This window comes from Vigna unguiculata, chromosome 5, assembly GCF_037176805.1.
Source record: "Vigna unguiculata cultivar grain cowpea cultivar isolate G323 ecotype 2 chromosome 5, ASM3717680v1, whole genome shotgun sequence".
Classification (NCBI taxonomy): Eukaryota; Viridiplantae; Streptophyta; class Magnoliopsida; order Fabales; family Fabaceae; genus Vigna; species Vigna unguiculata.
Genome location: NC_140796.1, coordinates 13970214 through 14114392, shown reverse-complemented (window position 1 = coordinate 14114392; position 144179 = coordinate 13970214). Strand labels below are relative to the sequence as shown.

Here is a 144179-nt window from a genome sequence, read left to right as displayed (position 1 = left end):
CCACGACTCCCCAACCTTTTCTCATTTTAATTTTTATATATATTTTAAAATTATGTTTATGTATTATTATATTAAATTTAAATTTATATATTATTTACAACTTAATTTGAGGATTATTTTAACTACTTGAATTTATTTCATATTATGTAAATTTTGACATTTAATAATAATTTTTATGATTATTTTATAATATGATTTATTTCATATTAGGTAATTTTTTAATTTAATGATAACTTTTTGTAGTTATTTTATGATATGATTGTGTAAAATAGTCATATTTTTTTGAATTTTAATATCATATATGTATTTTGAATAGACAAAAAAAATGAAAAAAAAATTAATTAGAAAAAATAATTGATATAAAATGTCTAATTTAACACTCCTAAATTTTTTGTCCCGATGCTGCATAACCCACAAATGAATCAGGAGAATCATATGACAAGTAAAAAATCTTTTAAGTTCCAACCTTAAATGTTCTTGAAGAAGATTAATAAAACTTGTGTCCTTCATAGCATCTCCTTGTTGTTGTTGAAATACATTAGTCATCCTTTCGGTAGCTCTTGCTACTTGTCCATTTTCAATATACAAAAATAACATATTCTAATGATAATAAATAAAAAAAAAATCAAATTATTAAAGCATGTTATAAGAGTAAATTTCACAGAGCACAAAACACAAAACATTATGGACTTTTTTCCTCAAGTTTTGTTTAATGAATACAACCAACTCTACCAAATATAACATCCCCTATTTTTGTTAATCAATTATTATATTATTTTTTTCTTCTTCAAACACAAAAGTCTTAATGTCTTTTATAAAAAAACCACAAGCCTAAATAAAATATTATCAAATATGAACACAATTCAAAATATGTATTTCAAATTATTTAAATCCAAATATATCAAAAATGAAAATCCTATGAGTTGATCTCCACTACATAAATTAACACATGTTTTACAGTATAAAATTATTCAAAAACTTAAAAATATCTTATCCAAATTGTAAATTTTATTCTTGTTAAAACGCAATATAATATGTTCCCCACTTAATTTATTTATGTAATCATTAGTCATCACCCACCATGAAAATAAGGATAAGTCCAAAATCAATCACAACAAGCATAACTATTTATATATATAAAAAAAATCATCTTACATAAATATTTTCAATCAGAATAACTATTTTAAAAATTTATTTAACTCATTCTTCAATTTTCAAAAAACCAAGATTTTGAGTAAAACTTTGTACTAAAGTTCATTCATATTATTTCTTATATGATTAAAGATTTTTCACACAATCCGTTTTCACGTTACTTATCAAATCTGACTCTGACAACATATGTTATTATTTATGTTAAAATGAGTAACTCAATATGAACCGACTCGACCTACTACGGGTTAATCATTTAGTGAGTCAATTCAATCCGGCTCACTTATTAGTAAGCCAAAAAAATTCGAACCCGACTCAGTCCTTTGCGGGTTGGTGGGTTAAACGAATTGACTCACAGATTCACTTAATTAAAAAAAATACAATTCTTTTTATTTTTTCAGTTAAAACTAAATTATAATTCTAATTAAAATCTAAATAAACTTTAAAACAATGCAAATCCAAACCAAAATCACAAAAATACAAATTATCTATTTGTTGGTTAAAAAAAAACCTATAATGATCCAAATGCAAAGCTCAACTTAACAAAATCAATTATATGACCCTTTATTTGCAGGTTGGTGGGCCAACCCGGCTCACCACGGGTTCAACTTGAGTGAACCAGGTCAAAAATCAACCCATATGAAATTTGTAAAAAAGTTTCAACCCAACCTGACCTGAACTCATGGTGAATCGAGTTGACTCGCGGGTTCCAAACCATTTTAACAACTCTATTCTTATCACATAAATTATGAACCTCTTTAACAATACAATTTTCTTACTTAAAATATTAGTTCCTCAAATAAAATAATTTTTTCTTTCAAGACAATTTTATTTTATTGAAAACATTACAACTGAATCAAGAACTCATGGTGAATCGAGTTGACTCGCGGGTTCCAAACCATTTTAACAACTCTATTCTTATCACATAAATTATGAACCTCTTTAACAATACAATTTTCTTACTTAAAATATTAGTTCCTCAAATAAAATAATTTTTTCTTTCAAGACAATTTTATTTTATTGAAAACATTACAACTGAATCAAGAACTCATGGTGAATCGAGTTGACTCGCGGGTTCCAAACCATTTTAACAACTCCATTCTTATCACATAAATTATGAACCTCTTTAACAATACAATTTTCTTACTTAAAATATTAGTTCCTCAAATAAAATAATTTTTTCTTTCAAGACAATTTTATTTTATTGAAAACATTACAACTGAATCAAGAACTCATGGTGAATCGAGTTGACTCGCGGGTTCCAAACCATTTTAACAACTCTATTCTTATCACATAAATTATGAACCTCTTTAACAATACAATTTTCTTACTTAAAATATTAGTTCCTCAAATAAAATAATTTTTTCTTTCAAGACAATTTTATTTTATTGAAAACATTACAACTGAATCAAGAAATCATGGTGAATCGAGTTGACTCGCGGGTTCCAAACCATTTTAACAACTCCATTCTTATCACATAAATTATGAACCTCTTTAACAATACAATTTTCTTACTTAAAATATTAGTTCCTCAAATAAAATAATTTTTTCTTTCAAGACAATTTTATTTTATTGAAAACATTACAACTGAATCAAGAACTCATGGTGAATCGAGTTGACTCGCGGGTTCCAAACCATTTTAACAACTCTATTCTTATCACATAAATTATGAACCTCTTTAACAATACAATTTTCTTACTTAAAATATTAGTTCCTCAAATAAAATAATTTTTTCTTTCAAGACAATTTTATTTTATTGAAAACATTACAACTGAATCAAACCTATAATAAAATTAATTTCCTTAAAAAGTAGTCTATTAATAATAATTAAAATACATAATAATCAAATTTATTGTATATTTTACAAATATTTCCTTTCTACAAATTTCTTTCCATTTCTTACTCTAATATTTTTTTATCTCCCAAGTCATATAATAATCTCACTCAAAACAACCATTTGTTTATCTAGTAGCATCATTATAATTCAATCTTCTAATATAATGAATCATATTTTCTTTAGATACAACAAAAATCTCTACAAAAAAAAAAACTCATACATTAACTAAATATTTCTTATATTCCATATAAGTTGTCATATTGTCAAAATATACTTTCTCATTAAAAATAACAATATTTTCTTTTCACAACCATGAGTACACTATAATCATAATAAATCAATATTTTCTTATATTCGTATCAATCTTAAAATACTCACATCACATGCTCTCAAAATATTTTTCTTTTCTCAACAATTCTTAAATTTTCTCCCTAATTAAAACAATAACATAAAACAATTAAAGTTAATACTAATAATAATAATAATCTACAAAACAACAAAATTTATTACAAAAATAATAAATTCTATAAAAGAATTTCCTTATCTTATTTTCAGTATTTGAACTATAATTTTGTGCAACTTCCTCCTTCACTAATGTCTACTCCTTTCCTCTACATTTCTAAAACGGTTTATTTAAAAGGATTCTGATGTGCCTTTGCTATGTTCAACTCCCCCCTTCATAAGAAAATTAGAAAATTATAATTTTATTGTTATTATTCCTCTTAATTGTCATTTATGTATATTTATGCTAAATTAAAATCATTTTTTATTGTCTTTACTATCGAACTTCCAGTTTTATTCCTCTTTTAAAAATATTTATATATTCTTATAAATTCCCTGTTATATTTTTTTAACTAAAAACAAATTAGAGAAATAAATAAGTAATGATAAACTGTATTTTTACATAGATATAATTTATTATTGATGTCACACACTTATCAAAAGATTGATGCATCATCAAGTATTTGATTGTTGAGGGGAATGAGACTAAAGCTCATAAATTAGTTGTAACAATGGACATTCATTTTCACATGAATGGTAATTCCACGGAATGAAGTTCAATAGGTAATAATAATGTTTTTCTTGACTAAAGTAGACTAATTGATTTGAATAAATGTTATGTACCACTCATAAGGTAAGGTAAATTATAAACTACGAATGACAAGGTCCACTATATGCATTATGCTTTTTTTATTTAATACATAAATCTATGCAATTATTGTAAGGGTGTGAATCTTGAACCACCATTTGAGGGTTTACATAATGGGTGTGATTGCAGGATCACATTCTGAGACATGAATAAGTAGTTAAGTGAGCATGGACAAAGTCATAATGTATATTTACTAAAAACTTATATGTTATTTACTAAAATCCAATTAAAGGGAATATAACTTAAGACAATTAAGTCTATATATTTTCTTGAGTGAAAGTTTATATGGATTAGGTATAATAGTAAAACTTGAGAGGTTTCTTATGTTAGAGTACAATATTTTTGTTTTAAATGATAATATATTCTAAAAGATTTTTATTTTTAATTATATGGGGATTGTTGAAAACATTGGTATACTTATAAAAAAAAGGTTACATATGTTTTTTATTCTTAACTTTAGTGAAATTTGAAATTAGTCTATTTTTGAAACTTTGGCTCAATTTAGTTTCTCAACTTTAGAAATGTATGAATTTAGTTATTTTAACCAAATTTTGTTAAGTTTATTTGATTTTCAAAGACGTTTTAAGATAGTTTCTTAGCTAACATTGAACCAAAAATATATATAAAATGGTATAAATAACTTAAATACAATTATGAAATTTGAAAAGTCAAATTAACTTAAAAAATTTTGGTAAAAATTACTAAATTCATGTATTTCTAAAGTTAGGAGGTTAAATTGGATCAAAATTTTAAAAGGAGAATAATTCCAATTTAAGAAACCAAAAATATATTGTTTATGTACTAATACTTCTAATGTTATTATAATTATTTTATTTTAAATGAAATATTACTTTTTATTATTACTTACTTTTTTTACCTAAAACTTAACATATCCACATAACGAGAAGATACAACACCAAAACTCATAAAGAAATATTTTTAATTTTCTAATTTATATTATCTTTTAAAATATTAGTATGACATATAAATGTTGTATCTTATTCTTTTGATAATAAAAATTATTTCACTTAATCAATCTTCTTTTATCCACGTATTTGTTTTCTTTTCTAACTTTTTTTTTTATATTTACGTTTTTTCTTTTCAAAGTTTGGATGCAATGTAAAAGCCTAAAGAGGACAATTTGGTTTATTTGAGAAACTATTTAGCAGGATACGAACATGGACCAGCAACTTCTATAGTCTGAATAAGTCATCATTATATTGACTCAATAGTAACCAGGGGAAATGACACTGGTCACAGATTCATAATACTTTTGTGCAGCTTTTTCTCAGAAAGCGAACAGTGTTCCCAGTTTCAAAACAACTACAATATCATAAACCATTTGCAAAAAAAAAAAAAACTGAGTAGTGAATTACCTTAAGCATTGAATTCATACTCAGATGATGCATGCAGCACTGTAAATGGATTTCACACTGAAAGTATATCAGTAATATACATGCCCGAATACATGAAGTGTGTCTAATAATATATATTATTCAATCTCATCTGAAAGATATATTTTAGAAGATATGTTGGTCCATAAAATACAGCTTTCAAAATGAAAAATATCTCAGATATTATATCACGCCACGGACTTGGAACTATATATATATATAATACATGTAACTTTTGGAAAACTAAGTTGGGTTTATATATGTATAAGGATTCCAGTACAGAAAATACTTGGAATGTAATGTGATAGATATATACATATATGGATTCCAGTACAGAAATACTTGGAATGTAATGTAATATATAAACCAAATTGAGCTCTTGAATGAAAGTAACCGACAAGATTATAAATAAAAATAGGTGTTGTAGTAATTTGCCAAAAGTGAATAGGGTCTACAATAATGCATAGCTCTTTTTGACTGTGTGAGAAAATCTGAATTTCGTCCATACCCTACTCTTGAAAGTATATATATTTTTCACCTTCAGGTTCAGGTTGAGGTTCAGGTTGAGGTTCAGCCATGTAATAGTTGGAAACCCTAACTATGTAGCCTTGAAAACCAGCTTCATATCCATCTGCAACAGTTAAGTATAATTTGGTTTGTTGCAATGGAAAAGCTGTGGCTGAAAATCCATAACCCAAATATAGCATCTAAATTGGGAGCAAATGTAAGTGCCAAATGGTACATATGTTGTGGTATTTAGTAGGGCATAGGTGGGGATGGATTAATCTTTTAGGACCTTTAATCAATTCGTTATGGCTGTTTCTTAGTGTCCATTAGTTTTTCAATAAATGAAGATTGGGAAACGACATATTCCCTCTGCTCTCAAGTTTCCATATCAGTAAACAGTGTGAGACTGTGAAGCACCTACCTATTATGCTAATGTCTCACAGAATAGCAGCACAACTTTCACAACTCTCTCACAATGCTCTAAACTTGTTTTTCATAATCAATTAATCATAAATTGTGATTTCATTGCATCCAAACATAATATATATATATATATATATATATATATATATATATATATATATATATATATATATATATATATATATATATATATATATATTATACAATGTGATAAATAATGTCATTTAAAAATAAATTAAATACGAAACTGAAGAAATCAGAGATAAGAAGAGCCTGGCGCATTACGATCTCCTCAAACAGTACAAAATATCTAAAAGGTATCTATGATGTACTGTTTTAATATTTAATAAAAGGAAAATTTAATGAAGAGAAATATTTAATAAGTGTTTTAAAGAGTTTTATATATATGAAATGTATATATATTTTTGCAAAGTTATAAGCATCACCACTCCCTCTATATCAAAGAAACAGAAGTTAGGATAGGAGTTACATGTTGCCTTGGATGTTTGATTCATTTATCTATCTTTATATTATTTTCATTCTATTTTTTCTAAGACAAATATACGTATAATCTTGCTGTTTCAAGTGTATTGTGAATTAATATTTTTAAATCATAACAACAATAATTAAATTGTTAATGTGTATTTTCATATATAGAGAGGGAGAGAAGGGGTTAAATTTGTGATCATTCATTATAACATTTTAATAAATACACATTTATGGGAAAATTCATACAACAAAAAAATTATAAATTAAATACTTTTTTCATATAAGTCGAAATTAAACTATATTTTTAATAAGTTAAAGTGTAGACTATTGATTACTTTAATATGTTATTAATTTTGTTAATATTTTTATAGGAAGAAAGAGAAAAAGCATATGACAAGTGTACTTCAAACATAAAGATTTAATTTCAAACCCACTAAAATAACGTTGTTAAATAGTCAATGACTAATATTTTAATTATTTATTAATAACATTGTGTTATCTATAGCGAGCCCTTCAGACATAAACACCCATACAAAAAAAGATTTAATATAGATGTCCACAATGCAAATTCTTTAAATTCATCAATTCGTCTAAAGTTTATATAGAATTTAAGGTTAAATATATTTTTATCCTTAACTTTTAATGAATTTTGAAATTAGTCTATTTCGAAACTTCGGACTAATTTAATTCTTCATCTTTCAAAATATGTGAATTTAGTCCTTTTAATCAAATTTTGTTAGGTTTATTTGATGTTTCGTATGCATTTCAAGATTGTACTTGAATTGTTTATAATATTTGACACATTTTTGTTTTAATGTTAAGTCAAATACTATTATAAAATGCGCTTGAAATGTCAAATAAAGTTAACAAAATTTGATTAAAAGAACTAAATTCACGTATTTCGAAAGATAAATGACTAAATTGGTCTAAAATTTTGAAATGAACTAATTTCAAAATTTACTGAAAGTTAAGGGACCAAAAACATATTTAACCCTAGAATTTATACAAATCTTAAATACAATAGGATGCCTGCAGTAAAAGAACTTTGCATATGTATGTTGAATTTGGTAAGAATAATATATATATATATATATATATATATATATATATATATATATATATATATATATATATATATATATATATATATATAATCAAAAATTTGTTTCATGAACAAATATTTGAGTATAACATAAAAAGTTCTGATACATCTAACGGAAGCATCTCTTTAAAGGCCTGAAAATAAAGAAGTATGCAAAGAAAAAGGAGTGAATGATATATATATTTGCATGCATTTTTTTTTTTTCATGATTATAAGATTGAATTATTTTCCAGAGTGTTAGATCGTGTAAGGCCCTAGCTCAAAGTATTCATTATTTGCAAATTCTTGATTATTGTGAAGTTAGCTCACAAAAGTTAGACTTTAAATGTTCTCATTGAGATTTATTTCTTACATTTCAAACATATCAATTTTTGTGTTGCGAAGATCCACAATTGAATAATATTCGAGAAAGTCAAAACACTTAGTGCTAATGTGATTTCAATGGAAGATAAAAATCGATAGTGGACGCTCGAGATTGACCCTTTTATACTCGTATAAGCTAGGAGTTATAGTGATAATACTTATCTAATCTTCATATGTCCTAATAGGAACCATAGGATAGGTACCCATTACATACTTAGGACTCTTGGAATATTAGAAAATAGGAATTTACTCAGTTTTGAGGGGTTTATTATTATAGAGAGCTTTTACATTAGAAGGTGTAGCAAGATTACAGAGGAATAGGGCATTGGAGAGTTAGGAATAATAACTTGGTATTTGTAAAAGGATCTATGTTCTATCACCTAAAATTTGTGGTCTAAAGTGCTTTGTTTTTATTGTAGGTGTAGTTTTCATCTTTTACTAAGGAAAACTCACACTTATGAAAACCTTTCATGGACACAACATTATTCATGTCAGAGTCATTAGAAAAGTTATTGTAGGTGTTTAAATAAGATGAAGAGTTCTTTATAAACATGTATACAGAGACAAATTTTGTGATGTGAGCCTATAAGTGGGGGATTAGTGTTCTGTTCTAGTATCTTAATACATCAATGTGTTGTATGCTTTTCTTGGTAATATACTATAGTGTTCTGTTTGGTTATATATTATAGTCTGCGGTAGTTTTGTTATGCATGAGTACAATTTTTATAGACTTTTTTCTTGAAGTACAAATTTTAAGGGTATCATATGCATATTATATATTTGAAAAATGTTATAAGTATGTGTGTATAAGGGTTAGAATATATCAAGTATGTGTGTCGACCAAAAAACAATCATAATAGAATCTTTCAAAAGAGAACTTGACACTAGTAGAAAATAGACATACTAGAACAACATATTAAACCAGTTGCAGCGAAACCGATATAATAAAAACGTGGTGGAAATTTTGTAAATATTTGAAAATATATTAGATCGGTTGTTATGAGAATCGATCTAATATGTACTTATTAGATCGATCAATTATAGAAAGAAATGATCTAATATCTACATATTAGATATGTTAAATTGGCAACTGATCTTATAGGGCTTCTTTATTCAACCTACAAAATCCTTTTCACTTTTCGTGAACAATTTCTTTCTCTCTCGTGCCTTTTCCCTACACTAGAAAAGCTTTTTCCAATGCCGCTCACCACCGTTGTTCACCAAAGGTGTAGGCTCGAAGCAGTCTGTCGTTGTCGCCCCCTAACGTTGTCGCGTCGCTCCATTCCGTAGTCTCCAAGCCTTCCACCGCCCACCCTGTGCAAAGAAAAGCTACCAGCATCGCCGCTCACCACCACGCTTCACCAAATTTGTTGGCACCAAGGTTTCCACTGTCACAGATTTCATAAATTTATACAATAAGAAGCTCAGAGTGTCACATAAACATTCAAAACATTAACATTCAACATTCACTAGTAGACATAATGCCCATATTCTTTACATGACCAGCATACAATTTGGGCGGTAACCCTTTTATTAAAGGGTCAGCAATCATAAGATCTGTGCTAATATGTTCTATTGACACTTTACGTTTCTGAACTTCTTCTTTAACGGCAAAGTATTTCAACTCCATATGTTTAGCACCTTTAGAATACTTGTCGTTTTTAGAAAAAAAGACTGTTGCAGAATTATCACAATAAATTTTCAGCGGCTTGGAAATACTGTCGACTACTCCAAGTCCTGAAATAAAGTTTCGCAACCAATTAGCCTGAACTGTGGCCTCAAAGCATGCCACAAATTCAGCTTCCATGGTGGATGCAGCAATGACAGACTGCTTCACATTTTTCCATGAAATCGCTCCTCCGGCTAAAAGATACACATAACCAAATGTAGACTTTCTTGTATCCACACAGCCAGCAAAGTCTGAATCTGTATAACCTATCACCTTAAGGTGATCAGATTTTCTATAAGTAAGCATGTGATTCTTTGTTCCTTGTAGGTATCTTAAAACTTTCTTTGCAGCTTTCCAATGCTCCAGACCTGGATTACTTTGGTATCTACCAAGCATACCAACTGCAAAGCTAATATCTGGCCTCGTACAGGTTTGAGCATACATCAAACTCCCAACAACAGATGCATAAGGGATATTTTTCATTTGTTTCCGTTCCAAATCATTCTTTGGACATTGCATGAGATTAAACTTGTCTCCTTTCTGTATTGGAACAGGAGATGCTGAACATTTATTCATTCTGAATCTCTCTAAAACTTTATTAATATATACATTCTCAAACAAACCTAACAGTCCTTGTGATCTGTCACGGAATATTTCTATTCCTATCACATAGTATGTCTCACCCATATCTTTCATTTCAAAGTTATTAGAGAGAAACCTCTTAGTCTCAATTAATAGACCAAGATCATTAGTCGCAAGCAAGATATCATCAACATACAGAATCAGAAATATAAACTTACTCCCACTGACCTTCAGATATATACACCGATCAACGGTGTTTTCCTTAAATCCAAAGGACACAATAGTATCATTGAACTTAAGATACCATTGTCGAGAAGCTTGTTTAAGTCCATATATCGATCTCTTAAGTTTACACACCATGTGCTCCTTTCCTTCTTCAGCGAACCCCACCGGTTGGTCTATATAGACATCCTCTTCTAAATCCCCATTCAGAAAAGCAGTTTTAACATCCATTTGATGTAACTCAAGATCATAATGAGCTACTAATGCCATGATAATTCTAAAAGAATCTTTCTTAGAAACAGGCGAAAATGTTTCCTTATAGTCAATGTCATCCTTCTGAGTAAAACCTTTGGCAACAAGACGAGCTTTGTAACGTTCAATATTGCCTTTAGAGTCACGCTTAGTCTTAAAGACCCATTTACACCCAACTCTCTTGCATCCTTCTGGCAATTCCACAAGGTCCCATACGTCATTATGTGCCATTGATTTAAGCTCATCTTTCATGGCATCTAACCACTTATCAGAATTATCACCATTAATGGCTTCTGAAAAAGAAATTGGATCATTATCAATACTTAAGTAATTTTCTGACTCTTGTAGATAAACCACAAGTAATTCGAAATAGCAGACTTTCTATCTCTGTGAGATCTTCTTAATACTATTTCTTGTGGTTGTTCTACTATTGGTTCATTGTTAACCTCGGAATCATTAATTTGTTGTTCTTCTTGATTGTTGTGAGTTTCTACAACATGTGGAACAACAACTCTTGATAAAGAAGGACTAGTTATAGGGACTTGTACTCTAACTTCCTTAATCTCCACATTTCGTGAAGCTTCACTCCCACTGGTTTCACCATTTTTAATGAACCGAGCATTTCCAGTTTCAACGATTCTTGTATTATGGGTAGGACAGTAAAACATATACCCTTTTTGATTTTTCTGGATAACCAATGAAAAATCCACTGATTGTTCTTTCATCCAGTTTCTTTTCTTGCGGATTGTATATTCTTACTTTTGAACATCTTTACTAGGAACCGTGTTCAACAAATACATGACAGTCTTTAAAGCATACATCCACAATGATACAGGTAAACATGAATTACTTAACATACTCCTAACCATATCCATTAAGGTTCGATTACGCCTTTTTGATACACCATTTTGTTGTGGTGTGCCTGACATTGTGTATTGAGCACAAATACCACGTTTCTCAAGGAACTTAGCGAATGGACCAGGGTGTTGTCCACTTTCATCATATCTTCCACAATACTCACCACCTCTATCAGACCTTACGATTTTCACCTTTCTGTCTAATTGTCTTTCCACTTCATTTATATAAACTTCCAAGGCATTTACTGACTAAGATTTCTCATTCAGTAGATAGACATGTCCATAACGCGAAAAATCATCAATAAAGGTGATGAAGTACTTCTCTTTATTGAAAGAATTTACATCAAATGGACCACATATATCGGTGTGTATGATTTCAAGAAGCTGAGTGCTTCTCGTGGCTCCTTTCTTTGTGTGTTTAGTTTATTTGCCTTTAATACAATCCACACACACATTCAGATCAGTAAAATCTAAATCCGGAAGGATTTCATTCTTTACTAATCTTTGCATTCTTTCTTTGGAAATATGTCTCAAACGTTTATGTCACAAGTAAACAAATCGTTCATCCACTAAACTACGTTTAGTGTCAACATTGTGATGCAAAGTCATAAGAGTTTCAGCATATAAGTTATCCAAATTCAATTTATATAAACCATCATAAAGTGTACCAGATCCAATCATAAAAGTACGCTTAAACAAACTGAAACAACCATTCCCAAACTTAAAAGAATATCCAGCAATATCAAGCTTAGACAAAGAAATTAAATTCCTAGTGATACTAGGTACATAAAAAGTATCCATAAGGTCTAAGTGATATCCAGTGTCGAGGATTAGACGATAAGTCCTGACCGCTTCCACTGAAACTTTCTCTTCATTGCCCATGAAGACAAACTTCTCATTTGGGTTTATGGTCCGGGTTGTAAGAAATCCCTGCATCACATTAGAAACATGAGTCGTACATAAGAAATCCTTACGCTTTATGCAGTCCTTCTGGAAATGTCCAGACTTCTCGCAGAAATGACATTTGTCATTTTTCTTCTGGATTTTGGTTGAGGACTCATCAATCTTCAGTGGTCCTTTACCCTTTCCATGTTTCTTAGCAACTTTCTTTCCAACAGCTCCTTGATTCTTCACATACTGAATAGAGTGGCTTCCTAAGTTCTTCAGTCGAGTCTCCTCCTGAACTAGCATACTGTGCAATTCATGCACATTCCATTTGTCTTTCATGGTGTTATAGTTCATCTGGAATGGACCATACTCAGACGGTAATGAGTTCAGAATGAACTGCATGAGAAAACCTTCATCCACTGCCATTCCTAAAGACTTAAGTCTTGCTGCGATATTTGTCATCTCGATCACATGCTCATGCATAGTACGCGAACCGTCAAACTTCATAGTGGTCAACGTACTCATCAGTGTCCCAGCGAGAGACTTATCAGCAGTTTGGGAGCGCTCTTCCATAAATTTCATAAATTCTTTTGTGTCATCAGTTTTGGGAAGAGCTGACTTTATATTGTTTGCTATGCTCATTCTCATAAACATTAAGCTAAGTCTGTTTGATCTTACCCAAGCTTTGTAATGGGCTTTCTCTTCATTGCTACTAGCATCCGTTATAGCAGCCGGCTTTTCAACTATAAGAGCTAGATCAAGATCCAACACACCTAAGTGAAATTGGACTTGCTCACTCTAGTCAGTGAAATTCAACCCATTAAAGACTGGAACAGACGAAGCATGCGAGTGTAAAGATACCGGAACAGAGACTGCAATTAACACATGCCTAACATTAATGCTTTGAGTCATAAAACTAAACGTAAAAACAGATTCAGATATAAACAATCATTCTATGCATACTAATGTTCTCCTTTGGGAGATCCAATAATATACAAACATAAGCATAATGATGCTAATCATATTATAACATTATTGATAATTAAAATATGCATCAACTAGAATCACCTACTACCTTTGGGTATATAAATAAAACTAGTGACGCATACAAAATTATCTACAATCATGTTCATTAATTATGAGAACAATTAATCAACCTTTGGGCGATCCTTAAATGTCTTATAATTAATGAATTTCAATTAACCCATAAATTTAATTATTCATAATTTAGCATCCATATTATGGATAATTAAAATAAAAAACATTAATAATTTGAAATCATATAAACTTTAAAATTTTGGCCACTTTGGTGACTAACAAAATTTATCATACTTAATTTCAAATAAATAAATACACATACATTTAATTGCTATAAACTTTATATAGCATTCTCATTAATTTTAATTTAACAATAACAAACATAAATATTATTTCAAATTAAAATAAAATTATTAATTATTTATATAAATAAAATAATTAATATTAATTTTATTGGTAACGTAAACCAATAAAGCATTTAAACTTTAATTTTAATAAATAATTAACTAACAAATAGAATAGCATGAGAGAGAAGGAATTGGAATTGGCACATACACACACTAACGGTTTACATCACCGCATTCATTAATAAATAAATTAACTAACACACGTAGCAGCGGAAAACATGATTCCAAATACACGTTTGTGCGTCCTGCAGTCCACTTTTACACGCAACAGTTTCATTATATTTTCATTCAATTGCCAATTAAAATAAAAACACCATCACAGTAAAGCAGGCATACAATTCTTGATCCATGGCAGCAGTGATGCAATATTTTAATGGCAGCAGCATCGTTTATAAAATTAAATTAGGGTTTATCACATTAGGGGAAAACATCATAAAAGAAACATTACATAATAGGAGAATCACAAATCCTACAATCTTGCTCTGATACCACATGTAAAATTAATTAAGGATCTTTAAGATTTATAATTCTCACACGATAAATCATAATAGAGCACTAACCTTGATCCATGAGAGATCCTGTGAATATGCGTTCTTCAATTTATAATCTTGTGTGCTCTTCAACCACTGTTTCTCAATCTATCTCTTTGCCTTTCTTTCTCTTTTCACACGTTCTTGATGGGTTACTGTGAAAAGAACCTTATGGCCAGAGACAGAACCTCAATTCCTTTTATAAACCAACGTCCATCAAGTGATTTTTATTTTATCTTTATCTTTATTTTATTTTATTATCACTTCCCATAATAATAACCAATAAGTCTTTACATTTTTATTAAATCACAATTGGACCCATCATAATATTTCAAATGAGTCACTAATAGAATTAATTCGTCAATTAATTTTAACAATCGTGTCTTACTTCTTCCTCACCGCTTCTTCAACATTCTCCAAGACACTTAAACTGTGACCCTCTGCATAACCACAACCAAGTTTGACCTCTTTCGCTTTCGATATGTGAGTTTTTAGTTTTTGTTTTTCTCTCTCGTCAAATCTGCATATTGAAGGTGTATTTGATGAATTGGAGGTGTATTTCAAATCCAAGATCAAAGACAAGAACAACGAGATTTGGAAAATGTGGACAATGTTTCGAAAATGTATTTTTACCTTTTCAATTTAAGATATTAGATTGGTTGTTCTTGAATCGATCTAATATCTCTTCGACATATTACATCGACATATATTAGATCGATTGCAGAACCAATTAATATACACTCGAGAATCTATCTATATTTTGCACCAGTATGAAGTATCTTGCATTGACTGAACTAATATAAAAACAAGTGTTCATTGTAATATCTATTTCATATTTACGTTGTTATCTTTATTTATTTAACAGGTTTTGAGAAAACAATTGTGAAATTTTTTTCGAATTAGTTGATGACATTTTTTAGATCGTCTAGCCCTATCTTCTTCGTGAAAAAATTTGCATAACTTTTTTAATTTTTATTGAACTACCAATTCTATATCTAACCTACTATTTTAGCTGGTAGGAGAACTATGCTCTGAGGCTTAGTTCTTTTTCTAGGATTAAAGGAAGATAATAAAGAGTTGATAGATAATGTAGGACAAAAAATAATAGACACCCTATATTTAGAGTAGAAAAATTCAACTACTTGAAGTCATGCATGATGGTTTTCTTCAAATCATGCAACTATACATTCTAGTAAATGACAACAACACTTTCATTTAAAGAAAGCTATGGAATAATGCACAAAATAAAAAATACATATTGAATTATACACCGAGAAATGCCTTTATATGTTTGTTGTCTAAAGAATAGTACTTTAAGGTGCAGACATTGAAAGGAGCAAAAGAGACATGAAGTCATCTAATGATAACATATAAGCGTTCTACTAATATAAAAACATAAAAAAAATTAAATTATTCACTGGTACGAGTTGTTCAATACGAAAGACAGCAAAAACATACTGACATATTAAGCAAACATTATGAAAACTATGATAATATTAACAAAATGTTTCCTAATTTGCCTATATATTGGAGATCACAGTTAACAATGTTGCATATGTCAAAGAACCAAAACAGACTGTCTGTGACATCATTAAAATCCAGGGACCGAAGCTCCTAAAAAAAAAGTCTCTTAATGTAAAAGTTCAAAGTAGAAGGAGCACTATAGTAAAACCCTTAAAATGTTACTTGATAAATTATGTAACTCATTTAAAATATTATATATAATGAATTTAAATGTGTTTTAATGAAATATAAGGACATGTTGATTAAATTAGTAAAAGATTTTAGGGTTTTGTCTCTACAAATTATTTCACATTTATCCATCAAAATAAGTGTGAGAGAATAAAAAAAGATAAAGAGATAGATCGAAAAAAGATAATCGAAGAATAAGAAGATTAGCGAACGCTATTATTCTTAGATCTCATGGATCAATATTAGTATCTTTAATAAGATTTATGTTAATGTTGTGAGAATCATAAATTTTAAGATATTAAAGTAGTTTGTTGGAAGTAGGAAAATTACATATTAACTTGCATAAAGTACTATTAGTTGATCTCTCAAAAGAGGAAAACTCATAAAAAAAAGACAAGACGTCCTTCATCTTAATAAATACAATGACTAAATTGAGAATTTTCACATAACACTTGTTACAACAGTGACATGTGACACTGTCATAGTTATATCACTCTACCTCTACCACATGGCAAAATCCTCACTTGACATATGGCATTTATTTTTAAGAAAAATTAAAAAAAAAAACAAAAAAATCACAAACTGATACGTGGCAAATAAATTAAGTTTACTAATGAAAAGGACCAAATTGTCTCACATTTTCTAAAATAGGAACCCAATTAAGACAGAACAAAATATGAGACAATTTTTGAACAAATACGAGAACCAAAGTATTTTAATATATATATATATATATATATATATATATATATATATATATATACTACAAGAAAATACTTCATTAGTAACCAATTTAGATACCAGTTTAAAAAATAAAAAAATTATTGGTTACTAAAATAGTCATTATTATAAATAAAAAATTATAATTGGTCATTAATTAATTAGAGACCAATTTAGAAACTAAGTCATTTTGGTAGTCAAAATCTAGGTAGCTAATTTTTAGTAACCAATTTCTTTTGGTAGCCAAAACCATGATAGCTAATTTTAAAGACCAATTTAGTGACTAATTATAATTTTTTATTCATAATAATGACTATTTTTGTAACTAATAATTTATACTTTGTAAATTGATATCTAAATTATTAATAAAGCATTTTCTTGTAGTGATATATATATATATATATATATATATATATATATATATATATATATATATATATATATATATATATATATATATTCAAATAGAATTAAATTAATTTTTGTAGCACTATTAGATTTAAAATGTTATTTGACTTTCACAAGACAATAGTGTAAAACTCAAAAGTGGAAGCAGAAAAAAGATTAACTTCCCACCATGTGACTTTTACAAGAATGTTTGAATTTATTTTTGAGTTTCAAACCCTCATTGCTAGGATTAGTTTTAACTTGACTCTGATACCATATTAGAAGTTGACTTTAAGCCTAACTCAACCCTAAAAAATCGGCTTGTTAGATGAGGTTTGCACTTCACTTATATACTATAAAATTGTCTTATCTCTAGTCAATGTGAAACTTCCAACAATGTCGAAATCACATCTCCAATAGAATATAAGCTTGCTCGACATTTAGTGATACACTTTCTTGAAACATACACAACTTCGTTCTTGAATACGTCAAATAAAACAAGAATAAATTGCATCGTAAAAGAAGAATTTGTGAAAAAAAATATTGAAAAGAAAATTCCAAAAGGAGATACTTTGTTGAATAAAGAAGAGAAGGAAAAAGAAATAGAGAAGAAATAGAAGTTATTGGAGAATTAGGTAAAAGACGCATAATTTAGTGCATTAAAAATAAAAAAAAAAAATTACCATATGAAATTTAAATTTAGAAGTAATTCTTTTATTTTATTTTAAATGCGGCTCCTTTTATTTGTTTAAAATCCATTTTATTTTATTTAAACACAGTATATATATATATATATATATATATATATATATATATATATATATATATATATATATATATATATATATATATATATATATATATATATATATATATATATATATATATATATATATATATATATATATATATATATATATATATATATACATAAGATATCCACACATATAATATATATACATAGTAATAATAATATAATATATAATATAATATAATATATATAAATAATTATATATATATATATATATATAAACATAAGATATCCACACATATAATATATATATATACATAGCAATATAATATATTATATAATATAATATAATATAATATAATATAATATATATATATATATATATATATAACATATTTCTCATTCTCTTTGTTTTTTGTTATACACTTTGTTTACTCTCTCAATTATCTGGTTTGTTTTTCAAGATTTAATTTTGAAGGTAATTTTTCTTCTTCTTATTACATAATTTTTACTCTCTGTACATGGTTATGTTCAAATAGGTGTTCCTCAATTTCATTCTATGAAATAATTTTTAGGTTACACATTTGATTATCTTTATTTATTTATTTATTTTCATGAAAATGTTTGACTCTTATTTTGTAGCTCTTCTTTTTGTTACTTTGGTTATACACTTTTTTACTCTCTTTTAATTGTTTGGCTTGTTCTTTAAGGTTTAAGCAGATCTTCAAGGTACTTTTCCTTTTATCATAATCTTAATTATACATTTTTTTTTTCGTTATGTTATGTTCAAATGGATATTCTCAAATTTGGGTCACACATTTAATTATCTTTACTCCTTTATGATAATTTTATTTATTATTTATTTTTTGTTTCATGATAATGTTTAATTCTCAATTTTAAGTGCTCAATTGCATAAATCCTTAATTTAATTCAAGATCAAAAGATGAAGAATCTATGTTTAAATTTGAATTATTATTAATTTAATTTTGTTATTTGTGCTATTTCGTTTAAGTGGTATAATATAAATTTTTAATAGTATAAAAAATATTGAAATATTTTTAAACTTGATTATTGGTTTTCCTTTTATATTTTGTTAAAAAAGAAATTAACCTTTTTACTTTGATTTTTTTTTGTTACGTATGTTAGTTTCTAGAGAAAATGAGCACAGGAGATCAAGATTTGCAGGTACCAAGTCCACCACAGTGTTCACAACAACCAACTCCCTTTCAAAGTTCCAATAATGACAGTCAATCTCCATTGAATCCATCTATGCAAACACCTTCAGAAGTTCATGATGAAATACATTCAACAACACAAGTAGAGCCTGAGAAAGGGAAATTGAAAAGTGTTGTGTGGGAACACTTTGAAAAGATAAAAGTTGATGGAAAATACAAAGCTAAATGTAACTATTGCAAGAAACTGCTTGGTGGAGAAACAAAGAATGGAACAAAGCACTTGCACCATCATACAAACATATGTATTCAAAAGAAGGCTTTAGCAAAAGGAAAAGGGGGACAAAAAACACTTTTTTCTAAGATTTCAAGTGGCAAAAAGGAATTGGCTTGTGGAGCTTATAATGAAGAAAATGCCAAGAGGGAACTTGCAACAATGATTATATTGCATGAATATCCATTGTCAATAGTGGACCATATTGGTTTTATTAGATTCGTGACAACAATTCAACCATTATTTCAACTTCCTTCACGAAATACGATAAAGAAAGAGATACTCGGCATCTATGAACATGAAAAACAAGTTGTTATGAAGTTGATAGATACAAATAAAGGAAGAATAGCAATTACATCGGATATGTGGACTGCAAGCAATCAAAAGAAAGGGTATATGTCTATCACAGCTCACTATATTGATGACAATTGGACATTGCAAAATATAATTTTGAGGTACACCTTTTTTAATTTATAAATTTTCCAGTAATTTTTTTTATGCACCTCTAGAAGGATTATATGTCTTACAAAATATTGCTTAATTTATAGGTTCATTTATGTTCCCGCACCTCACACAGCTGATCGACTTTGCAATGTATTAGTTGATTGTTTGTTCGATTGGAATATTGATACAAAATTGTCTACTATCACTTTAGACAACTGCAGCACAAATGATAGCATGATTGAAAAAATTAAGGATAAGTTGAAGTTGGACACACTCATTAAGAAAGGGTCTTTGCTTCATATGCGTTGTTCAGCACATATCCTTAATTTGATTGTGAAAGAAGGGTTAGCCGTCCTAAAAGAAGGGGTGGAAAAAATTCGAGAAAGTGTAGCATATTGGACAGCAACTCCTAAAAGAATGGAAAAATTTGAGGAAACAGCTAGACAATTGCGAATTTCTTTCACTAAAAAGTTAAGTTTGGATTGCCCAACTAGATGGAATTCTACTTACAAGATGCTTGATATTGCCATATGTTATAAGGATGTGTTTTTTAGGTTAAAGCAACATGAAGCTCAATACACTTCTTTGCCAACTGATATGCAGTGGGAATTTGCAAAGGATGTTTGTCGAAGGCTAAAATTATTTAATGACATCACAGAAATCATTTCTGGCTCCAAATACCCAACTGCCAACATCTTTTTCCCAAAGATTTGTGAGATCAAGATTGCAATAAATGATTGGGTTAAATCTCCTGAGATAACCATTCAAAATATGGCAATACAAATGTTAAAGAAATTTGAAAGTTACTGGAGTGTTATTCATGATATATTGACAATTGCTTCAGTTTTAGATCCAAGGTACAAGATGGACATGTTAGAATATTATTTTTATAAATTGTATGGTAATGATTTTGATCTGAAACTTAGTAGGATTCGTCAAATGTGCTATGATTTGGTTTTGGAATATCAATCAAAAAAGAATGAAAATTCTTCTTATAGAGTTACATCATTGGAGTTGGGAAAGGATGTTGATAATGATGCGAATGAATTTTTAGAGTTTATGGCAAAAAAGAAAAAATCTAGAACTACAGTTATGAAAACAGAGTTGGATTATTACTTGGAAGAAGATAATTTGCCGGTTACACAAGAATTTGATATCCTATCATGGTGGAAAACAAATGGGTTAAAGTTTCCAACCCTTCAAGCAATTGCAAGGGATGTTTTAGCTATTCCAATAACAACTGTAGCTTCTGAATCTGCTTTTAGTACTGGTGGTCAGATATTAACTTCTCACCGTAGTCGACTTCATCATATTACTATAGAGGCTTTGATGTGTACAAGAAGTTGGATATGGAACTCAAACCATCTAGGTAAGTTACTCAAATTTATTAATATTTTTTGTTAGTATTTTTTGTGAATTCTCATCTAATATTCTACATTTGGTGTTTGTAGGTGTTAAAAAATTAAAAGGAAAAGCTGTTCTCATGAGTGAAAATGAATCTGATGAAGAAGGTACATTATATTCTAGTAATTAAAATTTTCAATTTCAATTATTATATCATATCTAATTTTTCATTTTTTTTCTATGTGTAGGTGGATCGAATGCAAATGAAACCACTGATCATTTGTAAAATTAATAAATATTTTGGTTATTATAAAATTTTAGTAATGTGTAATTTTTTAGCTTTTATATAATTATTTGAATTTTATTTAGTTGTTATTTGATACTTTAATTTGAGATTTATACTATTATAATATTTTTCTTAATATTTGACATCATGAAAATCAAAAAGAGTATGTTATTTTAATATTGAATATTTTGATAGTATCATGATTCCGTTGGTGTGATTTTTAAATTTTTTTTATAAAAAATATTTAATTGATATATGGAACAATAAAAAAATGGGTATGGGTATGGGTATAAGAAAATACCCGTTACCCGGTGGGGATGGGGATGGGTCAAAAGTTGTATACCCGTTGGGTTTGGGGATGGAGATGGGAATGAATTTTTATTATGGGGATGGGGATGGGATCATGATACCCGTACCCGCCCCGCCCCGTTGCTATCCCTACTCATTATTATCAATAAACTCTTATGGTATAGTATAATATAGAATAAAACATATTTAATGAGTCATAGCACACATGAAATTTCTCTAATATAACATTACAGAATAATTGCTATAATAAATTGTTGTAAATTTTGTGGAGTACAATATAAAAATTCATGTAACAAACCTAAAAATTAATTAACAAAATGGACTATATTTATAAAAATAATTGATTTAACATGCATATTCCATTATCCTACGTATTCGGAAATTGTCAACATGTAATGACAAAAGTAATAACTTTGAGAAAAAGCATATTGTGATTAAAGTTTGTTTGTATTTAATATTTTTAAGTTGTTAACACGTTACATCTCCTATTTATATGGTTGATTATTGTGATGTGTAACATGCTGAATTGTGACATTAATTTATGGTGTGTTATGAAATTGTAACAATTAGGATTAGCTAACTTGTATGACAAGCAAACAAAAAAAATGTGAGGTAGTAAAAATTAGTTTGTAACCTTTATAAATGACTATTTTATATATACTAAAGGGTCCTTACCAAACAAAAGAATGAAATCAATTAAATAGGAAAATAATATAGGAGTGATAAGTACATTTTGTTTAACGACAAATGTGAAATAGCATTTTATTAAGGAGTATTAAGAGAAAGAAAATAAAAATAAAATTATTAAGGAAACTAAGAATGTTTTATTTATTTGTCCATGTGTTCGTGCTAATAAATTGGTAAACAACTTGTAAGTTGTAAAAGTCATCTAACTTCATAATAAAAGAAAAGTAGATTTTGATTCTTTTGATTGCATGTTTTCTCCATTATAACACCTACAACATTAAAGTGAAGAGGGTAAGACATATCAAAGATCTATGCTGATAATGGTTGGTGAGATTCAAAGGTTTTTTGAAAGCTAGTAGAACTTCTTTTCTTTTTTATGGTGTTAGAACATTTTCACATAACTTTTATCGTTGGAACTTGTATTTCATTATTTTAGTTTAGGTATAATTACTGATTTGGTACCCTAATTTTTTAGTTTATTTCAATTTGGTCTCCATATTTTTTGTTGGTTCAATTCAGTACCTCGATTATTTAAAAAAGGTTCAATGTGTTCCTCTTTGTTAAGTTAGAGTTAACAACGTGTCCGTACAGGACACGTGTCAAGTTGTGAATTTTTTTAGTTTTTTAAATTTATAATCTACCACGTGTCATATTATTGTCGTGCCACATGGCAGTTTACAATAATGACACGTGATAGTGATAAAACTTGTTTTCAATTTAGTCATCTATTTTAAATTTTTTGTTCAATTTAGTATCTCTATTTTTTAAAATGATCCAATTTTGTCTTTTTCAATTTGAGACCAAATTAGTAAATAAAACTTAATTACAACTTGTATATACATGTTACAATAATTTTTTTAATATATACATCAAATCACTTCACTTAAATACTTAAATTATTTTATTTTTTACATTTTTACCTTTATAATTTTTTACTCTTGAAATTTTATACACTTGTAAAAAATAAAATAATTTGAATATTTAGGTGTAATGATTTGATATATAAATTCAAAAGAATAATTTTAATATGTATATATAAGTTATAATTAAACTTATTTACTAATTTGGTCTCAAATTTGAAATGACAAAATTGAATCGTTATAAAGAATTGGGATACTAAATTGAACAAAAAATTTTAATTGAGGACTAAATTGAAAACAAGTCTTACCATGACTGTAGATTACCATGTGACACGACAGTAACACGTGACAGATTATAAATTTTTACAAAAATAAAATAAAAACTAAAAAAATTAAAAAATTTCACGGTTTGATGTCCTATACGGATATGATGTTAACTCCAACTTAACGAAGATGACCAAATTGAACCTTTTTAAATAATTAGGATACTAAATTGAACCAATCAAAATTATGGATACCAAATTGAACTAAACCAAAAAATTAGGAGATCATCAGTAATTATACCTTTAATTTATTATTAACTATTACGTACTTATTTTCTGTGTAAATTGCTGAGGATTTATATATTATTATTATTTTCGTGTAATCAACTGTGAATTATGTTGATAAAACGTTTACGAAAGAAATTTGCAATATGTGATATAACGATCAACAAAATTTGATATTTCCGAAAAAGTTAAACCGATTTTTTTTTTTCGTTGTGTGCTCTTGAAAGATCGTCAACTTTCTTGTTCTAGCCCACTAATCCTTTTCCTCAAATCTCTTTTTTTTCTATCTTACTTTTTCCCATCTCGTTTTATTTTTATGCAGTGGTAGTTACACACTCAGAAAATGTCTAATTTTGATTGAGATAAAAGTTTTGGTTAATTGGAGAAGCAATTTGCCCAAGTTATCTGCTTTTATCGGTGGATTTGTATGTTTCAATAAGAGGACAATCAATCTATAAAACAAGATGACATTGCAGAAAATACAACAAATTAGCTCATTCCAATTGTTGTGGGGGAGAAGAAAGAAAATAAAAGAAAAAAGGAAGAAAGATAAAAAAAAAGGACTATTTTTATTGTATTCATAAAAATAAAATAAAAAACTAAATGAAATGACCAAATTAATTTGAGTTGAGGAAATCATGGTCTAGTCCAGTCTATTAAAGTTTCAAAGAAAAGAGAAAGAGAAAAAAAGACAAGATTAGCTATCTTATTAATTTTAAGAAATTAACGGACTCAAAAATCATGAGTTATGTCAAAGGCAGGAGAAATAATTTTTTTGAAAAAAAAAACTTTTGGAAAAAACTAAATTGTTCCTAGTATTGGTGTTGAATATTAAAAAGAAATAAAGATTAAAATTTAAATGTTAAGATAACGTAAAACATCTGAAAATCCTTAAAAAGGTAATTCTAAAATACCATTAAAACAAGGCATGACTTCGTGAGCATTAGAAATCTCTTTCGTCACCCTAGTTTGTAGGGCAACACATTTTCAATAATTAACATGCCTAGATATTTCAGATACATTCATATAATAAAAATAATATATATATATTGCGAACAATCTTTACCGTATTAACCAGCTTTTAAAGTTAAACCCAAACTAAATTCCTAAATTTTTAAACCTGTTCAAATCCAACTGTAAGTTATTGAATCACCGTAGATTGTCCAATGCTACATAAAGCAAGTTAAAATAGCTGATCCGGTTAAAAATTTCACATCTTCTAATATTATAACAAATAATGATATTTTAAGTTTTTTTTTTTTAATTCACTTTTAATCCATTACTTAGAATGGTAAATTAAAAAAGAAAGAAAAATAAATCAAAATATTATTATCCTATTATAAATAGGATAGCATATACAAGTGTGAAATAACTTTCATCTCAAAAACTGACTAAATTTGAGATTAAGTTAGACTAAACCCTAAATTTTAATTTCTAAAAGTTACAAAATCATCCTAAAACTTCCATGCACATTTAATGTCATCACCATAAGAAATAACAGTCATGTAGTCATTGATACAAAAAAACTGCAATTCATTTTTACACGGTCTTGTTCATATCAAATTCAAAAGGCAGCACAAAATGATAGAAAGAATAGTTTTTCTCACTGCACATTTACAGTATAATTAGCATATAGAAATATGAAGTATAAACCGTCGTCTTTAAGGCAATGGCTGAGAACATTCTAAATGAAAAATATATTTATTGCAACTAAGCAAAATTGAATTGGTTCAACTGGTCGGTCTAAAGTAATGTACACCACGAAACAATCCTAAATCTTCACAAGTCCAAAAGCCATTTCAGCAGAGTATGTGCTTAAAATGAAACCCAGAAGCTTTTCAACTCGTGAACACCCTATTTTTCAAAATCTTTTCCGCTTCAGTTACACTCAAATGTTTGAACCCATTCTCCCTCAACCACTTCTTCCCCCCTGTCTTACATTCTTCCACTTCATTTTCATCCAACTTCAACAACTTCTGACCTTCACTTGTTTTTGGAAAAAATCCTCCAGGTCTCAAACACCATGACCCAAATACCCCAAATAAAACGTCCAAGTCATTACCAAATCTGTCAACACCACTTCTGTGAAATTTTACATTGCTCATAAGAATACCATTAAACAGTAACCGATCAATTCCTGCCGCCAAACTTCTCCAAACCCCAACGAAATCCCTACTGTTCAAACCCACTTCTACCAACGAAGTTTTACTTTGCAGATAATTCAGGGCTTCTACTAGAGCCTTCGACACGGCCCATCCTTCTTCACCCTTCTGCCATTGCTTCTTGTTCTTCACATAGTCTCTAGAGAGAGCATCAAAACCCCTCAAAATAACTAGGGATATCTTTTCAACCCACTCTGTTCTGAACTCTTCCAACTTTTTTATCTCGTCATCAAAAATAACCCTTCTGGAACTTTCTGGCAACCCTTCATAAATATTAGCATTACTTTCCATTCCTGCCTCATCATTCTCACCCATCCCCATCTCAAGGAAGAAAACATCCTCAGACCATTCCTTTAGAACAGATTCGAAGTAATGAGCAGCATTGACAGAAATTGTAACCTTTAATACAGCATCGTCATCAGTTAAGGCTGTCAAACCTTCAGCTTCTTGGCAGCGGATAAGTATGGAATCAAAAAAATTTCTTATAATAGGAAGACCTACTAACCTGAGAAATTTCGACCTCAGACTTACTCTAGGCAATGATCGACAACGATCAATAACAGATGCTAGATGGCGAAGAAAGGAATTAGAAATCAGAGGAGACTTGTAATCATCAGTATAGGATGAAAGAACAGCACCTTCAACTTTCTTTATCCAATAATTCTCATTTTGGATGTCGAGTTTCAACTTAACTAGGGCATCATCTAGCTCTATTTCAGCCCATAGATCAAGCCAGTCTGGACGATCACAAAAAATGGATAGAGATGAAACTTTCTGCATGATATCATCATCGTCAAAGGATAGCAAGACCCCAGAATTCTCTACTAAAGACTTGATTCTTTTGTCAAAAGCTATCATCAAGTCAATGAGATGCAGCCATGATATTCTAGCAGATGACTGAGTCCCAGTAGCACTCTCTTCGTCTAGTTGACTAATGTAACTAGGGAAAATTTCTTTTGCCATGTATGTGGTTAATGAAGTTACCATTGCTGAGATCCATTCTTCTCTACAACTATAACCAAGTAACATTGCTTCATCAACCAATGGCTGCAACAATTCATCCATAGAGTCAACAAAATCCCTTGTGATTTTATATACAAGTGTAAAAATAAATTCCGGTTTATCAATCCATTTTGAGAAATGCCGTTGGGAAGCTAATGATAATGGATTCACAAGCTCTTCTATTACCCAAAGTGGTTGTTGTAGGGCAACTTCCCTGTCATGGCCATCAAGTTGCCTAACTTTCCTTTTCCTTTGCAACTCTTGTAGGTTGCACAAAGCAAAAAAGTTTTCAGAGTACCTGAGTTTAAGATCCGCTTGCATACTCAGCAGAGGATTTGAGACTTGTTTTGCGGTCCTTGCATCTGAATTAGAGGAGGTAAAGGCCGAAAGAGGTGGGGGCCATCCAAGCGAAGTAAGAAGTGCTCGATGCTCAGCAATTGCCTGGGGCCTCAAAATAGCAAGAGCTCGGTCAACCCTGTGATCAACAGCTGACACAAGTTGCTTCCACTGAGGATGTGCTTTTGTAATTGAAGCTAATATGCCTTCTGTTGTTTTCAGTGTTTTAATAGCTAGCATATGCATTTCCTGAAACATTTGAGATAAATTAAGGAATATGGTGACAATGCAGTTTCCAGTATCATCTGGTAAATATTGTAAAAGCATGCTCACTTGTGAATTTTGACTAGAAGAATGTTTCCTCATGCTTTTGCTCATAGTAAATGATACAGCATCCTCAATATCACCAACTAAAGTATCGAGTTTAAGCGCTGTCTCTGGAAGACAAAAGAAAGAAAGGAGTCTCAAGAAACAAACAACATTCACAAAAGGTAACACCTAAGAACTCAAACCAAATGCAGTATGTATGACAACAACTACTGAAAACCATAATATTTCTTGATTATCGCAACAAATCCATATCATAAAAACCATTAAAATTGGCTTCTTCGTAAGTTAAAGCTAACTTATGCTCAAGTTAAAATTAAAACTTGGAGAAGTTATATAAGAAAGTTTTTAAAAATTAGTTTATGCATGAACTACTTTTAACTTATGGAGAAATCAATTTCTTTTTCCTTCTAGTTTTCCTCTCCTAAAAGTTCTTATGGAGAAGCATGTTTAAGCATCGTACTTCGATTCTGTCTCCAGAAAGACAGAGAGGACAAAAAGAAAGCAACACCTAGGAAATCAAACCAAAGGAGATAACGATAACTGAAAAAGGCTTAACAAATTTCTTGATAATCACAACAACGATCATGAAACACAAATGCTTAGTCATCTTGCAATTCCTCCTAGTCCATCAATTTTCATTGATTTGCACACAGAATATAAAGTTCAAGAGCCGTTTGTTGATGACACAAATGCAGCTTTAAGAAATTATAGCACAGTTCAAAAGAATAGATAATACCTAAGACTCAAATTCAAACCAAAACTTTCTAGATAATTAAACCTAACCAACATCACAAAAATCGACCAAAATTCTTGTAACAATCTTCTTCCTTTTGCACAATTTAAAGGAACAATGAAAAAAAAAAAAAAAACAACCTGCATAAACACGAACCGTTTCCAACCTAGCCACTTCCTTCGCCAAAGCCGCAAGTTCCTCTTTGAAACCCTTGCCATCCGCTTTGCCTCTTCCTCCATCTTCACTCAACAAAACCAAAACCTTTCCTCAAAATTCAACGCATTAAGATGACCTAAAAAGGGGAAAAAAACATCGAATCGAACCTGCCACGACAGTGGAGGAGAGGGCAGTCAACCTATCGGTGACGTGGCCGAAGACGCCGTGGATTTCGCCGGAGAAGGAGGCGTACGCGGCGAGACCCTCTCCGAGTCTTCGAGTCAACTCGTCGAGCGCGCGATCCAACTCGGCACACTGAGTCTGGAGCTCGGAGACGAAGTTGGGAGCATCGGCGAGGGCGCATTGGGTGTGGAATCTGTGGTCGAGGAAGGAGAGTGCGGCGGGTGAGAGATGAGAGGGTGGAGGTAGCGTTTGGAGCGACTCCATCGTGAAGCTAGAATTCTGATTATTCTCGAAGGCTCTTCACCGCCGTGTGCGGCTGTTCTGCGCTTCCGGTGTCGGATTCCGATGAACCTCTTAAAGATACGAACCTTCTCACATAGGGCGTGGGTTGGTTCGTTCAATCCTATATTTTACTTTTTTTAATTTTTTAATTTTTTTGCATCTTTAATGTTAATGTTAAAATGAGGCAAACACTAACTAGTTTTCTTGTGACAGTGGTAAGACCACTTCTTAAGAAATTAAAAAGGATTTTTTTTATGGAGATATGGAAAAATACATTTTTAATATTTTTATTGTGTTTTTTTGTATAATTTTTAATAACTTCTTTAATTGTAAACGTTTTAGAAACACTAGTTAAGTTAATAAAACTCTTCAAATTATATTCAAGATTAAAGAAATTTTATATTTCTCAATTTTTCTTCATGAAAAATTGACAAGTTCCTTGTTTATACTGAATATTGGTACGTGGTTTCCATTTATAAAGACCGAAATTCTATATATTGAACTTATTTTCTTCTAAAGGTTTCTACAATTTACAAATTTAATATCTTTTCCAATTACTTATGTTATGGCGGAAATAATAAATCATACCGATGCGTATTGTTTCCAGATTTAAAATTTATTAAATAGAAAAAATAAATACATGCCTTTTTTTATCAATAGAAATCACTTACTTTATGATTTAATGAAGAAGTAAAGTTTCTATATTAATATTATGATTAATAGTAAAAGGAGATTATATCGCATAATTTAGAAATGAATTATAAAAAGAACTTTTATATATATATATATATATGAAATATTATTATATTTACAAATAACGTTTTTACTATATTCAAAACATATATTTTTATTCAAATATGTAGGTGCATATTTTTTTTATTAAATTTTTATCGATCAAATATGGATTTACTTATTCTGACTTAATTAGACTCAAGTCAACTAAGTTGACTCGATTTTATCTAGGTTTTACTTGACATAATTTAATTTGGTCTAATCTTGGAACAACCAGCTTGATTTAATTTGACTTAACTTTTTCTTCATCTAATTTGATCTTATGTGGGTTCGTCCTAACTAAACTTCACATGAACCAGGTCAACTTAGCTCGACTAGCCAAACATTTGTCCAAACCCATTCAACCCAATGTGGATGGAGGTCCATTTAACCAAGTGTAGACCTAAATTAACTCAACTTCACATGGGTTTTGCTTGTTTCGACTCAATTTAGGTCTCACCAACTTTATCTTAACTTGAAATATGTCCTTATTATATTATTCTAACATGAACTAGTGTCACATGGAGTTGGAGAGACTCAACTTGAACTTAGTCCAAGATGATTTAGTTCACTCAAGCAAACTCCTATCATCTCATCCCTAGCATATCAGCTTGACCCAACTTGGCCTTAACTTCACTCATCCAAAGCAAGTCTAATCCAACTTGTCCGACCTAAGATCAACTCAACCCAATTTTATCTAGGTCCAACTTGACAAACCTCATGATTTTAGTTTGACATAAGAATCTAACGTTGCCAAGATTAACTTAGGTCTTGCTTAGTCCAACTTGACTTAAGCCCAACCTGACTTATAGTAAGACCTAACCATGCCTTGCCTAACTTGAACCTTACTTGGCTTAACTTGAATTTGATTGAGCTTAAGTTTCCTTTAGTGTAACCCGACCCAACTCAACCTTGCATGATGTCTAGCCTACCTCAACCTTATATGAACTAATCCAAGTCAATCTTGATTTTGACTTTTCAAAATATAAAAAATGACCTAATTTATATATATATATATATATATATATATATATATATATATATATCCAAATATATACATTTAAATTTAAGATAAATTCATTAAAATAAACTAAATATAATATAGATTAAGATAATTGTAGATAGGTTTTGAAAATTTAAGTTTTTTTTGTCCATCCTTAATACTGAGGTTCCATGTCTAATAACGAGGGTACGAAAATAGTAAAGCCCCATGGTTTCTCTTATGTCTTAGGATTGAGTTTTGATCATCTTAAATGCCATCTACGTAGAAAAGCTCCTCACCCGAAAATGATCTCTGAATTTATTTTGGATTTCAAAGGACCTTATTGAGAAAAATTATCATTAAAACATTTAATAGGGAAAATTATTGTGGAAATTATAGAACCAAAATCAAACAAAAACCAAGTTGTTCAAGCAATCCCTTTAAATATCATTAGCACCCAGTTCATGTTTAAATATCGTTGTTCTACAAACATGGCATTATATTGAGCCTAAAACTTCTATTCTTAATGATGTATAACCAAAATTATACAAATGACCCTACTTAAATGGTTGACACATGTCCAAATTTCCATATGTTGCTCATGCCTCAGTAATCAACATGTGTTCATTTTTTAGGTTTTTGGGTCATTTTATACGGGATAGATTGGCACGAACACTGTGTGTGATGGATTTCTCTTCATAGCTTCTCTACATAGGTTCAGACTTGAAAAAAGAACTCATTGTGGTTTCCTTTTTCCTTTGTCTCCTTTCTCCTTTCATTACTTCTTCGTCTTCACTACATTTCTGGTCCAAGGTCTGCAATTTGTAAAAGGGGTATTTTTTTGGGGTGTGGGGTTTTGTTGGGTTGGTATTTGTAAAGGGGTTTTCTTGGGTGTGTGGTTGTTGTGCAATGCTTTTGTGGACTGTATGGTCGTTTTTGGGTTCTGAGTTTTTTGTGGTCTAGGGTTTTGTTTGATCTTTTAAGGCTTTAGGATTTTGTTTGTTTTATTTCATTTGGAGTTGCGTTCGTATGTTGGTTGTGGGTTTTACGACAATTTATGGTTCTATTTTTTGTGTTGTTTGTGGTTTCGTGTTTGAGTTGAGGGTTGTGGGTTGTGAGTTCTATTTTTGGTGTTGCTTGATTTGTGTTTTTCAGTTGTATATTTAACACTCTTCATAAGCTTTGTGTATGATATTTGTGGTTGTGTTTTTCTATTGTTTAGGTTTTAAGTTGTTGTCTTTGGGTTTTAAATTTCATTGTAAATTTGGTTGTTGTTCTTAGCCATATAACAAAGTTGTGATGTTACATTTTTTAGTTATTGTATAACTTGAATAACTTGAATTATTTGTGTTTGTAGGCATACTTGGGTACCAAAATTGTTGTTAAAGTATGGCCAAGAAGTTTGATACGGTTAAGGATATTGATGGAAATAGGGAGACCCTAAACCTTGGAGTTAGGATCAATGATCTTTGGGAGGTCAAAAATAGGGATGGAGGTAAACATATTGAAATGGTTTTGGTGGATGATAAGATAGTCAGAAAGTGTACTCGAAAATGTTGGAACTATGTTATTATTTCATTGATGTCATCTTATCTTTCTATTGATCAGGTTATTGCATTTAGTGATGAAAAGGGTGTCGTCAAACTACTTTCTTGGACAGTGGTGCTATAACTAGTATTTTGTCTGTTTTAACATTGGAGATATTTGATAAAAGGTCTCTCCTTGCAACATTTTAGTTGCATTTATAATAAATTTTTCATCATCAATTTATTCATATACCTCTTTCAGGAATGTAATGATAAAATATTTTCTTACTTAGGAGAATTGAATAGACATTGTAGAGAAAAGTCTTTTAAAGCTCAAGTATGACCCAAAATTTGTTTAGGGTTAAGTTAAGGTATGATAAACATTTTCATTATTCATTTATTGATCTATTCACTCAAGTATGACCCAAAATTTTAACACTCAATAAGTTCACCAAGAAGCTCATAAAAGTTTGCTTAGATGTTGTTTATTACATGTTGTAAGTTCACATTAAGCAAGGTCCTGTGCTAGAGCAAGTTGGTTTCCCACTTGGTGTGGTTAAAGGCATAGTTGGACAAACATGATTAAAAGTATGTTACAAATAAGATTTTTTGTCATGTGTTGTAATCCTCATAGTTACTTGGATAAGTTGTGGTTGTTCCTTTTATGTGTTGTTATCATAGGTGTCCTTTTTGTTTCATTGTTGGTGCTTACTATATCTTTTACTGTAGTGGAAGACTATAGTAAGGTAAATTGCTTCTTGGTTTTTGTACAACATGTAAATGAGCATAACAGAGTGCCACTCACTGAAATTGTTTCTTGCTTTTGTAGATTAGAATATTTGAGACTCAAATGGCCAAATGGATGAGAGTATGTGATTGCATCATAACAAAAGCAAGTTTAGCAATTTGCTCTTCTTTGTCCTCCTTAATATGTTGTTGTTATTTGCATTTGGGCTCATTGTTTGGTTGAAATTTTCAGGCTGAATGAGGTACAATAGCAGAAGCATTGATGAGAGGGCTTCCCATAATTCGCAAATGGGATGGCTAAGAAGTTTGATATCATAAAGGATGTTGCTTTTTTGTTCTCAAATAACTTAAGGTATGACAATATCAAACAATTTCTAAACTACATTTCTCATATGGAAAGTAGGTAATTTGTGCTCAGATAAATTTATATATATTTTAACCTTATGCTTATTTTATCCGTATATATAATTGTTTTCTCAATATTATCCAATACTTAACTTGAAGAGAATATTTTCTATTATCAATTATTTTATGTGTTTAGAGTTATGGACATTACCTCCTCCTTTTAAAAAAAAGCATTGATTGAAGATTGAAGCTTTGTACATCCATGACCTACTGTAAAAGTTATAACATGTTATTAATACACTATGATCAATTTCTTTCACTATTCAAGGGAAAGTACTCAGATAGTTCTAGATTTTTAACTTGTTGACATTTTTTGTGCTTATTCTTCTTCAATTTCATCCATGAACTAAATTACTATTAGCCTTTCTCTCTACAGTTCAACAATAACAATCTATTGTTTTTATTCGGTGGCCTGTTAAACAACGGTTTAACCTTTTTTTTCATCAGATGTTCAATTTTTGATTTTTTATTGATAGATGAAGGCTTAATAAAACAAATTTATCTCTTCTAGGATTCAAGTAATGATTTTCTATTGACAAAAGACATCTCGTATACAATATAGTGTGATATAACAGTTAATTACATATGGTCACCAAAGTGTTTTTGGACAACTATCCTCTGCTCTACATCTTTTTGTAGTTTAAAAATTAATTATTCATATATGCTTCATTAATTTCTTTCATATTATACTTGAAGGTTTAACACCATGAACTTTTTAGTAAGACTGAAAGGTAAAAAACTAATGTTGGTTGGAGATTCTGTGAACCAAACCAATTTGAGTCCATTATGTGCGTATTGCGTGAAGGCTTGTAAAATAAGAGTAGAATGTATAAGATACATAGACAAAAAAAAAGAAGGAAGGGGTTACTTTGTATTTAAATTTCTGCTAAAAGTTTATGTTGCATATTTAGTTTATTCTAACTTATATGCACTAATACTATGATCTGCTATTATATTATTGTTTCTCTTAGATTTTTTTTTGTCTATTCAATTTCTTAGTAAATTTGTCACTTTAAGACCAGTTGACTTGAATCAAAATTGTTGGCAATTATAAATCTAATTGATACTGTGTTTTTTTTAACCTTTTCTAGAAAATAAATTCAATTTTCTCATATGTTAAAACTTCATAACTTCCTACTAAGTACATTTTCTCTGCCTTTAGTTTTTTGTACTTTGCCTTTAGTTTTAAGGAAAATATATTTATTGATGATTTCGAAACATATAACTTATCTTTTTACATGAAGATTCTACATAAAAATGCAATGCACTATTGTGCTAGCAATACTTGATCATTTTATCCCTTTATTTGTGGTGTAGTTAATATTTTTGCCTTTCTTTAACTGGACTTGATTTCAGTAATCTTTTATTAGTCTTTTACGTTAAGAATCTCATGTATCTTTATGATGTTAGATTTTACTCTTGTGATTTGTATCATTTGTTTAGTATTTTCAATATGTGTTAATATTGTTTGATCTGGCAACACCCTCGATAATTATTTTTGTTGGCCACTATGATTTTCAGTAAAATCTAGTGTGACATTAGTTTAGCATGTGTTATGTTTATGCTTCTTTCCACCAAGTTTTCTATTGTATGGATTGCCCTTTTCATATAAGCATGGATTTTGAACAAAATTTGTATTGATGAAACAACTAAGCTTAACCTATTAGGTGAAGACCTTGAACAATTTTGTACAACCATTATACTGCCATCTGTTGTGTGGTCTGATTTTCCAGGAGGAGGTTCAATTTTTGTCTTCTCCATTTCCTCACAGTATTGTCCATGCTTTTAGAACCTTTGGACAAGTGTGGGAAGAGTTGTGTACTGATATTAGAGAAAGGTCTCTCACCAATAGTGTCATTATACTTTCCATTTGAATGGTTAGGCTATGTCTAAACTGGTGAAGCCAAACCCGATATTAGCCAAACTTGAGTCACAAAAAGTGTACGGGACAAGTGTAATGATTTTCTATTCATCCTTTACTGTAATGTTTTTTATTGATTGAATGGATCCAACACTCAAAGTGAAACAACTTTTTTATTTTGGAATATTTAATGCATTTGAATTTAAAATTATTGACTATAAAAAAATTGAGCTTTGAGTTTTTAATTATAATATATGTCATTGTCTTTATCATTATTATTTTATTATTATTATTATTATTATTATTATTAAATTGACTTGTGTTAAAAAGATTCTATTGACATATCTTTAGAAATAATAATTATGAATTTATAAAATAAAGTTATTTTATTATGTAATATATATATATATATATATATATATATATATATATATATATATATATATATATATATATATTAAAATAGTTCTACTTTGTTTAAGTTTGTCATCTATAATTAAATATTTTTATATAAAGAACTATAAAAATATCACATAATCTAAAAATGTAATTAAGTTATATCCTATAGTTACTTAGTGAACCATACAAGGCAAAACATAGATGCAGACAACGTTAAAATATGAATTAATAAATTTGTGTATTGTATAAGAGTAAAATTAATTTAATAAAATTAAATTAAGTTCCAAATCTACTATAAATATAAGAAACCAAACTCGTAGGGATATTACCATCATACCCATATGTAAATTGTCTACACGTGTCCATTATGGTTTTTTCGACCTTTTGTGGTTGCATCTTTGATTTTGTTATTTCTTTGCGTAGCACCTTTCACCGGCGCCAAATACTACAACTGATGTGAAAGTTTTCTTTTCGAACTCAGATAAGTTCTTCAAGAAGCTTATACTCTGAGAGCCTAGAAAATCTTGTTCTAAGAGAGAGTCATTGTTTCAAATAATGAGACCTTAGTAATATTTTAATAATAAAATCTTAAATATAAATAGAAATTTCATAAAAAGATCTCATTATCTAAAAGCTCTCTATCTCTCTAAAAAACAACTTTAGGAATTCTCTCCCTTCTCTCTACAATATCTAATCGTGCGTTCATGTGTTTGACGATCAAAAACTGCTGAGGCGGTCCCTACAGAATGCTCTCTGATTCTATCTGATATATTTCCTCCATAAAGTAAGTTGATTTTCTACTCTTTCTCCATCAAACGTTCTTAGGTTGCATGGGATCCATTAAGGGACGTATGTGGTTTTTGAGTCTTCTTTTGGGATTCTTTGTCGATATGTGGTTCTGATGATGTTTCCTAATCATGTCAATTTGATTTATAGGTTGAGTGGTATGTTCTTAAGTGGAAAAGGGGTTTTTCCATGCTAGGAGGTTGAGACTTGATGAACCAGGTAAGGGGAGCTAAAGAGTGATTGTATTTGATGAGTTCATTTGATGCAATTGTGTGTAATTAGAATTGACAGCCTGAGTGTTGTGAATTTGTGAACTAGTTGATGTTTTTGTATGAGTTGAGATGTGAATGCATTGTATGAATTTAGGTTAAATTGAGAAAAAATAGATTCTTGAGTCATAACTCTAATTGGTATCATCGTCCTCAGTTCAAGAACTATTTTGGAACCAAAAATCTATAATGGAAGTGCCAATAAGAGTCATGAAAACAAGTAGCAGATTTCTCAAGAAAAACCAAACTTGTGTTGTTTTCTGATGTGACGTTAAGCCTCAGAATCAGCACTGAGCGTTGAAAAATGCGAGAGGATCAGCGTTGAGCGTCGGCCAAGCGGTGCCTAAGCGTTGGGACCACTACAAGTCTGGAAGGAATTTTAAATGTGGGCGTTGAGTGGTGATTTTAGCGTTAAGCGGTGAAAAATGCGAGGCAAATGGTGCTTAGAGTTGGAACCTGGCACTGAACGTTGAATGCCCTATTTTACATGATTGTTGTTTTGGCATGTTTGAATGCATTGAATGATTTCACATGGATTCTATGACCTGATTACTATGATATGTATGAAATAGTAGATATGAGCCCTAAACCCTAAACCCTAAATCTATAATGGAAGTGCCAATAAGAGTCATGAAAACAAGTAGCAGATTTCTCAAGAAAAACCAAACTTGTGTTGTTTTCTGATGTGACGTTAAGCCTCAGAATCAGCACTGAGCGTTGAAAAATGCGAGAGGATCAGCGTTGAGCGCCGGCCAAGCGGTGCCTAAGCGTTGGGACCACTACAAGTCTGGAAGGAATTTTAAATGTGGGCATTGAGTGGTGATTTTAGCGTTAAGCGGTGAAAAATGCGAGGCAAATGGTGCTTAGAGTTGGAACCTGGCACTGAACGTTGAATGCCCTATTTTACATGATTGTTGTTTTGGCATGTTTGAATGCATTGAATGATTTCACATGGATTCTATGACCTGATTACTATGATATGTATGAAATAGTAGATATGAGCCTATTTTGTGTGGATCGTGGAAGAATTTCATGGAGAAATTCTAAGTGTTGATAAAGTAGTATATGCAAGGACACAAGGACTCAATTTTGGTTGGTATCTTGACACTCCAATAATCATTAAGGCTCATGTAGAGTATAATGAGTTATGTCGTGAGAAGTAACAGGAAGTCTTAGTCATTGAACTCGATCAAATCCTAGGCGCGAAGGAGACTTACCTGGTGTGTGATTGGCTGATAACCCCTTGAGGCCAAACTCTACAGAGTTTGGGAATCACACACTGGTGCAAACCACTAAGAGGGTCGATGTCACTTGCATATATCCGGATAATTGAGTCTAGAATCAACTATTGATTTGTATTGGAAAGTTTTCTATATGAGTTGTGATAAGAAATTATAAATGTGAATTTTGATCTAATTGATCTTTTCTTTAATCATCATTAGCTTACCCTATGTGGTTTGTGTTTGCTTGTTTTTAGTTTATTCTTTACTATGATCACTTAATTATGTGAACAGAGGAAGTTGTACCTGACTATGTTTTAGATAGATCTGTTTTGGATTTCAGAGTTAGAACCTATCTAACTCTTCTCATAGTAGATTTGTACATATAGTTATTACTATGGTTTTTGGATGACTGTATTAATACTCTATATTAACTCTATACTATCTGTTTTGTGTTATCACTGTATAATATTTTATTTAGTGGTTTAAAAGCTATTAAATGAGATATTACATCTACTCACACACACCACTAAAATGATATATTTTGTTTTGGTTTTGTGAAATGAAGTTCCTATTTTTACTACATTCTCTCACAATGGTCTTTCTCAAACTCTAGAATTGTATTTTATCATTCTCATTTTGCTGTTAAGATTTTTTTTGTTTCATCGGGTGATTTCTTTGTTTTCATCTTCCTTTGGTTGTTGTTTTGGTTCGGTTGATGGTTGTTTTTTCATAAAATTTCTCAAACTCCAACTTTAACTTTTTTGTTTTGGCTTTCGATGTTAAATTTCTCTTTTTTTCTTTCATCATCTTCGTTAAAATTTAGGTTTTCTTTTTCATTTGAGTTTTTCTTATAAGGTTTTATTAAAAAAATATTAAAATCTAAAATCTAATTTAAACAAATTCTAAGACAGTTATCATATAACTATCTCTTCAAATACTTTAAAAATAATAATCAAAATTTTAGTTACTTTTTTTTAAATACAATATAAAAAAGTAGATATCAATTTTTAACTTTTATTAAAATTATTTAATATTATACATTACTCATTGAAATATATTATTAATAAAATTAAAATAATAATAATATATAAAATAAATTATAAAAATATTTTATCAATAGAATAATAAATATAACTTAACTATTTTTTTATTTAACAAACTAATATATATAAAAATAAAAAAAAACAACCGACCGAAGGCAAGGGTCTCAAACCAGTTCCTTATGAAAAGGTAGAAATTGAAGCATTGCACAATTTCTAGGACCAGGAATCTGCATAATTGTGTGACTATATGTGATTTCAAAAACAATAGGGCGCTACCTAAAGCAAAGAGTTATGGAGCAAAGAAAAACGAAAAAATTATCATAAACTACCCTCTCATTCAGATGAGAAAAAGAGGAAAACACAACGTAAGTAGTAAGTGAAAATCAAAAGTTTGATTTGATTAATAAGCATGTTGAATCGAAACCTTAAAATGGTGTAACACTGCCACTTCTTGTTTCTGTAGGGCTGTATAATGCAGACCTGTTCCTTGGTCTATTCTCCTCCAACTGCCTCACAACTTCCTCCATGCTTGGCCTCACAGATGCCACTGGTGCACAGCACCCCATTGCCAGCTTCAGTGCCTGCACCAACCCATCTTCCATGGGACTTCTTATCCCTTTCAACAGTTCCACATCAAACACTTCCATTGTTGTCTCCTCCAAAACTGCCACCTTCACCATTGAGGGCAAGTCCACATACTCACCACTTCTTCCATTCTTCCCAGGCTTCTTCCCAATCAAGATTTCAAGCAGGAGTATGCCAAAAGCATACACATCAGTCCTGGAGCTGCATTTCTTCATTCTTTGAAGCTCCGGCGCCTTGTAGCCGTCGGTCTTCGCCTGCGCCACCATTTCGTCTGCTATGGAAGGAATCATCAGCTTGTCCAGCCCAAAATCAGTTAGCCTTGCTGCAAAGAAGTCATCCACAAGCACATTCTTCGACTTCACATTTGCATGAGTGATTGGAACTTCTAGTCCTGTGTGAAGATAGGCTAGTCCTCTCGCTATGCCTAATGCAATCTTGTGTCTTCTGGCCCAGTTCAGTACTGGTTTTCCGGCTTTAGCTTCTGTGGAAAATTGAAATCACAACATAATGATCAGTGCCAAGCTGCAGTGAAATTGTTTGGTTTGAAAAAGGTAAACTACCATCTATGTTCACTAGTGAAACTTTTCATTAAAGAAATTAGACAAATTATACAAGGATAACCTTCAACAGCACCCTATTGATAGGCTGCATAAATATTCATATATGATTACATTACAGATATAAGGAAGGATGCAACTTCTTGGTTATACATAGTTATTGATTTTGGATTATGAATTTTCTGCAATGGGAGATCAAGAATAACAAACAGAGGAAGAAGCTACACAAAAAGGATAGTTCAAAGATATCATGATTGTTCAAAGATATGACAGAAGGTATAGTTTCTTTTCTCTTATGGCTGAAAATTCATCAGCACCCCATTTCAATAATTTCTTACAATAGATATCATGATTGTTCAGAGGTGTACCAGTAGGTATAATTTCTTTTCTCTTTAGGCTGAAAATTCATGAGCATTTTGGTTCTTCGTTTGGACACATTGACATATTATAGGAATGTTAATTTAAGTGCCATTGTGCAAGTGTATGATTGAAATATAGAAACAATAACAAGAACTGCAATAGTGGAAGATTGTATGTTGAACAAACCATGTAAAAGATCATGAAGTGTTCTGAGAGGCAGATAGTCATAGATAAGGAGCTTCTCCCCTCTCTTCCCCTGATAGAAAGCTCTCAAAGGAATCAAATTCTCATGGCGAATTTTTCCCAATTGCTTTATAACCGACAAACATGAAGCCCTATCTTTGCAGCTACCTTCTCGCAACAACCTCAAAGCAATGGTGCCTCCATCAGCAAGCTTAGCCTTATAAGCTGTCCCATAACAAGTCTTCTCCAAAACTTGCCCAGTTGCATTCAACACATCATCCAATGTCAAATTCTCACCTCCAGGGAACAACATAAGCTTCCCTTCACCAGCTCCACAAATAGCATTACCACCATTCTCTTCATCTTCCTCTTCCTCATTCAACTCATCTTCACTCTCTCCACTCCCCTTCCTCTTCTTGTTCTGCATATACCCAATCAGCAAAGAGGCCAAAACCACAGCTCCTGTCATAAGACTAATAACAATGCCAGCAACTGCACCAGAACTCAGTGTAGAGGTCCTAGCACAGCTTGCCAAAGGTGGTCCACATAAACCAGGGCTATTCCCCTCAAAAGCATCCACACCAAACTTGGATTCTCCAAAGAAAGGCAAAACCCCACTGAAGTTATTGTGGGAAAGATTCAATTTTTCAAGCCTCAGCCCAGTAAGGCTCTGAGGAATTGTACCCATAAACAAGTTGTTCCCCAGGTCAAGCTGCTTTAGCCCACCAAACTTTGTCATGAACTCAGGGAAACTCCCAGAAAAGTTATTGCCTCCTAAATCAAGCAACTGCAAATTCTTGCAGGATGAGTTGGGCAATGCAGGCTCAGAAACAGACCCAGATAGTGAATTACCATGGAGCCTAAGGGAAACAAGCCTGTCACACAAGTTCCAAATGGATGGAGGAAGAACCCCACTTAGCATATTGTCACTCAAATCAATGTCAGAGAGGGAGGAGCTGTAGCCAAGCTCAAGAGGGATGGTTCCCTGCAATGAATTTATGTTAAGGTAAAGACTTTGAAGCATAGGGAAGCCCCCAAGCTCTCTGGGGAGGGAACCAGAGAGATTTGCTGATGGGAGCTGAAGAGAAAGCAAGTGAAGAGAAGGGTCCTTGTGGAGTGTAAGGTTGGTAGATTGTGGAGAAGACAAGTCAGTGCATGAAAGAGGAGTGCCGCTGGAGAACACCCACTTGAGGCCTCTCCACTGACAAAGTGGGATAGAGGAGTTCCATGAAGACAAAACAAGGTTGTCAGAGTTACCTTGCAGTGAAGCTTTGATTTTTCCCAAGAGAAGTTCAACATCAGAGGAAGTGGAGGGTGAAGGGGACAATGACTTTGTGGCGGTAGTACTGGCTTTGCAGAAGCAAAAGAAGAGGAAGAAGACCAAGGACATGGAAATGTAGAGAGAGAAAGACTTGAGAAACGCCATGAACTATAGCGAAAGAGAAAGAGAAAGGGAGAGAGAGAGAGAGAGAGGTTGTAGTGTGTTGTGTGAGAAGTTCAAAGAAAGAGGCTCTCTTTTCTGGGAAAGCTGACACGCTGTTGACTGAGAGTGTAACCAATGTTGTGAGGTTAAGGTCTCTGCCAGTGTCTGATTCTATGTTCATTCCACGGCTATGATGCAATTCTACAAATCATGCACCGTTAAATGTTTTTTTTTTTTTTTTATAACTATACTAGGCTAAACATTCACTTCTTTTATTTAAATTGTACTATTACTTAACATGTGTTTCGGAATTAATTTCCCACTTTCTTATTGTCTTTTTGATATTCATAATAATGATTGTATTAAATATTTAATATAGGTTCTTGATAGATTTATCAAAGAATTTTTTATTGCATTGCTTAAATTAAGGAATTAGGCATGGTTTTTTTAAATATATAAAGAGTCACTTCTTCTTAAAAATAAAAAATTTAACTTGTTGTTTAAAATATTTTATTGAAAATTACATTCATATGAAAATATAAAAATATAAGCCACTTGAGAGTTGTAGCATTGAAATAAAATATGAGTTTGTTGTTTAAAAATATGGTATTAAGTTAAATTGTTGAGTTACTATTGTATAAAAACAATACACTTTTTGCATAAAATCTATTAAAATGTATACAACTAAGAGTGATAATATTATAGGATAAATAGAAATTAAAAAATTATATTTTGTAAGCAATATGATTAAAACAACAGAGTTTCATTTTAAGGTAAACATCCGAGGTTTTAACAAGAAATGATGGTGAATTTGCATGAGGCTATAGAGTTGTTAAAAATTGTCTAAATTTGATTCAGAAAACAACTTCACTCAAAGTTTTGTTGTTTAATATTTGAATGATACAAGACGTAAAACAGTTAATCGAATCTGTCGTAAGAGGATATAAAAATTCTCCAAAATGATGTTTTGGACAATAAGAATATTCAATGATTTTTCCCCTTTTGCTTTTTTGCAAGTCCTGTGTTATTATTTATTTGCTTCTGCACGCTTACTTTTGTAAAATGGCCTACAAGTTTAATATTGCAGTTTGCACTCTTTGAGGAAGGTAAGGTTTTCTATGCAAGAAGCTACTACCTCTTTCTTGTCATTTCAAGGCAAAGATTGTGAGCCCCCAATCCCACCTAGTCCCCTCAGGCCCATGCTCCTATCACCGTACACGTGTCCTTTGTGGGTTTTGATTGGACCTCATGTGATGGGATGAGGTGGGTTTGTATGAAAGAGCATGCATTGGATGTGCATTTTGGGGTGCAATGGGATTCCATGTCTTGTGGGCCATAGAAAGAAGAAAAGAAAAGGAGGGATAATGATAGTGAAGATTGAAGAGAAGAAGAAAAAACAAGAAAAAGGTGAATCCATGTCTGAAGAAAGAAAGAATATGTTTGAAAGCTAAAGGGTGCATTTACTACAGTGACATGGGAATGAAAGTGCAATGGAGATTAATAAAAAATGAAATATCAATTAGTGCAGTAATATGAAAGAGCATACATAATTCTTGTATATCCTTAAAACATCTTATTTTAAAATCATATGCTTACCTGTTTTAGACTTTAAGGATGTAACATCTTATAAGGACTTATTTACTTTTTACTTTAATGATATATCATAAATCAAGATTATGAGTTTAGACTACTGTATGAGAGGTTCATTGAGGAATTTCTTTACGATAAGGTGCTTTTTTTTCAATAATTATTATGTGATAGAGATTATATGGATTAAGTTACAATCCAAATATTATATTTAAGTTGTTACATTCTTAATTAGAAAGAATTTTATCTTAATTATTAACTATAATTTTTGACTTGTTAGTTATTGAAAGTCTCATATCAACTAGAAATATTGTCAATTTATCGTATATAATTGAGTGCAAACATCATCTTAGAAACCAATTTTATAAGATTGAGTTGGATTTAAAGTCTACTTTTTAACATGATATCAAAGTTATGAGTTAGAACATATCCAAGTGAAGTTTATTGTTCTATCATCTATCAAACTGTTATCGGACCACCAATAATATTTAGTCACACGTTCAAGATGTACATGTTTTGGCATGAACATGTGTGTTTGAAATTCCACATTGATTCATGATAAAGTCAATTTACAACATATAAGTGATTGTAAATATTATCTTATAAGTCGATTTTGCGGGGTTAAGTTATGCTTAAAGTTCACTTCTTAATAGAAATAAACGTTCAATCCAAAAATTGATATCACACCCAAGGTTGTAAGTTTGATCCATAGTGGAACAATTTGTAAGGAGAATATTGTTGCATGTGTCATCTAGGTGGTCAAGTTATAATCGAATGGTGTTGCTTAAGTTGATATGCTATTAAGTAGAAAGAGCTACACCCTAACATATGACATGATTCCTTTTGAAACTTTGTCTGAAAGAAAGTACAAGGCTTTATCATGTTGATATCGAGAAGGAGAAAGCTTTTAATAGGGTTAGAGTTCTCTCAACTAACTATAAAGGAAGTCAGCTATATATAGGATATGATAAGGACATTACGAGTCAACACATAGTTTGTAACCTAAGATCATGTATTCCTCGTAGCTACACCTTTTACATGTCTAAGATTAACTATTAAGCCAAAAAATTTAACTTCAAAAATTATTGGATCATATTAGGATTTTAGGCATACTAGTTCAATAGCTTAAGAAGTAATTTTACTGTCACCTCTCACTAACCTATATTAAGTGTTACATGTGCCTTGATTAAGGAAGTATGCGTCAAATTTGAGTCATTTTTTTAAATTTTGATGAAAAAGACCTTTCTTTTAAAATTGAAATTATCATGATTAATGATTAGCAAACCAAGTACCTAAAGAATTAAACAATCACTTTAGCCAAAGTGGTGTGAGGGTGTAGTTACACTAAAATTATATTATTAAAGACCAGCTATAAACATCTATTATTCATGATATTAAAATTTATTATATTTTCTTGTGTTTAATTTATTACCTTGTTATTTGAGCTGTATACTAAAGTTTTGGAAATTCTTATTGCATTATTGATCCAACTTGGCTCATTCAGTTTTTTCTACTTTAGATAAGAAAGGAGGATTCATTATTCTCCTTTGTTATGCATATTATTGTTATCCTAAAATAATGTATCAATTATTTTGGCCTAAACAAACCCCATTTCCAAATGTCAAGAAACACACCTCAATATATGGATGGCATAAACAAATTTTTAGACTTTGCATTTGCCAATAGTGTTGTAAGGGGCGAAATAGTATGTTCATGTAAAAAATACAATTTTAACAAATGGCAGGATCGTGAAGTAGTGTATGAGCACATGATTCTTTAACCTTTTCCAAAAGGATGTACATTATGGCTTCTATATGGCAAGATATGAGGAGTAAATGTGATAGATGAAACACTTGTAATGCTACAAGAAGGTAATGAAAGAATTATTGTTAATAATTTGATGTTTGACACGGTGGATGATAAGGAAATGGGTACAGAGTCAAGCCATGCCACAAATGATGATATTGGAGAATTTATTGAGTTAATGCAATATGGTTAAAAGATTTTATATGAAGAGTTTGATAAATATTATAAATTTTCATTCTTGATCTAGTTGTATCACATCAAATGTCTATGCAAATGAATTTTTGGAGAGTCAAAATAATATATTCAAATTGAGCTTAGTTTTAATGTTTATAGTATTCATGTAAAGCTATTAGAATTTATTCTCCACATGTCGTAAGTAGGGTAAAAGTTTTTCTTCCTCATATACATGCGTTGCATTACCCTTACCTTGCATGTGAACAAATTTACGAAACAAGTGCATTGTCCTTGATCTCCAATAACATTGATCTTGTCTTTACTCTCGTTGAGAAAACAATGAATCTAGCAATGGGGTACGAGGCTGATACCACCCGCACTCCAATGAAACTCCACTGCTAAACATAATATCAATGAGATTTGAGTCAAATCTATATAAGAGATTAACATCACTTTTAACTCAAAATCTTAAGACGATAGACTCGTAAGTTTTTTTTCTTATATGTTGATGAATTTTCTTATTTCTATTCAATATGAAACTTAAAGTCTCACTAACTAATATTTGTGAAGGCTTAATTTGTTTGCAATTTAGGATCATACATATATATATATATATATATATATATATATATATATATAAAATTAAATATGTTAGGGTCATTATATTATGATTCAAAGTATCAACGTGATCTAATTAATTAAATCTTTGGCTAAGAGCATATATGGGTCATGATATATTAAATGTGTAGATGTCAATAATATTCAAATTTGATGAAGGGGTCAAATTAGAAATATTGAAATTAAGTAAATAATTGCAGTTACATAAAGGATTATGATCTGGTGTATTATTATGTTCCTTTCTCTTTCTTCCCATTAGAAGAGAAAATCAAGAGGAAACTCAAGGTGATCTACATGTGGAGGTGGAACACATGTACTAAATCTAATGTTCTCATGTAAGCTTCCACTTTTAGTCCTCGATAGGGATGTCAACGGGGCGGGTAGGGTACGGGCCTTGTACCCTACCCACTGGATAAATATCTACCTCGTACCCTATCCACTGGATAAATATCTACCCCGTACCCGTACCCATATTCGTCGGGTATCCGCCTATTTTTTTCATATCCGCGGGTATCCACTGGTACCCGCGGGTATTTACAAAATTATTTAAAAAATAAATATTTAATCATAAATTGAAATAAAATACATCAGTGTCATAAATTTTAAATAAAGTTCAAATAAACTCAAGTTCATACAAGTCCAAATAATTATAAAAGTAAATATAAAATGATGTTCAATACAATGGAAATTCTTTAATTAGTGCTTTGATCAACAAGCTCACTCTCTTCGATTGATTCCTGAAAAATAAACAAAATAAACAAATAATAAACCACAATTGCCACGTGCCAAGTATTCTTATTGTGATTTCATCATTTGATGACAAGTGTACCATAAACGTCATTATCTATATATGATTTGATGTATATGTCTAATCTTAAAGAAAGGAAAGAATGTCAAGGGGTGTACTTGGAAGAAGACAATGTACCAATACTTGAAGTTGGAAGAATGAAGACAGAAGACAAGATGTGCAGCTTAGAGAAAATTAGGTTACAATGTTTTTTACTAAAGTTTAGCAGGTACAGGTATCCACGGGTACGGATACTATGATACTCGTACCCGCCCCGTTAACATGTGGGTATAAAAAATATTCGTACCTGTGGGTAGCGGATATCCATTTCTAGGTTTAATTATTCGGATGGTACCCACTTTGGTAGGAGTGTGTCAATTTGGTACTCGCGGGAAAAAAGTGTCAATTGTGTCCCACTTTTGAAAAAGTGCCTCAATCAGGTTCCTTTCAGAAAAAAATAATTAATGCCGTTAACGGCACGCCACGTGTCACTCTCTAGGTTTTTTAATTTTTTTTTTTGCAAAATTTTTTTGTTGCCACATGTCAAGTCTTTGTTGTGACATGTGGCAATGTTAGTGTCACGTGACAGGATAATGCCACGTGTGGCAAATGTCATTATACTGATTTCAATTCAGTACCCATATATACTTTATTGTTTCGAATTAGTCCCCACTTTTGTGTCTTTGGTTCAATTTTGTCCCATTTTTTTTTAATAATTGAAGTACATTTTTTAAGTCACATTTTCATAAGATTAAAAGTAATTAAGTAAAAATATTTTTACAACATTAAGTACTGATATTTATATTAAAATTTAGTGGTAAAAAAAATGTTATACTAATAGAACAATATAATCATCCACTTTTTCTTTTTCAAAATAGAGCAAAATTGTCTCTGTCCAATTCAAGACCAAATCTATTATTTGTATAAATGTTATACTAATATTTTTTATTAAAAATGATTTTTTAGCATATTGCGTTATTGTATATTATTAACCCATATCTTGTCTTTGACCAATAAATTTTAATATAAATATAAGTACCTAATTTTGTAAAAATATTTATACTTAATTAGTTTTAATCTTATAAAAAATGAATTAAAAAATATACTTCAATTATTGAAAAAAATTGGGACAAAATTGAACCATAAACACAAAAGTGGGGACTAAATTGAAACACTGAGATAAATATGAGTACTAAATTGAAATTACAACAATGACATTTGTCACACGTGGCATTATCCTGCCACGTGGCATTATCTTGCCACGTGGCACTGACATTGCCACGTGTCACAACATGGACTTGACACGTGGCAAAAAAAATTACAAAAAGAATTAAAAAAAACAAAAAAAAAACTAGAGAGTGATATGTGACGTGTCGTTAACGGCGTTAATTATTTTGTTCTGAAAGGGACTTGATTGAAGCATTTTTTCAAAAGTGAAGACGCAATTGACATTTTTTTTTCGCAGGTACCAAATTGACACACTCTTACCAAAGTGGGTACCATCCGAGTAATTAAATCTCCATTTTTAATATATGTTTCCTACGGGTTTTATCTGTGGATACCTGCAGGTATACATTTTTTTGACATTCCTAATCCTTGGGAACATTAGAACCGTTAATTATATGAGAGTTTATTGTATTTATATTTTTATAAACCAACATAATTAAGTTTCAAATCCTTTTAAAATTGTGTATTTTAATTAAGTTTCTATTAGATTTTTTTATGTTTATTAGGTACTCAAAATTATATATTTTTTGAGTCATTGTTGACAATGATTATTATATTCTTGTCATCTTACTTCCTTATCCACCTTGTAATAAATATGAAGTTTAATGTTACATGTTTTATATTAACTACTGTTTTACGATATTAAGAAAATCCCATAAGGCTTAACATGTGAAGATAAATAATTAAGATGAAGATAATAATCACATAAATCAATTAACGAAAAAAATATGTGACAAGAACTTAATTAAAAAATATAAAAATTAAATTAAGAAAAACTCAATTAAAAATATACAAATTTATAAGACTTAAAATATTAAATAAAGAAATTCACAGATGTACCTAAAATGCATAATTGTTTTACTTAAATATATAAAAATTACACTTAAATCTTATTTTTAACGCTGTTATGTACGACCATTAATAATGAATAAAATTTAAATTTATTAAATATCAACAGTTTTGGAATAAGAATAAAAGGTTAAAACACCAATAGTTGTAGAAGGAGAGTATCGAATAGTAAATATATATTTTTATAAGTTTAAAACACCAATATATTAAAAAAATATTTTTAAATATATTTTCTATATAAGTATATATTGTTATCGTCAAGAAAAATGTAAAAAATAAAACAAAATTCGTAGAAATACTCTGGAATTCAAACGGGGATTCAATAAAGACATTTTGATGAAAAAAAATAGTATCAACAACTATGGTCTCTTATCTTGTTGATGTTTTTGGTTGTCCAAACACAAAATATATGCTCACATCAACTCATGGTTGGTTTAGTACAGGCAATGAACATAAATCATGTGCAACACTTTCTTGCAAGAATATAACCCCATTAACCATGAACATCCTCAATCAAGATAGTAGTATCATTTATAATGCAATTTTATTTTAATTTAATATTGTATAAAAAAATTATAACAAGATCAAATAGTAAACAAGTCAACTCATTATTGGGTATTTAAAATAAGGTTACTATTATTTTGATACCTAATTAACACATGTTTACACACACCTTATATCTACTATTTTACTCTTCAATCTTTCTCTTTCATAAAAGTTAACTTTTTTAATAACCAAAATATATTTAAAAGTGAGTTAGTTATAATCTAATGCAAGTGTTGTAAAAAAAAAATCATTTTTGTTAAAATAAAGATCAAGAGAATAATAATATCCAATTTTGTCTTATTTAAATTGATTCAACTTATTAGCTTGACTAGTTTAGTGTCCATTTCTATATGGTTAAATTTGATTTGGACAAAAAAGCATAATAGCACAAGCATCATTGAATGTACTTAAAAGAAATTTGTGTACTAGAAAAATTGAACCATAACCTTAATTATTTTGTGTCATCGTCATCGACAATATAACCTAATGGATCCTAAAAAATACGAGCCTTGAGTATTTAAATTATGTTATTTATAACTTATTAATATATTTTTTTATATTTATTAAATCTCTTCTTGGAGATTTTCTGATTTTTATTTAATAGACAACCATTTTAACGCTAAAGTAATATAAAATAAGGTAATGATATTGTTTAACAACATCAAAAGTGTTAAAAATTAAAGTTGTATAAATTATTGTCAACCTAAAGTTAACCTTCTTTCTCATCCCACACTGAACCTATACAATATAGGTTCGTGCAATTTATAAAATCACTTTTAAATTTAAGTTTCTTTTTTTAATTTTAGATAAAAAAATTATGAAAAAAATAATAATAAATAAATTCTTGTTGTAAAAGAAATATTATCAAAAAGCTTAACCTTAATTTTTGAGTTAAATTTAATTTTTAAATAAATACAATCTCGAAATAATTCATTTACTTTCACAATTCAAACCAATAGAAAAAGTAAACAAGACTATTTTCAAAATCCGAATATGTCAAAATCAATCCAAAAGCTTGTATTACTTGGTTATACACACTTTTGGTAGAAACAACAAAAAGAAAAGAATAAACATAGGTTAATATTATTATGAAAAGATATGTTTCTAAACATTTAACGTCGTTATACAAATATAATATTCTTATTCAAAATTGTTAATATATACAAGTATTATTCGTTCGTTGAAAGTTTCACGTTGACTATAAACAAGATATGATTTTATAATATATAAATATGTATAAATCTTACTGTAAAATTAGTTTTGTATGATTGAGTTATATTTAAAGTTCATTTCTTAACATGATATAAGAATTAAGGATTAGAGTCTATTTTAGTCAGATTTGATATCTGTTTAACCTATTTTATGTCATATAATATTAAAAAAATTTGTTGAACATGTTATTCTACTTGATAACTGAAAGTATCCATAATCCAGTTTGTGTAAATTAAAAATTTTAGCCGCTAACCTAATTTGATAATCCAATTACACATGACTTTGCAATGATAATGAGCATGTTAGGTTTGTGTGAATGAATAGTGAAAAAAAAATGGCACTTGGCGGTAAATAGTTGTGATTGGATCGAAAAGATGAGAAAAATTGATTGAGATAATATTGCAAGTGATGATGGTATTTCCCTTTTCCATCATTTGTGTTAATCTACTTTTTGAAAAGGGTGGGTAACATGTCTAATATAGGGTTTATATAAGAAACTATGGCTCCCATTAGGTCCTACAAAGTGGAGGCAAGTGCGCATAAACAAGTTTGAGTGGTTTGTTTCATGCAAAAATAATGAGCAATGACCAAACATTATTTTAATTGATAATGACCTCAGCATGATTGCCACAAACACACTATTCAATCTCACGCTCGTCAAACCTTCAATTATTTTCCCTCTATTTTCCTTCTTCTTTCTTCCTAATCACTTCTTCATGTCTACTCTTCTATTATATTCTTTGACCCCTTTTACTCATTCTTTTTTTTTGTTTCTTTTAAGGAACAAGTTATTGGAATCAAACATAATTGTATACATTTGTTTTCATTATTTTTTAATTTAATATAAAATCTGAATTGAATTAGTTCTACATATATTTTTTGCATTTGATCTGTTTTTGTAGTTCTTTTATTTTAAAATTATTAATTTTAAGAGAAATTATAAATTTATTAATATAAAATATTATATAAATCTGAATTGAGTTAATCCCATATCCCATTTAATCTATCTCTGCAGCTTTTATTATATTTTTAATTGCTAATTAATTATTATATTTTAATACAGTGAGTAGTTTAGTTGAATTGCTTAAGTTCAGTTTGATTTGATTCTTGATTTTAATTTGAACTTTAGTCGAATTTTTTATTTATTCAAAATCATAGAGATATTATTATAATGCAAAACTTGACGTGAAACCAGTAACGTTATTGGTCTGCTTGGACCAGATATTCTTCCTCCGGTTTTCGTTACCCTAAGTTATGTTCACCCTGTAAATACAAGAATGGAAAGATGGTTTCTGCATATATGCATTTTTCTGAACCCCAAATCATAATGTTTTTCATCTTTATAAGCATGTTAAAGAATAGGGAAGTTTTCAGAGTTATAACAAGAATCCACACATGAAGATCTGAATCCGCTGCGATAAGGTTGTTCAGCATGCTGGGAACATACTTTTCTAATGGTACAGAACTAACACAACACATGTGAACAAACATGTTCTTCTAATGATTCATTCCTTTTTCTTTTCTTGTTTTACTTTTCTCACACATTAGAATCTCTAATTTTCCATTTAGGTTTTACATTTCAAATTCAATTTCATTGTGTTTATGGCTCAATCTTTTTTAAGTTTGATGAAGATTTTTCCTTTTTGTTTGCGGATTACTATTGTCCCTGCACAAAAGTTAGAAAAGAAGTTCGATGAATTTAGTTATTTGGGATAAAGAAAGGTTAATAATTCATTATATATATATATATATATATATATATATATATATATATTTATATTTATATTTATATATGTATTTCATCTTATTCAAGATCCCGTATCAATTCATCATATTTCATCCTATCGAGGATGTGATATGGTTTTAAAGGGTGAAATGACAGTTCTAATAAGATTTTATTCCTGAACAAAAATCAATTTTGCGGTTTATTTCATGTATTCCATAACCAGAATAGGGACAGATATACGTTACACCACGATTTTGAATCAGATGATATATTTCAAGAAATAACATATCTATTCACTCTATCAATAACCGAGCCGGATCTGGTGTATCATAAGGAATTTGATTTTTCTATGGATTCCTCTGGATGGGATCAAAAACATTTCTTGAATGATATATAGGTTGTATTTCTTTTATTTTTTAATTTTAACTTTTTAATTAATATTTTTTAAATTTAAATTATTATTCAATAAAAAAAATATTTTTTCAATTTTATTATTTATTTACTATTTATTTTAAATAATGATTTATTATAAAAGAATTATTTACTCTTTTATTATTTTAATATTTATTTTTTAAATTTAAATAATTATTTATAATAATTTTATTTCAATAATTAAAATATATTTTATCTATAATTATATTTATAATTATATACATTTAATTTATAAACATTTAAAAATGTATACACATATCAAATATCTGTTTTTACAATAATATCATATTAAAATTTTTAGACTAAATTATACTTTCGTAAAACATTTATGATGTCAGGGTTACATAAAAATAAAAAGAAAAATATTATTTTAGTATAGGTTTTATATATCTATATATATTAATTTGAAAATAATTTTTTTATCTAAATAATTCTCCTCAATTTATAATTTTTTTCAATTTAAATTACTTATATGAATTTTTTTATGAGATTTTAATATATAATCTTAATAAAATTTGTAATTTTAGTCTAAATTTTAATTTTACTTACGGTTTATTTATTTAATTTGTGTGTAATTGAATTTCGATCTCATATTTATTTAAAATAGCGTATGTAATAGACCAAATTTTAGAAATCTGCCTTCTTTTTAGATCATTGCAAGATGAAAAAGTTTTAAATAATATAAATTAATAACATTTTAATTTTAAATAAATATTTCTTATTACTCTTTTTAATTTTGTTTGTATAGATGTATTTTTAATCTTATGTGTGTGATTTGAGTTAAAAAGATAAAATACATTTATCCTATGTTCTTCTAAGGTAAAATGTTCTATCAAAAGACTCTAGATAATAAGTCGGGTTTTAGGGTAAAACAAAAAATTAATTTTACATCTCCGATATACAAAGTTAAAATGGTGGTGAATAGTTTCAAAAGAAAGAGGGTTGCTTTTAATGTGATTTTCTCACCTCTGCTAGGATTGTACTAAATTTAGCTATTAACCTTGATTTGGAGGTTGAACATGGACTACTATAAGAAAATATTTGATTAATGACCAATTTTAGTAACAAAAAATAATTATTTACTATAGTGACCAATTTAGATACTAATTTATAAACTAAAAATTATTGGTAATTAAAATAGTTTCAAAAATTATAATTGGTCTTTAAATTAGTAACTAAAATAGTTTCTACTATGAATTAGTTTCTGAATTGGTTACTAAAATTAACTACTTAGGTTTTGGCTACCAAAAAAATTGGTCTCTAAATTAGTCTCTATTTGACAGTTTTCTTGTAGTACATGTGAAGATAATTATCCTTCATTGTAATTTGGATGAAAGGATTTACAAGAAACAATCTGATGGTTTTCTTTTTGAAGGCAAGGAAAATTATGTGTGTATACTGAGAAATAATCTATATGATTTGAAGTAGGTTTCAAGATAGTGGTACAAGAAGTTTGAATCATTTATGTGTCATCAAGCTTACAAAAAGGGCAACTTATGATCATTGTGTCTTCGTTAGAAAGTTTCTAATGATAACTTGATTATCATGTTGTTATATGTTTATGACATACTTATTGTTGGGAAAAATATTTTTAGAATTGATTGGTTAAATAAGACATTAGGCAAGTCTTTTCACATGAAAGACAAGGGAGCTGCTAAAAGTATTCTTGGCATAAGTATCTCATGTGATAAAAATGAAAAGAAAAGTTGGCTATCACAGGAGCACTACAGTAAGAAGATGTTTGCAAATATTTCAAATTTGAAATGCTAAAGTAGTAAGCCTCTTGCTACTCAAAGTCTTTCAAATGAACTTGAGAAGACATATATGAACATTGGCAATGGTATGTAAATGACCAAATATTGCACATGTTTTTGGTATAATTAGTCGATTGTTTTTCAAATCCGAGTAGAGAGCATTGAAATGATATGGAATGAATTTTGGGTATCTTCATGGTAATAGAGATTTCAGGCTTTTGTTTTAGAGGTGATAATCATACTTTGATGAAATACTTAAATTCATATATAATTGGAGACATTGATTAAATCCACTTCAGACTATTTGATTAAGTTTCAAGATGGAGTTGTTGAATTAAAGAAAAATAAACTTTTGTAATGCAACAATCACAACTTTGACATTTTATTCAGTAATTTTAGAATGCGTACGAAACATCAAATAAATCTAACAAAATTTGATTAAAAGGACTAAATCCACATATTTCGAAAGGACTAAATTGGTCCAAAGTTTTGAAATTGACTAATTCCAAAATATATTGAAAGTTAAGAGACCAAAAACATAGGATTAAATATGTTTTTGGTCCTTTAGCTTTTAGTGAAAATTGGAATTAGTCCCTCTTCAAAACTTTGGCCCAATTTAGTTCCCCAACTTCAAAATTTCATGGATTTAGTCCATTTAACCAAATTTTGTTAAGTTTATTTGACGTTTCAAATGCGTTTCATGATAGTTTCTTAGCTATATTGAAGCAAAAATGTGTCAAACGGTGTAAACATCTCAAATGCTATCATGAAATGTGTTTGAAATGTTAAATAAACTTAATAAAAATCGCTTGAAAGGACTAAATTCACACAATTCTGAAGTTGGGGAACTAAATTGGACCAAAGTTTCGAGGAGGTACTAATTCCAATTTTCACTAAAAGTTGAGGGACCAAAAACATATTTAACCCCAAAAACATATTTAACCCATTAAATAAAAGTTGATAAACTACCACATATGGAAATAAGGGTGCTACATGACTAATTAAATGCTAAAAAATAGGAACCATTAAAATACTAGCAAGATATCTAAATAGACTTGCATAGATTTTTAACTACTCTAGAATACTTTAACTCAACAATTGCAGTCTGACATAGTCACATTATTATAGTTTTAACTTTCCCCTTCAAACGAAAAGGTGTTTCTACCACACCAAGTTTGTCACATAAGAATTGAAAACGAGAATTTGCTAATGTCTTTGTTATACAACCTACAACGTGATTATGTGAAGGTACATACCAAATTTCAAAATCTTTCCTTAACACCATGTCTCTAACAAAATGAACATCAATTTCAATATGCTTTATTCAAGCATGATGAAAAGGATTGAAAGCAAGAGCAATTGCACTTAAATTGTCTATCCACACAACCAGTCTTAAAGGTAAAAGATAAGAAAATTCTTTGAAAAAAGAATGATCCAACACATTTTTGTTGCAAGATTAGCTAGAGACCATATTCAGATTCACTACTTGTCTTGGGTACAATATATTGCTTCTTAGAAGACTCAGAAAACAAATTATCACAAAAGTACACGTAGTAGCTTGCAATTGAACGATGATCATCTGGGTAACTTGCCCAATCTACATAAGAAAATCTGCTCAAGCATAGTCTATCACTATATTTGATATACAACCTACCTAAAACAGTTCCACTAAGTAGCGCAAGACACTTTTCAAGGCTTGCCAACAAATCATGGTTAGTTATTGAACAAATTGACTTAGCTTGTTCATAAAGTAAGCTACATGTGGTCGAGAATGTGTGAGATACTGAAATGCATATAATGTGTCTATAAGAAGTTGGATTTCTCATGACACCTCCTTCCTCTGTAAACACTTTTCTATGTAGAAAATGACATTGAACAAGCTTTAGAGTGTTGGAGTTGGATAAAGTTTATATTGATGACAATGATGCTGATATGATGACTAAGGTACTGTCAGGGTCAAAGTTTGAAGCTTGTTGCAAGATTACCAAATTGGTGGTCACCTCCTCATAGTTGTGATGGGACGGGGATGTATTCGACTGACTCCCGACTATGTGTCTAAAAGGTCCATATTAGTCGAACCCATTTTGTCTCACTTAATCTAAGTGGAGATGGGTCTTCTACGTCAAGAGAGAGTGAAAATTTTGTAGCTTTTGGAAGAGAGAAAGAAGAGAGAAAACTTGTTGGCATACATACCAATCCACCTTAGCAAAACTAAGATTATCACTTCATTGATTATACAATCAAACTGAAATTTTGACAAAATGCTCACTAGATTTTTTCTTTTTTTCATTTTGAGTGTTAGGATCTTCAATTTGAGATTTGAAGTTTGAGAATTTAGTCTTGCAACAATATTGCTCTATTTTAGGTTTTTCTTTTTTTTTTCTCCTTCATAGATGTATTTGGTGGTTGAAGGCAGTTATTTATGTTTTTTTATTTGAATTTAGTGAATCTTGATTGATTAGCTTGTGTTCGTAAGATTTTAGTTTTAACATAAAGAAGATTTTTTCACATAAAAATTAGTGATGTTTTTTTTTTTTGTAATTATTAATGTTATTTTATGTTGTTGTTGCTCTACACAAATTCTTGCAAGTTTGGAAAAAAATATTTCCACTACATATTTTGGTATTTTTTTTTTTGTTTTGTTGTTATTTCTTCCGCTATTGGTATATGAATGTAACAATGAAATTAATGATGAATAAAACATAATAATGATAAAATTTTAGTTATGATATATGTATAAAAATTTAATAAATTCATACAAAAATAAAATATTAAAACAATTAAATTATAAATTTAGCTGTAAATTAAGTAATTATCTTATATTGAAATTGTCAAGTGTTTACAATTTAATTAGTTCATGAGAGACCTAATTGTAATTGTTGACAAAAAAATATTTATGAACTAATATGCAATTGTTAAAAATATTTTAATTAATATAAAATATTTATGAATCAATTTGTAATTTTAGAAATTTTGAAGACTTATATGCAACACGAATTTTTTTTAAGAGTTAATAAGAAAAACTCAATTTCTTAGACAAAGTTAACTGATTTCACAATTTCAAGAAACTTACATATAATTTAAATCATTATATCCGAATTTTAACATTTTACACATAAAATTGTACAATATAAGTATTAACATAAAAACCAAGGTTTTAGATTTCATCTTCACTCTAATGATTAAAGTAAAGATAAACCAAAAATAAGTAATCTACTTGTTTAAAAGTGAAGATTTTACATTACTCCCCTTATAAAAATTTGATCTGAATTCACTTGGTTGCAAAATGTCGAGGATACACTTCTTGCATCAATGTATCTTTATTGGCTCCACAATCTAAAGTTATCTTTTTTTTTTTTTTAAGTTGTTTAATTCTTTGATCCAATTATCGTAAGAAACACATCATATTTAAAGTTTCCTCACGTTTGATTTGATCAATGTTTCATCACATAAAAAATGTCAAAAATATAATTTTGAAGTTGGAATACACGAAATATATTATGAAGATTTAAGAGGGTGTGAGGTAAATCAACTTAATAAACGACGAAAACAATTCGCGTAAGGTTTTGATAAATACCAATGAATTTGGTTAAAAAGTTTTCTAAATTTGAAAGTTCTATCAACCCTAATCACAAGTGAAATTTTCAGCAAACACAACTCGTTCTTGAAACTTAATGAGTTTTCTTCACTCATGATAATTTTTTTGTTATTATCTTAAAATAATTTTATCTTTTTCTTGATCATCTTAATCTTGTGAATGCTTGTTGAATTATATTTAGACCTAAAATCAAGAAAATTTTAGTGTCACACCAATATAATTTGGGTTATAAATTTTCTCCCACATACAAACTCACATGTAAACTCTAACAATGTTATAAATTGCCCCAATTTTCAATTTATTTTAAGACACAAGTTCTTAACAAGATTTTAAAGATATAGTCTTTTCACATTATCTATTTGCTTAAAGGTGATAAGTTAAATTAAGCCTAATTGTAGTTCTAAGGATTTATATATATATATATATATATATATATATATATATATATATATATATATATATATATATATATATATATATATATATATATAAACTATCCTAATATTTAGAGATAAAATAAGGACTTTTATTAAAAATTATACTATGCATCCTAATAATTTCTTTTATATATTAGGTAATTTTTCTAAGGAAAATTTTATGTTAAAAGATAGATAGTGGCATATTTTATTAATTTTTCTACTATTATCTATATTGCATTACAATCATATACAATTTTTTTGTAAACCTGACACAAAATCCTAAAATCTATGTATATTTTTCATTTATCGAAAGACTCAGGGTGTGTTATTATGAGTGGAAAGATTTGAGGGAGAGAGATAATTGATTTGAGTGGGTTTGAGAGTGAAGTTTGTGTTATTTTTGTAAGAGATTTGGAGGTGATAGTAGAATAGATTTGAGAGTAAATTTTGTAAAAATTTTGGTAAGATTTGAGTGATGTGACTAATAAAAAATAAAATTTAGTTTACAAAAAAAAATAGATTACTAAATTGCCCGTGGTGTTAAATATAGTATAAAATGATAATTAGATAAATTGTAATTAATTTTGATTTTTTTTCTTGATAAATAAAAATATTAATGATATTTGTGAATTGAAAAAAAAATTATAATATATTTGATTTGAATCGCAAATCATAAATTATGGACAAAGTGGTGAAATCGGATACACCAAAACGAAATCGGATAAAGAACTAAACCACATTTTGGAATCGGATACATGGCAAATGGAATCGGATACATTGAACAAAAACTACTAAGGAAATTGGAATCGGATCCAAGTGCAATGTATCCGGTTCCATTACTTCTTCATAATCATAGTAGTTGCTGGTATCTCTACGAAGGAGCAACAATGGTGGAAAACTACGGACGAAAATGAAAATGGTGCAAAGCTTAGGAAGTGCTATGGAGGGGCAGAGTGGTAAAAGGGCAACGTTCTCTCTCAAATCTCTTCAAAACTACGAAATGCAAATTGTTGGAATATATCACAAATCATCGCTTTTGATTTGTTTCCTTTCGTAAAAAAGAAACACAATTATTCTCGTAGTTCATCGCTCTCTATCCCCTTACTACAGTAATTCTGCTGAAAAGAACACACCCTTAATTTTACCATAAAATTTCTTATTTTCTACCACACTAAATAACTACTAACAAACTCTCATTACTTTCTTCATCCTAGACTACTAAAACATATTTTTCATGCCTTGATTTTGACATCTGAATAAATACTTATAAGTTTTCTCACATATTAATTTTTCCAAATGTTGCTAGTGAACAAACATCATCTATAATAATAACTTCACCCGAATTATTTTGAAATTCAAGTTCCTTTCTTTTTATTCTTCATGTCAATCTTTTCTTTTTGCAACAATTAATCCATTTCTAAAAGCCCAATTGAGATCTTTTAACATCTTTAAATAAAAGTCATTGTATTTTAGTTTCAAATTAAGTTCCGGTTCACTAATGATTATATCAGATCCTTTTTTCTTTTTTCTTGCAATGGAAAACAAAATCCAAAACTCTCATGCTGAAAATCTTTCGTGATTCCAAAAGCCGTTCTTACCTGAATAATTTATTAGGAGGAAAAAGTAGAGTATTGGAGTGACGTGATCGGTTTGTTCTCCATTTATGACCTTGCCTGTTTATTATTGTGAAGCCAATAAATGACTTCAAATTCCAACCATGTCTTTCACTCTCGTTTCTAATGAGATGATGATGCTCCAATTTCTTAATGAAAAAGCTGGGTCACATCAGAATCGTATGGACATGTTTTATGATATCACGCATGACCATTTTTTAGACTAATTTCAATTAATTTCGCCATATTATATTCCTTAAACTTCGGATATTTTGCCGGAAGAATTTAAAGTATCATACAAGTTTTCATGGTGATAAAAAAAAAATGCTAATAAGTGTGTTAAGAACACTGGTTAAAGATAATTAATTTGTATTGGTTCCTTCATTTTTCTATTGAAAGTTAAAATGATTAAATATATTAATTAAGACATTATTAATGCATATAATAAATTTTATAAAGACAAAAACATTCTTTTAAAGTTTTAGACAATAACAAGCTCATACAGAAGAGTAATTTTTAAAATTTTTAAGATCTCTACTAAAATATTTTATTTTTGTTTCTCTTTTATAAATTTTGTAGATATTTAACACTATTTTTTATGGTTGTACTATTAATTTAAACTTCTTTATATTTAATTATATTAATTTTTAACAACATTAAAACATAGTTATTTTATTATTTTTTAGCTTTATTGATGAACGATAAATAAAATATGAAACACACATGTATAACAATTATGAGCATTTCTGTCTTTTAAATAAAATAAAATTACATTAACGATTATTAGGTCAGATTTAATTTAATATTACACTTACCTATGTATTTTCTATAAAATTCTATGCATATTAATTATCTTAACCACAGTACCCTTAGAGCATTGGTTAGCAAGACCCTAAAAAAATTGTTGATAATTGAACGTAAATATCTTGAAAAAATTTATATTTAATATTTTGAATGATTTAATATTATGAAATATCTTCAAAAAATTTATAATTAATATTTTAAATGATTATGATATATCTTTAATATATTATCTAATATCTTTAAAGATATTTATAGTTATTATTGTATGATATAATCACTTATTATTATATTATATTATATTATCTTTGGTCAGAATATTTTTTGATATAATATTTTTAACGTGAGTTGATTTGGTTTTTATTTTGATATGATTTGACTTGGTTTGTCTCTCAACTTGGGATAATGCAACTTGACCTTTGATTCAGTTTAGATATGTCAAAGTGAGCCAATCTAACTTACACGGGTTGGCTCACCATGAGTTGGGTTAAAAATAAGTGAACCCAATCCGACTCACTTTATGGTGAGCCAGAAATTTTACAATCCAGTTCAATCCACCACAGGTTAGTAGATTAAGTGGGTTGGCTCACCAACCCACATAAAAAAAATTATTTATATATTTATTTTTAAGTATTCAAATATTTAAATAATTTTTTAAGCAACTCATGACATGACAATCGTAGTAAAATTCAGAACCAATGTCTTCATCATGCTCACCATCAATATATGATGAATTATTTCCAAGAAAGTGTCCACATAGTCCAAAAAAAATATGGCTAACATTACATATTTTTTGTCATACTATTCAACAAAATATATAAAAAAAAATACTACACATTTTTATCATGCTAATTTAGAAAAAAAATGTTTATAAGACAGTTGCTTGAGTAATTTATATAAAGATTATAGTTAAAGATTAAAGTATCAATGTATATAACTTGACAATCAAATTAATTAAACATTTAAATTATTCAACTATTATTGTGCAACATTTTAGCATTTAAAAATATGAAATTGTGAACTTATATAATTGGGGATAATAAATAATTATTAAAAAAATAAAAAAAAATTGTAAAAAAATGTTGGTTGGTTAAATGGGTCAACTCACCCCCAACCCGGCTCGAACCCGTTTAACCTATGGATTAAGTGGGTCAGGTTGAATTCAACTCACTTTTGAAAAAATTGAATTTTTCTCAACCTAACCCGGCTCAAACTCGTGGTGGCTGGGTTGGCTCACGGATGAAACTCATTTTGACATCTCTAACTTAGTTTAACTTGATTGTCTTTCGGTTTAACCTTTGACCCAATCTAACTCAACTCGACTTTCGATTCAAGCTGACTCAACTCGACTTTCGATTCAAGCTGACTCAGCTCGTCCTTTAACCTAGATTGATTTGACTTGCACTTCGACCCAATCGAATCAGCTTGACCTTCAGCGCAGACGAACTTAACTCATCTTTCGATTTATGCCAAATTTGTTCGACCTACAATCTGATCGACTCAACTCGACATCAAGTTGAGACTAATCTGACTTTTCTTCGACTTAAGTATATTCATCTCAAATTTCAGCTTAAGCCAAATCAATTTGACTTTCGATCTAGATTGACTTAATTGACCATTCAACTCGAGTCAACTCAACTGAGTCTTCAACCTAGGTTGACTTAACTAAGCTTAAGCTTGAGCCGACTTGAATCAACCTTTGTAAGTGGAGTAATAAGGAGTGAAATTTTAAATTTCCTATACTTTTGAAAGTATTTGAAATTCTTCTACTTTATACAAATTCCTTTCAAAATTTCTTGAATTTAAATTTTTTTCTAATTATTTTATTCTAATAAATCATTTTAATATAAAAGATTTTAAATTTTTACAATAAATAAATTATCTTTCTTAATTACCTCATCTAAAAACACCATAAAGATTTTAAAGACATTATATATAAAATATGAGTGTGTGTATAATCAAATTTATGACAATTAGATTTAACTATTGTTTAAATTCGTTTTGGTATTGATGGGAGATCCTTAAATTAAATAAATATAACTAATACTTAAAATTTTAAATACAAAAGGAAGTAAATACACACATTCACTTGTTCATGTCTTAAATTACAAAAATTTGATACTTTAGTTTTAAAATTATGCAAATATAAAGTTTTTTCTTATTTGACATTGAAAATAATAAACCTTATATCTTTTTATGTAGAACTTTTTACAATAGCATCTTTTTTTTCTGCACCTCAAAAATTTCTTCTACACTTCCAAATATTTTTTTTAAATCCTAAAAATACCCTTTAACCAAATAAGTAAAGTCACACACCCCCAAAATATATAACCGGAAGTCAAAATATATTTTCGAAAGTCGACTTTCGAAAGTCAAAATATATTACTGGAAGTCGACTTTCGGAACTCAAAATATATTACCAGAAGTCAACTTCCGAAAGTCAAAATATATTACCGAAAGTCGACTTTCGGAATTCAAAATATATTACGAAAGTCAATTTCCGAAATATATATATATATATATATATATATATATATATATATATATTTCATTTACATTTTTTTTAATTTAAAGTTTTGTTTTTAATTTTATTTTTTAGTTTAATTTTTTTTAATACATTATATAAAAAATTATATATATATATATATATAATTTAGTTTTTAAATATATATTAAAAATACTTAAGAAATAAATTAAATTAAAAATACTTAAATTTTATATTAAAAAATATTAATTCTGTTTTAACTATTTTTTATTTTATTTAAAGTTTATGTTTTCTAAATTTTAAATGTTTTCCATTTTATTTTTTATGTTTTCATATTTCTTAATATATATTTGAAAAATAAAATGAAATATTAATATCTATATATATAATTTTATTTTTATTTAATATACTGAAAAAATAAATATAAATATAATAATAAATAAAACTAAAATATTATTAAACTTTAAATAAATAAAACAAAAAATGATTTTTTTTATTTAGTTTTGACTTTCGGTAATATATCTTGACTTTCTGAAATTGACTTCCGGTAATATATCTTGACTTCCGAAAGTCAACTTCTAATAATATATCTTCAGTTCCGGAAATCGACTTCCGATAATATATTTTGACTTTCGGAAGTAAACATTCGGTAATATATCTTGACTTTCAGAAGTCGACTTCCTGTAATATATTTTGACTTTGGAAGTCGACTTTAATAATATATTTTGATTTCCGAAAATCAACTTTCGGTTATATATTTTGACTTCCGAAAATCGACTTCCGGTTATATATTTTAATTTCCGGAGGTATTTTTCACTGAAAATCGACATCTAGAAGTAATTGAGAGTGTGATGTGCGTGATTTCACTTAAATGATCAAAGAATATTTTTATAATTTAAATTTTTGTTGGAAGTGTAGAAAAATTGTTGGAGGTGCAGAAAGAGAGACCATTTACGTGTCGTAAAACAAATATTTGATTCAGGTACAAGGCACATTCTTTTTTTCTTATGGCAAATAAAAAATCTATTAATAATAAAATATTTGTTTTCTTATGGGCAAATAAAAAATCTATTAATAATAAAACATTTGTGTGATTTAATCCTGTTACAATAAACTTATTTCATCCACTACAAGTTTATCATATAACTTAGGTACAGGCACATCTGTAAAATGCGAATCAAACACAAATTTTATGTTGTGTCAAGATTAACAACAAAGACTAAAACAAAGATAAATATGATGAGTTATCATCCTCTCCAACCATACAATAATTAATGCTAATTATATAACTTTTTTAGTATCTTTTTTCTCCCCAATGTGAAACTTAAGTTTTTATACACCTTCATTATATTCAGTTTGGTGTATAATCAATACTAGAGATGACAAATAAACCCGTTCTTGTGGGTATTGCTCGAACCCGTTCTAGTTTTGACAGGAAATCCCTGTATTGACTGGGTATGGGTATGGGTATAGGAAATCCCCGATTTTTTCAATTGGGTATGGATATGTACATATCTCCGCCATATTACTCGTCCCCGTTTAAATTATTAAAATATTTCTAATTAATTAAATAACTATATATATATATATATATTATTTTTTATTTATTTTAATTAATTGGTTTGTCATGAAACTCATTCACATTTCAATTATATTTTTCATCTTATCATAACCTTTATGTAATTATGTTAAAAATATGTATGTTAATTAAAAATTTTTATGTCTCACATTTGAATATTTCTATTATTTTTTAATATTTTTATTTAATGTATATTTTTCTTTCACATGAAAATGTTTAATACTCTTAATTTAAGTATTTAATAGCACAAACATTTTGTTTACTAGGTAATATAAAAAAAAAATCATTTACTTATTATTCTTATTATTAGTTTTTGTTTCATTTGAATAACTTTTTATTTCACTTAAAAAAGTTTTGTTATTTCTCAACCACTGAGTATATATGTTGATATTTGAAAAGTTTTTTTAGATTTCTAAGATATTTTTCAACTTATCATACCCTTAATTATACATTTGTTTTCCTTTGTGCGGTTTCTTTCAATAGTCTCTCAAATTGTTTGTAAACATTTGTTAATTTTTTAATATTTTTATTTCTTGTTTATTTTCATTATGTAAAATACTATTTTGATATATTTTATCTAATTATTTTTTATTTTTTAACTCATTATCAATCATACTGTAACTTTTTCACTATAATTGTATAAATAACTTTTATTTACTACAATATAAAAATTTAATATAATTGTCATTAATATTTTTTTATCACCATCCAACATAATTGAAGTTCAAAAGATACAAGATCTATATTAAAATTTTATTATTATGATTATTATTTGTTCTTTGTATCATTTTGATTAAGTAATGTAATATAACTTTTATTAGTGCATAAAAAAGAGATTTATTAGAATTTAAAAGATTGAAGTAAACAAAAATTTAAAATATATTTTAAATTGAATATTTGTTTTCCTTTTATATTTTCTTAAAAATATTTTTAAATTTTATCAACTAGGTTTCATTAATCTTTGCAAATTTAATAAATATTTTGTTCTCATGGAATTTTATTTGGTATTATAATCTAAAATGTAAAAAATTATAATTTATTTTAAACTTTTATTATGATTATTATTTGTTCTTTGTATCATTTTGATCAAATGATGTATTATAACTTTTATTAGTATATAAAAAAGAGATTCATTAGAATTTAAAAGATTGAAGGAAACAAACATTTAATATATATTTTAATTTGAATATTTGTTTTTCGTTTATATTTTAAAAAAAATATTTTTAAATATAATCAACTAGGTTTCATTAATGTTTGTAAATTTAATAAATGTGTTGGTTCTCATAAAATTTTATTTGGTATTATAATCTAAAATGTAGACAATTATAATTTATTTTAAACTTTTATTATGATTATTATTTGTTCTTTGTATCATTTTGATCAAATGATGTATTATAACTTTTATTAGTGTACAAAAAAGAGATTTATTAAAATTTAAAAGATTGAAGTAAACAAACGTTTAAAATATATTTTAATTTGAATATTTGTTTTTCTTTTATATTTTTTAAAAAATATTTTAAAATTTTATCAATTATGTTCATAATATTTACAAATTTAATAATTGTTTTAGTTCTCATGAAATTGTATTTGGTATTATAATATAAAATGTAAATAATTATAATTTATTTTAAAATATTTGATATCGAAAAAACAACCATCATTCTAATATTGAATATTTGATAATATTATGTTTCCTTTATCATAATTTTATTATTATTTTATAAAAATTAATTAAAATTAATATTGAAGTAATAAGAAAATGGATATGGGTACGAGATTATACTCGTTACCCGGTGAGAATGGGTCAAAAGTTTAATACCCGTTGAGTTTAGGTATGGGATGAATTTTTTTTACGAAAATGAGTATGGGATAGCGAAACCCGTGCTCGCCCCGTTGCCATCCTTAATCAATACCATTGGTGACTATTTTTTATTGAATTTAAGGTAAACTTTTTTATGCATATTAAAATGCATGCTTAAGTATATTTTAATCCCCAAAATTCATATATGAGATTAAAACTATTTGAAATTTTATACTCTTTCTAAACTCTATTCTAACGGTAACACTGATTTTTTTTTTCATTAAGATTACTTGCTTTCCAACCTCGTATTACTTAATCTAATTACAAGGAAATGTTTGTTTAATTGGGAAGAGTCAATTTGGTATTACAAATTTTCATTTCCATCTACTTAATTTGCAATTTAAAAAAGGTATATGACGAGATTATTCAAATACTAGAAGAAATAACCATTTAACTAGATTTTTCTTTATACTTTGTAAGAAAATTTGTCACACTAATAAAGTTAACCCTAACCAAAGCATTTGAATTGTGTTCTATGCTAAAAGTAACAAAAGAATACACTGTCTAAATCAATATTTATTTAATTTAATCAATTTATTCTATTATTTATTTTATTATGAACAAATCTAAAATTAAAAGTATATTCAACATTTGCTATAATATATTTTAATTTTAATTATTTGTTTTTTAAATTTCTTCTTCCCCTCCTTTTTTATTTTTATTTTTTGCAAAAGAAAATAAATTAAAAACTAGAATCCAGTCTCCGATGAACCAAACTACGCCTTTCCATGATCTTATTTTAAGTACAAAACAGTTTATAGCTACTTTTGTTTTCCTCAGCCTCATATGACCATTGAAAGAAAAAACATTTTCCCTGAAAATCTAAGCAGATCCAAACAAGCTTTAACTAACATTTATGCATAATCTGATATTCACCAATAAAAAGAAAGAAAACTAACATCCATGCAGTGGAAAATGTTTGCAATGTCTATGCTAAAGACTATAATATGATCTAGAAATGGAAAATGTCATTCACATACCTGTTGACAATCCATCTATCAAATTTAAAACTCAACAGAAAAATACTTACTCTGAACAAATGTATATGCAGAATTTTAGAGCTTCACAATACCTTAAATCTGATGCTGCTACTTGTATTTTTCCATTATCTTTCTAGCTTCTTCCACTGGATCATCCATAGAGGTGGAGGTAGTTTCTTTGTTCCCTCTAGATCCTTGATCTTTATTGAATGCTAGGTATGCAAAGTATGAAAGTCCTATAGTGGCCTATTAAAAAAGTAATTCACTGGATTAACCACAGGATATATCACAGAAATCTAAAGCTTAGAACCATCACCAAAATTTAGGATACATTCAGAGTTTTTATTTTGTAAAAATACATTCAGCTTAAGAGACATATACTTTGGTATAATTCAGAACCATCCCTTTTTCTTTGTAAAGTTCCCTTCAAATACCTTGGTATGGCTTGTATGTAATAGTCAAAACTGCTATCCATAAACAAAACAACATATAGACTTTTGAAACCATCAGAAGAGAACCATGTACTCAACCAAAATGGTGAATGATGGTGTACTGATGACAACATTTTTTTTTACTGGAAGGCAAGACAAGAAAAATAAAAACTCAATTTGCCACTTGTATGTCATGGCTGAATAATGCAAGCTGCACAAATTGAAACATATCCTTTTATCGGTAAACATATATAACTGTACAAAATTGCACATGCAACTACATGACTTCGACTGCTTACTATTGAAACATTTTTTTCAATAATTATTTATGTATGGCTACTTTGTGATTTGTCAATTGAAAAATAGCCACTAAAGATGCAAGCATCTCATATCAATGGATGGGAATTGTCGAAAGTATCAGTGACAAAAATAGGTCATTAATTGTTGACTCCTATGCAGTAACTTGAGGGAGATTATTGAAGATATGACTTGAAAGGACAACACACATTGATTGTCACTTTGACAAAAAGAAAATCATGTCCGGGAAATATTTTCTACCTTCATAATTTTGTTTTGTCGGCTGGCTTCACCATCACTAAGTCTATAGTTTTTTTTTTTTTTCTTTTTGTGTTCATGGCATTGTAGTTATTATATAATACATAAGAAGATGTGAAAGGTTTTAATAGGGAGATTTCATAGTAGTACCATCCTCTCTAACCTGTTTTGTTAGTGATCCTTCCATCATAATTGATAGTGTGAGCCAAAATTCTTAGACTATAAAACATGATTTTGACGATGTTGAACCATGGAATTGATATTCTGAAGTCAATTTGTTTGTTTCTTATGTGAATTGCATCATGGCTCAAACGGAGGAGGACTAGCACACCACTTTGATGCAATTTCTAAGTAATTAGTTTGTTTAAATAATGGTTCAATCTTTTGTAAAAATTGGCTGACCAAATTATGTTTTGTGTTAATCAATTAATGGACTTTAATTTGGTTTTATTTTCAAGTTGTAATAAGGGTCCATTGGCAACCAGCCTTTGGAAGACAAAGAGAACAATGCATTGTTGAATGCTTTTCGGTGACTTTTGGTTGTCACAACTTCAGTTACAATCAGACATTAAGTAGTGGGATCATTATTAGCTTAAGTAGATTATTAGTAGCTTAAGTGAGCTTAAATGGGATGTAATGACAAAAACTTGTATATAAGCTGAACCATTTTTATCTCTTTTATGTTCTTGAGTGATTCAAGAACTCCATGAGTTTTATCAAAAGTCATTCATCCCTTTGTATGTTTAAACTCTTAGGCTTATATTCCATCCTTGGAAGTGTGACGTCTATCAATTTTCACTCCATGTTCTTATCTACTTCCATGTTCTTGTTTTAAATAATTTCTTAAATTTCTTGCTTATTAGCATTCCAACCTAGATCAATTTGTAAAACGAATCCATCCCTCTGGATTCACGCTAGTTTCTCAATATTGAAGCAGCAGTAGTAAGCAAAATTTGATTTCACCATCATGCATGCGTGTGACAAATGATTTCATGCTAAGATTCTGTATTATAAAATAAAATAATAATCCTCAATTTTTAATTTGATGAGGTAAATAAGATGACTTACCAATATAAAGAAAGCCGTAGAGAAGAACGCCTTGAGCACAAAAAGTGTAACACTCAAAGCCACAACTGTTACTGAAATCCTAGCTATTGGCCTTGGAACAGAATTCTAGCATCAGAGAAGAAAATAAAAGAGAAACATAAACATCGGTATTTTTTACAAATTTGAGAGAATGGTTTGAATATATATCAAACAGTAATTTAATGTTTGAATGGAAAATCTGACTTACAGGAACCAGATTAGTCCCTGCCTCAACTCCATCCCTTCCAACTCTCCATGCATTCTGCAGAACTATTTCATAATCACAGTAACAATTCAAACAAAAGAGAAGGGGCTTCTTAGAAGGAAGTAGGCTAAATAAATTGACTATGATTGAAACAAAAACAGCCCAGCAAAAAATCAATGTTAGCCATTCAAAAGGGCAAAATAAGGTACTCTATACATGAAACAATTCATAATAAAATGCTGTTTTCCTTTCAATAAAGATGGCACATTAGTGATTCATCAATCTAAGACCATTTGCCAGCATCATGTTCACCCCTTTTGAAATTACAAAAACGCATGCAATTACCAGGTTTAATCAATAACAGTTGCTATCATAAAAGGATCATGTCATCCACTTAGTCACATATATAGGAAAACTATGTGAAAAATCTCAGCAATAAGTTTTGAATTTTGAGCTACACCACTTCAGGAAAATTTGACATGTCATACACAAGTCATGGAGCAATGCATTCTTCCAAGAAACAACAGCGCTGTTATAAGATGACCAGTTTTCAGTTTTTTATATCCCAAAATCACCAATATCTTGAGATTTGATAGTTTGGTGTCATTTAAGCCCAATAACACTTCGTCATTGTTATGCATATGCTTGACATTGGAAGATAGAGCATAACATCATAAATGAAATTTAAACCAAAACACCCCTTTGTTGTTAAAATAGCTGCAACGAACAAATTAATCCGAAGATTATATGGATAGATGCTACTCAAATTTTAACCACAATTCGTCAAAGGGGAAAAATCATATGCATTAGCAAACTCATTTAGTATGTCATTTGACTAAACAATTATCTCATTTTCAATATTTCTAACTTCAATAATAACACATTCTTCACTGACATGACATCGAACAATCATCTCTCTATCCACGAAACTTCCTGCTAACAGCAAAACCCCTAAACCCAACTTAAATTCGCCACCCTTTTACCTTTTCTAAACATATCCAAAATAATTCAATAAAAAACAATGAGACCAACCTTTAAGGAAATTTGATTGTGCTGCGAAAACTACAAAAGTGGGACGAGGCTTCTGAGTTGTTCTTGAACTCTTGAAATGAGTGATTGAGTGGAAAGGTTGCTTCTTTAACCTCAAAAGGGGATTGCGTAACTGAAACTGATGATGGGTAGGAACCAAGGTTTGGTTTTGGCGGCAATTCGGAAAACCAGAAGCCACAGAACAAAAATTGCGAACAACAGAGGATGCAGACATTTTTTTTCACTCTCAAATGTATTAACTGTGAAAAAATTAAATACTTAAATTGGTTTCAATAATAATAAAAAAAAAAAGTTGTGGCTTTTTCAGGTACACATTGTGGAAGAAGGAGTGAGTGCAAATTGAAGTGAGATTTTGCAACTAAGGTAGAAGAAAGAACATAGTAGCATTGTAGTCCTTGGTTCTCAGCCTCACAAAGTTGGGCCCATAAGGTAGTCTTGAAGCCCAAACATTTGTATCCTTTTGTTGTGTGAAATGAAACTGAAAATATATATATTCACAGATAAAAATCATAAATATATATAAAAGAAATTATCCTTATACTTGCATTTCTTTAATTTTAAAATACACATTTATGTTTGCTAAATCTTTAGGAAAATAATAATCACATCTTATTTAGGTTTTAAAAGGTATTTACCTTTTTATATTTTAAATAAAATAACATTTATTTTCTTATGTTTTTAATAAAGATTTTTTCATCTTTATTATCTTATTTTAAAATTAAATATTAATTGAAAATTAAATAGAAGTTAAGAAAATAAAAAAGTACACAATTTTATAAAAATTTAAATATTTTATTATTATGTATTAACATTATCTAAAACATTATATTGTGACTCAATTTGTCATAAAAATGTAAAAAAAAAAACATTTTTGAAAAAAACGTTATTTTCTAATATAATAAAAATAGTTATAAGACATATGATTAGGTTTCTCGATACATTATTATATTTAAACATGATTTTCATACAAATATAAATATGTTTTTAAAAACATACAAGCATAAATATAGATCAACAATAAAAAAAAAAGTACGAATGTAATATTTTTAAGGACATAAGGGGTGATAATATTTATTTTAGAACTGGAAAAAAAAAGTATAAGTGTCATTTTAGAACGGATAGATATAGTATTTCTATACTTTAATTATTTATTTTTTTATTTATAAAATTTTAAATTAATTTATTTATCTTAGTAATTGTACTTTTCAAAAGTGGGAATTAAAATTAGAGATGTTGTTGGTGTTATTGACTATAAAGCCAATAATTATTCACAATACGAAGAATTGAAATGAAAAAAATAGTATTTATTTTTGTTAAAACTAAAATAAAAGATTGTATAAACTATGTTCCAAAGTACATTAATTGTCTTATATCATACATATGATGAGTCAGATCTTAATTGAATCATAATTATTGTATTATTATATTCTAAAAAAAAAAACTCTTGATAACCAGTGCTCTAAAGACATTGGTTAAGATAATTAATATGGATTGAATTCTATAAAATTTATATAGGTAAATGTAATATTAAATTAAATCTGACATAATTACCATTAATGTAATTTTATTTTATTTAAAAGACAAAATTGTCCATAAGCAGTGGCGGATCTTCAACAAAAATTTTAGAGTGTCAAAATATTGGTTGAATTACTTTTTTTGTTCATTTTTTTGAAAAAAAATTCAAATTGGTATTCTATTATTTTTAGTCTCAATTTGGTTCCGATTTTATAAAAATTGATGTAATTTGATTATTTTGTTAAATTTCTTAAAGTAAGGATTTTTCATCTATTACACCAACAAAACAAATCATCTTTAGTTTTGATGAAAAAATCTTGATCTAATTAAAAATATTTGACGAAAAAAGTTTTAATTGCATCATTTCTTCAAAAATCATGACCAAATTCAAATAAAAAAAAAACTCGACGATCAACTTGATATTTTTAATGAAAATATGAACCAAAAGAGTAATTTAAAATTTTTTATATAAACTAATAATAATAAAAACATTGTATTTAATATTTTTAAGATAATAAAAAATAATAAAATTATAATTATTGTTATTATTATAATTATAATTATAAAATTAAATAAAAATATTTTTTATAATTTTACTATAATTAATTTTCATCAAAATTAAGTTTAAAAAACAGTCAAACCCAGAAATGATTAAATTGAACAAATAATCGTTTAAAGATAATATTAATAAAATAATTATTGTTATTTTAAAAAATATTTAAAATGTGAAATTGAAAAATAAATGTATACAACAAAAAAAAGTTCTTTTAAATATAAATATAGATATATAAAAAATATTAAAATATTAAAATTATATTAAAAATATTAAATTTTTAAAAACTATATTTAAAATTACATAATATATACAAAAATTTGGGGAGGCCATGGCCCCCTCAGTCCCATCAAAGGTCTGTCGTTGTCCATAAATACTATACATATTACTTTCTTATTTTATTTAATGTTCACCGATAAAATTTGAAAAATAATTAAATAATAAAATAACTATGTTTTAATGTTGTTAAAAATTAAATATAATTAAACATAAGGAAGTTTAAATTAACATAATAACTAGCAAAAAAAATATAAAAAAAATAGTGTTAAACATCTAAAAAATTTATAAAAAAAAAACTAAAGTATCAATTTTTTTGTAAAACTTAAAGACATACTTTTTAAAGGTTTACCGTCTTCACATTTGAAACTTTCACCTTGAGAGACTCTTGAAGTGCCACAAAGATATTTCTTTTCTTTTCTTTTCTACAAATTTAAAAGGATATTTTTGTCTTTATAAAATTTGTTATATGCATTTATAATATCTTATTACTATATTTAATTATTTCAACTTTCAATGTAAAAATAAAGAAATCAATGCAAATTAATTTTCGCCTTTAGAGCACCGGTTAGCATTCTCAAAACAAAAAATTATGTTTTTCCAATGATATGTTATAACTTTTAGCTTAATGACAAGTACTTAATCTAATTATTGGTAGAAGAATCAAGGTCAATAGACAATTATGGTGGGTTGAATCACAATCTAAGAAATCAATATCTAATAATAAATATTCAATCCAACAAACTAAATATTAAGCTCCTTATTAAAATATATGTATTTTTTGGAGAAAAAAAATTCTCCACCATGTAGGACTTGAGTTTATTTAAAAATAAATTTTTAGTGGATAAAGAACATAAAATTTATAAATAGAGATGAAAACTTATTCTTTATTTAATTAGTTATTTTATCTTTCTAAACCTCTTTTCTTTAACCTGGAAGTTAGAGAAGAATTTAAAAAAATTTAATTTTTAAATTTTTAAATGGGTTAAATATGTTTTTAATCATTGAACTTTGATGTAAACTTAAAATTCATTTATATTTGAAACTTGGATACATCTTGGTCTCCAAAATTTAAAAATGAATGAATATAAGAATTTAACCTAGTTACGTTAATTTTTTTTTGTGTCAAACATGTTTCATGCTAAAATTTGAGTTTTTTTATATCGTTTGACACATTCTCACTTCAATGTTAGCTAAGGAACACATTTGATATGTCAAAAAAATTTAATGTAATTAGGTTAAAAGGACTATATTCATTCATTTTTTATGTTTGAAGACAAAAATGTATCAAAGTTTTGGACAATGACAAATTTCAATTTCACATCAAAGTTTAGGGACTAAAAACAAATTTAACCATTTTTATATTAATTTATTTATCTTGGTAATTGTACTTTTCAAAAGGGACACTACAACAAAAATGACTTTAAACAACACTAAATGAGACCACATGAATAAAAATATGGTCTAAAAACATAGTAAAGGCAACATTTTTTTAGATGTGGCTTAAAAACTATCTTAAACAACATTTATATAAATGTTGCTTGTAAAAAGTGTGGGCTAATTCATAAAAATGTGGTCTAAAATACACTAAAAATTAATGCTTTTATATTATAAATATTCCTTCCCTCTTATTTGACTGAAAATGCAAACTTAGTTCCAAAAATGCAAAAAAATTGATTTTCTTCCCTCCCTTTGATTTTAGACTGAAAACGCTAAGAGCGCTCACAGTGTTGAAAATGTGAAATTTTGAAAAACGCGTACATAAAAATCATTGCCTTTTATGAGGATTTTAAGCAACAATTTTAAAATTGTTATCGTACTGAAAATTGTGGCCTATTACTTACAGCTACGCTCACCTAGACTAAGTCTAAAAAATTGTTGTCTAAACTTTAGCTCACGATTTTTGTGGTTTAACTCACAATTTTGTGTTGTTTTCTAAAGCGAATTTTGTTGTAGTAGGAGAATTAAAATTAGAGATGTTACCGGTGTTATTGACTATAAAGCCAATAATTATTCACATATATGAAGAACAAAAATGAAAAAAGTAGTTTTTTTTTGTTAAAACTAAAATAAAAGATTATATAAAATATGTTGCAAAGTGCATTACTGTTTTGTATCATAGGTCAGATGTGTTAAGTCACAATTGAATCAGAATGTTTGTGTTACTATATTCTTAAGTAAAAAAAATTGTGTTCTAACTATTTGCTATGACTTTTGGTTTAGTGATAAGTACCCGATCCAATAATTGGTACTAGAATCAAGGTCAATGCTCAATTAAAATGGATTGAATCACAATCAAAGAATTTAATTCCTAATGATAAATACTCAATCTAACAAACTAAAGCCTATGACCCTTACTAAATTATATGTATTTTTAGAGAAAAAATTTCTTCATTGTGTAAGACTTGAGCTTATTTAAAGATAAATTTTAAATTGATAAAGAATAGAAAGTTTATAAATAGAGGATGAACACTTATTCTTTATTGAATTAGTTATTTTATCCCTCTAAAACTCTTTTCTCTAAATTCTCTTTTAAGTTAGATAAGAATTTGACTATTGTTGTTATGTTGGCTTATATCTAAGGAGGTAGTTAGATAAAAAGTAAGATAGACCAGCCAAATTTGAGTTGTGGTAAGTGGTTCAATCCATACTAATGAGTTTACTCTATTTCTTCTCCTATTTGAATGTTTGATAAAGAGGAGATGATTTTGGTTTAGGGATTGATTGTTGGTGAATTACTTAGGATTTGATTGAATTTTGAAAAATGCCAAGAAAAGTTTAAGCTTGTAAGCAATTACATCCAAATTAAGGGATTTAATATTTACATATATCTAATGAGTTAATTGTTTAGATGGGCGAAATATGTGATGTATTTAACTTTGAGTATGATTTTAGGAATGAAATAAAGAGTAAATGATAGTAGCAATCCATATGGATTTATTTTGAATATAGTTAATGGTTTATATGATTTTAGAATATGTTTTAAATTGATTTTTATTGTATTTTCTTTAATATTGAACACTGAGCTCTCTCAAGCTTGATATTGCTCAAGTGGTGGCTTACAAGTGATGTCCAAGGTGTGTAATGGTCATCTTCACCGCTTACCATCACTCGTGCAACAAGCTTGATAAAGTGTTTAGCTCAAAATGAGAGCTTGTTGCTTAAGTGAGAGCTTGTAACCTAAGTGAGAGGGAGAGAGAGAGAGACAAAGATAACTCTCTCTCCCCCCGAAAGGTTTTCACTACATGATGGTCACTTATGTGAAGTCGGTGTTGATATGCATGAGTTTTGGGATATTAGAGAATCATACAGATATGTTAGGGCACTAAGGCGATGATATAGTTATTCAAGCACTAGGTGGTAATAGTAACATACTTAAGGAGATGTCATGATTCCTTTAATGATATGATCATATAGATTAAAACATAAGGTGGTGAGAAGCTAACAAATTTTACTATTGACTTGATAACAGATGTACATTAAGATTGATAGCATATGCTTGTATTAACTTGACAGAGTTTTCCAAACTAGTCTCAAAAATTTCTTAAAAGAAATTCTTAATCAAAACAAAAATAGAACTTTGCTTGGAGTATATTAACAGAAAACTAGATACTACAAAATAACAAACTATATCAAACGTATATGCGTAAAATAAATAAAAAAATAAAAATAAAAAATAAAATAAAATAAAATAAAATAAAATAAATAAATAAAAACAGAATCAAAATAAAAGAAATACTAACCGTACTCCCCGGCAACGGCGCCAAATTTGATATCGCTGTCGTTAGGCGATCAAATTACCACTACTTTAGCAACTTCAGTATTGCCAGTTTGTAGTGAAGAAAATAGTTAGGGTTAAGATAACCCTGAGTCGTCTCACAACGAATACGGAATTGATCTCAAATATTTGATTCTCAAACATGCAATTTAAAACTAGCAACTATAAAAATAGGGGGGTTTTGATATGCAAAGAAAATGACACGGAAGATTGTAAACACAGTAATAGTAAATAGGTCAATTCCACTGCTTTTTCTAAATAAGATTCTTCATTGGTTATCTAGAGATTATTGTTAAATTAATTATTGTTGTTGATTTACAAATAAATCAATGTAAAGACTCAAATCATGAATGGTCTTCCCAAGATGATTGTGGTTGAACTCATTCCTTCATCATCCTTCATATCCAAGATGTAGAAATCTGCAGGAAAAATTAACTTGTCCACACGGACAAGCACATCTTCTAGCACACCTGCAGGGTTAACTGTGCTACGGTTGGCCAACTGAATGACCACACCAGTAGACTTAAGAGGTCCAAGATGAAGTGAAGTAAAAACAGATAAAGGCATTACATTAATGGAAGCTCCTAAATCTAACATAGCATTGTCAAACTTAGTGCTTCCTATAATGCAGGGAACAGAAAACATACCTGGATCCTTACACTTTTGCGGCATTCTGACTGCAGGCTTCTTAATTAAGCTAGAGACGTTTCTTCCCATGTTCACTACCTCTTTGTCCATAATACGCCTTTTATGTGTACGTAATTCTTTGAGAAACTTGGCGTATTTAGGAATTTGTCTCACAGCATCCAACAAAGGAATGTTTATCTCCACTTTCTTGAAAGTATTCAGGATTTCTTTGTCTAACTCCTCCATCTTTTTAGTTTTTGGTTTCAAACGGTTTGGATAGGGAGGAGGAGGAGAATAAGGAGAAGGATTTTCAGAGGAAGTATTAGGGGATACCAACCTGGAGTTATCACTGGGTGCAGGCATCTCAGATGTTGCTTGTGTTGCTTCATCTGATCTTCCTCTTTCATCATTAGGTACAACTTCATTGTCCTTATCTTCATCTTCTTGGGCATCCCCAAGACCTTGTATTTGCTTACCCGATCTTAAAGTAATAGCACTTACATTTCGCGGGTTGATTACAGTTTGTGCAGGCAAATTGCTCGAGCCTTGTTGAGACTTTATCTGATTTAACTCATTTGCCATTTGTCCAATCTGATTTTGCAAATTCTGATTGGTTGCTTCCATTGTCTGTTTCAACTCATTGATTTGTCCCTTCATCATGTCAGCCATCATTTTCATCATTGCTTCCATGTTTGAATCACCAGAGGTTGCAGCTGGTTGTGGTTGTTGCCTCTGTTGAGGTGGAACATAGACTTGTTGGTGTTGAGGCTGTTGATTTCCCCATTTCTGGCTGGGATATTCCTTCCAATCTGGGTTGTACTTGTTGGAGGACAAATCATGGTTGTATTGCTACCGAGGTGGTCTATTATTGCCATAGGTGTTTGCAGCATATGCCTGAGGTTGTTCATTATCTAACGTCCCTGTCTCTTTTAACATAGAACAAGCCTCTGTAGGATGATTAGTAGAAGCACAAATTCCACATAAAGTAGAAGGGATAGGCTTTTTCTGTAAGTCTGTCAAGGTCCTTACCATGGCTGCTAAGTCATTCAACTTCCCTTCTAATTTCTTGTGATCTGCAACATATGAAGCTTCTACTCCATGGGTTCCCTTCAATAGAGTTATAGAATTACTCCTTGTGGAAAATTGTTGATGGTTTGACGCCATAGTTTCAATCAATTGTCTTGCATTTGTTGGCGTTTTGTCCACCAATGACCCTCCACTTGCAGCATCTATTATTTGTCTATCCATGATACTCAATCCCTCATAAAAGTACTGAATGAGGAGATGCTCGTTTATTTGGTGATGAGGACAGGAAGCACATAACTTTTTGAATCTTTCCCAATACTCGTGAAGACTTTCTCTTTCTTGTTGCCTTATCCCATAAATATCTTTGCGAATAGCAGCAACTCTAGATGATGGAAAAAACTTTTCCAGAAATAATCTTTTCAGAGTCTCCCAGGTATTGATGGATCCTGGCGGAAGGCAGTATAACCAATTCTTAGCGGCATCTTGCAATGAGAATGGAAAAGCCTTAAGCTTGATATGTTCCTCTGTCACTGTTGTAGGTCTCATGGATGAACAAACAACATGAAATTCCTTCAAGTGATAGTATGGGTCTTCTCCTGCTAATCCATGGAATTTGGGTAAAAGATGGATTAACCCAGACTTAAGCTCACATTCTCCATCTGGATATTGGATGCATATGTTTTGAGTAATTGCTGCATCCGGTGAAGCCAACTCTCTTATTGTTCTTTCTTCCATTCTATCTTCTTGAATTTCTGGTTCAGGTGATGGATCAGAAGATATGTTAATCACCGGAAGTGATTCTAGCGGTACACTTTCAGTGGTAGGTTCAGATGATGATGGTGCTCCTTCAGTAGAACACCTGAGTTCAAGTCTCCTACGTGATTTACGCAAGTTCCTTTCAAGTTCTGAATCAAGTTGATAGAATTGACCCGGATTGGCCCGAGTCATGCACTATGCAAGTCCACCTGAAAGTGTTTCCCTGTGTGTTTTTTTTTTCTTCCTATTCTTGTTTTGGAGAAAGATTTCAAGAAAGAAATGAGTTAAGATGTCGTTGGGTCTACTCCCAGGAAAGAGAGGTGCGTCACAGTTGACAACTTAAATACCAAGTCTTTCCCAGACAGAGTTTTCCAAACTAGTCTCAAAAATTTCTTAAAAGAAATTCTTAATCAAAACAAAAATAGAACTTTGCTTGGAGTATATTAACAGAAAACTAGATACTACAAAATAACAAACTATATCAAACGTATATGCGTAAAATAAATAAAAAAATAAAAATAAAAAATAAAATAAAATAAAATAAAATAAATAAATAAAAACAGAATCAAAATAAAAGAAATACTAACCGTACTCCCCGGCAACGGCGCCAAATTTGATATCGCTGTCGTTAGGCAATCAAATTACCACTACTTTAGCAACTTCAGTATTGCCAGTTTGTAGTGAAGAAAATAGTTAGGGTTAAGATAACCCTGAGTCGTCTCACAACGAATACGAAATTGATCTCAAATATTTGATTCTCAAAAATGCAATTTAAAACTAGCAACTATAAAAATAGGGGGGTTTTGATATGCAAAGAAAATGACACAGAAGATTGTAAACACAGTAATAGTAAATAGGTCAATTCCACTGCTTTTTCTAAATAAGATTGTCCATAGTAAATTTAATCAAAGTACAGTCTCAATTAATTTTACTATGCCTAATCATGTCTATTCCTTTGTTTCTTTACCAAATAGAAAACTTAATTAATCAAAGTAAAGTCTTGACTAATTTTAGTTAAAGTAATTACCTCTAATCAAATTAAAGTCTCAATTATTGGCAAAAACTTATTTAATCAAATGAAAGTTTCTAAACAAAATCAAAGTAAAGTCTCAATTTTATTTAAAAACCTCTTAACTCATATGATTAACATGCATGTAGATTTAAAATCATTATTTTCTATTCAATTAAGAAGCAAAAGACATAGATAAACAAAAACCACAACAATAATCAAAATAACAAAACATATAAATTCATCTAACCTCAGAATCCAGTTAAGAAATTACAGTGAAATCAACCCTAAAAGCTTAGCCCTCCATGGCTTTGATGGAATACATGATGATATGAAAGAAAGAAAAAGAAAGAATGAGAGATGTGGTGGAGACGGTATCTGCCAAAACCAGAGAGTTCTAAGTGTCTAAGCTGTCAGCTGTAAAAATTGTCCGTCCCTTCTGCTCCCTTAAGTCTCTTTATATAGGCTTCAACTGGACTTTGGGCTTTATCTGTCAGTTGCTAAAATCTTTTATTTTTATTTAATTAATTAGCAACTTAATTCCTGTCCAATTTCCAATTCTGCCCTTCTCATTTAACCATATTTGCAGTTTTGACCAGAGTTGACTGTTGACTTTGACCAGTTGACCAGAGTTGACCAGTTGACCAGTTTGACTGTCCAATAGCAGCCTGACACGTGGCGCGTCTCTCTCCAGAAATAGGGTTTCTCTCTCACACTCTTCCTTGGCTGCGCGGCTGACGGCGGCTGCTGCCGTTTTCCGGCGTGGTGGCGCGAATGAAGGTTGCAGGCGCACTCCTCCTTCTCCGACGAGTGCTGCTGTGCGGGACGGAGCTGCGCAGGTGCGGTGCAAATGCTGTAATGGAGGCGCGCCAGTTTGCTTCGTGGAGGTGTGGCAGTTTCCATGGCTGTCATTGCGGTGCGAACATGGTGGCTGCGGAATGGCGCTGGCTCGTGCGTTGCTGCAGTGGCTGCGGAGAAGGTGTGATCTGTTGCAATGGTGTGGAGTGCCTCCTCGCGGTGGTCGGAAACGCGGAGAAGATGGTGATGGCGCGAAGGAGGAAGATGGTGGCGCTCTCACGGTGCAAATTCCGGCGAAGTGCGAAGTGTTGCTGCGGTGAAGGCGCGACGCGGTGCTCATGGTGGTTGATGGAGATGACGACACGAATGGAGGAAGATGGTGGTGGCGCGGTGAGGAGATGTGTGTGCTGCAGAATCGTGGTGGTCGCGGACGAAGATGGTGGTGCGGTGGCCGGCGAGATTGGCGGCGGCGGCTGTGTGGAGGGTGGTAGGGAAACTAGGGTTAGGGTTTCATGTGTGAGATGGAGGAGATGATGATGTGGCAAGATCTGAGTGGTCAATTTGGTGAGTGGAGGATTATGACACGTGGCAGCTTATGGTTGGCTAATTTTAAAAGGTGAGGATTGCCACATGGCATGATCTGGTTGAGTGGAGTTTAATTAGTAGGAGGGGTGCAACTTAGTGAAAACTGGGGGTGCAGAACAGGTTTTTTGTGGTCCACTTGAGGGAGGAGTGTGCAAATAAAATCTGGGGGTGCATTTAGCTCATGATTTATTCTTTTTCAGAATTTCTTGATTTTGGACTTATTTTGTAACTTTGAATACTTCAAAATCACACTATTAATTGACCAAAAATAAATTCCAGCTGCATTAACAAACGTTAGAATATTCAATAATATTTTATGCAACTAAAATCAATTTTTACGCCACTTTTACCAAACTTACTCAATAAATCCAATAATCACAAATCCTAATTAAATCAATCTTTAAGCACAGAAAATTCAATTAAATCCCCAAATTTAAATATTAAATGAGGGCAAAAATTTGAACTCATCAGTTGGGCTTGGGAGATGATCACTTCTATAGCTCCACAACTTGACCCTTTAAGTGATGAGGAAGTGGCTGCATGGGATGGTTTCCCCGTATGCAGAAGGTAAAAACTAACTTTCTGCCAGTTATTTGTTTTTTATTATGCTTTCCTTGTAATTTAACTTACTTCAAATTCATACACCTTTTAGGTGGATGAACCAAGAAGATTAGAGAAATGCTGGTTCTTTATCAGTTAGTGAATTTCACTTGAAATTTGATCAAATTCGTACAAGATAGGTAATAATTAAGTTAAGTAAAATTTATTTTTCTAAATTTGAAACTAATGTCTACAAATGTTTTTTCAGTTCTTGTGGAGGCCTTATATTCAAAACGAAGTTCGTCGGTTGATTGTTGTTGACATCCCTATAGTGGCTAGAGCAACAATCCCTATAATTTGCTTCACAACAGTCGAATTCCATTAGGCGGATAGGGTCATGCGTCAATTTGGTTTAAGACAAAACATCCCACTTGACCCGATTAACCTGGATCAAGTCCACAAGGATGACTTGAGGGGGAGAAATGAAAGAGATTAGGTGGCACAACATCATCGTTGGATTGTAATTTGGAATGACCGACAAAATCGAGTCATTCAAGGTACACCATTTAGCGGAAACGACCATTTGCGTGATGAAACACCCTACATGCAATGGTATATAAACCACACTATTTGCTATATATCTTCAAATACGACATCTTCCGACGATGAGGTCAATTTTACTACAATGTTGTACATCTCTTTATCATGCGTAATTATTCATGGGAATGACCTTGCTATTTATTTTACAGTATGATATGTCACAAGAACCATCCCAACCTGCTTCACAACCCTACACTGGCCATGTCGAGTCTTCTCCAAATTTTATACATCATCACCAACAATTTTTTTGGCACTCGTCTATGGGTCACAGTCAAATGTTTGGACATTCATACCCTCAGTTTGGCAACCCATCAAACACCTAATTCCAACATGTCCCTTCCTCGTGCGGTTTCTTCTCGCATCAGTCAGGTTATGGTGCTGGTCCATCACAGATGTTTGGCACTTCAACCATGACACCACTATCCGCCTATTATCCAGGATCTTCTTCATCAATGTCATTCTATCCTTCGCCAATGTCTTCTCAAACTCCCCAAACAACGGTTCACCATCCCCAATTTTCTTAAAGTCATCAACATGAAGATGATGATCATGATGAACCACACCAAGAACAACTACCAACCAGACCTAGAAGACGACCTCCATGTGGAACTGGAGGACATAGATGATTTTCTACTAACTTAATTGTTGTATTTTAATTATTAATCAATGTTAAAATATATTAATGTAATGTTTATTTCTATTCTATTAATATTTTTTTACTGATTATTCTTCCAAATCCTAAAAAATAATCAAAATTCATTTATTACGAAAAAAAAGAGAAAAAGAAAAAGTGAAGTCATCATGTGTGAAGACAACTTCACTTTTTCGTTTCAAACAAACTGCTTCTCTGCACGACGACATCACCTTTGTTGAAAAAAAATTAAGAAACCGGTCAGGGAGATGACGACATTGCCTCTGATGTCGTTATCCTCCCTGACGACTTGACCTATTTTGGTAATAACGGACCCATTTATGCAAATTTGAGTTCCAATAGACCCTAAACAAAAAAAAGCCCATATTACCAGTTGGATGTATGAAGTTGAGATTAATGTTTACTAGTGATATTTTTGATGTGTCAAATGAGTGATTGGTGGAACATGTTTAATAGATGTGATAATTACATTGTGCATTGAAGATATGACTAAAGATTTGAATATCTTTTTGACAATGTTTCGGTTGACATTATTCATAAGGAGTATTGTTAAGGAATACTTTAATTTTATTGAAAATGCAATTATGCAATTTGTGATATACGTTGTTGATATTTGAATTTTGAAATGAAACGTGAGTACATAGATACATGTGTTACATATGATGTACTCAATGTTTAAAATTAAATTAGTTCATCCATGCATGTTGCATTGACTTGTTATAATCATACATGGTACTAGCAAGTGATGTTATAAATGGTAGCAAGAGACTTACCTAAAAAAAGGGAGTAATATTTTATTCACATCTAATACAAAGGCATAAGAAACTATATAAAAAAAAAATCAAACTTTTACATTAATTTGAGTAATAAACATATATTTTTATAATAAAAAAGTCAAATAATTCACACATCAAATCAAAACATAACAGGAATCCATCTGATTGTTATCTAATAAAATTGTGAAATCTTAAAAGATATGTGTAAAAGAGTTTGAAACTGACAAGACATTAAAAATGTGAAGTTGAAGAAGTGAGGTCAAATCATGTGTTAATGAGAAGGGTGGAATGAACAGTGAATGTTGGACAATTGCCTCTGAAATCAAAGCATGAAAGGGTAATAACTGAAAAGACACTTCTAAATGTCCTCTTGCTTATGGGCCATCATGGGTAACTATCACATACTCACCGGTTCTCTGGCGTTTTTACCATCTAGCCATTAAGTCAAATCCTTTTTTTTTTTCTTTTAATTATCATACGATTTGACAAAAATATTTGTATAAATGAATTTTTGCGAATAAAATTTGTTACGCGTACTAAATAATATTTTAAATGGATATTATAATATGTAATGAATAATTTGTTCATCACTTATAAATTAATTAGGTGGGAATATCTATTATTCATAAAAAATTAAAAAGAAAATTTAATTTATATTTTATTAAATTAAATTAAATTAAATATAAATATTAATTAATTTAATTTAATTTATAATTTATATTTTTTTAATAATTTTATTTTAAAATTTATAAATTTCTTTTAAATATTTGTAAGTATGTACCAAGCGGGTACTAAAAAACTATTATTATTCTTTAAATGAATATTTGAGAAATAATGAAATAGGTGATATATGAAACTTTTTTTTGCAAACCGAGTAATTTATAGATATTATTCGTATCCAACTTGACTTGTTATTTTTCTTGATACAGAATTTTGATGTTTTTAATATATTTTTTTAAGTTTTTAAAATACAATGATGTTAATAAGTTATTTTTTAATATATTCTAAAATATTAGAATTAGTATATATTAAGTAATGTAAATAATATTATATATTAATATCATTACATTTTAGTTATTTTTACTCTTCTACCTCACTACAGAATATAGTTTTTTTCTAACTCTTGTGGATAATAGTTTTCTAATTATCTTATGAACAATGATACTCTAATCTTTTTTTTTTACTCACTTTTAACTCACCACTTGAATCACCATTAGATCATCACATCACATCACTAAAAAGAATTAAAATAAATGATCTAATGATAATTAAAGAAGTAAGTTAAAAGTGAGTCAGAAAAAATAGGTTAAAATATCATCTTCTTTGTCTTATATAATATATATATATATGTACCCTCTTAAACAAAAGTAGCGTCATATGGCCACTATTGCCTATAATAATTATTGAGATCTTGTAGACTGTGTTGAGAGGCAATGCCTTATGGTTGGTTCTTTGTTTGAGAATCAAACATTGATGATTAGGTTAAAAGGTGAAGAGGTGAGGGCAATACATGTCCAAATCTACCTTAAATATGTCACCAAGAAAAGTGGATACCCTTATGAATGCCACTGCTAGTTATCAACAACACTCATATGCTATCCCTTGAGGTTTATTCATATGCTTGCAATTATTGGGGAAACAAAAAGACACAAAGGAAAACTATTCTTAAAATAATTTCAATCACAAACTTTCAGCATATATATTTAGTTCTCATAAAAAAAAATGGAACCAGGTTGAAGATAATGTTTGTCTAAATTGAAAACTATACACATAGTGTAATAATTGGAGTGGAAGTGATAAAAATGAACTGTCACTATCCAAACTTAGCATTTTTTTCATTTAAAAATTTTGGACATTTTTGTGGTACAAATTGTGTTATGACTTGAAGATATTTGTTCTGTTTTTTAATATATCTAGTTCTAAGCAAAAATTAGTTAATAGGTGATCTTTAAATAATGTCATTTAGATTGATTACAATATGGTCCACAATTATATTGTAATTCTTCTTATGTTATATATCCCCTAATTTTCGTTTCCTTTCTAAATGTTATATTATTTTTACAAAAAACTTTTATTTTAACTATTTTTTTTTAATTATACATCTTATTTTAATTATATAGGAGAAAGGACAATAAGTAATGATAAAAAAATATATAATGACATACAAATATATATTGAGATAAAAAGACTGAAAGAAGTATGTAATTCACTTAAAATTATATTAAAACTTTAGAAAAATTAAATAATTTTCATAGTTAAAGTGAAAAATATCCTCAACTCCTAAAACAACTGAATAGATGGGATTGTTATTTAAGAAAAACACATTAACTACAATATATTATTATAGGTAACTCATTTGAGATTATATTATAAATAAACTATTAAACATTTTCTTTAGTTTTTGATGAAAAAAAAACTTATACGACTGTTACAAAGAAATAGAGTAATAAAAACAAGATAGTAGTGGGACAGTGATGAAAATGTTATTTACAAAACATTATTTATGATGGTAATGACAGTGAAGTAATATATGGTTTCATGTGTAGCAGTAACATTTTTTATGTTGACGAAGATGCTTGGAAAGCAATTCTAATAATCTGGAAAATGCAAGGGGAATCTGCTTTGAATGAAGCTTTGGAAACAAGGAGCAAAATGCCAGAAAGTAGAGCAACGAGTCTTTCAAATTAAAGAAGAAGCTCGTTTATCAACACAATATATAAATGACGCAGACTAAGTTAGTGACTAGGTTGAGGAAAACAATGCAACAACACATGGCTTATTAACTAGTTTTGTGCCAAACAAGTCACATAATTCAATGCCAGAGAAAATATTAGGCAAAAGAACAGAACCCCGAGGCAGAGGAGGTGGTGCTTGTTCACTTCAAAATCGTATAAAATAATAATACCCTGTCTCCTTTTCTTGCTTTACTACAAAGCAAGTATAACAGTAATCCTAGAAACTATGGTGGTGGCACCAGAGTGAGTGAGTTAGTGAGACTTAAAAAAAAAGAGAGTCCCAATGCAACAAAACCAAGAGTTGTTGATAACTTGATTTGATATGCTTGTGTTTGGTTGAGTTTTTGAGGGAATTGCCAATGTCAATGCCGAGGCAAGCCTTGAGCAACCAAAAAAACCACAACCAAATGTCGAGGCAAGCTTTCATCACAAACCATCACCATCACCTTCTTCGCCATGTTCTTCTCTTTGCACTTCTTCTTCCTCTTTCATTTGCTGCAACTGATGAAGTTGCTGCATTGGTCTCATGGATGCAAAGCTCTTCCAAAACTCCTTCAGCCTTTTCCAGTTGGAACCCTTTGGACTCCAATCCCTGCAGCTGGTCTTACATCAAATGCTCTTCAGCAAACCTTGTCACTGAGATAACCATTCAAAATGTTGAGCTAGCCCTTCCCTTCCCTTCAAAAATCTCATCTTTTCCCTTCCTTCAAATATTGGTCATTTCTGGGGCTAACCTCACTGGGACTATCTCACCTGACATTGGAAACTGTTCTCAGCTTAGAGTTCTTGATCTTAGCTCCAATAGTCTTGTGGGTGGCATTCCTTCAAGTGTTGGGAGGCTCAAAAACCTCCAAAACTTGAGCTTGAACTCCAACCATCTCACAGGCTCAATCCCTAGTGAGCTTGGTGATTGTGTCAATCTCAAAACCCTTGACATTTTCGATAACAGTCTCAGTGGGGATCTTCCTGTGGAGCTAGGAAAGTTGTCAAATCTGGAGGTTATAAGAGCTGGAGGGAACAATGGCCTTGTGGGGAAGATTCCAGATGAGCTAGGAGATTGCAGAAATTTGACAGTGTTGGGTCTTGCTGAGACAAAAATTTCTGGTTCATTGCCTGCTTCAATCGGCAAGCTAGGTATGCTTCAGACCTTGTCTATTTATAGTACTATGCTCTCTGGTGAGATTCCTCCTCAAATAGGGAACTGTTCAGAGCTTGTCAATTTATTTTTTTATGAGAATGACCTCTCTGGTTCCCTGCCAAGAGAGATTGGTATGCTTCAGAAGCTGGAAAAGATGCTGCTGTGGCAAAACAATTTTGTTGGAGACATTCCTGAGGAAATTGGTAACTGCAGAAACTTGAAGATTCTTGATGTCTCCTTGAATTCTCTCTCTGGTGGAATACCCCAAAGTTTGGGGAAACTCTCAAATCTTGAAGAACTTATGTTGAGTAACAATAACATCTCTGGTTCCATACCACCAGCTCTATCCAATCTCTCAAACCTCGTACAGTTGCAGTTGGATACAAATCAGCTATCAGGTTCAATTCCACCTGGGATTGGAAGCTTGACAAAGCTAACAGTCTTTTTTGCTTGGCAGAACAAACTTGAAGGTGGCATTCCATCATCCTTGGGAGGTTGTAGAAGCCTTGAGGCTTTGGATTTGTCATACAATGCACTCACTGATAGCTTACCCCCAGGCCTGTTCAAACTTCAAAATTTAACAAAGCTTCTGCTAATCTCTAATGATATTTCTGGCCCTATTCCTCCTGAGATTGGCAACTGCACTTCCCTCATTCGCCTCCGACTTGTAGGCAACAGAATCAGTGGGGATATACCAAGAGAAATTGGCTCTCTTAAGAGCCTTTATTTCCTGGATCTGTCTGAAAATCAGCTTACTGGGTCATTACCATTTGAGATTGGAAACTGTAAAGAACTGCAAATGCTGAATCTAAGCAACAACTCCCTTTCTGGTGCTTTGCCTAGTTATCTGTCTTCTCTCACAAGGTTAGAGGTCTTGGATGTTTCTATGAATAACTTATCTGGTGAGGTTCCAATGAGTATTGGCCAACTCACTTCACTTCTTAGAGTAATCCTAAGTAGAAACTCTTTCTCTGGGCCAATTCCCTCCTCAATTGGGCAATGTTCAGGTCTTCAGCTTCTAGATCTTAGCAGCAACAATTTTTCAGGGAGCATTCCACCAGAACTGCTTCAAATTGAAGCACTTGATATTTCTCTAAATCTGAGTCACAATGCAATATCTGGAGTGATCCCACAAGAGATTTCTTCTCTGAAAAAACTGTCAGTTCTAGACCTTTCACACAACAATCTTGAAGGTGACTTGGCGGCCTTTTCAGGGCTAGAAAATCTTGTTTCTCTAAACATTTCCTACAACAAAATCACTGGTTATCTTCCAGACACCAAGTTATTCCATCAACTATCAGCAACAGATTTGGCTGGAAACCAAGGTTTGTGTCCTAATGGTCATGATTCATGTTTTGTTAGCGGTGATGCTATGACAAAAATGCTTAATGGTAATAATTCTAAGAGGTCAGAGATAATCAAACTGGCTATTGGGCTGCTCAGTGCCTTGATTGTTGCAATGTCAGTATTTGGAGTTGTTACTGTCTTTCGAGCAAGGAAAATCATTCAAGCAGACAATGATTCTGAGATGGGAGGAGATTCATGGCCTTGGCAGTTCACCCCATTCCAAAAGGTAAACTTCTCTGTGGAGCAAGTCTTAAAGTGTTTGGTGGAATCCAATGTAATTGGAAAGGGGTGTTCAGGGATTGTTTATCGTGCCGAAATGGAAAACGGGGATATCATTGCTGTGAAAAGACTATGGCCAACAACAATAGCTGCAAAATGTGATGATCAAAGTGACAAGTTAGCAGTTAATGGAGGGGTACGTGATTCCTTTTCAGCAGAGGTAAAAACTCTCGGTTCAATTCGCCACAAGAACATTGTAAGGTTCTTGGGTTGCTGTTGGAACAGAAACACAAGGTTGCTTATGTATGATTACATGCCAAATGGGAGTCTGGGAAGTCTGCTTCATGAACGAAGTGGCAACTGCTTGGAATGGGACATAAGGTTTCGGATAATACTAGGAGCAGCACAAGGTGTTGCTTATTTGCACCATGATTGTGCTCCTCCAATTGTTCATAGGGACATCAAGGCCAACAACATCCTCATAGGCCCTGAATTTGAACCATACATAGCTGATTTTGGGCTTGCAAAACTTGTTGATGATGGAGATTTCGCTCGATCTTCTAGCACACTAGCTGGTTCCTATGGTTACATTGCTCCTGGTTAGTATAGTACTACTAGTACTACCCCAATACTCAAACTAAATATTTATTTAACATTCTTTGTCTGAATATGCTATCTTTCATAACTGTGTACTGACATGTATACATTATTACCTTTTTTTGTATGTGGGGATTGAAGAGTATGGTTACATGATGAAAATAACAGAGAAAAGTGATGTTTATAGCTATGGCATTGTTGTGCTAGAAGTCCTAACAGGGAAGCAACCGATTGATCCAACAATACCTGATGGACTCCACATTGTTGATTGGGTAAGACAGAAAAGAGGTGGAGTTGAAGTGGTGGATGAAAGCTTGAGAGCTCGACCAGAATCTGAAATTGAGGAAATGTTGCAGACCTTAGGAGTGGCTTTGCTGTGTGTGAACTCAAGCCCAGATGACAGACCAACCATGAAAGATGTTGTAGCAATGATGAAGGAAATTAGGCAGGAGAGAGAGGAATGTGTGAAAGTTGACATGCTTCTTCATGCATCTTCTGCAAATGATCAACAAGAAAGAAATGTTCCTAATGAAGAACCAATGTCAGTGATAAGCACCAGCAGCACAAATCTGCATCTGCATTACTCTCCTCATCGCCCTCAAACACCCAAGTAACTTTCAAATAGTCAATATAGCAATGAGGCTAGGCAACTGAGATTTTCTTAGCAAGAATTGTTTCTATCATGTTGTCATCAATTAATTCTGCTTCGTAATTTTGGTTTCCTTGTGTATAAGGATAAAGGTCTGATAATTGTGACCAGTGAAGTAATCTCTGTTTATTATATACCATTTTTTTCAGTATTGAAGTACATATAAACAAACCATTATAATCTACTTGTTACTTTATGAGGTAGTTCCTTTGTTAGAGTAAGAGAGTGTAGTTAGCTGAACAAAATATTAGAAGTTATTGTTTAACAAATTCAACTTGTTCAGTGTGAAGTGAAGTTTGTCTTTCCCCCTTTGTTTGTTGTCATCACTAGTTAATTCAATATTGTTTTAATGCAGGTTTTCAAAGTATAGATTTTGGCTATTCTCAATTTCAGGACAAAAATTCCTTGAAAATAATTGGTTTATCTAAAATGTGAGACAAACTTAATGTGCTTAGAATCTCATCTTACTAGAAACTTGAGCCTAAGTTCACTGAACCAGCTCCATATGTTATTAGTATTCTTAATTTCACTACTAGTAACCTTAAAACTTTTTGACATTTTATATTAGGATATATTTAAATAATTGCATTCACGTCATTAAGAGTAAATTTCCTTTTGTTAATATGTTTGTGATGTTTTTCATTATGAAAAAAAAAAAAACTTGTTTTCCCCACTAGCACATCTAAATTGAAAATGAGTATTTTATCCTGTCTATGTTGATGGTTGGGGACCATATTCAACACCTTTTGTTCATGCATGCATTTTTCTTTTAAGAGAAAAATAAGAAACTACTAGGACCTTACAAAGCTTTGTTACTTTGTTCAAACTCAATTTGAAGTTTCTAAAAGCAATAATGATAATGAAACTAAATTTTTCATGAATGATTTCTTTAAAAACTAAAGGAATAATACATCAAACTTTAAGTGCCAATACTCCTAAAAAAACCAACATAGTTGGGAGAAAAGATGGTCATTTACTTTATGTGACTAGAGCTCTCATGAGCATACGCTTCCTTGTCACAAAGAATATTAACAAATAAAGAAATTGGCAACCTTCATATTCATGATGAGAACCAATTCATTGAAGAATAACCCAAGACAAATCATCCATCACAACTTGACCTTGTACCTTATTAAGATATGAATAACAATGATCATGAAAACAATATTGAATTACCACACACATAACACATAGTTGACGAAGAACCTCACAAATCAAAATCCTATACATATGCAATAGTTAAATATTTTGTGTCATATATACTAACTCATCTCATGTCATGGCTTGCTATTAACACATTGAAATACATTTCTACATAGAGACTATCAAACTTGATTATTGGAGAAACACTTAAAGTTTGAGATATATGCTTTAGACTCAAATCAAATTTGGATAACTACATCTCTGCCAAATGATAAGATTGTCATAGGATACAAGTGGGTGTTCAAATTAATAAAAGAAAAAACAAATTTGATGGAAATAATGAGAGATATTAAACAAAGGTTAGTAACAAAGGGATACACCTAGTCGAAGACATTAACTATCTAAATGGCCAATATGACCCAGGCGGCTCGATCCAGTCCGACGTCCCAGGTGGGTCGGTTTAGGACCTCAACATGTCTATTACTTAGATATATTGTCCTAACCCAAAGACTCAGACAGGCCAGGCTGACCCGACGACTTAGATGGGTCAATTGGCCAAACAATTTAAACAGGTCAGTCCGGCGCCCGACAATCCAGATAGGTCGTTCCAGACCAGCCCGAAGACCCAGACCTAGGCCCACAGTCGAGACGGCTCGATCTAGGATTACGGTCGAGCCAGACCAGGCCGACGTCCTACACGTGTCAGCCTTGAGCCGACGTTGGAAAGTTTAATAATATATTTTTCATGTTTAAGAAGAAAGCCCATGGACTAGCTCTGTCCCACAAAACTTTTGTGGAGTTTTTGGCCATGCGAGATTCTTTAATGGGGGTTTTTTGTCTTGTGGGCCTTTTTGGTCCTAGCTCTAGGGATGGCAATTAGGGCCTGGCCCGCACAAAATACGTGGGGTGGGCCTAGAAGTTGAACTCGTAAGCCCATCACAACTTGACCCACATAAGCCCGCTGGTCTGCAAGCCCGCATAAAAAAAATTTGCACTTGTGTATATTAGTCACTTTTTTTATGGACTCTTGCATTAATGTTCCAAATTCTTGTATAACTAGTAAAGACAAGTATTATGTATTTTTTAATGTGCTAAAATTTAAAGAATATATTGTGTATGTCATAGTATGAATATGAATATGATGAAAATGTTGAATTATTATTAATTTTGTAAACTTCTTAAAGTTTCCCAATTTTTAAACATTGAAAGTTTATCATAAGAATTAAAAAGATTAAAAAAAAAGCGGGTCAGCCCGCAGACCAAGTGATGTGCGGGGCAGGCCAGTGATTACAGCCTGCATAAATTATGCGGAACAGGATGGGCCAGCCCACAATGTGTGAGTCTTATGCAAACCGGACCTAAACGGGTCGGGCCGGACCGTATTGTCATTCCTACCTAGCTCACATGAGCTAAGACTAAGTCCTAGGGACTAAACCAAATTGACAATTCTACTTCTAATGATTAACATATTGCAGTAAATCTTCTGATTCATAAACAACACACCAAACACTTAAAAATAGAGACGTTGTTAAAGAGAACTTGAAAGGGATTCATTCACTTATTTCCAATTTCGTCTGCCATCGACAAACATACATACATTAAAGCCTTTAAGTCCCCAATCCTTTCATTATCTGTTACATATTGGGCCTAATTAATATCTTTCTCATCTTGAAGTTATGAAATGAATAGTTATAGGATAAAAGAAATGTGAGATAGCTTTTATAATAGTATGGAATAAGATGTGAAAGTAATAGTTGAAATAAATATATTTTGTACTTGTGTTCACCCTCAAATGTTAGTGTACATGATTATTTATAGATCCTATTTCATCCACAGAGAATGCTAATAATAATTTGTGAAGAATGTTTTAGATTTTTACTACAATTTTATCTCTTATCTTTGGCTTTCCTACCTTGTTCTACATTACATTTTAATAAAATATGTAAACAAAAGACTTCAAAAGAAGCATGCAATATCACCAATTATGTGTTTTTCACATTCTACCATCTTATTTGTTTTTGTTGATTCTCCCTTTCTTTATATAGTTGTCTTCTTTTTATTAGGGTAGCTTGTTAAACCCAATCTTGAATTTTTCTATCCCATGAACAATTATGCACAATTAAAAAAATATAGTGAAGCTTTTATTGTGTTTATATAACTAGAGAGTACGAAGCTTGCATAACTAGAGGTATCAGGATGTAAAATAGTTTTTGCTAGCTAGTTTGTACTGATATAAACTTTTATCATATATATAATAAATTTTTGTCATATATAATAAATTATTATTCTGATTCAGTCCTGAAAATTTCAGTTCACAAAGTTTGTTCTTCGAAGGACAAGACAAGTTTTACAATCAAGTTGCACGAGTAATAATTTGATCCATTAATCTGCACTGCTCCTACTAGCATATTATTCTTCACTTTTGTTTTAATTAATATATATATATAGATATCATGATGTAAATATAAAATAAATAAAATACAAATTTTATTAAAATTGAAAAACTTTATTACACTTTTATAGCTGATAAAAGAAAAATTCTTTGAAACACTAGTGGTTTTTGGTTGGTTATTATACACTGTTTTCCGAAGCTAATTCTTGGAACTTGTCCTCTTTATCATGTTAACTTTCCTCATCGTTTCCAAGAAAGAGAAGTGAAGATTCTTTGAGTGACTCTTTTATTGTATTAGCTATTCACACCATTCCTCTCCTTAGTCCTTTAATAAAAATTGGAAAATACAAAAATTATTTTCTACATGTAATAGAGCAATCATGGGATTTTCTATTTTGCATATAGATAAATTTAAAAACTAAGAGAGACATAACTAATAAAACAATAATTAATTTTGAATTTTAAACAGAGATAAATATACATAAAATTCTCCTAAGGGTTTGATCATTTAAAAAGAAAAAAAATGTAAAACTTTTATTAAAATTTTCAAAATAGAAACTGTTTAATGAGATGTGAAATTCATATATTTTTGTTATAAAACCCTAAAATTTAATCCTTACAAAATGTGACTAATTCCAGAGATGAAATGTATATGTGACGTTAGACTTTGATTTTTACACCCAGTAAGATATTGTATATAAAATTGAAATTGATTTGTACCAAGCCATACTTTTGTTAGGTTGTTTCAAAATTTCACCGAGTTTATAAATAATTACCCCCTTAAGCATCCGAAAATACTTGGAATATTTGGAAAATATACTCTTTGAAAATATTTTAATTTGAGCATGGTTGTATGTATACCTTATCCAAATAAGGTGTAAGTCTTTTGGTGTAATTCTTTTTTTTTTTTCATTTGGAAAAAATTGTCTGAAACATGCAATTTGTCTACTTGTGATAAGTAAAATGGGAAACATCTAAGTATTTATGATACAAGAACTATAATATAATTTTTATACTCTTTTAATTCCCTGATAAATGTGCTACATAATTGAAAATAATGAAAAAGTATAATTAATAAAAATAATTAATTAAAAATGTAATGAAATTAGTTATACTTTTGTTTTGGATGTAAAGCAAAGGTAAATTAAGTCAAGCTTGGTTTGAATAAAAATTATAATATTTAGTTACTAAAATAAAATCATTTGTTATAAGTGATTTAAATTGTCTACTTTAACTTAATTCAGTACTCATCAGATTTTAATAAAAATAAAATTTAATAAAATAAAATAAATAACAAAATACTTTTTTAATAGAGAAATCATAATGAATAGAAGGTTAAAAGTGACTTTAAATTTATTAAATTAACTTAATTCACTATTCGGACAATAAGAAAATTTTCAATTAGAAACTAATTTTAAAAACTAAAAATAGTAGTCATTATAATTAGAGATGGCAAATAAACCCGTCTCCGTGGGTATTATCCGAACCCGTCCCCGTTTTGACGGGGAATCCCCGCATTGACTGGGTATGGGTATGGGTATGGGGAATTCCCGACTTTTTCAATTGGGTATGAGGATGGGTATGTGGATGTACATATACCCGCCATAATACCCGTCCCCGTCATATCTTCATTCTCGTTTAAATTATTAAAATATTCACAATTAATCAAGTAACCCATATATATATATATATATATATATATATATATATATATATATATATATTCTATTTTTTATTTCTTTTAATTATTTCATTTGTCATTAAACTCATTCTCATCTCCAATATATTTTTTATCTTATCATAACCTTTATGTAATTATGTTAAAATAATGTATGTTAATAAAAAAAAATTATGCCTTACATTTGAATATTTATATTATTTTTTAATATTTTTATTTATTATAAATTTTCCTTTCACATGAGAATGTTTATACTCTCAATTTAAGGTAATATAAAAAAAATTCTTTACTTATTATTATTATTATTATTAATTTTTGTTTAATTTGAAGAACTCTTTTGTTTCATTAAAATAATTTTCGTTATTTTTCAACCATTAAGTATATATGTTGATATTTGAAAAGTTTTCTTAGTTCTCTGAGATATTTTTCGTCTTATCATACCTTAGTTATACATTTGATTTCCTTTGTGTGATTTTTTTCGATAGTCTCTCAAATTATTTCTAAAACACACATTTGTTAGTTTTTTAATATTTTTATTTATTGTTTTTATTTTCATCATGTAGAATAATATATCATAATGTAATTGTTTCACTTTAAATTCTGTTTGAAGTGGTTAAAATTATATATATATATATATATATATATATAATGATATTTAGGAATAGTATATGATAATTCACTACAAGAAAAAATGAAATGGTGACTGATTTAGTCAGTAACCCATATCAGTCACTATTTTTCGTCATTGGTGGTAGTAGTTGATTTATTGTCTAAATTAGTGACTGATTCAATGATCGAATCGGTACTTGATTTAGTGACCAATTTAATTACTAATTTATTTGTAATTTAATGACAAATTTTTTGGTCACTAATGATATTTCTATTTATTTTTAACCACTTCAAACATAATTTAATAATTAGTTCTCTAAGGTTTTTTTCATTTTATCATACCTTAATTATACATTTGATTTCCTTTGTGCGATTTCTTTCGATAGTCTCTCAAATTATTTCTAAAACACACATTTGTTAGTTTTTTAATATTTTTATTTATTGTTTATTTTCATCATGTAGAATAAAATATTTCGATATATTCTATCTAATTATTTGTTATTTTATAACTCACTATTAATCATACTGTAATTTTTTTTTACTTTAATTGTATAAATAACTTTTATTTACTACAATATACAAATTTAATGTAATTTCTATGAATATTTTTTTGTCACTATGCAACATATATTGAAGTTCAAAAGATACAAAATCTATGTCAAAATTTTATTATTATGTTTATTATTTGTTTTTTGTGTTATTTTGATCAAGTGATGTATTATAACTTTTTATTAGTGTATAAAAAAGAGATTCATTATAATTTAAAAAATTGAAGTAAACAAATATTTAAAATATATTTTAATTTGAATATTTGTTCTTTGTATCATTTTGATCAAGTGATATATTATAACTTTTATTAGTGTATAAAAAAGAAATTCATTAGAATTTAAAAAATTGAAGTAAACAAACATTTAAAATATATTTTAATTTGAATATTTGTTTTCCTTTTATATTTTTTTGAAATATTTTTTAATTTTATCAACTAAGTTCATCAATGTTGTAGTTTGCAAATTTAATAAATGTTTTGGTTCACATGAAATTTTATTTGGTATTCTAATATAAAATATAAACAATTATAATTTATTTTATTGTATTTGGCATCGAAGAAAATCCTCCTAATATTGAATATTTCATAATATTATGTTTTCTTTACCGTAATTTTTTTTCTTTTATAAAAATTAATATTGAAGTAGTTAGAACATGGGTACGGGTATGGGTACGAGATTATACCCGTTACCCGGTGGGGATGGGGATGGGAAAAAAGTTTGATACCCGTTGGGTTTGGGTATGGGGATGAGGATGAATTTTTTATGCGGGGATGGGTATGGGATAGTGAAACCCGTCCCCGCCCCGCCCCGTTGCCATCCCTAATTATAACGACTAATTTAGATACCAATTTACAAAATTAAAAATTATTGGTTAGTAAAATAACCATTATTATGAATAAAAAAATATAATTGATGATTACATTGGCTATTAATTAATTAGAGACTAATTTAGAAACTAATTCATTTGTATCCAAAACTTTGGTAGCTAATTTTAAAGACTGATTTAGTCACCAATTATAAATTTTTATTCATAATAGTGACTATTTTAGTAGCCAATAATTTTTAATTTTGTAAATTGATATATAAATTGATCACTATAGTTATTAATAATTCTTTGGTCACTCAAATTGGTTATTATTTAAGAGTTTTATGGTATTAGGTTTTAATAAAATTGAATTTTAATGAGATAAAGAATAAAAAGTGTACAAGTAGCTACTATACATTCATTGCTTATTTTATTGAAAATCTTTTTTTTTTTAGATTTTTTTTATGTTTTCTTTATATTAAAGATGAAATGAATATTGTTGTGATGTTAGATTATATATAAGTACACTACAATATTTATTGATTTGTTAGGAAAATTAGAGAGGATAAATATTTTTCACTAATTTGTTGCTATTTAGCGAGGGATTAGCGAAAGAAAACATTCATCACTAATTTTTTGCTATTTAGTGAGTGAAAAATTTTTCTCACTAATTTGTTGCTAATTAGTGAGAGGTTTGTGAGGAAAAATATTTATCATTAATTTGTCGTTATTGAGCGAGGGATAAACTTTTCTCACTAATTTGTCACTATTTAGAGAGGGATAAATTTTCTCGCTAATTTGTCACTTATTAGCGAGATATTAGCGAGAAATTAACGAGTATTTAGCGAGAAAACATATTTATCACTAATTTGTCGCTATTTAGCGAGGGATATATTTTTCTCACTAATTTGTCGTTATTTAGCGAACGATAAACTTTTCTCACTAATTTTTCACTATTTAGTGAGGAATTGCAAAGGTAGATCAACAATGTCGCGAGTTTTAGTTTGGTCCAGTCGAAGGCCCAAAAGCAAATAAATTGTGTGGAAACAAAAAAAATTACCACAAAATGAGGATTTACCGTTGATTTTACCAAAGAATACGAAAATACCCTACCCAATTCCCTTTAAGGAAATACAACATGTTGCAAGGGAGGACAAGAAACCTGCACAAATGGGAATAGAGAAACCTCTAAAGCCTCTGAAGAATGGATTGCTTGTTCCAAATCTAGTTCCTATTGCCTATGAATTGTTTGAAGCTGGGAAGCTTTTGATCAAGGGTCTTGCCTAGCTCTTGCATCACATTCCTGCACATGGCTTTAGGTAGATTATATTATATTTTTTTGGTGAATGTCTTAGTTTCTTTGCATTTGTTTTATTGATACAAGAGTTATATTCTTACCAATTGAATTCATGCAACGAATGCTCAAAATTTCATGTAGCTCAAATTGGTCAAAACTTTCAGGTTGCTATGTTCCTCATGGTAGGGAGCGTCAGAGTTCTCATGCCTGGGTAAAGGGTTCTGTTAATGATATATTTGTCCCAATTGAGTCCTATCATCTTTTTGTTCCCTTTGGTAAGCGTATTAAACATGATACACAATTTGAATATAACCGGATTCCAGCCATTGTTAAGTTATGCATGCAAGCTGGTGTTGATATCCCAAAATATCCTTCACATCAAAGGACTAATCCCATACGAATGTTAGGAAAGAGTAAATGACAAAAGTGGAAATTTAGAGGAACCTAAACCATAGTGCTTTACGAACCCTTCTTCACTCAATCACTTTCATACTTACAGAGTCTCAAATGTCTCAAATGTCTACACAAATGTCTCAAATGAAGCAACATATGTAAACATAATTACATTTACAAACAAAATCTCAAAAGCAACTACAAATATAGTTACAAGCACAAATAGAGACACATGCATAATAGGTGCAAGCTCAACAGAAAGCACAAACAAATATGCATGCATAATTTCAAGCACAATTCCAAGCACAAATGCAAGCGCAAGTGGAAATGCAAACACAGATGAAGTTTTTTAAGACACAAATTTTTTATACATTAAAGATATCATCGGTACCATTAGTCAAGAAACATGAGGAGAACAAAATATGAAGATTATATTATTTTATTTTAATTTTAATCATGTAAGTTGACAATTGTTCTATTTGTGATGCTTAAAAGCTTTCATTATGTTCTTAACTTTGATTATTTTGAATGTGGTAAAATTTGACATGTTTCATATAAATTGGTTGGCAAGATTTATTATATTTTTACGTAATATTGATAATTAAATGCATTTTATAAGGTATAAAAATAGTAAGAGCAAGCAATATTTTGGCTTAATACAATTTCCTACGATTTTGCTAGGGATTAGCGATAGATTTACTATAACCACTTTGCTAGAGATTAACAAGGGATTTGCTACAACCACTTTGCTAGGAATTTGCTACAAATATTTTACTAGGGATTAACGAGAGATTTGCTACAACCACTTTGCTAGGGATTAGCTAGGGATTTGCTATAACTAGTTTGCTAGGAATTAGTTAGGAATTTGCTTCAAACATTTTGCTAGGAATTAGCTAGGAATTTGTACAAATATTTTGTTAAGGATTAGATACGAATTTGCTACAACTAGTTTGCTAGAGATTAACTACAACCAATTTGTTAGGGATTAGCAACATAGTAGTTTCCTCGCTAATTATTTATCTATGATTTAGCTATGATTCGGTTTCCTCGCTAAATCGTTTTGCGAGAGATTAGATAGGAATTGTTCCCCGCAAATATGGAATTTTGTTGTAGTATTTATAAATAAAGGATTTTATTTTTTGGGTGAATGCTAACTAAAATTAATATGAAAAGTAAATAAGTTTGTATCAAATTAACAAACACTAACTAAAATAAATAAGTTAATGTTAGTTAGTGACAGATATTGACAAAATTTATATATTTAATTATATAACCGATACAATAAAAATGAGCACAAAATTGAGTATAGCTAAACTATAAATATAAAAAAAATTAGACATGTCTAAAGAATTTTCTTCATTCTTTCAAATCCTTGAATTCATCAATAATTGAACTAGATATAAATGTTTCAATTACTTTAATTTTTCAATGTAAAGAAGTTCATCTTCCATTTTATTTTGAAATCTCATTTTAATAATCTTCATCGTAGAGAATAAACTTTTTATTGTAGCTGTAAAAATAAAAAAGAGTTAAAATAAGACGAATTAAACTATCAAATATAACATGTGAGAAATGAGAGAAGAAATAATGAGTGAATTTGTATTTAACTTCTTTATTTCTCAAAAGTCAAAAGAAAACATGAGAAAGTTAGAGATGAACACAATAAATAGGGAGATAAAATAAAAAAATATCTTAATAGTTTTTTTTATTTCTTGTTATATTTAATTTTATGTTTCCAAACTTTAATTCCAAAAATAAGAACCGCTATGAACGTTCAATTCATTAAAAGAGAGAAAAAATTGAAACTTGAACGTGACATCAGGTTCAAGAAAAATGACATGTTAAACCTTCATTGTGAATAAATTATTGTTAAGATGCATGAGCACAAGATAGAAGACGGATAAAAAAAAAAACTGAAAACAGAAGATGCAAAATTGCAATTTATCGTGCTTTAAAATTAAAATGAAAATTTTTATTTAAAGTTATTTAAACTTTATTTCATAATACTAGCGTAACTAACATTTTTATTTAAAAAAAATGCAATTTGTAGTACTTTTCATAATACTTTTAATTTAAGTACTTTTTTTAAAAAGTATCTTATTCTATTATATCCTATTTAAACTAATTTCATCATTTTATACATTTTTAAATTTTCTTTCGAATTCCGGTTTAAGAGTGATATTTCATAAGATTCATTTTTATCAAAATGTATGAAGAGTGTACATAATTAGAATAAATTTTAAATTTGAGAAAATACAATAGTTTTACTTAGGGATGTCAAAAAATTCCGTACCATACAGGGTATCTGCAGATAAAATTATAAAACCCGCAACAGGTAGGAAATGAATATCGTAAATGGATACCCGCGGATAACGAGTACGAGTATTTTTATTACCTGCATGTTAACGAGACATGTATGGGTATCATAGTATGTGTACCCATGGATACTCGTACCTACTATACTCTAATTTAAATTAAAAAAAAACATAATTAAAATATTAACATATTGAGTTTGAAAGAGTTATTTCTTTATCAATTAGTTTAAAAAAAATTAATTTCTTTGTAAACTATCATTCAACACTATTTAAATGGGTTATTTGGACTTTGTTTAAAATTTATGAATGTTATTTATTGTATTTTATTTGAATTTACGATTAAACTATGTTGTTAAATATTTATTTTAAATACCCGCAGGTACTCGTGGATATCGGTGAATATTAAAAAATTATGTGGATACCCGTATAACGGATACCTGACAGATATGGGTACGGATACAAGGCGGATATAGGCATGGCAAAAATACCCGTGTCCGCGGATAAAATCCGTGACAGATAGTTAATACCCGCGGGTAGCGAGTATTTATTACCCGTGGGTAGCGGGTATTATAAACGGGTCGGGTACGGGTATCATACTATCCGTACCCGCGGGTACCCGTTACCTGCAAAAAAATGAAAATGAAAATTTAATTTATATTTTATTAAGTTAAATTTAATTAAAATTAAAATTAGCAGTATATTTTATTATGTCAAATTTAATTATAATTAAAATTTAATTTAATTTTATATTTTATTTTTATAATTCTATATTAAAAGATTTATAAAATATAAATTTTTTAAATATTTGCGGGTATCGGGTATCCACGGGTACCCGCGAGTTTTAAAAATATCCGCCGATATTTTTTAAGCGGATACCCGACGGGTAAACGGACGGGTAACGGGCGAATTTTTTTGTGACGGGTCGGGTTGCGGGTAGGCACTATCCTGCCCGACCCGACCCGACCCGTTGCCATCTCTAAGCGGATAGGGTAAGGGAAGCTACTACCCCTACCCTATCCGTAGGTTGACATCCTAGTTGTACTTAAGAGCTAAAATAACAATTTATTAAATATTAAATGATGAAGTTGAAATATATTGTTATTTTTGCGGTAAATCAGTTTAAAAATAAATGAAATGGATAAAAGAGTAAAATAACATTTTAGAGAAACAATGAAAAAAATAGTATAAAAAATTTCTATTTTAAATATAAGATATTCTTTAATAATTTATAAATGACCCATTAGAAGCAAGAAAATGATAAAATAAAAAAATTAGAATAGACAAATTAGGTTAAAAATAAAAATAAATGGATAGAAAAGTAAAATAAATTCTACTAGCAAAATAAATAAAAATAAATAAAATAAAAAATAAAACAATAAATGTATAAAATATTAAAATAATTGTCATGCACATAAGGTAGTAAAATAAATATAAATAAAAAAGAAATTAAAAATATCAAATGATTAAAAAACTAACTTTTAGAACATTTATCAAACAAAATAAAATGGATAATAAAATAAAGGGTTAAATATGTTTTTGGTCCTTTAACTTTCAGTGAATTTTGAAATTAGTCCATTTCAAAACTTTTGACCAATTTAGTCCTTCATCTTTCGAAATATGTAGATTTAGTCATTTTAATCAAATTTTGTTAGATTTATTTGATGTTTCATTAATCAAAATAAAGGGTTAAACATTATCAGGATTGTATTTAAGTTGTTTATATTGTTTGACATATTTTTTCTTTAATGTTAAGTCAAATACTATTATGAAACGTGTTTGAAATGTCAAATAAACTTAACAAAATTTGATTAAAAGGACTAAATCCACGTATTTCGAAAGATGAATGACTAAATTGGTCCAAAGTTTCGAAATGGATTAATTCCAAAATTGACTAAAAGTTAAGGGACCAAAAACATATTTAACCTTAAAATAAATTTCTTAATATCTTCTTATATTATAATATATTATAATAGATAATAGATAATAAATATATAAAATAAATAATTTTTATAATTTTACTATAAGTAGTTAATTAAATTTTAAAACATAATTACTGTAAACAATTTAAAAGAAATAATATAAAAAATAATAATTTTTATAATTTTATTACAGGGAGTTAATTAAGTTCTAAAAAATAATTATACAATTTAATTGTAAAATAATAAGTTAATTAATTAAAATTTTTAAAAAATAATTATAAAATTTAAAAATAAAATAATAAATAATTTATATTAATAACGGTAAAATGGGTAAAAATATTTAAGATGATTAAAAAATTTATCTTCTTTATTATCTGAGGAATTTATTTAGTCGTTTGGTATCCATTTTCGTTCAGATGTATCAGTTTGGTACCCGCTTTTCAAATTTATCAATGAGTTTCAACTTTTAAAAAGTGTCTCAATTAGGTACTTTTTAGAGAAAAAAAAATTATTAATGCCGTTAACTTTATTCATGACTTGTATCACTAAATCTTAATATAAATATCAATACTTAATTTTGTAAGTCATTTTAAATATCAATACTGTTAATGATGTTAATAATTTTTGTCTGAAAGAGATTTAATTGAGATATCTTTTCAAAAGTTGTGACTCAATTTACACATTTTTAAAAGTGAATACCAAACTGACACATCTGAACGAAATTGGTATCATTCGACTAATTAAACCTTAATTGAGGTTCTAGTGGAAACACCCATGAGCTATGATTATACAAAAATAAAAAATTAATTATACTAATTATTATTAAAATAAAAATGTTATTAACTTTATAAAAAAGCATGTTCGTAAAATATAATTGTAAAAAAATACAAAATTTAAAAGATAATATAATTAATAAAATAAGTTAATAATTTATACTAATGTAAAATGGATACTAAAATGTGCATGTCTAAAAATTGTTATCGAAAATTTACCAAAAGTAATCCTCTTATGAATATATATATATATATATATATATATATATATATATATATATATATATATATATATATATATATATATATATATATATATATATATATATATATTAGAAAACTGTTACCGAAAATTTATCAAGAGTAGTTCTCCTGTATGGACATAAGGATAGATAAATATTAGATTAAATATGTTTTTGGTTTCTTAACTTTTAATAAAAGTTGAAATTAGTCCCTTTTTAAAAATTTTGGATCAATTTAGTTCCCGATCTTTAAAAATACATAGATTTAAGTTGTGTTTTTTTTAAAGGGATGATCTCAAGGAGAGGGAGAGGGAGAGGAACGGATTAGGTAGATTTAAAGGTGAAGTTGATGTTTCTTGGATAATGATTCATTGACTACTACAATTTGACTACTATATTATTCTTTGACGTGGAAATTCAATTTTGAATTTTTTTATTTGCAAAAGTGGGGGTGGCACGTGAGGAAGTGAGAAAGTTAGTGAAAGAGAAAACTAGAGAGTGGGAAGAGTGAGAGAAGAGAAACGACAATTTTCGTAGTGAGAAAAAGTGTGAAGAGTGAGAAAAATGAAGAGTGGTTTTCGTAAAACACTACAAAGCATCGAGAGTTAGGGTTGTGGACGACATAGAAAGGGGGAAGGAGAAGTGGTGAAGATGAGGAAACAAGTTTTTCGCTCATACCACCAAAGGAAGAAGAGTTGAAGGTGTTGTTGACGAAGGCGTCATTTCTTTCGCGTAGAGCAGGAAAAAAGGGTTAGACAAAATACGTGAAATATATTGTTTGAAGCTGGGAAGATCTCAAAGGATATATAATATGCTTTGGATAATATTTCACTTATGTAACTCATAAATATTTATTGTGTTTTATTTGTAAGGTGTTTAAATTTCACTTAAGGATTTAAACTTGTGATTTGTACTTTGAACTGTTTAACAGTATGTGGTTGGAGCAATGTAGTAGATGTATGGCATTGTTATTATTTTGTGCTCTTTTCTTTCCACTTAACCCATTGTCAATGAAAAAACAATAGTATATATGATAACTTTAGATGGAATGACAGGTGACCATTGACCTATTAACTAGTGACCTGCCTTAAATATTTTGTACAACAATATAACCACTGTTCTATTTTAAGGAAGTCCACAAGTAAAACACTTATAGTGTATTAGAAGATCTTAATAATATGTATGAAAGGAATATTTAATCCTAATAAAAATTGTTCTGAAATAATTGGTCCACAACTCCCACCTCATAGAAATGATAAGTGTGGGTTCAATAATTAGTGACCCCTTATGTATTACATGGAGATCTATCCTTTACTTTTTTCACAACAATATAAATTGTATTCTGTGGTTGAAGACTCACCATGTAAACTAGTAAAAGTGAATTACATCACCTTAATAATATCTATGGAAATATCTATGGAAAGTACTAATAAATATTGGTGTAATATACCTGTGAAAATGTATACTGCAGATTTAACAAGAGAAAGAATTAGATATGAGGAAAGCCACTATCCACTCACTGCTGCTGTCTAGCATTGAAGTTTAGTTTTACATTATCTGATTTAACTGTCTCAATTTCCTTTATTTCTTTTTCTTCTATAAATATACGGTTATTTTTGCTTACCTTTAATAATGTATTTAATCTTTCTTATATTTATATTTACAATCAAATCTTCTTAATCCAGTTAAATAACATTAAATAGTTTTAGAATTATTTTAGTAAATGGAAAATAAATAATTCTTTACAATTATAAAATATATTTTTTTTTAAAAGAAACAAATAATTTTATGACAAAAATATTTAAAATAGTCTTTTACTTTTAAACAGTTTTTAGGATTTTTTTTAATAGTAATTATGTTCAAAATTCTAATATTAAAATATGCATTATGTTCCTTTATAATCATAAATCATTTTTTATATAAATATTTTTTATAAAAAACAACTAATCTTATGATAATATTGAAAATAACTTCTTATTTTAAAAAATTAAGAAAATTCTATTTTTTTAATGAAATATTATGTTTTAAATTTATAATTATAATATTAAATAATTAATTTAAGCACACTTTTTAAAGATTTAAAATAAAAATAAATTATGTTGTTTTTTAAAATATTAAATTTAAAATGTTTGTGGTTTTTTTTTTATGAAAACTTCCCTAATTAAAAAAAAATCATAATATCGTATGAAAACTATAACAACCCAAAAAATAGAATATTTTTAAAATATTGGATTCCTACAATTTAAGTATATATTATGCAAACCTGGTCACATGGACAGAAGAAATATACACAAATATATCAATATAGTGTAATTAAAGTCTTCTCATCAAATTCCTTCAAAATACAAAACAAGACTAACAAAATACATGCAACATATGATCTATCTATCTATGTACATCACTTTCAAAAGCACTCTAAGTCACAACATTCAATCTATTAGTTAGTACCATCAACACATGTAACATTGTTTGCTCACCTCATAGAAACTATCATTAAGGCACAAACAACCATTAAATAAATGAGGGTAAGCTAATGATAGACTCAAGATTACAAATTACATGCACATGTAACAATTAAACAAAAATAAACATGTAAATAGTTAAAATTAGCTTTTCTCACTTGAGATAGAGAAACTTATTTTCTTATATTGTCCTCTAAAGCTCTAAAACACATAAGATCACCTTAACGACCGATCAAAACCCTGATTAGAGTTCTAAACATAACATCATGATCAAAGAACAATAAAGATTCACCAAAAACAACCTTGAGTCACATGCGTCACCCTAAGGCACACATGCAACCCAAGAGTTAAAATGCCTAAAATTTGGCAAAATAAAAACTTAGTTTGACTCTTTAATGGGATGGTTATATAAAACTCTTCCCTAGGAACACTCTTATTGTCTTTGATATTCAATCATATGAATGTTGAAATTAGAATCGAAAAAAACATATAAATGAAGTGTTTTTAGAAAGAATGTGATTTTTATAAAAAATGTACTCTCCTAGTCGTCCAATATTCAACCCGATTCATGAAAGTCTATAAACTTAATTAATATTTTATTAAGATATTTTTTATATTAAATATTTTGATAAGTCGATTAAGATATTTGTAAATGTTTTATGTATAAATAAGAGATTATCCTCCGAAATCAAAGAGAAAATATTCTTTCTGATCTTCAGTATACTTTTTATTTTACGTTAAATCAGAAAAGTTCTTAAAATTTTAAAATTTTGTTTTCGATAAAAAATATCAATTTTTTTGTCGAAATATTTGACGCCCACCGTAAACACTCGGTAAAACATATTACCAAGCCCTATCAGAAAAAAAAGAAAAGTGACCACACGATTGTGAGAAACCCTCCGGAGGCAGAAAATCACGCTTGAGAGAACGTTCCACCCGAACCCATCACCAGGAAATGCCGCAACGCCATCGACCATGAAAGCGGATTTGCTACCACTGATAGTGTTTTGTCCGCAAAAAAACGTGCCAGTGAACCCCAAATCGCGACTCCAAAACGCAAACCGATCAGAAGCATGTGGACCATAAACTTTCCCCAACACCATCCAATCCGTGATGGTCATCCTTATTCAACTGCTTCTGTGACCTATTACCGTCAACACGAATCCCCTTACATAGCAACCTTTACAAAGTCTGCCCGGAGCTCGATTTTGGGCGCCGAAGCCCTCATTCACCATGACCATGATCAAAGGCAAAAGGGCTTTGAAGCAGCAAATTTTGTGTTCGGATGGATGGAAAGTTGAATCAGGAATTCGTGCAATCCACCAAATCCCTTAAACACTGTAGGATTCGTGACCACGACTGCAGAAATTAAGGGAACCTATAATGAATATAACTACAAAAATCTCCGTTTGTGGCAGCTCAGCGACTACAACAAAATAATCTTCATCGATTTTGAGATCATCCTCCTCCGGAACAGTGAATACCTTCAAACAACACTTTCGGTGTATCGTGTATTGATGCGTCTTCGCGATGTCGTGGTTTCGCACAACGGAAGGGGCTAGAGGTTTCTGATAGAGGTGTTGGTAGAGTCGAAAGTGTCATAGGACGTGTTGAGTGAGAAACGAAAATTCTGGAAACTGCGACCACGATCTGAATAGTACCAAGAATTAAGGAAGGTTCATTTTCTTATGCTTTAATATTAAAATATATACACTTATTTTTCGGTAGCTATAATTAAATTTCAAACTAAACTTTTGCAAAAAAAAACCGTACACAGACTCCAGTGTATCTTGGCTTGTTTGATAAAAGTAAGTTACTTTTAAGTAAAATAATATTTGGAAAAATTAATTTTATTAAATAATACATAAAAATATGTCATTTTAAAAATACTTATAAAACTTTTTTATATGTAAGAATGATTTTTTTAAAATGTTATACAATTCGGAAATAACTTTTTATATGGCATTTTAGAAAATTTGATTTCACAAAACAATACCAAAAACAATATTTTAAAAAAATAATGAATATTTTACGTAAGAAAATCATTTATAAAACTTTTTTATGCATGGCAATTATTTATATTGATTTATAAATTTATTTCAATAAATATTATCATTGATATATATAATTTGAGTTATATTATGTGTATAACTAACCTTGATCTATGTTCAAAGTTCATTACTCATATCAATTCGACAAATCTCGAGCTCGGCTCAGGGGTTGTGAAGAGTCGTTAAAGCGACAAACCTCGAGCTCGGCTCAGGGCGGTTAAGAGTCGTTAAAATGACAAATCTCGAGCTCGGCTTGGGGACGGTGAAGAGCCGTTAAAGCAACAAACCTTGAGCTCGGCTCGGGGACGATGAATAGCCGTTAAAACGACAAACCTTGAGCTCGGCTCGGGGGCGGTGAAAAGCCTTAAAATGACAAACCTCGAGCTTGGCTCGGGGGCGGTGAAGAGTCGTCTAAAGCAATGATTAAAATTCATCTCGAGGACGGTGAAGAGTCGTTTAAAGCGACGATTAAAGCTCGTTTTGGGGCAATGAAGAACAGTCTTTATCGACGATTAAAGCTCGATTTGGGGCATTGAAGAGCAGTCTTGATCGACGATTAAAGCTTGACATAGGGCGATGAGGAGCAGTCTTGATCGACCCGATTCATGAAAGTCTATGCACCTAGTTGATATTTTATTAAGATATTTTTTATATGAGATATTTTGGTTAGTCAGTTAGGATATTTATAACTGTTTTGTCTATAAATAAGAGATTAACCCCAAGGTCAAGGGAAACTATTCTTTCCGACCCTCAGTGTACTTTTTATATTACTTTAAGTCATAAAACTTCTTAAAATTTTGTCTTTGGTAAAAAATATCAATTTTTTCTGGAACAAAAAGGAATTTTCCTTATTAAAAACTTTTGTAACTTAACCTTTTATTATTAAAATATTATAATGTTATCTTTTTATAAAAACCGTGACTGTTATAAAGTAACACTAGTGCAAAATTGCATTTTTACCTCGCCTTATAGGTCTCGGTTGGTAAGGAACCGAAGCATATAACGACGCGGTGGCATTTTTGCAATTTCAAGCAACTTTTATGCCTCGGTTCAAGAAAAGCCCGAAGCCAAAAGGTGTTATAGGCTTCGGTTTAAAAAAAACCGGTGCCAAAAGGTCCTTATATGCTTCGGTTGAATAGACCCGAAGCCAAAAAGGTGACTAGAAATTTCAAAAATGCCACTAGCGGTTACGTCTTTGGCCTCGGGTGGCACTGAACCGGGACCAAATAGGGCTATATGCCTCGGTTATTAATTGAACCGAGGCCATATAATTTAATTAGGGCATCTCCTTTACTTCTTCCTCGCGCGCCGCTGCTCCATCTCTCTCTACGACAACACTCTCCTCACTCTTCCCCTCTGCGCACACTCTCCTCACTGTTCCACCACCACCCCACACTCTCCTCACTATTCCACCACCACCCCACACTCACTGTTCCCCTCTGCGCACACTCTCCTCACTCTCCTCACGGAAGAACTGGTTTACGAAGAGGAGAACAACGCAACGTAGAGTCTCCGTCACCCTCGGAACCGCCGCCGCTACAGTCTTCACGGAGGACAACGCAACGCAAACCCTAATCCCTCTCACGGCTGCGCGGCCCTGCTCGCCTGGGACTACGTCAACGATTGACGCCGGCACGCATTCGCTGCCACCACGCCAGCCACCGACACTGGGTCCGCGAGCACCAAGGAAACCAGCCCTCCGGCCGCCGCGACAACGACCACTCCTGTCCGAGACTCCGACTCTCTGTTTCTCTATTTCTGATTTGTTCTTGGGTGTGAACGTTTGGGGAAGATGAAATGTGAGAGCTTTGTGCTGGGACGGGGTTCTGTTTCGGTGTGATGTTGTATTGCAGGGAAGCGGAGGAGGAGGCGGAGGAGGAGGAAGAAGAGAAGGAGAATGAGGCGGATGACGGTGGTGACGCGGAGGTTCGTTAAACCTATCATCAAGAACGTGCAGAGGGACATGTCTCGTGAAAATTTTAATTAAAAAAAAATATTTTTACCTATGGCTCCGGTTCAGTTAGAACCGAGGCATAAAAGAGACTTTATGGTTTCGGGTAACAACCGAGGCCAAAAGAGGTACCTTTTGGCCTCACCCCAATATGCCTCGGTTCCAGACCCGAGGCAAAATGAAGAAAATGACCGGGGCAAAAAGCCCTTATTGCACTGGTGTAATTTTATAGGTTCGCAAAAAAATGTTTATTCTCATTTTATTAATTAAAGTTAGAAGAACAAAATCAGATCAAAATATGAAAATAAAATATAAAATATCATTTAACATAATTTATTCCCTCTTGAGTTAATGATATAATATTTTAATATAAAATAATTGGATTAAGTTTAGTATCTAAAAATGATAAATCTAAAATTATTAAAATTGAATATAATTAATTGTATTTTAACTAGATTAATATTTTAATATTTTGATTGTGTTTCTAGTTTATCTTTTTAATATAAATTAGTAGAATCTTTATATTTTTATATACCTTTTCAATTCTATTTGTGAGGAGTTTATATATACCTAAAAGATCCAAAACTCTCTTACTAGAGGGTTGAAAAGTCATGAGGAATGATATTCCGGTCATCAGGATTCAAGAGCATTAAAGTTACCTATTGGATCTTGTCATCACTTGTACAAAGATTCACACTCCAAATTTTGGTTAGAACGGAAATATTTTAGAAAAATATACTAATATTTCTAAAATTGACATTTAAGACTAAAACATTTTAAATTTTAGTATCTAAAATAAAATAGAAATATTAAATGTTTTAGATTTAAATGTCAATTTTAGACATATTAGTATATTTTTCTAAAATATTTAATAATTATTTTCTAATAATATTTTAAATAATTATATTCTATTTAATAATTGATATAAGAATTATATTAAATTTATAATTAAATCTAATAATTTATATCAAAAATAATTAATAAAAATGTAAATTTAATAAAAATATTAGTATAATATTAATATAAAAATTAAATTTGGTCGAAGGGAAACAATTGATCCATTTTAACAAAAAATAAGATTGAATTCGACAAAAATAACAAATATAGTGACTAAATTGAATAATAAGAAATGACACAACCATGAACTGACATGTGGCACGTGACACGATGCTGATTTAACACGTGGATTATTTTTTTAAATTAAAAAAATTACGATCTGACATGTGACATACATTGTTCATAGATGTTAACTATTTAAACATTATTAGCATAAACGACTAAATTGACGAAAATTATGACCTAATTGAACATCCAATGAAAAAGAGGACCATATTGAACAAACACAACGAGAATAAAGTCCAAAAGAATATTTAGGCATATATATATATATATATATATATATATATATATATATATATATATATATATATATATATATATTTATATATATGCATGTATAAATAAGACATCATAGTGAATTAAATGTAATATTTCAAAAATCTAAAAGACAACCTACAATAATTCTTTTTACTTAATGAATTAAGGAATTTTACTTAAAATAAGATGCAACAATAAGATTGAAAACAACTCATTTATTTTTATTACATAATTTTGAAAAGATTACACCTTCTCTAAATTATGTTTCTTTTTTATCATAACCAATACCTAACTACAGTTGGATCTATAGAACAGACTTATTGTCCTTAGATTTAGAATCTATATCATTGGGAACAATTTTATTCCAAAACCAATGTGAAGTCCAAAGTATATTCATTTCTTCTATGGGAACGTTCTTGGTTTCGGGCAAAAGTAATGCAATGAAGATGGTCATGATAACCACAAATCCCGCGAAGAAGAAGAAGAGGCCAAACTTCAAGTGACAAAGCATGGTAAGAAAGACTTGAGCAATTGCAAACGTAAATAACATGTTGATCGCAACATTGATAGCTTGACCGGCTGGTCGAATTTCTAGAGAACATATTTCACTTGGCACCAACCATCCCAATGGTCCCCATGACCATGCAAATGCTGCAACATATGCACAGATAAAGAACAACAAGATATCTGCTTCAACTTTACTAAATCCTCCTTGACCATTTAGCCCAAACCTTAGACCGATCATGGTTCCGACGATCACCTTAAATCAAAAGTATTAACAATAAGAAACATGATATATAACAAATTATATTTAGCTTAGGTTTCAAGATTTATACAGTGTTACACAAAAATATTGTTTGTTATAAAATGTATCCACAGTTGTTCAAGTAATATTTATTAAATTAATCATGCATGTTCACATAAAAGAAATTGTTGGTTGGAGATCCCTCATCAATTAGATATATGTTCAATTTATAGTATTTATGTGGGTGCAAACCTCATGTTATAAGTTGATTTTGTTGGTTCTAGTTAAACTTAAAGTCTACTTAAAATGGTATCATATCATTAAAAGCCTATCTGATGAGGTTTTTTATTTGTTGAGTTTGTTGTGTCACACATTATTTTGTTGCTATCAGACTATCCTTAAATATCTAGTTTCATGCTTGAGATGTATATGAACCTCAACTTACAAGGTGATTTTGTAAGACTAAGTTCGGTTTAAATCCATTTCTTAAGAGAAATTAGTTAGGTTTAATTTTTTATTAAAGTTATGGGTTGAAAAAGTTTAAAATTATTGGGCTAATCAATGTTTACCTGACAAATAAACATTTGGACACCACCTTCAAGAAGTAACACCCTTCTTCCAAACTTGTCTACTGTGAAGATAGAAACTAGTGTGGCAACAACATTAACAACTCCAGTGATAACTGCAGACATGAGAGAAGCATCATTACCGAAGCCTAAAATTTGAAAGAGAACTGGGGCATAAAACATGATGACATTGATGCCAGTGAGTTGTTGAAAGGCTGGAATAAAAATGCAGAAAGTTAGTTGAGGCCTGTATTTTGGTCTTGTAATGTTCTTCCATGGATGTTCTACATTTTTTGCCATTTCACTAGCATCAATGAGATCTTGATATTCCTCATCAATTTTGTCAGTGCCACGAATCTTCTGCAACATTTTCTTAGCTTTTTCATATTTTCCTCTTTCAATCAAAGAATTAGGTGTTTCAACTACACAGAGAGATCCTATACATAACAAAATTGCTGGCACAGCTGCAATGCCTAGAGAAATCCTCCATCCATTTTCATGCTTGGATGTACCATAGTTGATTAGGTTTGCAACTAGGATACCAATTGTGATCATCATTTGGAAGCCAATATTGAGTGCTCCTCTAATTTTTGCTGGAGCCACTTCAGACAAATACACTGGTACAGACTATTGATGTAATAAACAAAGGTGGAAAAGTTAATCATCATTTTCCTTTGGAAAATAAAAAAGACAAACCAGATAAAATGATTACAATATATAACTCATGTTAATTCTTACCTGATTACAAAATCCCACTCCAATTCCTAAAAACATACGACCAATGATAAGCATCGCAATGTTCATGGCAAACCCATTCAGTAGTGAACCAACAAGAAAAAATAAGCCACCAATAAGCATAGAGGCTTTACGCCCTAACATTCTAGTTGTAGTAGAAGCAAAAAAAGAAGCTACTAGTGCTGCAAGGTATAAGGAAGAGGTGAATAATGTAAGAAGTTCGTTGTCAAATTTGCAATATTGATTCTTGCTTTCTGATTTATCTTTCATTTGTTTGTGCACACCAGGGAAGAACTTGATCAAAAATGGTTCCATGGAAGTCACTCCTCCCGTAATACCAAGATCATATCCAAAGAGAAGACCTCCCATTGCAGCCACAAAACATGTAATCAGTACAAATGTTGTGACATTCCCTTCATAGTGACGCACTCCATCTACATGTAAGCCACCACCTGCCATCTTCCAAATTGTAGTTGTCACAAATATTCTAACTCAATTTCACTCTCCTCAATATCAACTAATCCCCTTCAGAAATGTGTAATTATAACAAGAAAACAACAATAACCACTTTGAACAATGTACTTTCTCCCTTGGTTTCTCTTTTTTTTTTCTTGTCACTTGTTTTACACATAAATTTATGCTTTAATAAGTAGACAAGCAAAGCACTTTTGATGGTTGAAAAAATTTCACAGCAAAAATAGGTTTCAATGGTCATATATCCATTACTTTTTTTTTGTTGGAATAATGAATAAATTGATTAAATTTATTAGTATTTGCTAGAAAGTTGGAAATCAAGTTAGTATTTACCTCAAAAACATTACTAATTAAAATTAAGATTTGGACTTTTCTATTTGACTTGTTCTTATTATTGATTTTTTTCCTCCACTTTAATTTGTGTCTAACAAAGTATAATTATTTTTTCAGACTATAGTTTCTCTATTAATTATATATATATATATATATATATATAATAATAATAATAATAATAATAATAATACACAAATGTACTTGTAAGGTATAGAGCTGTCAAAATGGGTTGGAATCCGCGAGCTAACCCGGCTCACCACGAGTTTGGGCTGGGTTGGGTTGAAATTTTTTTATAAATTTCAATACAGGTTGATTTTTGACCCGACTTACTTAAAACCCAGCTCACTCGGGTTGAACTGTGGCGAGTCGGGTTGACTCACCAACCCGCAAATAAAGGTCACACAAGTGTTTTTTTGTTAAGTTGGGCTTTGTACTTAGGTCATGTTAGGTTGTTTTTTTTAGCCAACACATAGATAATTTGTATTTTGATTGTATTAAAGTTTATTTAGATTTTAATTAGAATTATAATTTATTTTTGATTGAAAAAAAATAAAAAATAATATTTTTTAATTAAGTGAGCCCGTGAGCCAACCCATTTAACCCATCAACCCGTGATAGGTCAGGTCGGGTTCGAAATTTTTTGGCTCGCTAATAATGAGTCGGATTGGGTTGACTCACTAAGTGATTAACCTATGGTGAGTCAAGCCGAGTTACCCGTTTTGACAGCTCAAGATACAATGAAAATGTAAATATAATAATAATAATAATAATAATAATAATAATAATAATAATAATAATAATAATGATAATAATAATAATCTATAACAATATATAAAGAGGATTCTCTCTTTTGTTTTCACATTTCATAATACTAGTTTTACCCTTAATTATTTTAAAAATTGATTATTTTATAAATAACTTACTTTTAACCGTTATTCTAAAAACTTCTTTTTCTTAAATTATTATTTTAATTTTTTTTGTACATATCTTATTTTTTTAATTTTACATTTAATAACTATTTTAAAAAATAATTTTATATTTATTATTGATCTTAACTTAAATTTCTTAAAAATTAAAAAATGCGAATACACAGTCGCGACAACACCTATGTGTTCGCTAGTAATAATAATAGTAATACACAAATATATATAATCTTAAACTTTTTCCTCTCTTAGTCGTCATTTTATGTTTATTTTATTTCAAAAATTTTAATTAATTATTTTTTATGGGAATGAATATATATATATATATATATATATATATATATTATTTATAATCTTAAATTTTTTTCTTCTCTTAGTTGTCACTCTATGTTTATTTTATTTCAAAAATTTTAATTAATTATTTTTTATAGGAATAAATTTATTACAAATAAATAAAAGGTAAAAGTATAATTTATGTACGTATATTTTTTTAATAAATTAAGTTATTTAATTGATAAAATTTAATTCTATATAATTCTATATAATTTATATGATTATGAGTAATTTAAGTTCTTGAATTTTATAAAATTATCAAATCAACCGAAAAATTAAAAGACCTTTATTCAATAATATAGTTTTCTATAATAATCTGAAATTAAATATAATATTTATTTTTTATTTTTTATGATTTTAAATATAGTGAAAATTTAAAATAATCTATATTATTAAAAATGATTGTGAACTTGAGATAAGATTGAAAAGAGTCATTATCAGTGTTTGGTCTTGACAGTCAGAGAAAGTTGTAATTCTAATTAAAATCAATAACAAAGATATTTTGTAAGGTTCAATTATTTTCTGCTCTTATTTTTAAGGGTTGTCCTTAATTAGTTGGGCCTAAAGCTGGCCCATAGGGTGACAAGGCCCCTAAAGCAGCCAAGGCCCCTCATTCTGCACTCACTTGCCAAAATCAGTGCTCTCGCTCTTCCCTTTTCTCTCCACATAAGCTCTGCTAGGGTTTGGGTCTTACCCTTCTTTGCGTTAACTCAACCCCATTCTTCAATGTAAGTTGATTCTCCACCGTACCTTTTTTCATTCCCAGTTCTGTCATTATGATTCTAACTAGGGTTCACTATGGTAACCCATTTTGAATCTATTCCACTGTTTTACAGATCGTGAATCTGCTCCATGGTCGGTAGTACTCACTTGCTTGGGTGTCGGGATATTCTGCTACCTTTTTCCAGGTAAGGAAAGCTAGGGTTTATGTATTTAAAGTAATTTTTCCGATTTTTGGTCTATTTGTATGGCTGTGATGCTTGAATGAGGCTATTGGTCGACTAAAAATGTATGGTGTGTGAGTATGTTTGATTGATGTGGCGCTACTCTTTTTCTACATTGCACACTTTTCGTAAAATGAAGATTCCTACTGCGTTACCTGTTGGATCGAGCTGAAATTTTACCAGCTGATCCTTAACACAAAATTCTTGACTTTGACCGGTCAGATCTTTAATCAGAGGTATGTAGTGAGAGCAGTTTTTATCGCAAGGTCACTGTAGTTTGGTTGTTGACAACACTGCACACTTTTCGTAAAATGAAATTTACTACTTCGTTAACCGTTGGATCGAACTGATATTTTAAAAGTTGATACTTAACACATAGTTTTTGACTTTGACTGGTTCAATCTTGAATCAGAGCTCTGTAGTGAGATCAGTTTTTATCGCAAGATCACTGTAGTTTAGTTGTTGACAACATTGACCTTTGTTGCTTGTTTGGTTTACAACTTTCTTTATAGTTATTCAATTAAGTTGGTTCTTGTTTCATTTGGTTCTTAATTCAATCATATTTAATTTGAATATAAATACAGAATTTTCTGAGCTTTACACAAGCTGCGGTTTTATTTCTAAAATCCCTAAATTGTTTGCATAATGTGATGTTAAGTTGGATTGCTATGTTAAAGCATGAGATGAGTGAATATGCATGAGTAAGAGGGTGTATGAGTTGTGAATGATGAGCTTGGATAAATCTTGGCATGTGATTTCAATCAAGTGGTTGGTATCAAAATGGCATGGTATTGGTATGAGGTGAAATTCTATATTCATGGATTGGGAAGGATGAGTTGGAATGGATTCAACATGGAATATGAATGAAGATTTGGTTATAAAGGTTGGCATGAGAGTTATGTGCATGATAAATATTACTTTATTGATTGAGTATGTTTGTTCTGTGTCAGTACGTAATTCCATGAGCCTCTAGGTGAGACCTCATGGTAGTGCTTCAGTGGTCGGGACGTAATTCCATGACCCATGTTAGTGGGAGTTCATGGTGATGCCCCATCTATATAATTTGGTAAGGATTCAAGGTAAGGTTGCATCCTGACACTTTAAAGAGTCAGTTAGTCTCACTTAGAGCAGACTGACTCTTGTGGTGAGAGTAGCAAGAGGCCTGAAACTCAATAAGGACTAACCTTGTGTGTGAGGGATTGATTCATTGTAACACTTGTAACACATAGCTCGGGGGTGAGCAGAGGTATCCACCACAAGTGCAAGCATCCGCTGAATCCGACCAGATTATATGTATCCGGATGAGTCGAGTCGAGTCGAGTCTTAGTGTATTGATTGGAAGATCATAGCATGCTTGGATGATGTATGTATATTGGACTATGAAAGTAGATCTGATTGCATGATAAAACTAATTTTGGCTCTAGCTTACCCTTTTGTTGTATGTTCTGTGTTGTGGTCTTTTCTTTTGCAATGATCATCAACTTGTTGATGTGAGCAGAGGTGAGAACTCTCCGTAATCATCAGGGTGATGGAGGTTCCGCTGCATAGTTTGCTTGGACTGGATCTAAGTTTACTTAGACTTTTCTTTAGGGCTATGGCCCGTGTACTGCTGGTCTTTAGGCTTAAAATTCTAAATGTTGTTGATTTATATTTTATACTTTTTTATGGCATTGTAGTGTGCCCTTTTCTTATTTGGGTTTTCTCTTGGATAATTGTGAGGAGTAGTGTCCACACTCTAGGACTTTGTTTCTAATATTATTCTGCGTGACATTCCTTTAATTAGCGTTATTAATTAAATGGGGTGTTACATATTTTGTTAATAATATTATTTCAATATTTCTAATATTTTGTTTGTATATATTTCCTATATTATTTATTGTATTCAATAATGGCTTTGATATTATTCTAATTTACAATAAATTTGTGATTCTAATTTCCTATATAATTTATCTCTGATACGCCGAGGAAATAATATTATTCTTCATTTTGCGTTATAAAGACTCCATGCATTTTTTTGTGTGTATCTTTGTATCCATTGTTTTTATAATCTACATGTATTAAAGAGTTAGAGCACTACAGTGCTTTATTATTAATGTATTTCATATTTCTACAGTTGTAGCATTACTTGAATAAAAAATTTACTACTTTTTTTCTCTGATTTGCTATAAAGATACACACATTTAAATATATATATATATATATATATATATATATATATATATATATATATATATATATAAATATATATATATATATATATATATTTAATTATTTTAAATCATCTTAACAAAATAAATTTAAGAACATTTTAGTAAATGATTAGATTAAACATATAACTTTTGTTTTTTTTCTATTTATTGATAAACTTCCCTTTTATGGTGCTGCACAACTTCATATGGCTTAGTGTAGTGTAGCCACCAAGCTTAACAATCACTAAGTGTTTGATTGTTGCCTCTGAGAACTGTCTTTCTTTGTCTAAATCAAACAGTTGGGCAATTGAGTATTTTCTTATTTAACCTGTTTTTGGTTTGATCTTTTCTAAGAAATAACTTCCCTTTTTCATATTCTAATCATAAAAGATATTGTATCTCTTTTTACTTCATGCAATACAATTCTATGCTTTCTTTTCTCTACCTTGATCACAAAGTCTAATATGATATCAAGAGCCGGTAGATCCTTTCTTTCACAAGGGTTTTGACGGTGCCATCCTGGTTCTTCTTTCTTGATTCATCTTTTCTTGTTCTTTGTTTTTTTTCTTCAATTTTTATCTTTTCATGTCTTCTTCCATGGCAGATACTCAACAAGAAAAGCAACAACTATCACACAACTTCTTGTACCTACACCCCAATGAAAATGTAGCCACTGCACATGTCCTAGATGCATCAAACTACCACTCTTGGAGTCGCTCAATGCTCACAACCCTCAATGCCACAAATAATATTGATTTTGTCCTTGGTATTGTCGTCCAACCTAACAATAATAACTCCAAATCTGCGTCTTGGTATAGATGCAATAGCATGGTTGTGTTTCCCAAGGTGGATGGATCAAGCTACTAACATCTGGAATGATTTGAAGAACCGCTTTTCCCAAGGTGACAAATCATGTATATCGGACCTTCAAAAGGAAGCTACCACTCTTCATTAGAGAGAACACCAGAGGCTGGAAGGTACGCTGGAACTATTAGAAATCCTTCAATGGAAATGAGACAACATAGTGATGGACTTCGTGACTCATTTGCCAAAGTCTACAAGGGGTTATGATGTGATCTAGGTAATTGTAGATCGACTAACAAAGTGTGCTCATTTCTTGTCGATCAATAAGATATTATCGATGGATAGATTGACAGAGTTATATGTTAAGGAGCATAGTGTCAGACAGGGATTCGAGTTTTACGTCGAGATTCTGGCAGTCGTTGCAAGCGGCATTAGGAACGCAATTAAGGATGAGTTCAACATATCATCCTCAGACCCACGGGCAGTCAGAAAGGACTATCCAGTCCTTGGAGGATTTGTTGAGGGCTTGTGTTGGATCACCTATGTAGTTGGAGCGAAATGCTTCCTTTGGTGGAGTTTACTTACAACAACAATTATCACTCCAGCATTGAAATGCACCTAATGAAGCATTGTATGAGAGGAGATATAGGACTCCATTGTCCTGGAATCAGGATGGTGAATTTGTGGTGCTTGGTCCTGAGTTTTTACAGATGACCACTGATAAAGTGAAATTGATTCAGGAGTGGATGCGAGCTACACATAGCAGACAAAAATCCTATGCCGACAAGAGGAAGCGATCATTGGAGTTTGAAGCTAGAGACCATGTGTTTCTCAGGGTGACTCCAACCACTGGTGTTGGGAGGGTTCTCAAGTCGAGGAAGTTGACTCCGAGATTCATCGGGTCGTATCAGATTACTCAAAGGATCGACCCAGTGGCATATGAGATTACATTACCGTCACACTTGGCGAACTTGCATAATGTCTTCTACGTGTCACAGTTGAGGAAGTACATTGCAAGTCCCTCACATGTGTTGGAAGCGAACGATATCCAGGTTCGAGAGGATCTAACGGTAGACGTTAGACCAGTGAGGATTTTGGACATAGGTTAAACAATTGAGGGGAAAGGAAATCAAGATAGTGAAGGTCCTTTGGGATAAAGCAACTCAGGAGATGACTTGGGAGATGGAGGACCTGATGAGGAAGTCCTATCCGCATCTATTCCCTAGTAAGCTTTAACTTTCAAGGACGAAAATTGTATAAGATTGGGGGAATATAAGACCCGAGAAATTTAAATAATTAAATAAATAATTATTTAATAAATGTGGGTAGTGGGAGGCTTATGACATTAAATGATAACTTTCACGACGTGAAAAAGTATTAGCTCAAATGGTTGAGAGTACTTGATTGTGTTGAAAGGACTTAGGTTTGAGTCCTATGTATGCCAGTAGTGTGATTATTTGATTATATTGTGTTATGATATGTTTGAACATGATAAGTGATTATATATCCCTAGATTTATAGAAAAAATATTAAGAAACACGAATAGACTTAATGGTGATGAGTTCGAATCTTGGTTAGAATAAGATCACAATAACTAGTTTTTTTATGCTTGGAGAACGAAATTAGGGAGATAAAAAGTCAGTGATAAGTTTCACGAATTTAGACACAGACAAAGAGCGTAATTAAAATTTATTAGCTATTAAGGTCCAATTAAGGTATTGATTGAAATTAATTTCGTTTTAATTCACTAATTTTCGTTTAGGGCTAGTAAAGTGAGGAAAACCAGCTACCAAACTGCATTGAAGCACTGCATTGAGAGTGATTTGAAGGGCTAGAGTAGGGGAGACTAAGGGGAGTTGTACTACGTGTTTTATGTGTTATGTATTGTTTCTAGATTGATTGGAATGCATGTGAACCTTAATTTCTGCCTAAAATGTAATAAATTGTTCGTGTTTCTGGAATTTTCCAGAAACTGCCTGGCGGTGTGGATGACCCGCTAGGCGATGCATATTCTAAAACCCAATTTCTGGGTTTTCCCTAGGTGTTGTCCGCCAGGCGACGCTAACCAGTTTACCCAATTGTTCTGTTTTCTCGAGTTCTGTGATGTGGATGATGCGTGGATGGATATGTATGATCAATTTGAAAATTGTTTATGTGTGTACGTGTTTGAGACTGTATGAATGGATGATAACAATATGAATCTTGCATGAATTTGGGATTAGGGTTCATATTGACATTGGGGGTGAATAAACATGATTTCTGATTACGATTTATTATATGGTTCATGAAAATACTCTTAAATTGGACAAGCATGGTCTTTATAGGTTGTTAAACATATAAAATTATGTCAAAACATGTATTGGAATTTGGATCTGGGGGCTTTAGGGTTCGTGCAGGTGCAGGAAAATCTGGGCAGAACCTAAAATTTGTACGCACCGCCTGGTGACACATGAACTACCGCCAGGCGACACATCAGACGAAGATAGGCAAGTTGATTTGCTTCACGTTGGATTTCTGGGTGTGGGTATCTGGAACGTTTGTACATATTACGGGGTAATTGGATATAGGGGTGGAAAGAAACCCATGCTTGTGAGATGAAATGAATTAGGTATAATTAGGTGATAATTGGGGTATATGCGCATAATAAAATAAAGTTTATATGTTGACTATGATAGGTACTGTGCCTATTTGGGAGACTGTAATTATGTGCAAAATGTGTTGTTGATTTAAGTAATTGGGGTATGTTTAATTGGTAACATGATGAATGCATAATGGGTATTATCATAGTTAATTAAGGGTGTAACTGTAATTGTGAAACCATGAATATGTTGCAATGTGATTCAGTCATAAGGTTATGACTAGATAAGTATAAGTGTGCTATAATTTGTATGTTATGTGATTGGGGTCTATTAGGACCTATTCAAAATGCCAAAAACCAGTAGCATTGCACTACTGGTATAGCGCTTGGCGACGCGGGACGAGTCGCCAGGCGATAGAGACTCAAAATAGTGGTAAGGGCCACTAGATTCACGTGGCGCCTAGCGGCAAGGGAGGCTCTGCTAGGTGGAGGCTGTTACCAGAGGCACTAGGAGGTGTTGTTGCCTGGCGACGCGAAAAGACCGCTAGGCGGTCTGGAGCCAAGTTTTGCCTAGTGACACAAGAGGTGCATTAGACGGTTTTGGGTGCAGAGTTGGAACGCAAGGAGGATTTCTGCACTGCTTTGGATGGAGGTCATGGTGTGATGCTTTGTTGGGGACCTAATTACGAGTGCAACTTGTATTGGGGTACATGTGGCGACTCGAAGTTGTGGCCTGATGGTTTTGGAAGTCTAGTGGAGTGTGCAAGATCATGGCTCGTACGGATCGGTTATGAAAGATTGCCATCTTCAGTGTAACTGATTAAGTTTGGTAGTCTTGGGACAAATACAGATTGCGGTTCCTATTGGGGAACTCCACTTGGTGTTGTGGATCGTGGCCGTGGCAATTTATTCCCGCGTATGGACTATTAGGTGGTGGCCTGTAGTCGAAGGGGCAAGTAGACACTTGTGGCAGCAAAGATCGATCAGTGTACTCATCAAAGGATGTAGAATCAAGAGGCATCCAAAAAAGGTTTGGAAGTTGAGGATTTAGGATTAGGGTGCTAACACATGTCATGATTTTGAAATGCTTTATTATTTCATGTTGTAATTGTTTTATTGTATTTGAGCTCACCCTATCTGCTTGTGTTTGTCGATGATCATGTAACTTGTTATATAGGAACATATGTTGATACAGGTGAGCATGTGAATGCTTAGAGTCGGAGTTGGGCCAACTCTGGAAGTTTTTATACTAGTTTTCTTCACGGATTTTTATGGACTATTTTGTAATGGATTTTATAAACAATTTATAATTGTAATAATTGAATGTCGTGGATTTTAGTTATAATTGACACGTTGAAATATATTTAAAATTTTCCGCGCTTTTGAGAAAGAACTTAATAATAAATGCAGTTTATTATTATATTTCTTATTTTAATTTTCATATAAGTAATTTCTAGCTAGGACGTTATATAGGGACCTTGCAATGTATCAATGAATGACTTTAAATACTTTCTTACTATTTTGGATGATTATTCTCTCTTTACATGGATCATACTTATGTGTGATAAGTCTATTGTTCGAAAACACATAATTGACTTAGTCACCAAAACTGAAATGCATTATGAAACTGTAATCAAAACCATACACACTTATAATCGACCTGAGTTTTTTTATGCATGATTTCTATTCTAAAAAAGCATCACACATAAAACAACATGCACTTACACTCCTAAACAAAACAACATTCTAGAACGCAAGCACTACCACCTTCTAAATATTACACATGCTCTCCTTTTCCATGTTAAACTCCCTAGCATATTTTGTGGTTTGTTGTTCAACATGTTGCTTTTCTCATTAATTGCATGCCCACCCCTTTATTAAGCAATGATTCCCTATGAACGCCTCTATGGTTCTTTATGTGATCTTGTCCTCAATAACCCTAACACCAACGTCACTAATCAATTTGTTAAACCTCTTGTTGCACCTTCAACTTCGCCAATTGTTGAAATTCCACCTGAAACACTTGCTGCACTATTTCGCAGATCTGCTCATCCTAAAAAGGTTTCATCTTACCTTAGTGATTTTCAAACTCATCATATTACTGGATACCTCATTACCAATTACATTAATTATGACCATCTTTCTTCTTCTTTTAAACATCCTAGTTTGTCTATCACTTATGCTCATGAACCACAAACTTATACTCAAGATTCCAAAGATCCTCAATGGATCAAAGCTATGCGTGATAAACTAGTTGCCTTACAAGCCAATCATACATGGACCATTACTGACCTACCCCCTGGTAAAATTGCTATTGGATGCCACTGGGTGTACAAAATTAAGCACAAATTAGACGATTCCATTGACCATTTCAAAGCCAAACTCATTGCTAAGGGATTTAACCAGTTTGAAGGATTAGATTTTCTCGATACCATTTCCCCTATAGCTAAGCCCATAATCCTTAGTCTCCTTCTTACTCTTACCATATCCAACAATTGTGTTATCAAACAACTCGACGTCAAGAATGCCTTCCTTCACGGTGACCTTCATGAGGAAATTTTCATGAAATTAACATTTAGCTTTAATGCCACCAAACCAAATCAAGTCTACAAACTCCAACGATCTTTATACGGGCTCAAACATGTTGGATGTCAATGGTATGCCGAGGTTTCCCAATTCCCAATTTCAAACAAATACACTTGTTCCTCTACAGATCATTCACTATTTATGAAACACTGATCACTCTATCATTACTATTCTTATGTATGCCAATGACATTATCCTCACAGGAAATCATGTTGAAGAAATTACTCACATTGTTGCTCTTCTTTATTCTGAATTTTGCATCAAGAATTTGGGTGACCTTACTTATTTCCTAGGTTTTGAGGTCGCTCACAATCTCCATGGCCTTAACCTCAACAAAAAAAATATATATACTTTGGATCTTTTTCATGACATTGGCATGCTAAATTTCTCACTAGCTCTTACACCTATGGCTTAATCTTCTTGTCTTCAACACACTGGTCAACTTCTTGATAACAACGGAGCTTCCACCTACAGAAGATTGATTGGTCCCCTTATCTACCTTACTAATACATGTCTTGATATCTCTTTCTCTGCCAACAATCATAGCCAATTTTTAGCCACTCCAACCACCTTATATCGACAAGCAGCCTCAATGGTGCTCCTAGCAATGGTCTTTAATTTCACATTAATACACCTTTACAACTTAAAGCCTACAATGATTCTGACTAGGCCACTTATCCAGAAACACGAAATCTATAACTGGTTTTCCCATCTACCTTGGTCATTCCCTCATCTCATGGAAATCAAAGAAACAACGAACTATATCACGAAGTTCATCTGAAGCTGAATACCGCAAATTAGCCTCCATCGCTTGCAAGATTTAATGGCTTATGTATCTCCTCCAAGACTTTCAAGTACCTTTTTCACTTTGCCTGCAACCTTGTATTGTGACAATCAATCCACAATCCATATTGCTTACAACCAAGTGTAATATGAACGAACTAAACACATCGAAATCGATTATCACCTCTTTCGAGATAAGATCAATTGTGGTTTAATCAAGCTCCTTCACATGTCTTCTCTCTCCAAGCTGCTAACATCTTCACCAAACCCCTACCTTTGCTCACCTTCAAATACCACCCTTCCAAGTTGAGAATGAAAGATATATATTTCAAGCTTGAGGGGACTAAGCTGATAAACTCTCCTTTTATGTTGTTGCACAACTTCGGATGGCTTAGCGCAATTACCAGGCTTAGGGATCACCAACACGCTTAGCGATCACCGAGTGTTTGATTGTTGCCTCTGAGAACTATCCTTCTCTGACAAAATCAAACAGTAAGGCAATTGGACCCTTTCTTATTTAACCCGTTTTTGGTTCGATCTTTTTTAAGAAATAATTTCTATTTCCATATTCTAATCATCAAAAATATTGTATCTCTTTTTCCTTGCAATACAATTCTTTGCTTTCTTTTCTCTACCTTGATCACATACTTACATAATCATATTTTCTACGATCACAATTTTTACTCTTTTTCATTTTTTTTTCCTTTTTTTTGAACTCTCTCGCAAAGCCCAATTTGGTTTGGTTAAAGATGTGAAAGGTAAATGATTGATTTGTAGTTATTTGGAAAAACAGTGAATGAAAAATGAAATACTTTGATTTAATAGAAAGATACTAGATTTTAGTAGAAAAATTATTTTTAGATGTGATTGATTTAATTGACCTAATAAAGGTTGGTAGATTATCATTAACGCTGTGTTTGCTTCCTATGATGTCTTGTTCATGCTGACGGATATGGAGGTGTGATGCGTGTTTGTTTTCATTGAAATGCAAAGAAATGTGAGCGTGGAATTTCAAGTAACCTCTCCCATTTCACTTGCAAAATTGACGAGAAAACAAGAGAAAGCCACGTCATCTTCGTTAATTTACTTATTTGACCCTTCACATTTCCATGCACGGGTATTTTTCCTTTTTGCTGTAGCACCATATGTATGAAACGCTACACAGATGCATACATTTATTTTATATTTTACTTATTAATTACATGATGTGTGAAATTTAATTATATCCCATGCATTTTATTTACAACTTAATATAAACCCATATAATTTTATTTCATATAAAATTCCATACATTCTTCATTTTTATTTAAATTATATACAAACATAATTTTATGATAACACTTCAAATAAAACTTAATAGTACTTGTAATTATATTATTAAAAACAACAATAATAAAATAAATAATAATAATAATTATTATTATTATTGTTATAAAATTAAAAAAAATCAAGTTTTAATTATAAAATATTATTAATAATAATTGTTTTAATTTAATTTTAAAAATTTTAACTTTTTTAAATTTTAAGTAACAAGTTCATTCTCATTTTAACACATTTTTACTCTATATATTTAAATTTATATAACATTTATTCTCAAGAGTAAAATCGTAGTCGTATAATTTTACCAACTAAAATATTTTTTAATCTATTATACTTATTACATCATTCACAAAATTTCAGGAACTTTAATCTCAAATCCATTCAAATCATACCATCTTTTCCTTACTCCAAACAATTTCAACTTCACCTCTTTTTTCTTTCAAATCTATTCAATTTCACTCTTTCATATCCATCTTTAAATCCAAACACAACCTAAGTGTATTTCTTAAAATATAAACATTTTTCATTTAAAGAATTACTTAAGAAAATGAAAATAAATCATGTCTTAATTTTTTTAATTTCTAATAATAATTATAAAATATATATATTTATTAAATATAGGAGTAAATTTATAATTTACCAAACAATCTCCAATCGAAATCTACCTCTTTTTCCTTTGTCCCACACTTTATTATCTTTTCAAAACTTTCTTTTTAAGAAAATGCTAACTAGTGTCCTAAAGACATTTGTTAAGAAATAATAAATACGCATTAGTTTTATCATTTTTATATTGAAATTTGAAATAATTAATTCTATTAATTAAAATAATATAAATGTATATAAAGACAAAAATACCTTTTAAAATCTTTAGGCAAAGTAAGTATTTTGAAAACTCAATTAAACCTTAAATTAATACTTTAATTTTTATTTATCTTTTTGTAAATTTTTTAGATGTTTAATACTATTTTTTTTGTTGATTTTTTTATTAATTTAAACTTTTTTATATTTAATTATATATATTTTTTAATAATATTAAAATATAATTATTTTATTATTTTATTAATTTTTAATTTTTAACAGTAAATATTAAATAAAATATTATAAAAACTATACAATATTTATATTTATAGATATTCTTGTATTTTAAATAAAATAAAACTACACATCTGATTAGTCATATTTTATTTAATATAATTAATTATAAACTTTTGAAAATTTTAATACGTATTAATTATACTTAAGGATTACTTGATTAACAATATCCTTCTTTATAAATCATCACAACCCGATTAAACCAAAGGCAAATAAAAATTAGATTAAAAGATCAATTTCAATTCTTTATCAAATTGATCTTGTAACATGAAATAGATCTTGATACGACGAAGGGATATAAATAAAAGCTGTCTGAAAAAGTTTAATCGATAAATAACCGAATAAATCCTTTCACTCATTTATTTGAAAGCATTGCTAGCGGTGCGACAGATCTGCATCTGAGTACAACATGTGATCATCAACAAACAAACGAAAGAACAAAAATTTGATGCAAATCAAATTCTGTGAGGTCCCTTTACAATTTTAGCATTTTCGTTCATGCTCAGATTTTACCTCTGTTTCTCTCCACAAATAAATTAGAGAGAAATAAAGAGAAAATGTTCGAAAATGACCTGTGCTGTTTTTGGCTAAGAATCCATTCCTGACATCAAATCATCATTTTCTTTCAAGAGACAGTACCCACACGGCTCCTACATTCTTAAACCCAAAACAAGTCAAATTCTACGTCACATGCACCACTTTCTACTCTTTTTCACTCTTTCTCTCTTTTTTTTTTTCTCATATAATAATTATTACTTTCTTCGCTTAAGTCAAGAATCGAAGATATTATTTTGGGTAATGATAGGATGACACCCAAACTTACCACTTTCATTACCACCTTAAAATTAATTTGTAACTCAAGACTAAAATTAATTTGTAACTCAAGACTAATTAACTTGTAACCTATGAAAGTGGTAATGAAAGTGGTAAGTTTGAGGTGTCAAAATATCATTTTTCTATTATTTTATATCACTTCCTGCTTCGGTCATCAATCTAGTTAGACTTATCCACTCCAATAATTTTTTTTTCACATTAAACCTAGTTTAAAAAAAAAATTGCAAAAAGCTATTCATCATATCATAAAAGTAGTTGATTAAAATTATATAGTAATGGATCCAAATCGTGATTTTCTATCAACTCTAATGCAAAATTGGAGCCACAAAGAGATATAACGTAGATTGCTATCAAAGTAAAGATATAAATCCATACACAAACGTTAGGAACATGATACAACATTTTGACATAAAATTGTATTAAAATACAAAGAGAAATATAACTCAAAATACTGTTATACAAATCCCTGTAGACAGCCTCAATTGCAGGGCATGCTGAAACCCCACAATATTATGTGAGCACCGTGTTCAGACTTCATAGTCTCTTATTTTATTATGATATAATTCATATAATAATATTGTACATACATACTATACTAATATTATATATTATATGTAATTATTATTGTACTAATTTGCTACTTTTTTTTCAGCTTTTGGTTTCGGTGGCGATGACCTGCCATTATTGGCAGCAGTTCCAGCTGTATTTGATGCATTAGTCCCAGTCTGGTTTTTCTGCGATTTTCCTGCTTTTTTGGTCTCTGGTTTCACACCTTGTTGCCTCACTTTCACTCCTCTTATCATCTGTTTTTTTTATGAAAAAACAAAGTAAAAATAAAATCCCACTCCAATTAATTCTTAACATTTTGAATGAAGAAAAACAGATAATGTATTAATATATTCTCCTTAAAAAAATTGTAGAAAGACGTAAGTATAAAGCGATAATGTTATCAAAACATGTTAAGATAATGAGAAATGAAAATCATGAAAAGGGTTCTTACATATTTCCCACACTTCACATCTGAGTATATGACGATGAAATCTCCTTCTTGGAGGCCATTGGCTCTCACAAAATCACCTGCAAAATGAGAATATGAATATGTGAATAACCAAGGTTCTTGAAAATGGAAGAAAAATTAACGAGGTTATTATTATTCTGTGAGACTCACCAGTGTTCTCGAGCAAATACATTCTGCTTTTGTTGTTAGGCCAGTATCTGGTGCTCCAACAAGAAATTATTCAAAAGAGAACATTTTAATCTCAACTTAACACAAAGGTGAAAACAATAGGAAAACCAGAAAAACATGTGTCAATGGATGTTGGAATACCTATAGCGCATGTTCCAAACACGTGAAGTTCCAATGTCTTCCATTGTTATGGATATTCCATCTCTTGCCTCCAGCTCTGGCAGATGGGTTTCTGCTTCTTTCTGATCGAAATTACAATTCAAATCCAAGTTAACGAATGAAATACACGTTTCCACCATATAAAACCATAAACAAAAAACTACTTGGAAGTAATTGACAAAGAAAAAGCCAGAAAAATTATTACTTTTGGCAAAACTATTCTTCCCAAACTTCCCACATCGCTTTGCTTCAACACCTTTTGCAGAAGGAATCTCAAGTTCTTCTCAGGCTTCCAACCCTATAAATCAAACACATAATGACAAAAGAGTCACACATTATTCATAACACAATGAAAGTACTGTTCAATATCAAGAAATTCACGATAATGATCACGTTCTGAACATACATTCTACTAATCACATATCAATCATACTTTAAGCAAGGAAAATCATCTAACATCATCAATATCTGATCAAAGTAAGGTTCACCAACCTGTCTCCTATCTGATGCAGCTCGATTCTGATGAGAATTATGTGTGTGCATGGTGGACCGGTCCACCACCGTTTGTCCGGCCAGTGGATCGGCCGAAACCACCGGTGGCAAAGGGCCAGCGGCGCCACCCGCCATAGCCTGCCAGTACATCCAATTGGCTGCTGCAGAATTTGCTTGATGAGGTGCAACCAAACCAGTGGTGCAATTATCAGTTCCCAGTCTTGTATGAGGGTCAGACCCTTGATTCTGGAGGGGATTACCATTGTGATTCCTGTGATGAGATAAAAACCTTCTCTGCCTCGCCATTCTCTTCTTCCTTGCTTCCTTAGTTGCAGAGGGTCCTAGCCTCATCAACCTATCACCAGGACCATGAAAAAACTGATAAGGATACTGGTTATTGCCATAGCCGCCAAAACCCCCAGGTGTGAAAAGACCGTTGTCCCCATAAGACTGGCTATAAGGAGAAGGAACATTGAACTGAGAATGAGGCCATGAAGGTGCTGACTCCAACATGTGGTATTGCTCCGTGCCTGGTTGGTAAGGGCTATTGTTATGGTTATGGTTATGAGTGGCTGTGATGTTATTCGAAGCAGAACCGCCAGTGTAAGGGTCACCCGCATACCCCACCATGGGTTGTGAATAGGGCTGTGATGGAACCATGATAGGGGCTTGATCTGTCCCAAAAGTTTGGGGATTTAACCAGGGTGTCTGGTTGTTGAAACAAGAGTTCGATTCAGGTGCAAAGGAGCCACTCGTGTGCGTGTTCTGGTTGTTCTGGTTGTTCTGGTCACTGGGTTCCTGAATCTGTGCCTGAAGAGGGTTGCTAACATTGCCACTATTCTCCTTGCGCCGCTTATTCTGAAGATGGCTGGTTTGAACCCACTCAAGAATCAGCTTCAGCAACTGTTTCATGGCTTCTTTTCCTCCCCCTAAACGCTTTGCTGCGCTTTCAATCGTTGCCTTCTTCAGCTTCACATTCCTCAAGTCATTAGCAGAAACACTGTCCTTGTTAGACTTGAGCCACTCCAAGAAGACATTACTCATTTCATCATCTACTACGCCACCACCGTCTTCCTCTCCTTTTATCCCTTCACACAATGGAACCTTGCGATCGCCTTCAATGTTCTCTTGCTGATGCACCATTTCATGTTGCCCCTCTTGCAGTGACACCTGTTCCTCCAGTGTTCCAAATTCTATTAAAGGGTTTTCGCTCTCCTCGTTCTCAAAGATTGAGGCGGGATCGAAGAAGTCATTGGCCTCTAAAAGCTCCATGTACCCAAAAGTGTCCATAACATCCTCCATGCACTCTCCAACAGAGCCACCGAGTCCAGGATCGGGGTTTTGCTGTTGGGAAATCTCCATGGAAGCGGTGGAAGACAAAGCCGTTGCATCAAACCGGTCATGCATGTAGCCGTTGCCATGGTTTTTCTCCACATCTTCCTCCACATCTGACTTCAACACGGCCCATGAAGAGGAAGAGGAAGAAGAGGAAGTGGTGGTGGTTGCCGTGGTTGTGGTGGAACACGTCATGGTTTTCAGAGGAAGCGGTGGCGCAGAAGATGAAGAAGACGATGACGACATGCAAGGGAAATCAGGGAGAGGAGGGAAATCCGCGTAGAACATGGAAGCCTCATTGACTCCCAGAATCTCGTCTTGGTCACCATTCAGCCACATCTCTCTCTCGGCAACCGACAAAGTCTGTTCTTCTTCCATGTTGTCAAAACCGACAGGGTTTGGTTCAGTTACCACCTCTGCATGCAGATCTCCCCCTTGTAACTTCACTTCACACTCCATCTCAACAAATTCAAGATCTTGTAAAGGGTATACAGAAAAAAAAAAAAAAAAAACCAAGAAAACCACTCTGAAGGTTGAAACTTTGAAAACCCTTCTGGGAATTCTGTTGGCTTCAGATATGGTACAGGGATGGGGTATTTGGAGTGAAAAAGAGGAGAGAGAAAAATAGATAAAGACGTACAGATAGAAAGTACAGGGTAAGAGAAAGATAGGTATGGTTTTTTTTTTTCTTAATTTTTTATGTATGTGATGTGTGTGTGTACTTAGAAGTGAAAAAGGGGAAAGATCTGCTCTTGTGTGCTTGTTTCCAATTAAGGAAGCAAAGAGATAAGGGTATCTCAAATCCAACAAAGGGATGCAACATAAAACATCTGGTTTTTTATATGCATTATCATCCTACACACGAAGAGGATCATCAACTCATCAACTTGGACACCGTAAACCATACAATAAAACTCTCATACCTTGAAAGAAAGCGACCCACACTGTTCATGAGAATTTTTAACAATTTTTTATTCCCAATTGGGTCATCATCACACACCAACTACAATATTCAATACAACAATGATAATCATACAACACAAAGGAAAAGAAACAACACTTCTCACCACTGAATTTACATGAAGAGGAGATACAAGAAGAGGAAAGAGTTTAGAACAGAAGGGGCTAATTACATTACAGAGAGAGAGAGAGAAAAAAAAAGAGGACTATGTATAAATATTACACAGATGAACAAAAGCAAAGTGAGAGTTCTTCTCCAAACCCAGAAAGTCAATCAAGTCCTTGGCCTGAGAAAGAGAATTTGATGGACACCCAAAGGGTTAAATTGACTAAAACTTAGACCTAGGAAAGCCCCCATGTGTGTGTTCTGGTTTGTTCTGGGAAGTTTCACTACAACTTTGAATTTTTTAGGATTTTTGTTTTTCTCTTTCTTGGATAAGTTCAAACTGGCATTGGAAGATTAAGTAAGAGAGAGAAGTTGGTGGGTTTGTAGAGAGAGAGAGAAAAGCAGTTTTTGAAAAATAAAAGTGAAAGCATCAATGAAAACAAAACCTCGTGCCGCTTGCTTCTGAGTCTCACCTCCGGATTTTGTGCCTGCAGCCATTGGTTCTATCCTGAGTGGTGCAACCAAACGGTGTCACAGTCTTTATGATAAAGGAACTCTTACTCAGTAAAACATGATTAAACAATGCACCTCCAATAGAAATTCAGAGAGAAACTCAACTTTACGTGCCAAAATTATATTAATATTACATGATGATAAAAGAAGAAAAACTAAAAACGTAAACTATAATTAATATATATATATTATCTTGCTAGGAAATTGAGGTAGTTGAAACTTGTATCAGTTTGTTGTAAAAATAAATTCAAACATAATCGTATAACCAACACCATAAAATATTGCGTTCCAACTATTTAGTAAAACTGATTAACACCGCACTGACACCACCATAAAACGTGGGAAAAGAATCATATTTGTGTAATTTTTTGACATTTGTTTGTATTCGACTTTGATATAAAAGTAAGCTATGAAAGTATATTAGAATTTTTAGAAAAAGTGTCTTATAAATAATATGATAGGCTTTTTCAAAATTTTCAGATTAAATAATAAGATGGAGTGAAAATTAACTTCAAAGCAGTGATCATATTGTTAGTTAAAAATCCAATGGATAAAATAATAAATTTAAATTACCTTTATAAACTTTTTAGATTTATTTTTTAAATTAAATAATTTAATTTGCATTTTATATTTAAAATAGAAAATTATTGAACAAAATCATTTATAATATTTAAATGTGATTTATAATTATATAATAAAAATAATAATAATAATTTATAAAAAGATTTGCATACATATTTTATATTCTTATTTTATTCTTAATTATATTTAAATTAAAAATATATATATTTCGATATTAAAAGGTAACTTGATGCACATTTCAACTCTGTCACGTGTTCCAAATCACTCATATCTCTCAACAACATAAATACTACAAACCATCTACTATTGCTTAGGTAATAATGATTATTAATTTTACTCTTTTACCCCCAATTTTTTAAAATTTTTAAATTATATGTAATACATTATTAAGAATTAATAAAATTTAAATTAAGTAAATTTTAATTTTTCTTTATAAAATACAATATAATATTAATAAAATATAAAATAAAATATATTAAAGAATAAAAAACATTAGATATTATTTATTTTTTCTTTTATTTATTTTTAGTTTTTCTTAGATTGTATTTGTTTTTTTATTTTCACATGTTTTCTTTTATTATCCAGAAAAAACAGGAAGTTAAACATAAAGTTCTCTAGTTTCTTATATATTCTCTTTCATTATTGAAGAAAAAAAAATTCTCCCTTGTCTCACTTGATAAAGAAATATTAATTTAAGAGTTAGTATTTGTTTTTAGTCTCATTAGCCTTTTGTATATTATCTTTTGTGAGTATAAAAGGATTAGTAATGTATTATGTGACTTAATTATCATAAATTAATAAATTTATTTCTTTAAGAGTGATAAAAGGGAAGTTACATACAAAAAAGATCAATTTAACTTGATTGTTCAATTAGATAAGTCAACATTATTTTTAAGCTATCAATTAGAATGGGATCTATATTTAATATACAATCTCAAAACTATAATTTCTTAAAGAGAAACATCCAAAAAGATTTCAATATTAATACTAAATTATATACTCTTGTCATGTTAGTGACAATAATTAAATATGTAAATTTTAAGCATATTATTTTGACCCTCCAAAATTTATTTATACAATTATAGTGAAAAAATTATAGTATGATAATGAGGTAAAAAATAAAAATAATTATATAAAATATATCAAAATTGTATTCTACATGATAAATATAAATATTAAAAAATTATCAAATGTGTGTCTCAGAAACAATTTTAAAGACTATTGAATGAAATTGTACAAAGAAAAAAAATGTATAATTAAGGGTATGATAAGATGAAAAATATCTTAGAGATCTAAGAAAACTTTTCAAATATCAACATAGTCAATGGTTGAGAAGTAACGAAAATTGTTTTAACGAAACAAAAAAGTTCTTCAAATGAAACAAAAATTAATAACAATATAGTAAAGAAGATAAATTTTTTATATTACCTAGTAAATGAAAGGTTTATGCTATTGAACAATTAAACTAGGAGTGTTAAACATTGTCACGTGGAAGGAAAACATACAATAAATAAAAGTTAAAAAAAAACAGAAATAATAAAATGTGAGACATGAAAAATATTTAATTGACATACATTATTTGAACATAATTGCATAAATGTTATGACAGGATGAAAACTACATTGGAGATGTGAATTAATTTCATGACAAACCAAACAATTAGAAGAAATAAAAAACAGAAAGTGTGTAGTAATATATGTAATATATATATATATATATATATATATATATATATATATATATATATATATATATATATATAAAAGGTTACGGGGATATGACAAGGATGGGCGGATATGTACATCATATACCCATCTTCATACCTAATTGAAAAAGTCGAGGATTCCCAATACTCATACCTAGTCAATACGAGGATTTTCGTTAAAACGGGGACGAATTCGAGCAATACCCACGGGGCAAATTTATTTGTCATCTCTAGTCATAAGGTTGGGGTGATGAAAATAACATGTCTTGAAAAGTTCCACATTACTTGGGATAACCAAGGGGGTGGGTGTTAGTGACTATATAATGGGCTCTAAGTCCATGATGTTCCTTGTCTTGAGTCAAAGACACTTCAAGCTTGTATTTGACTCTTCTTATTCTTTTTTTCTTATACTCTTGTAATAAAAACGTTGTGAGGTTTGGGTTAAATTATTACTTTGGAGAGTCTAGGTGTACTCGGGGTCAAAGGGCATAAGAGAGTTGTTTATGTGCTTCTTTGTGTTTATTTTATTTCTCTATTAATAAAGTGATTCTCGAGGGTTTTTGTTGGCATCCCGCAGCGGAATGTTTAAGCGTTTGGACAAAAACCAAGAGGGGGGTGAATTGGTTTTAAGTAATAAAATTAATACTTTAAAATTTTTTCAAAATTTATCGATTAAATCAAATATTAATTTCTTTAAACACAATAATAGATGAAATAAATAAATAGAGAAGAAGATTGAACACAAGTATTTATATTGGTCCGGATCAAAAGACCCTACGTCCAGTTGTTAATCTCTCAAAAAGGAGATTAACTAAATCACTAACAAATATCAAATTACAATCAGATAATAAAAGAGTAAGGAAAGAAAACACCTCTCTTGAACACACAAGAGATGAACACCTTTCTCTGAATCACACATAAAACCTTGACCTTAGCTTTCCTAGCAATAGCAGCACTCAATCTCCTAGAAAACCTCTCAGGAAAAGTTATCGCTCTACCCACACTAGGTTTTTCAAAGCTTCTTTTGAGAACACTCAGAGAACTCTATTTGCAGTCACAACACTAGCACTCTAGCTTCTCAAAAAGGTAAGTTAGAAGTAACTCTGATGTTCCTTAAATAGGGGTTCCAAAAATTAGGTCAAAAACTGAACAGTCGTGCCCAACTGACCAGGATAATCGATTATCCCTAGTAATAATCGATTATTCCAGTGTGTTTTCTGAAAACAAATTTTTAAGCAGATAATCGATTATCAGAGGTGATAATCGATTATTCTAGTGCTTTCCTGAAAAAATTAACTCAACTCAGGATAATCGATTATCACTTTGATTTTTCGAGAAATACTAGAATTTTCTTTTTGCATAGTGATTCTAACTATTCTAATTACACTTTACAAGATAGCTTTAAACATAATGACACATGTTCTTCATATTGACTTCTAGATGGTTTTTAGGCTTCTTTTATCATCATCAAAATCTTGCTTCAATATTTAGACTTGTATTTGCTTTTGCCAACAGTTTTCCAAACAGTGGTATCAAGAGCTATGGTTCGGTAGGATTTTTTCTTAGTATGCTCTATGGTTGCAGCGTAGTTTGATCTTCCACATCAGAAACGATTAATTTCTTGTTGTTGGAGAATCATCCTTGGTTGCTGAAGTTGTAATGAGAAATTTGATGGAAGGATCATTGTTAGTGTTATGTTGAAACAGTGAATCTACAGCTGGGTTCGTGGAGGTGCAAGGATTGTAAGTCGTGCTGGATCTGTAATGGAGTTCGCATGTGCCAAGATGCTCCTGGATCTACGAAGGACGTCATAGTTGGTGCTCGCATGGCTCGGTGAGTAATGTCAATGGAGATCTGATCTGTGTGAGTTATAGTTTGTTGCATGTGCGTGGAGGAAGTGCTTTACGGTTTACAGATCGGCTTCGACAATAGTAAATGAAGATCCTATGTCGATAGGTGTTGCGTCTCCGGCAAGGGAGTCAGACGACATGGTGGCTGCAAAGTGCAGATGTTCAATCTGTGGCTCATCGCAATGTTTTCTGGTTTTGAATCGTGGGTTGCGACATGGTTCCAATGAAGGGTGTATGGTGTTTATGCATGAGCATTGACTAATATTTATGCAAGTTGTGTGGTGATTATACATAAACATTAGTTATAATTGATGTAGGGTGCATGAAAATTCTTGGGATGATTTGATTCCAAGTGGAAATTCTTGGGATAATTTGATTCCAAGTGGCAATTCTCGTGACTACTTGATTCCAAGTGATACTCCTTATGGTAGATTATGATTGATGGTATAGGAATGAAGATATGTTTATTTTAATCAAGGTGGAAAATGTTGGCCGAATGAAAATAACATGTCTTGAAAAGTCTCACATCGCTTAGGATAACAACCAAGGGGTGGGTGTTAATGACTACATAATGGGCTCTAAGTCCATGATGTTCCTTGTCCTGAGTTAAAGACACTTCAAGCTTGTATTTGACTCTTCTTATTCTTTTTTTCTTATACTCTTGTAATAAAAACGTTGTGAGGTTTGGGTTAAATTATTACTTTGGAGAGTCTAGGTGTACTTGGGGTCAAAGGGCATAAGAGAGTTGTTTATGTGTTTCTTTGTGTTTATTTTATTTCTCTATTAATAAAGTAATTCTCGGGGGTTTTCCCAACAGTGGTATCAAGAGCTATGGTTCGGTAGGATTTTTTCTTAGTATGCTCTGTGGTTGCAGTGTAGTTTGATCTTCCACATCAGAAACGATTAATTCCTTGTTGTTGGCGAATCATCCTTGGTTGCTGAAGTTGTAATGAAAAATTTGATGGAAGGATCATTGTCAGTGTTATGTTGATGCGGTGAATCTGCAGCTGGGTTCGTGGATGTGCAAGGACTGTAAGTCGTGCTGGATCTGTAATGGAGTTCGCATATGCCAAGATGCTCCTACATATGTGAAGGACGTCACAGTTGGTGCTCGCATGACTCGGTGAGTAATGTACAATGGAGATCTGATCTGTGTGAGTTATAGTTTGTGGCATGTGCGTGGATGAAGTGCTTTACGGTTTACAGATCGGCTTCGACAATAGTAAATGAAGGTGCTACGTCGATAGGTGTTGCGTCTCTAGCAAGGGATTTAGACGACATGGTGGCTGCAAAGTGCAGATGTTCGATCTGTGGCTCTTCGCAATGTTTTTTGGTTTTGCATCGTGGGTTGCGACATGGTTCCAATGAAGGGTGTATGGTGTTTATGCGCGAGTGTTGACTAATATTTATGCAAGGTGTGTGGTGATTATACACGAGCATTAGTTAGCATTGATACAGGGTGCATGAAAATTCTTGGGATGGTTTGATTCCAAGTGGAAATTCTTGGGATAGTTTGATTTCAAGTGGCAATTCTCGGGACTACTTGATTCCAAGTGATACTCTTTATGGTGGAGTATGATTGTTGGTATAGGAATGAAGATATGTTTATTTTAATCAGGACGGAAAATGTTGGGCGGATGAAAATAACATGTCTTGAAAAGTCCCACATCGCCCAGGATAACAACCAAGGGGTGGGTGTTAGTGACTATATAATAAGCTCTAAGTCCATGATGTTCCTTGCCCCGAGTCAAAGACACTTCAAGCTTGTATTTGACTATTCTTGTTCTTTTTTTTTATACTCTTATAATAAGAGCGTTGTGAGGTTTAGGTTAAATTATTACTTTGGAGAGTTTGGGTGTACTTTGGGTCAAAGGACATAGGAGAGTTGTCTATGTGTTTATTTTATTTCTCAGTTAATAAAGTGATTGTTGAGGGTTTTTCCCAACACATAACACGTATTTGTTGTATTCATATGTTTAATGTTTTTATAGAGCCAAAATCACTCTACAAAGATACTTCAAGAAGCTCCTCTTCTCACCTTTCCGTCTTTGATCTGAGATGTTCCTTTTTCACTTCTAAGTATTCCTAGATGTGTATCGTTGAGATATCGTCCCAATCTAAGAAGGAGGTGTGCTTGCAAAAGATAATAAATATTGTAATGAATACATAATCATTTACTTTGTGAGTAGTTGCTACATTTGTTAATCTGTTTAGGGTTGGTTTCGTTAATATGTTTTTTGCCTTAACCTATGCTAATTATGCTTGATCTTTATTAACTTTGACCAAAATGTTCTTGCCAGCATGATGCCACTTTATCTGGTTCGAGATGATCTCGATCTTATATAATACACTAGTCTCCAAAACTCGATATAATCTAGATAAAAGTCTAAATATGTAAAGAAAATTTATGTTCTTTGGTCACTTCTTTCTCTTTATACAAGTATAGGTACATTATATTCCATATCAACCCATAAATACTACACATGGCCCAAATCTGGCATATTGGTGTTATCGGTGATAATATTCCCTAACTTTATTGATTTGTTATTCAATTTTTTTTCTATCATTAATCCTTAATAAGAATTCTTTTGTTTATATCGTTATTATAATTAATTCTAAGGATTAAATATGTTTGTAGTCTCTTAACTTTTAATAAAAATTAGAATTAGTTCAATTCTTTAAATTTTGACTTAATTTAGTTGTTTAATTTTATAAATACGTAAATTTAATTTTTTAACAAAATTTTCTCAAATTAATTTTCTAGTTCAATTATGCATGTACATGACACTAATTTCTCAATTTATATATTAGACTTGTCAAATTGACCCACTTCTCAAGGTTTGGCTTTGCTCCACGTGGGTTGGGGCTAGAAAAGCCCACAGGACCAAAAAGCCCCTCATTGAAAAAGCCCATAGGGCCAAAAAGTCCACAAAAGCCCTATGGATTAGGGCTAGCCCATGGGCCTTTTTTTTAGAAAAAAAAATTCATCTTGAATACAAGAAAAAATATAAATAATTGAATAGAAAACACAACAAAACACCATATGCATCTTCACTATTTTGTAGTCTTGTTCCAATTAAACAAAAGTTAACATTTATAGAGGAATACAACGTATGAACAACAAAAATCAACATTGTTCTAATGGACGGAACACAAATTTAATTATAGAACTGAACCAGGCATAGCATAACCAATACCATACAAAGCATCTCTTAATTCTAATGGATCAATTTTTCCACTTTTGTCTTTATCATATCTCTTGAATATGCCCTGCAAAATTGAAGTAGCACATTCAAAGACAATTACATTGATGAAGATCGATCATAAAACATAATCTATTTAACTTTTTTTGGTAGTAAAAGTCGAGACACCATCAAAAGTATTCAGTATAATAAAGCTCACGATTTAATGAAGTACTTTTCAGCATAAATCCACCCATCAGGCAAAAACATAAAACAGTTTTATACAGTTAAAAAAACTACTTAATTAGCACATGAATTAAACACAAATTTCAAACTTTATGAGTGTCCAGAATTACCATAAACTATTATATTTGTCTACTCTTTTATTTATGAGTGGATTATTTCTTTTATTTTAAACTTTTACTAAATGCCAAGAGCATTTCATACAACATTTATGTATGTTATGTCCAGAATTACCAAAATAGCAAAGATCGCCACTTGGGTATCATGCCTAATTTACACTAATGGATCACAAATCTGCATACATGTTTTTCTGACATGGCATCTTCAAAATAGTGATGTTAGGCATAAAATAAATGACTATGTGGTTCACAGCATGCCAACAACTAATAACAAGCACAAGGGAAGAAGTTACTATTGGTGGATCAAAAATTAAACTTTGTTAATGGTAAAGTTGGGTCATTTAATCATAACATACAAC

The 144179-nt window shown here is 30.4% G+C and overlaps 6 protein-coding genes and 1 pseudogene across 8 annotated transcripts; 2 read left to right on the top strand and 5 right to left on the bottom strand.

The window, feature by feature from the left end:
- Positions 1-25821: 25821 nt before the first annotated feature.
- On the bottom strand, positions 25822-29665 carry MAG2 (RINT-1 / TIP-1 family). 2 transcript variants are annotated; one of them, XM_028072917.2, is made up of 4 exons: positions 29220-29665; positions 29037-29135; positions 28167-28270; positions 25822-28082 (listed from the first exon to the last, which is right to left on the bottom strand). In XM_028072917.2, the coding sequence occupies exons 1-4, from the start codon at positions 29497-29499 to the stop codon at positions 26172-26174; spliced, it is 2394 nt and encodes a 797-aa protein (XP_027928718.1). In that variant the 5' UTR covers positions 29500-29665; the 3' UTR covers positions 25822-26171. The 2 variants fall into 2 exon arrangements, with proteins under 2 accessions (XP_027928718.1, XP_027928719.1); XM_028072918.2 differs by lacking the exon at positions 29220-29665 and having other exon boundaries at positions 29053-29109.
- Positions 29666-39844: 10179 nt separating this feature from the next.
- TMKL1 (transmembrane kinase-like 1) lies at positions 39845-42771 on the bottom strand. Its single transcript, XM_028073539.2, has 2 exons — positions 41218-42771; positions 39845-40595 (listed from the first exon to the last, which is right to left on the bottom strand). Exons 1-2 carry the CDS (start codon positions 42638-42640, stop codon positions 39955-39957), a joined length of 2064 nt encoding a protein of 687 aa, XP_027929340.1. The 5' UTR covers positions 42641-42771; the 3' UTR covers positions 39845-39954.
- A 25771-nt stretch (positions 42772-68542) lies between these two features.
- LOC114184093 (uncharacterized) lies at positions 68543-72378 on the bottom strand. Its single transcript, XM_028071331.2, has 4 exons — positions 72001-72378; positions 70972-71033; positions 70746-70850; positions 68543-68937 (listed from the first exon to the last, which is right to left on the bottom strand). The coding sequence occupies exons 1-4, from the start codon at positions 72230-72232 to the stop codon at positions 68800-68802; spliced, it is 537 nt and encodes a 178-aa protein (XP_027927132.1). The 5' UTR covers positions 72233-72378; the 3' UTR covers positions 68543-68799.
- A 15742-nt stretch (positions 72379-88120) lies between these two features.
- On the top strand, positions 88121-92378 carry LOC114185401 (uncharacterized). The gene is made up of 2 exons (XM_028073105.2): positions 88121-91547; positions 91687-92378. Exons 1-2 carry the CDS (start codon positions 88604-88606, stop codon positions 92157-92159), a joined length of 3417 nt encoding a protein of 1138 aa, XP_027928906.1. The 5' UTR covers positions 88121-88603; the 3' UTR covers positions 92160-92378.
- Positions 92379-97178: 4800 nt separating this feature from the next.
- On the top strand, positions 97179-101588 carry LOC146886107 (APO protein 1, chloroplastic pseudogene; annotated as a pseudogene).
- Positions 101589-114406: 12818 nt separating this feature from the next.
- On the bottom strand, positions 114407-116771 carry LOC114184380 (sugar transport protein 10-like). Its single transcript, XM_028071692.2, has 3 exons — positions 116199-116771; positions 115464-116087; positions 114407-114909 (listed from the first exon to the last, which is right to left on the bottom strand). The coding sequence occupies exons 1-3, from the start codon at positions 116652-116654 to the stop codon at positions 114454-114456; spliced, it is 1536 nt and encodes a 511-aa protein (XP_027927493.2). The 5' UTR covers positions 116655-116771; the 3' UTR covers positions 114407-114453.
- A 14933-nt stretch (positions 116772-131704) lies between these two features.
- On the bottom strand, positions 131705-136058 carry ABI3 (AP2/B3-like transcriptional factor family protein). 2 transcript variants are annotated; one of them, XM_085674026.1, is made up of 6 exons: positions 133226-136058; positions 132939-133031; positions 132716-132816; positions 132557-132609; positions 132389-132465; positions 131705-132191 (listed from the first exon to the last, which is right to left on the bottom strand). In XM_085674026.1, exons 1-6 carry the CDS (start codon positions 135017-135019, stop codon positions 132018-132020), a joined length of 2292 nt encoding a protein of 763 aa, XP_085530152.1. In that variant the 5' UTR covers positions 135020-136058; the 3' UTR covers positions 131705-132017. The 2 variants fall into 2 exon arrangements, with proteins under 2 accessions (XP_085530152.1, XP_027926683.1); XM_028070882.2 differs by having other exon boundaries at positions 132557-132603; positions 133226-136052.
- Between the last annotated feature and the right edge of the window lie 8121 nt (positions 136059-144179).

Coding starts and splice junctions, on each gene's coding strand:
- LOC114184380 (XM_028071692.2), bottom strand. CDS start 116,654: ATGGCAGGTGGTGGCTTACATGTAGATGGAGTGCGTCACTATGAAGGG. Junction 116,088..116,198: donor GAGTGGGATTTTGTAATCAG/GTAAGAATTAAC, acceptor TTACATCAATAG/TCTGTACCAGTGTATTTGTC. Junction 114,910..115,463: donor TCCAAATGTTTATTTGTCAG/GTAAACATTGAT, acceptor TTTTGATTTAAG/GTGATCGTCGGAACCATGAT.
- LOC114185401 (XM_028073105.2), top strand. CDS start 88,604: ATGTCAATGCCGAGGCAAGCCTTGAGCAACCAAAAAAACCACAACCAA. Junction 91,548..91,686: donor CTATGGTTACATTGCTCCTG/GTTAGTATAGTA, acceptor TGGGGATTGAAG/AGTATGGTTACATGATGAAA.
- ABI3 (XM_085674026.1), bottom strand. CDS start 135,019: ATGGAGTGTGAAGTGAAGTTACAAGGGGGAGATCTGCATGCAGAGGTG. Junction 132,466..132,556: donor GTATTTGCTCGAGAACACTG/GTGAGTCTCACA, acceptor CTCATTTTGCAG/GTGATTTTGTGAGAGCCAAT. Junction 132,192..132,388: donor ATGTGAAGTGTGGGAAATAT/GTAAGAACCCTT, acceptor TAAAAAAAACAG/ATGATAAGAGGAGTGAAAGT.
- MAG2 (XM_028072917.2), bottom strand. CDS start 29,499: ATGGAGTCGCTCCAAACGCTACCTCCACCCTCTCATCTCTCACCCGCC. Junction 29,136..29,219: donor CTCCTCCACTGTCGTGGCAG/GTTCGATTCGAT, acceptor TGTTGAGTGAAG/ATGGAGGAAGAGGCAAAGCG. Junction 28,083..28,166: donor CTTCTAGTCAAAATTCACAA/GTGAGCATGCTT, acceptor CAAATGTTTCAG/GAAATGCATATGCTAGCTAT.
- LOC114184093 (XM_028071331.2), bottom strand. CDS start 72,232: ATGTCTGCATCCTCTGTTGTTCGCAATTTTTGTTCTGTGGCTTCTGGT. Junction 71,034..72,000: donor ACAATCAAATTTCCTTAAAG/GTTGGTCTCATT, acceptor ATTATGAAATAG/TTCTGCAGAATGCATGGAGA. Junction 70,851..70,971: donor CAGGGACTAATCTGGTTCCT/GTAAGTCAGATT, acceptor CTCTGATGCTAG/AATTCTGTTCCAAGGCCAAT.
- TMKL1 (XM_028073539.2), bottom strand. CDS start 42,640: ATGGCGTTTCTCAAGTCTTTCTCTCTCTACATTTCCATGTCCTTGGTC. Junction 40,596..41,217: donor ACTTCATGATCTTTTACATG/GTTTGTTCAACA, acceptor AATTTTCCACAG/AAGCTAAAGCCGGAAAACCA.